Source organism: Chanodichthys erythropterus, chromosome 12 (assembly GCF_024489055.1).
Source record: "Chanodichthys erythropterus isolate Z2021 chromosome 12, ASM2448905v1, whole genome shotgun sequence".
In the NCBI taxonomy this organism is placed as follows: domain Eukaryota; kingdom Metazoa; phylum Chordata; class Actinopteri; order Cypriniformes; family Xenocyprididae; genus Chanodichthys; species Chanodichthys erythropterus.
Window position 1 is genome coordinate 53731430 of NC_090232.1, and position 119674 is coordinate 53851103.

The 119674-nt window shown below is 35.8% G+C and overlaps 2 protein-coding genes across 2 annotated transcripts; both read right to left on the reverse strand.

Moving 5' to 3' along the window:
* Positions 1-33154: 33154 nt before the first annotated feature.
* LOC137032472 (deoxynucleoside triphosphate triphosphohydrolase SAMHD1-like) lies at positions 33155-55484 on the reverse strand. Its single transcript, XM_067404236.1, has 15 exons — positions 55405-55484; positions 52483-52576; positions 51111-51271; positions 47795-47814; positions 47639-47731; positions 46017-46073; positions 45519-45532; positions 44523-44684; positions 44344-44444; positions 42528-42645; positions 40570-40661; positions 40282-40481; positions 40035-40186; positions 34439-34561; positions 33155-33193 (listed from the first exon to the last, which is right to left on the reverse strand). The coding sequence occupies exons 1-15, from the start codon at positions 55482-55484 to the stop codon at positions 33155-33157; spliced, it is 1506 nt and encodes a 501-aa protein (XP_067260337.1).
* A 5856-nt stretch (positions 55485-61340) lies between these two features.
* On the reverse strand, positions 61341-113950 carry LOC137032473 (deoxynucleoside triphosphate triphosphohydrolase SAMHD1-like). The gene is made up of 18 exons (XM_067404237.1): positions 113747-113950; positions 109341-109501; positions 109144-109259; positions 105671-105727; positions 104942-104955; positions 97862-97996; positions 97681-97805; positions 87143-87251; positions 82548-82639; positions 82350-82435; positions 73966-74099; positions 68911-69009; positions 68437-68593; positions 67221-67309; positions 66741-66830; positions 66548-66652; positions 62696-62867; positions 61341-61372 (listed from the first exon to the last, which is right to left on the reverse strand). The coding sequence occupies exons 1-18, from the start codon at positions 113948-113950 to the stop codon at positions 61341-61343; spliced, it is 1977 nt and encodes a 658-aa protein (XP_067260338.1).
* Positions 113951-119674: the final 5724 nt, after the last annotated feature.

Below are 119674 nucleotides of genomic sequence, written 5' to 3' on the forward strand. Positions count from 1 at the left end.
GAGTCTGAATATAGGTTTTTAGTTTAAAAGCATGCACATTTGGAGAAATATTGATGGATTCTCATATGTTTATGTCAATTTTCTATACAGAGGAGTTATATTTATTCTATATTCATTGTCATCACTATGAGCGCTGGATACTGTGTTTTCAATTCATACTTGCAGTCGGAGGGCGCTCTGTACACCTTTAGTCCACAAATTATTCTAAAGAACAAGAGGACATATCAGGAACTAACGGCATGTCTTCCAGAGGTCGTTAACCATGGCTTTTAAATACAGATAAACACTTTTCAAGACAATAAATACATGATTGAGATGATGTATGCCTGTATTGACTCATAATTTGCCTCTGAATAGCGCTGGCTCCATGGGCGTGGCCGCATTAGCAGATAATGAGCTGAATCACGGACTTCTGACATGTGTCTCTTTTCATACAGATTACATAAACACAGAATTTTTGTTTTTGATTTGACTTACATGATTTAAAACCTGACATTTCAACGTGTCTTTAGACATAAGTCTAATTTTTTTGTGATTAGTATTCACTAAGTTATAGTTCATTTTCTGAGAACTATCAGATTAAACTTTGTTCAGAGGGAGAGAACAGATCATGCATCATTTTAGTTTTCTTTATTTTGCAAAAAGCACAACCTTTTGTTTTTACTCTGAGTGTATACAAATAAAAGAAGATATTCTATAGTTTCAATTGATATATTACTTATATCTCTATGGCAAAAAATGACGGAGTATTTTAAGTCTGTTTTGCTGCAATGTGAAAAAAAACCTGCAAAACGCGCCGGCGCGTTTTCAGACCACGAGGCTGAATCCAGCTTCTTATTCGCAGCTTCTTATTGACGCTATCCGGTCCACCTTAAAAGACGCGACGCTTCCGCGTTTGTAGCTTCTTATTCACGCGACAGTGCGTTTTTTCTCTCTTTCGCGCTTTTTAAGGTATTGTGTTGCTTTTTGTATCTATTTTCAGAATTAAAGGAAAATAAACTATTTTGAAAGTCAAATAACTCTGATATATCAACGAAAATAGGCTGAAAAAATATAAAGGCACATAAAATATAATTATAGTAGGCTATTCTTTGTTTATTGAATATGTCTTCAGCTCAACTTGAAGGATTGTGTGGTTTTTCTCTTATTCACGCTTTTTATGCTATTATTGTCTATTTTCCGAAAAAAATAATAAATTATTCTTAAATGTAAATAACACTGAAATATCTGTGAAAAATACTGTAAAATGACAAAGGTATATAAAAAAACAATTACATCATTTTTTTGCACGTCATCATTTGAATGCATTAATGAATCAATTGAATAAAAAAATAATTCAAGCAAATATTACAGATTTCAATATCACAAGGTAACTAGAGACTATACCAGCTCCAGCTCCAGCTTGGATCCAGCCTGTTATGAAGACTTCAGATGAAGGACTCCAGAACATCAAACATGGATGATTTATACAAAAAGATCATGTTATCATTGCTTTGCATGCTCACTACTTTTGCTTAAAAATACTACAATTTTTATATCTTACAATTGTACGTCCTGATATCATCTCATTAAATAAGACTATTGTGTTTTTGACACAGAAACATGAATTTGCTGTAAAGCTTCTTTTGAAATATGTATAGTGAAAAGCGCTATAAAAGTGAATGTGAATTAAATTACCTTTGAGTAAGTTGCACTAGAGGACATTTCCATGGACATTTTCATACATTTTTACTGTAGCATTTGTGGACCCATGAATTTGACAAATGCAATACATTTACAGGAGAAATTGCACTATTGGCCCAATTGGAGGCGCTATATCTCAGCTGCCTTTGAGGGTGCGTTAAAATTTCTATCGAGGCCTTATTCCCAATGTACTTGACTGTCACCATGCACATTTTCAGACATTTTTACTGTAGCATTTTCAAGTTATGGACCCATGAATTTGACAAATGTGACAATACAGTTACAGGAGAAATTGCATTATTGGCCCAGTTGGAGGCGCTATATCTCAGCTGTCTTTGAGGGTGCGTTAAAAGTTGCACTTGAGTATTATTCCCAATGTACTTGACTGTCACCTTGCACATTTTCAGACATTTTTACTGTAGCATTTTAAAGTTATGGACCTATGAATTTGACAAATGCGACAATACAGTTACAGGAGAAATTGCATTACTGGCCCAATTGGAGGCGCTATATCTCAGCTGCCTTTGAGGGTGCGTTAAAAGTTACACTAGAGCCTTATTCCCAATGTACTTGACTTTCACCATGCACATTTTCACACATTTTTACTGTAGCATTTGTGGACCCATGAATTTGACAAATGCAATACATTTACAGGAGAAATTGCACTATTGGCCCAATTGGAGGCGCTATATCTCAGCTGCCTTTGAGGGTGCGTTAAAATTTCTATCGAGGCCTTATTCCCAATGTACTTGACTGTCACCATGCACATTTTCAGACATTTTTACTGTAGCATTTTAAAGTTATGGACCCATGAATTTGACAAATGTGACAATACAGTTACAGGAGAAATTGCATTATTGGCCCAGTTGGAGGCGCTATATCTCAGCTGTCTTTAAGGGTGCGTTAAAAGTTGCACTTGAGCATTATTCCCAATGTACTTGACTGTCACCATGCACATTTTCAGACATTTTTACTGTAGCATTTTAAAGTTATGGACCCATGAATTTGACAAATGTGACAATACAGTTACAGGAGAAATTGCATTATTAGCCCAGTTGGAGGCGCTATATCTCAGCTGTCTTTGAGGGTGCGTTAAAAGTTGCACTTGAGCATTATTCGCAATGTACTTGACTGTCACCTTGCACATTTTCAGACATTTTTACTGTAGCATTTTAAAGTTATGGACCTATGAATTTGACAAATGCGACAATACAGTTACAGGAGAAATTGCATTATTGGCCCAATTGGAGGCAGAGATATAGCGAATAGTGCAATTTTTCATGCAATTTTTCATTTCATGTCACATCTCTCATGGGATCATGGGATCATAACTCAATAATGCTACAGTAAATTGCTCATAATGTTGTATGATGATAGACAAGTTAATTGGGAATAAGGCTCCAGTTAAAATTTGAACATACCCTCAAAGGCAGGGGAGATATAGCGCCTCCATTTGGGCCAATAGTGCAATTTCTCATGTAACTGTTCTCATGTCATTTCATTTCTCATGTCACATCTGTCAAATTTATAGATCCATAACTCAATAATGCTACAGTAAAATTGCTTATAATGTTGCATGGTGACAGTCAAGTGCACTTGGAAAAAGGCCCCAATGCAACTTTTAATGCACCCTCAAAGGCAGCTGAGATATAGCGCCTCCAATTGAGCCAATAATGCAATTTCTCCTGTAACTGAAGTCCACCCCTAGGTGTGACCACGGTCGGTTGGGAACGGGCAAAGGAAGGAGCTTGCCAGATGGTAGATGGCGTGGGCTCTTCGAGATGGCGCATTCCTTGCATTCCTTGCATCCCTGCACATACCTTCTGACATTGGATGCCATGTTGGGCCACCAAAAGTGTTCTTTCTGCAATGAGAGGGTTTCATTGACCCCCATGTGGCCAGTTTCTAGTAAGGTGTGAGCAGAGTGGATGAGTGGAGTGTGCCGTGTCCAGGGAATGTACTGCAAGCCTAGCGGGCAACCCGGCGGAGTGTTGGCAGCAGCATTGGTAGAGGGTATGGTCTCCGCTAGTGATGCGCGGGTCGTCTCATAGCCCGCGGGCCCCGCGGGTAACCCGCGGGTCGGGTTGGGGCGGGCAAAGAAATTGTCACTTTATATGCGGGGCGGGTTGGGGCGGGTCAATAAAAACAATTTTAAAAAATCCATGTATGTTGCGTGCAATTTTCTGTAGCCTATATTAAATATTTGGGAATATCTATTTTCATATTTTATTACGTTCTTTGATAAGGTTACAATATGAAGGCCGTAGCAACGTAACTTTTTGACGTCCCCAAACCTTTGCCGTGACGTGACACGTCACAAAAGCGGCGCGCCAAGCATCTCCCCCCGCCAGCCACAACAACAAAAACGGAAAAAAATAAAAGTGAAGAAGATGGAAGACGAGGTGCGGGAGAAATTGAGGTCGGGAATTTACACAATTAAAAGAAAAACAGGTCAGGCTGCTAAATCTAATGTTTGGGACCGGTTCTCAGAAATAATTGCAGCAGGAGACAACAGCAGTATCGGCTATGTGAAGTGCAACTCGTGTGAAAAAATTTACAAACACGAGAGCCACAAAACGGGCACTTCCAGCATGGCAAGACATATTTGTGGAGGGTCTAAGAAAAAGAACAACAGTGAAACGTCTCAAAATATTACTGCTTTCCTCAAAAGTAAAGTACCAGCACATGTCAAGTCCGAGGTCACAGACGCTTGTGTTGAATTGTGCTGTCGAGATCTGCGGCCCTTCGACATAGTATCTGGAGATGGATTTCAAACCGTAGCCCAGAGTCTAATTAACATTGGTTCACGTTACGGACGTGTGGATGCCAGCAGTGTACTCCCTCACAGGCAAACTGTTTGCGACAGAGCAAAAGCGACCGCGCAAGAAAAAAAAGAAATCCTCTCAAAGAAGATAAATAAAGCTCTGGATTGTGGCATAGCCATTACCACTGACATGTGGACTGATGAGTTCAACAAACGAGCATACACGGCGTTTACTGGTCACTTCATTAATGACGACTGGAAATTGGAGAGCCGTGTCATAAGCACAGCTGAATTTGACTCTACTCTGAAAAAGACAGCGCACAACATCCACGAGCAAATTATTAAGGAGCTGCATGACTTTGGCATTGAACCTGCTCGCATATCAAACGTAATGTTTGTTAGTGACCAGGGCGCAAACATAAAAGCTGCCCTTCGCAGCTACAAGTGGATGCCGTGCACAGCACATGTCATTAACATCGTTCTCAAACACACATTTGATGTAAAAGAGAACACGCCAACATACATGCACGAAGTTAGTGATATCATTGCTAAGTGCAAAAGCCTCGTGACATACCTGAAAAAATCCGGCACTGTAGTACAACTCCCACACACAGTGACACAGGAATGCGAAACCCGATGGAATAGTAAAGTTGCAATGATGCAGTCAGTCAGTAAACAGTACCGTGAAATCCAACTGGCCTTGCAGGAGAAAGATCAGCTCCACAGAATGGATGGCATTCAACTGGATGTGTTAAACACAGTTACTGAGTTTTTGTTGCCTTTTAAAACTGCAAGTGAAGAGATGGAGGGTGACACGTATCCAACTATTCAGCTGGTCGTGCTTTGGTTTTTTAAACTAAAGAAACACTGCGAGCCCCAATACGGTGATCCGGAGTACATGGTTTATATTCGGGCACAGGCAACGCAGCTGCTGAACGAGAAAATGTCCATCAGCGTCACCCACAAGCTTGGAACGTTTCTTTGTCCCCGCTTTAAGTCCCTGAAGATGTTTCAAGCGGAGGAGAGAAACGCTGTGTACGACCAGGCCAGAAGACTTGTCAGGGAATTTGACAGTGCGTCGCTTACACCTCCAGCAAGTGTCAAGGAACCAGAGCCGATGCCCCGACTCCCCCGAGGCGAGTAGCACCAGCAAATAGATAGGCCTATAGGCCGGAGTCTTGCGTTTCAGCTACAGTGGTCTAATGTATGTTTAAAAGGTTAAATATTGTTACATTTTATTTTTAGTTGACGAAGCCGAGCGAGTCAAAAGAAAAAGAGATGAGTTTAGTGAGTGGGAGGATGATAGTGAAGAAGTTGCAGAGAGAGACGAGGTTCAGCGCTACATTGAGGGCCAGTTCTTCTGGGATGGAGAGGACATACTAAGCTTCTGGCAGTCGCAGTCAGTCGCCTTTCCTGTGCTTGCCAAGGTGTCTAAAATGATTCTCTGTATCCCGGCCACAAGCGCATCAAGCGAGCGCACATTCAGCTCTGCTGGCCGGGTGCTGGAGTCAAGGCGCAATAGGTTAAACCCCGGTACAGTGGATGCCATTCTTTTTTTGCACAGCGAACGTAAAAACGCCAAATGAACATTCCTGTGCGTTAAATGTGTGGTAGATGCTGTGGGCTATTGTCTGTCTCTCTCTCTGTCTGTCTCTGTCTGTCTCTCTCTCTCTCTCTCTCTCTTCTTTTTTCCTTTTAAAATTGGACCTTGAGTCTGTTAAGATTGATTGATTAAAAAAAGTTCAGATTAAAAAAGATTGATTAATAAAGTTCAGTGGTTGTAGCTGTAAACTGTCAGCCTCATACAAATCTTAAAAAAAAAAAAAAATGTTTAGCTCATTAGATGAATAGGCTGCTTTCTAAATGTTGAAAATATTTACCATTATCTTGTTTTTAATATGGTTCATATTCAATCGCATGTTGTTGCCAGTTTACAGGGTGATGTTTCAAAGCACTTTCAGGCTGAAATAAAGGCTGTGTTTATTTAACATTACAATGCCTATATGTCTGTTTAATGGTCGCGGGTGCGGGGCGGGGCGGGTTGTAAAAATAGATACAGTGGTGCGGGGCGGGCTGGGGCGGGCCATATAATTTCATAAAAGCGGGACCCGCGGGTTGGAAAAAAAGCCGACCCGCGCATCACTAGTCTCCGCTGACCAGGTGATAGAGCTGACGATGAGTTTCTCTGGGGGAATGGCTTCAGGTTCTTGGTACTTTCATCAGGAATATATAAACATGCCTTAACGTCAGCCTTAACGTTTCTTGATCCAGGTCAATAGGAGTTAGTGAAATTGAAGCGGGTGAAAAATAAAGCCCAACAGGCTTGGCTAGGGTTAAGTCTCTTAGCCACTCGTAGATACTCCAGGTTCTTGTGATCAGTGAGGACCAGAAAGGGATGTTTAGCTCCCTCCAGCCAATGCCTCCACTCTTCAAGGGCCAACTTGATGTTGAGTTGGCGAAGCCTAGGAAGTGTTGGAGTTCCTTTATGGTCGTGGGTGATGACCAGTTCTTGATGGCGGCCACCTTCCCCTCATCCATCCGGATGCCACTGCTGTCGATGTCATAGCCAAGGAACTGCACTGAGGGCTGATAGAATGAGCACTTTTCAGCTTTCAGGAATAGCTGGTCCTCCCTCAGGCATTTCAGGACCTCCGCAATGTGGCGGCGATGTTCGGCCATGCTCCAGGAGTAAATCAGGATGTCATCAATGTAGACCAAGACGAATTTATGTAGAAACTCCCAGAGCACCTCATGTATGAAGTCCTGGAATACGGAGGGGGCGTTGACCAGGCCATATGGCATCACGAGATATTCATAGTGTCCAGTAGGTGTCACGAAGGCGGTCTTCCACTTGTCCCCCTCACGTATCTGGATGAGGTTATACACGTTGCGGAGGTCCAACTTGGTGAAGACAGTGACACCATGGAGATGTTTCAGGGCTGCTAGGACGAGAGGAAGGGGCTATCTGAACTTGACGGTGATGTTGTTAAGTGCCCGGTAGTCAATACAAGGCCGCAGGCCTCCGTCCTTTTTTCACCACGAAGAAGAAGCTGGAAGCAGCAGGGGAAGTGGATGGATGGATATAGCCTTGAGCCAGAGCCTCCTCGATGTATTCCTCCATGGTCTTCTCCTCTGGGATTGAAAGAAGGATAGATCTTGCCCATTGGCACTGACTAACCTGAAAGCAGATCGATGGCACAGTCCCATGGCCGGTGTGGAGGCAACTTGGAAGCTCTTTTTGGGCAGAAACATCACTGAAGGATGCGTAACACAATGGTATATCCACAGAACATTTTTCAATCGGGCTTTCAATGGATGTTGCACAGACAGAGAGATGTTCAGGACGTGGAGATGATGGAACTGGAAACTTGGAGAAACAGTCCATGAAACATGTGTCGCCCCACTTCAGGATTTCACCAGTTTTCCAGCAGATGACAGGGTTGTGCTGCTCCAACCACGGGCGCCCTAGGATCACGTCAGTGGTGGATTCCTTCAGAACCAGCAGATGTATCTTCTCCACATGAAGTATACCAATTTGCAGTTGTAGTGGGCCTACACTTCAACGAACTTGTCTTCTACTGAGAGATTTTCAAGTTATTGAGTGGATCTGGTAGGTAGACGGCATTGTCTTGGTCTTAAGTTTGAGCTGACGGCAGAGGGAGCCAGAGATGAAGTTGCCTGTTGATCCAGAATCGAGGAGTGCATTGACTGGAAATGAAACATCAGCAGCAGTAAGTTTTACAACAGTGGTGAGTGGTTTCATCAAATTTATAGAAGGGAAGATGGCACTCACCATGGGATGAGGAGGACGAATTGGGCATGTGGAGATTACATGCCCAGGGGATCCACAATATAAGCACAGATTCTGGGTCAGCCTTCTCTGCCGTTCAGTTAGTGTCAGTCGAGTAGAATCCAGTTGCATGGGTTCGTAAGCTGGTTCTGGAAGGCTGACGGATTCTGGTCGGCAGAGGGAGGTGTTGAGCTGTGGCTGGCCCTGGTGCTCTTCGAGAATCCCAGGTAGGTTTTCCGAAAACGTCTCTGAAATGGTTGACGAAGCTGTAATATGACTGTGTAACAGGATTATTTTGGGTCCAAATGTAATCGGCCCATTGAAGTGCTTTACTGTGTAATTGTGAGATAATAAAAGCTACCTTGGCGTGTTCAGTGGGGAACAAGTGCGGTTGCATCTCCAGGACCAGCGAACATTGCAGTAGGAATCCTTTGCATTCCTCCGCCGAACCAGAGAAGGGTGCCAGTTTAGCCATGGGACTGGCGTAGACTTGTGGTGAAGAAGCAGTGGTAGTGTTGACGAAGGTGATCGCTGGCAGTGATGGTGGTGGATTGGCAATGCGTCAACGAGCTCCTGGATTGGATTGGGTTGACTCATACTTGTGTCAAACGTCTTCATATCTTCTGTTACAGTACAGACAGGTCGGAGGCAGAAGATCACAGGTAATGGTGTTTATTAAATGTGCATGGTGACAGTCAAGTACATTGGGAATAAGGCCCCAGTGCAACTTTTAACACACCCTCAAAGGCAGCTGAGATATAGCGCCTCCAATTGGGCCAATAGTGCAATTTCTCCTGTAAATGTATTGTCACATTTGTCAAATTCATGGGTCCATAATTTTGAAATGCTACAGTAAAAATGTCTGAAAATGTGCAAGGTGACAGTCAAGTACATTGGGAATAAGGCCTCGATAGAAATTTTAACGCACCCTCAAAGACAGCTGAGATATAGTGCCTCCAATTGGGCCAATAATGCAATTTCTCTTGTAACTGTATTGTCACATTTGTCAAATTCATGGGTCCATAACTTTAAAATGCTACATTAAAATTGTCTGAAAATGTGCATGGTGACAGTCAAGTACATTGGGAATATGACTGTAGTGGAACTTTTAACGCACCCTCAAAGACAGCTGAGATATAGCGCCTCCAATTGGGCCAGTAATGCAATTTCTCCTGTAACTGTATTGTCACATTTGTCAAATTCATGGGTCCATAACTTTAAAATGCTACAGTAAAAATGTCTGAAAATGTGCATGGTGACAGTCAAGTACATTGGGAATAAGGCCTCGGTAGAAATTTTAACACAATAGTCTCTAGTTACCTTGTGATATTGAAATCTGTAATATTTGCTTGAATTATTTTTTTATTCAAATGATTCATTAATGCATTCAAATGATGACGTGCAAAAAGAATGATGTAATTGTTTTTTTATATACCTTTGTCATTTTACAGTATTTTTCACAGATATTTCGGTGTTATTTACATTTCAGAATAGTTTATTATTTGTTTCTGAAAATAGACAATAATAGCATAAAAAGCGTGAATAAGAGAAAAACCACACAATCCAAGTTGAGCTGAAGACACATTCAATAAACAAAGAATAGCCTACTATAATTATATTTTATGTGCCTTTATATTTTTTCAGCCTATTTTCGCTGATATATCAGAGTTATTTGACTTTCAAAATAGTTTATTTTCCTTTAATTCTGAAAATAGATACGAAAAGCAACACAATACCTTAAAAAGCACGAAAGAGAGAAAAAACGCACTGTCGCGTGAATAAGCTACAAACGCGGAAGCGTCGTGTCTTTTAAAGTGGACCGGATAGCGTCAATAAGAAGCTGCGAATAAGAAGCTGGATTCAGCCTCGTTTTCAGACCTCAGGGAGTTAACTAAGAACTTTTAGTGCCTTTCAGGAGAACTTCTCACAAACAATCCTAAAATGGCTGTTGCCGGCAATCCACCTCGGAATGTGAACATTTTAGAAAGATTTAACGATAATGAGCTTTTAAAAAGGTATCGCCTTAATCGCGAAGGTATTATGACTGTTGTCGAGCTGGTCAGGGACGCAGTCACTTCACCAACAGAAATAACCCCATAACACCGGAGATCAAGGTTTTAACAACTCTGCGCTACCTGGCCACTGGGAAAATGCAGCTATGCAGCGCGGACGAACTACACATATCTCAGCCATCCGTCAGTAGAATATTGCATCAGACAATAAATGCCCTCTATAGACCCCACATAATCCGACAGTTCATACGGTTTCCACTTGATGTTCGCCAACTACACAGAAACAAAGCCTAGTTCATGGCCATAGCTGGACTACCCGGTGTAGTTAGTGTTATAGATGGGACACATGTCCGAATAATTGCACCATCAGAAGACGAACATGCATATGTAAATAGGAAAAAAATCCACAGCATTAATACACAGGTAGTTTTTGATGCTAGCTTCAGTATTCTTGACATTGTCGCCAAGTGGCCAGGCACAACACATGACTCGAGAATCCTACAGGAGAGTGGCTTGAGGCTGCTGTTTAAGAGGCATCATGTGCCAGCTGGATGTCACTTGTTGGGGGACAGTGGCTATCCCTGCAGGACGTGGCTTCTCACACCTTATATCCACCCACAACCTGGACCTCAGTTAAATTACAACAGGTAAGCTCACAAAATGCTTGCTTTCTTTTTTAAATTATAGTTATATTGGTCACCGGTGTTGGACACGTTACTTTAAAAAAAGGGAATTAGCTATAGTTACTTCTCACAAATAGTAACTTGAGTTGCATCATTATAAAAGTAATAATTACCAGGGAAAGTAACTATTGCGTTACTTAAAAAAAATCAAATATGTCAATTAACTTGGATGCCCCAATATTAAATGTCTAAAAATAAATTTATAATAATAATTATAATAATTCATTGCTATTTTTTAAATTCATCTCTTTGATTATGAAAAGAAAACAGCATGAGTAAGATAGAATACATCATAAGATGCGCAATATATATTGGGAGACATGGAGTGGGTCAGACATGATTTTGACCAATTCATTAAGTTTTGTTTTGTAGAAAGCCTTTTTTTTAAGTGAATTTCGTTTTGTAAAAAATGTATCTTAATTTTAATAAATGTTTTATCAACCAATTGCCTGGATTTAATAAATAAGAAGCAAATATAGCAGAAAATATTATAATGACATGGAGGCGTGGGCGCGATCACTTGCACATGAACTGGAGCACGTCTTAGGCTAAATGAACTGAAACTCAGCATATAGGCTGCTTGCCTTGCAGACATGAGAAATATATCTATAGAAAGCTTCTTATGTGTACTTTTAAATTAACCCTCTGGAGTCTGAGGCTGATTTGGGGCTTGGAGAAGTTTTGACATGCCCTGACATTTGTGCTTTTTTCAGTTGTTCATAAACATATAAATGACAAAAGTGTCATTACACTGTATTCACCACAAACTAGGCTACCATAATATGTGAGGAACATGTATGTACATGTTTGTGTTTTTGAAGGAATAACGTTTATGCGTGGTTATTGAAAAAACAAAAAACTTAAGTCACTGAAATAAGGCCAAAAAAAGTATATTAAATCTGTGTTCACAAGACTTCTGGGTATTGGAGGTTGTAGACTAGAGTGTTTGCTTTAGAATTATGTAAAAATTATGCTGCCTACTCCTTCATATAAAACAATATATTGATTTAGTTTTTGTAAGACACTTTTTGTCAAGAAACACAGTATGTGTGGAGGCGTGAATCATCATGAATAATGGGTCATTTATATCTGAGAAGACAAAAGAATCACATAATAATGACCTGAAATGACTTGCATATTAATGAGGCCTTTCAGTCAGGTAGGCTGTGAAAAAAAACCCTCTGTAATAATGTCTCAGCTCATCATAAACAGCAATACTGTGAAATATTATTACAATTTAAAATAATGGTATTCTATTATATACTTTAAAATATAATGTATTTCTGTGATGCAAAGTGTCTGAACAATTATGTTACCTCTATGGCATTTCATATAGGCTTTTAGCTTAAAAGCATGCACATTTGGAGAAATATTGATGGATTCTTATATATTTATGTCAATTTTCTATACTGAGGAGTAATATTTATTCAATATTTATTGTCATCACTATGAGTGCTGGATACTGTGTTTTCAATTCATACTTGCAGCCGGAGGGCGCTCTGTACACCTTTAGGCAACAAATTCATATAAAGAAGAAGAGGAACCAGGAACTAACGGCATGTCTTCTAGAGATCACTAACCATGGCTTTAACATACAGATAAACACTTTTCAAGACAATAAATACATGATTGAGACAGTGCATACAAGTATTGCCTCAGAAATTGCCTCTGAATAGCGCTGGCTCCATGGGCGTGGCCGCATTAGTGGATAATGAGCTGAATCACGGACTTCTGACATGGCTCTCTTTTCATACAGATTACATAAACACAGAATGTTTGTTTTCGATTTGACTTGCACGATTTAAAACCTGACATTTCAACGTTTCTTTAGACATAAGTGTCATTTTTTTTGTCATTAGTATTCATAAGTTACAGTTCACTTTCTGAGAACTATCAGATTGGACTTCGTGCAGAGGGAGACGAGAGATCACACATCATGTTAGTTTTCTTTATTTTACAAAAAGCACAACATTGTGTTTTTACTCTGAGTGTACACAAATAAAAGACATTCTATAGTTTCAACTGATATATTACTTATGTCTCTATGACAAGAAATGACGGAGTATTTTAAGTCTGTTTTGCTGCAATGTGAAAAAAAAAAACTTAAGTAAAAAGAATATTGAAAAAAAAATTGCACTTGGAACCTAAAATGTATTGAACTGTATTCACAGTCTCACTCAAGACATTTTATGTTTTAGAGCCCACAAGAAAACTCAGTGTTGTGGAAAGGGGCATTGGGCAGATGAAACGTCGGTTTCATGTCCTACATGGGGAAATCTGTCTAACTCTAGAGAAAGCAAGCAGAATCATCACTGTCTGTGCCATTCTGCACAACCTGTGCAAGCAACAAAATATCCCACAGCCAGAGGAGAATGAAGATGATGATGACGATGACGACGACGATGCTGCTGACGAAGGCAGAGTGGCTGTTCACACACTACAAAGTGGACTGGCATACAGGGACCAGTTTGTCAACATACACTTTGGGTAAACCCATATGCCTAGATACATGGACCTTGTGTTACCAATCTATAAGGAGTACTTAAATTACAATTATATAGCTTTAACTTGTATCTACACAAATGAGTCAAAACATAAGTTAGTGTAATGTTTTTATTCAAGAGATTGTCTGTGTTTAAGCATGTTTAGTTTCTGAGAATAGTACTCCTCTTTTAACAGGAGAAGCCTCTCTTGTGCCTCAAGGAGCCTATGCTGTTTCTTCAATAAACTAATTTCAAGCTCCAATTTCTGTTCCAACAGAGATGCTGATGGAGCAGGACCACCACCAGCGGCTGCAGGACTGGCAGGAGCAGGGCCTGGAGAGAGAGCAGCAGGAGCCAGGAGGGCAGGAAGAAGGGGAGCAGGAGCCAGGGGAATAGGAAGGAGGGGAGCAGGAGCATCATCATGATTGCCAAATGAAGTGATGTCCCTGAGAAAGAGAAAAGGACTAACAAAAACTAATCATTTTGTTAGTCATTGTAATTACATAATTTGTAATTGATTTATTGACATTACTGTCCCAGCTGTGAATTATATGAGGCAAATGTTCCATTAAATAAATAAAATAAACATAGCCTACCCCTCAAGCTCATTCAGCAGCTGCATTACAGGATCAATGCACCCCTCCAGCCCTGTTATGCTTGTGTCCGAGTGCCCAAGTACACTGTACACCATTGAGGCAACAGGTGACAGAGCCTTGGGTGCTGTTCCTCCTCCTCATGAATACAATAAACATTTTGAAGTATAGATTTTAATCTGCAAAGGTTAACATTACGGTCAACTTGAAAAGAATGTCCTACCTGTGGCAGTTGTTTGTCGCTTATATTAGGTGATCTCTCCCCTTGCCTGAGATTGCAGACAGTACCAGCGCTTTTCATAGTCATCCTTGCTTCTCAGCACAAGTGGAAAAGCCGCATTAATTTGCACATATATATTCCCACGCATCTTTTTTAGTTTTGGAAGTTATCCCAACCCCAATTTTCCCTTTAATTATATCCTTCTTCTCGTCCACAAGTTGGGCGAGAAGTAAGAGCTGTTCTTGTGTCCAATTCGGCTTTCTTTTGCGTTTGCATGTCTTATCAGCCATGATTTTTTTTCTAGTCTATTATTTAAAAGGCTGTTTATATGCATATCTACTAATTGGCAATGGTTGAAGTGATAGTAGAATGAATGGATGATAATACTGTCCTTAGTATCTGCAGGAAGATCACTGAAGCTGACTGGAGATGACGCTGGCGGATGACACTCACACACAGACTTGGAACACAGGAGGGAACACAGGAGGGAACACGGAGACACTGGAGACAGGTAGATATCGACTGGAGTCTTTGAGGTAAGCATTGAGGTAAGTTCCTGTATCGCAAACAAGACCGGACAATGTGGCTGTGTGTGTGAGTGTCTCTTGTAGTGCTGGTGATGATCGTGCTGATGAGGTGCAGGTGGCGGTGATTAGTACTCAGGGGAAGGTGTACGCTGTGATTGGTGGGTGCTGGAGCCTGGCGTGTCTGTTACAATGATACTTTGTTCTACAATATTTCTATGATTAAATCACTGACAGAGACCCCCCCCCCCCAACCACACACACACACCACACCCTTTTAACCTGAATTAGCTGACTTTACTAGACAATTACGTGGAAACTAGGGGTGTGATGAGATGTCGTGTCACGAGATCTCGCGAAATTAAAATGTGACGAGATTTCTCGTCGAGGCGAAAAGTAGTCTCGTGATGTTGCCATGACAGTGTTAGGACGATTAGGAAAGAATATGACACCGCTACGTTTACATTATGCCTCCACTGTCTTTTTGCTTTGTATTTAAATAAAAAAAAAAACTAAAAAAAAAAAAAAAAACATTTAATTCAGTTGGATAACAGTAATATAATATGAAAGCTCTTAATATGAAAGCTATTTTAGGCTGGACAGTGTAGCTGTAACCATCTCTTAGCTCTGTATCAAAGAAAAATTGGTCTTATTTGCATTTTGAATATTGAGAGAGTGCGATTATGGCTGCACTTATTGTAAAGTGTTACCATAAAAATGAATAACAGTTTTCTCTTAATCTTATTAAGCACAAACAATAAGATTTCATTTGTTAACATTAGTTAATGCACTGTGAACTATCATTAACTAACAATGAATGTCTATTTTTATTAACTAACATAAACAAAGATTAATAAATATTGTAGCAAATATATTGCTCATTGTTAGTTGATGTTGGTTAATACATTAATGTTAATAAATGAGACCTTATTGTAAAGTGTTACCATTTTTATTCATACTGTTTTTATTATATGATCAGTTTGCAGAAAGGAGTTCAGTTAGGAGGTCAAAAGTTGTAGAAGCTCATAAATCATGTACAGTAAGGACTGAAGTAAGAGACTGAAATCATACAGAAGAGAAGTCTTTTACTGCCTATGATAATTCATACTCAGAAAGTAGAACTGAAATGACATTAATTACAAGATGATTAGCTAAAACATTTCAAATACAGAATATTTTTTCTAGTCATGTATTTCGCCATTGAGGATTTCTTAAAAATAGTGCGTAAAAATCTTGTCTTGTCTCGTTCTCGTGAACTCAATCTCGAGTCTCGTCTCGTGAGATACCTGTCTCGTCACCCCTAGTGGAAACCCATTGAACTAAACCTTTTTTGTTTTTACACAGCATGAACATAAAATCTTATGTGGTGCTGCAGACAAATCAAGTTTACATCTGAGATGTTTTTACGGAAATTCATTAGTTCACATTATTAATGTTTTCTGGCATACGTTTTATGAAATAACTATTAAGTTAAACAAATTATTTTAAGTAGAAATAAATATATTTAAGTAATGTCTTATTTAAAAAATGATACTACTTAGATTTATATTACTTGTATTCATTTGAAGAAATACACAATAACATTTCAATGTTTTTTTTATTGTTTACAAAAACAAAACATAAAAACATAAAAAAAACTTGAATGTGCAAGAAATGATCTATAAGAAAGACTAACCAACAAATAACAATTTTGATTGTATTGGACAACCAATATATTATCACTTATTGTGAGTGTGACATGTTTTGCAAATGTACAATGGATATGAAGCCTGGTTTATTGTGAAAGCATTGTCAACAGCTGTCCAACATTCTCTCTCAGATCAAAAGATCTCAATTAGACGAATACTGTGTCGATCAATGTTTTCATAGAATTCCTGCTTGAGGTTCTCTCCCAAAATTCTGTTGAACTCCATGAACACCTGCAAAATAGAAAAAAATACAGAGCAGTACATTTAACACAACATCAACTGTGACTGTGTGGATTATCATGTTCACTTTATGTGTTTTTTTAAAGTGTCTACTTTGGGGTCCTGCATACTTGCATTATATGGACTCAGAGATTAAATATTTTTAAAAAATACTGGTTTGTGTTCAGCTGAAGAAAGAAAGTAATATACACCATTCTTGAACATACATGATCTTCTGTTAAAAGAGCAGGACAGCATTCCCGCATCTGGCTTATGGACCTTAAGAAGCAGAATTTTGAACTGTTAGTTTTCTTAATACACCAAAGAGACATAAGGTGCGTTTCGTTCCATTCGACCGTAAGTGGACTGCGAAGTGGACTTCACAGGGTATTTCGCCATCTTAAGTGAGATTCCATTCCGAAGGGAGTGAACGTGTTCAGTTCGAAGGGCACTGCGAACGGCATAGGGAATAAGGGAACATCGATACATCACTTCACAGGAAGTAGAGAGGTAAAATCACCATTGCGCACCGAGGCACCAGTCAGAACTACGATGGAGCAGAGCCGTTGAAAGAGTTTTTAAATGGCTCTCTGATGGAGGAATTTACGTTTGTGTCCATTTACGTTGCGAGTATTCATACATTTTGTTATATGAACGAAAGTATGAATGGTTATGGCGATGAATGTTAGATTTGCATATTTTATTGTATGAAGAGGCATGACAAAGTAAAAGTGTTGAAAAGCAGCTGAGGCTCTGTCATTTTTATTTTATTAATTTACCTCAGAAGTGTTTACTATGCAGCTGCGCGTGGAAAAGAAAGCGCACGAGATGAGACCAGACCATGGATTAAGAACACAAATACAGTTAACCAAATGATAATTTATTTTCATATGGCATGACAGTTTCAAATCTGTTAAGAGTCAATTTTAAATTCAAAAGTATATTATAATATCTATTTATTTATGTTATATCATAATCTGCGCAACAACATCGTTGACTTTCTTTGATGACGTTTGCAGGGCGTTCCAAATGAGAGATTATTGTTAGCGAAGTCCACTTCAACGGATATACCATGCTCAGGGAGTAGGGAGCAATGAACACTGCGTAGGGATCCTGTCGAATGGAACGCAGCTATACGCTAACGTTATCCACAAGCATGTGTACATACATTCACACATGCAAACATTATAGCTGTGCACATACAGAAACACACTGGCTAACAAACTGTGACCTGACAGAAACAGCAAATTGAAATGTTAACATTAGCTAATCTGTGAACTGACAGAAAAAAAGAGAAAAAAAAAATAGTAGCTACGTCGACCGATGTTTTAACAAATAATGCTATCTATCAAATTGCGTTACCAACACTGTATTTGTATTGTAGTAAGGTTTAGGGTTGGGGTAGGTGTAGATGTTAATAAAGCCCCCCAGCTAACACGTAACAGTTACATATTTTGATTAGCTGGGCCATACCACATAAATATCATGCTGGAAGCATAATCTGATATGTTGCAATAACATTGGCCCGGTTTTGGGGTAATCACTTTTGTCAGAAAGATAGGATTTATACACTCACCGTTTAAAATTTCTTTCAAAAATCCACGTTTAGTGTGCAGCATCGGGTAGACTCTTCAAACAGTGGCTCTGCACACTGTCACCTGTTTCTAGGCCCCTCCCTCCCTTACAGACATGATTATTGCACTAAATATTTCGTCTGATTAGTGCAAACAACTAATTTTATTTAGTTATGACAACTTAAAATAATAATAATAAAAAAATAAAACAACAAAGAATAAGCGATGACCACTTAAAAAGTTTCATTAACACAAAATCCGGGTTTAGATTGCATCAGCCAATCACTGTGGTCATAGGTAGTAAGCGTGTTGACATCATCCATAGCAACGAGGTCAACCCCGCCCTTACTCTTAGCTTAAGAGTTTTCTCTATTCCTTAGTAAAAGTTGGTCTCAGCAGCTAGTTGTGAAAAGGTTTTAAGAGAAAACTCTAAACTAAGAACTTTTAGTGCCATTTAGGAGAACTCTTAGTGGTAAGATAAAATTTTTTGTGAATACGGCCCCTGATGTTCATGTGTGGAAATACTGCAGAAACATCACAACTATACAAATAACATCACAACTAAATAACATCACAACTAAATAACATCACAACTAAATAACATCACAACTATATACACATAACATCACAAATATACAAATAACATCACAACTATACAAATAACACCACAACTATACAAATAACATCACAACTAAATAACATCACAAATATATAAATAACATCACAACTAAATAACATCACAAATATATAAATAACATCACAACTATACAAATAACATCACAACTATACAAATAACATCACAACTAAATAACATCACAACTATACAAATAACATCACAACTAAATAACATCACAACTATACACATAACATCACAAATATACAAATAACATCACAACTATACAAATAACACAACTATACAAATAACATCACAACTAAATAACATCACAAATATATAAATAACATCACAACTATACAAATAACATCACAACTAAATAACATCACAACTAAATTACATCACAACTATACAAATAACATCACAACTAAATAACATCACAACTAAATAACATCACAACTATACACATAACATCACAACTAAATAACATCACAACTATATACACATAACATCACAAATATACAAATAACACCACAACTATACAAATAACATCACAACTATACAAATAACATCACAACTATACAAATAACACCACAACTATACAAATAACACCACAACTATACAAATAACACCACAACTATACAAATAACATCACAACTAAATAACATCACAAATATATAAATAACATCACAACTATACAAATAACATCACAACTATACAAATAACATCACAACTAAATAACATCACAACTATATAAATAACATCACAACTATACAAATAACATCACAACTAAATAACATCACAACTAAATAACATCACAACTATACACATAACATCACAAATATACAAATAACATCACAAATCTATAAATAACATCACAACTATACAAATAACATCACAACTATACAAATAACATCACAACTAAATAACATCACAACTATATAAATAACATCACAACTAAATAACATCACAACTATACACATAACATCACAAATATACAAATAACATCACAACTATACAAATAACACAACTATACAAATAACATCACAACTAAATAACATCACAACTATACAAATAACATCACAACTAAATAACATCACAAATATATAAATAACATCACAACTATACAAATAACATCACAACTAAATAACATCACAACTATACACATAACATCACAAATATACAAATAACATCACAACTATACAAATAACACAACTATACAAATAACATCAAAACTAAATAACATCACAACTATACAAATAACATCACAACTAAATAACATCACAAATATATAAATAACATCACAACTATACACATAACATCACAAATATACAAATAACATCACAACTATACAAATAACACAACTATACAAATAACATCACAACTAAATAACATCACAACTATACAAATAACATCACAACTAAATAACATCACAAATATATAAATAACATCACAACTATACAAATAACATCACAACTATACAAATAACATCACAACTAAATAACATCACAACTATACACATAACATCACAAATATACAAATAACATCACAACTATACAAATAACACAACTATACAAATAACATCACAACTAAATAACATCACAACTAAATAACATCACAACTATACAAATAACATCACAACTAAATAACATCACAAATATATAAATAACATCACAACTAAATAACATCACAACTATACAAATAACATCACAACTAAATAACATCACAACTATACAAATAACATCAGAACTATATAAATAACATCACAACTATACAAATAACCTCACAACTATATAAATAACATCACAACAATATAAATAACATTACAACTAAATAACATCACAACTATACAAATAACCTCACAACTATATAAATAACATCACAACTATACAAATAACATCACAACTATACATATAACATCACAACTATACAAATAACATCACAACTAAATAACAATACAACTATACACATAACATCACAACTATACAAATATCATCACAACTATACAAATAACATCACAACTATATAAATAACATCACAACTAAATAACAATACAACTATACACATAACATCACAACTATACAAATATCATCACAACTATACAAATAACATCACAACTATATAAATAACATCACAACTAAATAACAATACAACTATACACATAACATCACAACTATACAAATATCATCACAACTATACAAATAACATCACAACTATATAAATAACATCACAACTATATAAATAACATTAGAACTATACAAATAATATCACAACTATACATATAACATCACAGCTATATAAATAACATCACAACTAAATAACAATACAACTATACACATAATATCACAACTATACAAATAACATCACAACTATACAAATAACATTACAACTAAATAACATCACAACTATACAAATAAAATCACAACTATACAAATAACATCACAACTATATAAATAACATTACAACTAAATAACATCACAACTATACAAATAGCATCACAGCTATATAAATAACATCACAACTATACAAATAGCATCACAGCTATATAAATAACATCACAACTATACAAATAACATGACAACTATATAAATAACATCACAACTACACAAATAACATCACAACTATAACATCACAACTACACAAATAACATCACAACTATACAAATAACATAACTAAATAACATCACAACTATACAAATAACATCAACTGTACAAATAACATCACAACTATGCAAATAACATCACAACTGTACAAATAACATCACGACTATACAAATAACATCACAACTATATAAATAACATCGCAACTACCTGCTTTCACTTACCTGCACTCTGCCTCACCTCTCTGGTTGTTCAATAAACATTGTTAACATTACATCCGTGTCTCCGTCCCCTTCTGTACGTAACAGAAGACCGGACCACAACCGTCTGAACAACCACGATGAGCACTCCGGATCTGTTTCAAGACCTTGTGGATGCGCTTCGCCGCACTCTCACCAGCACTTCCACACCAACAACACCAGTGACCACTTCCGCATTCACCGCTGCATCTCCTTCACCACCTGCCATCACCAGTCCCATGGCCAAACCGGCGCCCTTCTCTGGCTCGGTGGAGGACTGCAACGGATTTCTACTGTTTGCTATTCCTGGAGATGCAACCGCACTTATATCCCAATGACTATGCTCTCCAGTTCAGAACCCTAGCTGCAGCAAGCGGTTGGAACGAACAAGCCCTCATTACCACCTATCATCAAGGACTGGATCCCCATGTGTGGTTGCATCTCGCTGCATACGAGGATACCATCGGGCTCGAAAAAATTCATCCAACTATCCATCAGATTCGCCACTCGTATGCAGCTGTGTCTCGAAGAGCACCAGGACCAGTGGTTATTTCCATCTATCCTCCGCCAGCCTGAATCCGTCAGTCATCCAAAACCAGCCAACGAACCCATGCAAATTGAAAAATCACGTCTTTCGTCCGCTGAGCGACAGAGGAGGCTGACCCAGAATCTTTGTTTGTATTGTGGCCGCCCTGGGCATTACATCTCTGAATGCCCCACTCGTCCAGTGTGACCTATGGTGACTGTCATCATGCCTACGTTGAATAAGATGAAACCACTCACTATTGTTGTAAACCTTACTGCTGCTGATTTCTGTCTTGCAGTTAATGCTCTCCTCGTCAGCTGGAAACTTCATCTCCGGAGCTCTCTGTCGCTCAAACTCAAGACAACAGCCACATCTGCTGGTTCTGGAGGACTCAACATCTGACGTGATTCTAGGGCGCCCATGGCTTGAGCAGCATAATCCCATCATCTCTTGGTGGACAGGAGAGATCCTGAGGTGGGGTAACCAATGTTTTAATGACTGTTTTCCCAAGTTTCCTGTTCCTAGTCTTCCAGGTTCTGAAAAAATCCAAGTCTGCATTACGTCAGTGGAATTTCCACTCGAAAACCGTTCTACGGACATCCCTGCATGTTACTCCCAGTTCAGTGATGTCTTCTGTCTGAAGAAGGCCTCCACGCTGCCTCCCCATCGGCCATGGGACTGCACCATCGACCTCATCCCCGGTGAGCCAGTGCCCAGAGGAAAGATCACTTTCCATCCCGGAGGAGAAGGCCATGGATGAATACATCAACGAGGCTCTGTCGCAAGGCTACATACACCCGTCTACTTCCCCTGCTGCTTCCAGATTTTTCTTTGTGGCAAAGAAGGACGGAGGCTTGCGGCCCTGGATAGACTACAGAGCTCTAAAGAAGATCACCATGAAATTCAGGTACCCACTTCCTCTCGTCCCATCTGCGCTGGAACATCTACGCGGCGCCACTGTGTTCACCAAGTTGGACCTCTGCAGCGCATACAACCTCATCAGAATACGTGAGGGGGATGAATGGAAGACAACTTTTGTGACCCCTACCGGCCACTATGAGTATTGCGTCATGCCATGTGGACTTGTCAACGCCCCCTCCATATTCCAAGATTTCAAGCATGAGGTGCTCCGGGAGTTTTTGCATAAGTCAGTATTGGTCTACATCAACAACATCTTGATCTACTCCCGGAGCCTGGCCGAACATCGCCATCACATTGCGGAGGTCCTCCAACACCTGAGGGATTACCATCTGTTTCTGAAAGCCGAGAAGTGTACATTCCATCAGCCCTCAGTGCAGTTCTTGGGATATAACATCGACCGCAGTGGCGTCCGCATGGACGAGAGGAAGGTCACCGCCATCAAGGACTGGCCCATTCCCACCTCAGTTAAAGAATTACAAAGATTCCTGGGTTTCGCAAACTTTTACCGAAGATTCGCATCGTCACCACTCCACTCACGGATCTGCTGTGCAGTAAGCCCAAGTCTCTGTCCTGGACTCCAGCCGCCACACAAGAGGTAGAGGTAGACGCCTCTACCACAGGAGTGGGAGCGGTATTGTCACAGCAGCAGGGGAAACCAAGTAGACTCCATCCATGTGCCTTCTTCTCCCGCAAACTCAACCCGGCGGAGGTCAACTATGACATCGGCAACCGGGAGCTTCTCGCCATCAAGCTTGCCCTGGAGGAGTGGAGGCATTGGCTCGAGGGAGCCAAACATCCTTTTGTGGTTTTAACAGACCATAAAATCCTGGAGTACTTACGAGATGCTAAATGATTGAATCCTCATCAAGCAAGATGGGCTCTTTTCTTCACCAGATTCAACTTTACCATTTCCTACCGTGTTGGATCAAAGAACATAAAAGCTGATGCTCTATATCGTATTCATGGTCCTGAAGACTTCATTACAGATCTTCCAGTCTCCAACGGATGCACCTGTATCATCAGTGGATCGGTTATCTAAGTCCTGTCGAATTAATTCCCCTGCGAGGACTTCCAACGGCAATGGATACAGCTGAAATAATGTTCAACTATGTTTTCAGATACTATGGACTACCCGAAGTATTGTATCTGATTGAGGATCTCAGTTCACCTCACGCGTCTGGAAATCCTTTTTTAAGCTCCTAGATATGACCATAAGTCTCTCCTTTGGCTACCATCCCCAGACGAACGGGCAGATGGAGCGGAAGATACAGGAGATCGGCCATTTCCTGTGTACCTTCTGTCACGGCCACCAGGACTCCTGGTTTCTGGGTTGGGCCGAGTACGCCCAGAACTCCCTCCGTCAGCCCACCCCCTTCCAGTGCTGTAGCGTCTGGATAGATCCGGCGTAGTCAATCAACTTTGGAATTTTCAGAACGCTTTTAACCTGCTGAACTGTGTTTGTAAATCACGGATCGGCACCGGCCAGTCCAGAAAAACAGACACTTTGACACGTTTGTTACTCTGTCAGAAATTAAACAGAGAATCCCACTTCCTAGCTCTGGAGACTTCAAAGGATCACCCCTCCCTTTGTGGGCCCAGAGAGGCCAGCCAAATTCCAACACACACCACAAAGACACATACACGCACACTAAGGACACACACAGACACACAAACATGCATTGAAGACTGTATGTGTAAAATATAATTATGCCTAAATGTAACCGCCGTTGTATGTCAAATTGCATATAGTTATTCCCACTGTATAAGCTTAGCTTGGATTGTAGTTGTGCTAGTGTAATTTCTAATGATACTATTGTCTGTAAACCATAACTTTTTATATGCTTTTCTGATCTGTTGAGTTTGGTTTCGTTTTAAAGCTCTTGCTACCTCTCATTCACTGAGATATGTCACATAGCTGCAGAATGCACTGTTCTATTTTTTAATGGTACTATGAACGAAAATGCACCCTGATCTAACATATCATAAATTATGCAAATCAAGCCACAAGACAAGACAAAGGAAAGTTTGCCCGCCAACTTTGCACCTATGTCATTGGCTATTCCACCTCAAGGAGGTGTGTCGGCTTGTCTGTCATAAAAGAGGAGCACCAGGATTTTCCGGTGTGTTCTCCCAATTGCCCTGAATCATCCCTCGCCCACTCACGCACGTCTCTCCTGGACGTCACGGCGGCGCGCTTCCATCGGGCTCATCTTTGTCACAGACACGCCAGGCTCTACACTCACCCAATCACAGCTCACTCCCTCACCAGAATACTAACAAGCCACACCTGACACTCATCACAGACATCATCAGCAGCACTACAAAAGACACTCCAGAGCACACAGTCACTGTCCGGTCTCATTAACGCATACCTACCTGTTATGCTTACCTCAAGGACTCCTCTAACGACTACTTACCTGTCTCCAGCGTTCTCCAAGATTCCTAGTTTTCTCCTGTGAGTGTCTCTGTGTCTAGTCTGCTCCACGTCTGCCTGCCATCCACGATCCCTGGGAAAAACAAGACAAGTATCAGACTCAAGAATATCATCTGCCACAGACTTTACCTGCTTTCACTTACCTGCACTCTGCCTCACCTCTCTGGTTGTTCAATAAACATTGTTAACATTACATCTGTGTCTCTGTCCCCTCCTGTATGTAACAGTATCTTAATAAACATTAATGTGATGACCAATCAGGTACAGGCAAGGACAATTGCATCGTATTATTGTAATGCATCCTTTGAACCAGAAAAAGACAGTACTCATGCTACAGTAGATCATGATAGTTTAGTACCCACACTCTATGGTATTGTCATGGTAGACTTCACTCTGGTCACATGCTCTAGCCACAGTGTCCATCTAGTATCCACCACCTTTAGCAACAAAAGTACAATTTTGACTTTGTGTCTTATCTGTCTTCTACCTGTCTGCTATATTCATCTCATTACCAGTTTGTCTGACCAAACTCTTGATTCTTTTTTTGTCTCCGCCAATAGAGTCGTGATGAAACCGAGGTGCACACTGAGCTTGGCAGTTGCCCACTGAAAATGTACATGCCATCAGCCCGACACGATTGGGATTATCATAGAAGGACAGCCCGTGGTCAGAGGTGTGCCAAACCTGTCGAAAGCATGCTGCCTCCTGTTTGGACGTACCTATGCCCTTGACCTCATGTTTCCCTCAAAACTGGTGAATACTTTTGAGATACTGTATATCAGAGGCTTTTTGTGGGATTGGACCCCATGCGTCCTAAGCCATCATCCAAGTATGCAAATCTCCTCACCAATTTGTTTTAGATTATTTATCATCATAATTTGAAAAAAATGCAATCACTTTGGTAGGTGAGCTTACCAAATACCAACTTTTACCAGTACTTTTTATTTTTATTTGTTTTTGACCTTTAAGACTCATTTGACAGGTACACTGTTAAAAGTGACACTGGTTGACATTGAATAAATGCTATTGTCTTTAACACTCTGAGGTCTGAGGGTATCGCCGGCGATACCACCGCGTTTTTTTTCTTACCAGTGTGAAAGAGACTCAAAATACTCTGTCAATGTTGCACATACAATTAAGAGTTATACACCATTTTAATCTGTTGAATATCTTCTTTCATTTGTGTACACTCAGAGTAAAAACACAATGTTGTGCTTTTTGTAAAATAAAGAAAACTAACATGATGCGTGATATCTCGTCTCCCTCTGAACAAAGTTCAATCTGATAGTTCTCAGAAAATTAACTGTAACTTAGTGAATACGAATGACAAAAAAATGACACATACGTCTAAAGAAACGTTGAAATGTCAGGTTTTAAATCGTGTAAGTCAAATCAAAAACAAACATTCTGTGTTTATGTAATCTGTATGAAAAGAGAGCCATGTCAGAAGTCCGTGATTCAGCTCATTACCCGCTAATGCGGCCACGCCCACGGAGCCAGCGCTATTCAGAGGCAATTTCAGAGGCAATACATGCATTCATCGTCTCAATCGTGTATTTATTGTCTTGAAAAGTGTTTATTTGGATGGTAAAGCCATGGTTAGCAATCTCTAGAAGACATGCAGTTAGTTCCTGGTTCTTCTTCTTCTTTATATGGATTTGTGGCCTAAAAGTGTACAGAGCGCCCTCCGGCTGCAAGTATGAATTGCATCCAGCACTCATAGTGATGATATATAGAATAAATATAGAATAAATATTACTCCTCTGTATAGAAATTTGACATAAACATATAAGAATCCATCAATATTTCTCCAAATGTGCATGCTTTAAGCTAAAAGCCTATATGAAATGCCACAGAGGTAACATAATTGTTCAGACACTTTGCATCACAGAAATGCATTCTATTTTAAAGAATATAATAGAATACCATTATTTTAAATTCAGCTGAGACATGATTACAGAGGGTTTTTTCACACCCTACCTGACTGAAAGGCCTCATTAATATGCAAGTCATTTCAGGTCATTACTATTTGATTCGTCTTCTCAGGTGTAAATGGTCCATTATTCATGATGATTCACGCCTCCACGCATACTGTGTTTCTTGACAAAAAGTGACTTACAAAAACTAAATCAATATATTGTTTTATATGAGGAGTAGCCAGCATAATTTTTACATAATTCTGAAGCAAAAACTCTAGTCTACAACCTCCAATACCCAAAAGTCTTATGAACACAGATTTAATATACTTTTTTTGGCCTCATTTCAGTGACTTAAGTTTTTTGTTTTTTCAGTAACCACGCATAAATGTTATTCCTTCAAAAACACAAACATGTACATACATGTTCCTTACATATTATTGTAGCCTAGTTTGTGCTGAATACAGTGTAATGACACTTGTGTCATTAATGTGTTTATGAACAAATGAAAAAAGCACAAATGTCAGGGCATGTCAAAACTTCTCCAGGCCCCAAATCAGCCTCAGACTCCAGAGGGTTAATCTATCTTCCCATGTTTTTCTTCTTCAATTGAATTTGTAATTGTTTTTGACACAGTCTGTTTATGTAAATTTAATCACTGTAGTGCTTAGAATATAGACATTTAGATTTATTTTCTGAAGTTATAGCCAGGACTCAAAATGTTTTTTTTTTTTTTTTTTTTTTTTTTTGTTTGTTTTTTCACATATGATTAGGTTAATTTTACTAAGAACATAAAGTTCATAAAACCTAATTAAAATGAGTACAGGTAACTTGTAGCAACCCATAAATAAGTTACATGTACCAATAAAAGTAGGTTTATCTAACTGAGTATTACTAGTACTATTAGTTAACTCAACTTGATTTTGTTGTGTTTGTATTAAGTAATGTTACAGTGTTTATTATACTTAAAAAAGGCTGCAAGTTGACTCAACTTAAAACATCCAATGCAGCCACTTGCCTCACTTTTTATAAGTTAGGTCTAGGTATTACTTTTTTTACAGTCTGGTTAGTAATAAGTGAAGCTGGTAATGCTGTTTGTGGAGTTGTTAATCAGATCTTCAGAGATTTAATGTCTTTTATCTTCAGTTCATCTAAGGCTGTGGCTGAAGTCGTAGATCTTGTGTTTCTCTTTCCTTCATTGATTCTGCTTGTTATCATCAATGTTGGCAATGAAAATGGATGGAAAAAATAGGACGTTTCAACAATGACATCAGTAACTAAAATCCTAGTGGTCAGAAAAACAATAAAAATTAGACACATTTTTAAAAAAATAAAATAAAATAAACAAGAGCACACTTTCACATATGAAAACTGCAATAGATATTTCTAGTATTATTTTTAGTTTACTATTTAGGTTTTTTTATTATTATTTATTTGATTTGCTCAGTGTGTTTTGTACTGCTTAGCATATTGTGCTTCATTTTTACCATGGCTCCTATTTGCTGAATCATATTTTTATGGTGCTCTTTTTTTCTTTTGCAATGTTACTCTCATCAGTGCAGAAATAGGGTGATCACAGGTTAACTGCAGTGATTTGTTCATCACAAGACATGAAGCAGAGGAACTAGTACAGACAAAAAACAATAAAATAAAATAATAATAATAGAAACACCCTCACATTTATTAGAAAAGGGAAAAATAAATCCTTCACCATTGCTGTTTATGCAATACAGTTTTTGAATAGCAAAAATCACTTGTTTTTCCAGAAATGAATAATAAAATGTGTAACTTAACTCCTGAATCCTCAGAAAGTGTAAAAGATTGTACAGACACATTCCAGGTAAAATATAATCCTTAAAATTGCATAACTCCCAAAATTACTAACAAAAACCAAATCTCTACTCTATACACACACAAAGAAATTATATTATTTGAAACAAACCAACAATTATCTATCAATTTATCACAAACTTCTCATAGTATAATTTAACCCTTCACCATTCTCTACGGTTAGTCTCTAACTAGTGGCTATATCCAACAACAGAGTTGGTCATGGTACACATAATATCCATAACGGCAAAATAGCCGACTGTTTGTATGAAGAAAAAGTAAAACATTTTTATCAGAAATCACTTAGGCTGAATTCAACAGTTGCAGAAAAAAGTTTCCATGCACTTTTAGTTTTATGATTATCATTTGATTTTACTTTATCATCACTGATTTTTAATTTCACTGCTTCTCACCATTAACGTCTCTGACATAAGATTTATTCACGCACACACATCTACATATATAAAAATAACGTGAATGAGTGGTTTAGAGATGTCAATTAGTTGTCATCAAATTAATTATATGATATGCTAAATAATCAAATTATTCACATTTCAGTAAATGTATCAATAGTTAATAGTACATTTACATTTAAAATAGACGTTAAACTAGGGCTGTCAATTTAAAACATTAATTTAGAGGTGACCTAGTGCTGAAGATGGGTGGATGAAGTGGTCAGATAGACTCATTTAAGAGAGAGAGCAGGAGCATTGGACCGGGAGCCCCACTCTATAGGCTTGCGATACTCTTTTCCCAACTGCACTGGGTGCTCTGGATGAGTGTAGGAAGGACCATCATAGAGCTTCCAGACGCCTCTGAGCACCTTACAGGAGCGGACCTCATTTATAGCGTGTTGGTCCAAAGAAGGGCAGTCCTCTCTGATCACACATTCGGTACCCTGAAATTCTTCTTGATCATAGAGCCAAATCTCACGCTAGAAGGAGAGAAAAAAAGAGGTAACACTTTACAATAAGGTTTTGTTTCTTAACATTAATGAATGTATTAAAATAGCCCAGCTAACAGAATTTTGTTATAAGAACATTCTCTAAATATTCAGTGTTGGTTCTGGAAACATTAAAAACATCCAGTTTTTTTTTTGACGTTATAGGAACGTTTTTATAAGGTATAATGTTCCTCAAACGTTCTTTCAACTTAATTTTGATCTAAAATTCAACATTGTATTAAACATGATTGAAAGAATGTTTCAGGAACATCATATTAACCTTTAAATAACATTCTACTAACATTAAGGAAACTGAACATCTTCATGTTCTTGGAATGTTACAAATCAACGTTCCTACAATGTTGAATTTTAGATCAAAATTAAGTTGAAAGAACATTTGAGGAACATTATACCTTATAAAAATGTTCCTGTAATGTCAAGAAAACTGGACGTTTTTAATGTTCCCAGAACCAACACTGAATATTTAGAGAACGTTCTTATAGCAAAATTCTGTTAGCTGGGAACTAACCATGAGCAATACATTTGTTACTGTGTTTGTTAATCTTTGTTAATGTTAGTTAGTAAAAATGCAGCAGTTCATAGTTTGTTCATATTGGATCATGTTTTGTTTTTTAGAGTGACTTGTGCTTTTTTTTTTTATGTGACAAACCATACACACCCAGTTAAGGTGCCATTGTTCAAAGCACTTCACAAGGACCTCCATGGCATTTTCTTCTTTTTCTTTTTCTGCAGTTTTGTAGTACACCCTAACAAGAACTTCAACAAACTTCTCTGACAGCAGACTGGATACCTGAAAAAAAAAAAAAAAAATCAAACATAATATGCTGATCAAAATCTAGAAAATGTATTCCTTTGAAACTGCTTTGACTTACCCATATTGAATGGATATTATGATAATGTTTTGTGAGTGAATCAATATATAATATAGAAATAAAGTAGCAATCATTGTTCACAGAATTTGATTTGTAGCTTTATATGTATTTATTATGTATGTATTTATTTATTTATTTATTTATTTTCTAAATCACACGAGTGGTCTAGAAGAAGTTGAAGTTGAATAGTGCTCACATCGTACATTGAGTAAAAATGCTTTCTCCTTTTGGCATGAAATGAATTGTAAAATAAAACTGATATACATACACATCTGACTATGAGCACCTTTAAAGGTCTTTTGAATATTGATCTAAAGGTAACATTTTTTATTGATCTATTTTTATGTCTTTTTTGTGTGTAAAATTGTAGTGACTGTTAGTCTTATGTAAAACTTGATGTGATGTGCGACCAGGACTTTCTGGGAAAATAATCAGAATATCTCATTTATTTTCTCAACTGGGACTTGTATATTGGATCCATCTTCCCACGTTCCCAGCCAGTTTGTCACCATGGTCACTAATTATTTTGAGTTTTATTCAATAAAACATCAACATCTAAACCTCTATTAATTCTCAGTAAGATCTTCTGTAGACGTGTGACAGAAATAAAGTCAGTCTGGTTAGTAATAAGTGAAGCTGGTAATGCTGTTTGTGGAGTTGTTGAATCAGATCTTCAGTGATTTCATGTCTTTTATCTTCAGTTCATCTAAGGCTGTGGCTGAAGAAAGTTGTAGTTTGTGTTCTTATTCCTCTTTCTTTCAGTGTTTGTTCACAGCAGGTGTTTGAATGATTGAAAGAATGTTTCAGGAACATCATACTAACCTTTAAATAACATTCTACTAACATTAAGGAAACTGAACATTTTCATGTTCTTGGAATGTTACAAATCAACATTCCTACAATGTTGAATTTTAGATCAAAATTAAGTTGAAAGAACGTTTGAGGAACATTATACCTTATAAAAACGTTCCTCTAATGTCAAGAAAACTGGACGTTTTTAATGTTCCCAGAACCAACACTGAATATTTAGAGAACGTTCTTATAACACAATTTTGTTAGCTGGGTTGCGAATGTTCGTTTGAACAATGGAATTGTTGAACTAAGTAATGATGGAACTTGCAATGTTAGTTGGCTAACGATGCTTTTGGGAAATACACCCCTGGTTGGGTCCTCAACGTAAACCTCAGGTCATTCATGTGACTGCCTGAAGTAGCCCTTGCCTGGTCTCCACCAGGACGAGAACTAGATTGGCCCTGTCCCAAACAGCGCACTTCATGTGGACTTTCGGTCTCGTGGATTTAAATTGTGCGTGCTCGCCGAGTCTACGAGTCCATAGGCCGTCCCATTCAGCATTTTAACGCTCTGAAGTGTGCTCAGCAGCGCCCCCTTTGTACCCTTGAAGCGGTCTTCCGCGAAGCCCACATAGATGCAGGCTCCGCACACTTTAACTACCCAGGAATCCTTGCGAAATGCCAATCAGACAACGGATGGGAGGAGATTTCGCTCAAGAGCAATTGATGACATGGCTGAGAAGAAAATATTTAAGTGTAGGTATCATTACGGTTTTTATGACCCAGGTGTACATTTTACCAGTTGTTACCTACAGTTTATACAAACGACCAGTGGTTGATATCTCAAACATAATAATAGCGTGTTGAATAATATGATCGCATTATGATTCATTAAATAAATAGAACCGGATGTCAGGGCTTTACAGAGTCATATGTAAACCTAGTATTTATATTTAAAAAACAACCAGACCGTTATTTCCGGTGTGACGATCGAGTCTGTCCCAAAAATACCTCTCAATGCGCCCTCGTGGACTCATGCCAAGGGCCCTATAGGTCTGCACTACGTGACGTCACCAAAGTGTTTACTCTGAGGAAGTCCACAAGTCCGGAATGTGCCATTTGGGACAGGGCCATTGACGCAGAGGCACGGGAACCCCACCTCTCCTGAGGTATTGGAGCCGTGAACTCTGAGATGGCCATGTTTCCGCAGTGTGATCATGACTCATCCTCGAGCTCCAACTCAACTGTGACCATCTGTCAGCACCAGGTAATGACCACATCCCGAAACACATGGGTGGAATGTCATAAAAAGATGCAACATCACACCCGTGTAAAGATCTTTTGGGGAAAAATACTCTCTTTTAGTGCTGAGGCAGACAGGGGAAATGGCCACAGCAATACTGACAGGGATTTAGTGCAGCCTGCAATGTGTTCTCACTTTTAATGAAGACGTAACTTCAGCTAAATGAACAACAACTCATTGAAGGCGCCCTCACTCACTAGCTGTAAAAACAGCTGTTTTTTTAAAAAAAAGGTCTGGAGATTGCAACCACCACTGTAGTGCTGTAACACCAACATGAACAAAGAGGTTTATTCCTGAAGAACTGGTTTGTAAGATACTCTTTAAAGGATTAGTTCACTTTCAAATAAAATTTGAAGGGAGGAATAAGGGTCTTATCTAGTGAAACGATCTGTAATTTTCGAAAAAAGTGTAAATGTATATGCTTTATATAAACAAATGATCACCTTCCAAGTGGTTCCGCCAAAACCGCACTTTCGTATTCTTCAAAAAGCTTACGCTGTATGTCCTACACCTTCCCTATTCTACTTACGGAAAAAATGTAACTGGCACTGCATTCATTCCGTAAGTAGAATAGGGAAGGCGTAGGACATACAGCGTAAGCTTTTTGAAGAATACATAGAAATGCAGTTTTGGCGGAACCACTTGGAAGGTGATCATTTGTTTATATAAAGCATATACATTTACATTTTTTCGAAAATTACAGATGGTTTCACTAGATAAGACCCTTATTCCTTGTCTGATATTGTTTAAAGCCCTTTGAAGCTGCACTGAAACTGTCATTTTGACCTTTTGGACCATGTGATATTTCAGTTTTTCTTTTTTAATAAATCTGCAAAAATGTCAACAATTCTGTTTTTTTCTGTCAATATGGGGTCTGGATGATTTTAGGGGTCTGAATACTTTCCGTACCCACTGTATATTATATATATATATATATATATATATTTTTTTTTTTGTTTGTTTGTTTGTTTGTTTTTTTTTGCAGTTTTTGCAGTTTTTGACTGAAAATTGGAATGTAGTTAGAATTCTAAAGTGCAGTTAGATCATTTTCTACTGTGAAATTACTTTGAAAGTAATGCAATTATTGACCTGGAATATACTGTAATTTCACACTAAAATGTTTTACAGTGTATTTGTAATGTTATGAATTTCTAAAAATTCAGAAATGCTAAATTATTTGAACCAAAATGTGGTACCTCAAACTTATTAATCTTGCGGGCTTTGAAGGGGTTCCTCTTTCTGTAGAAATAGACGTTGTCAATTGGGTTTTCATCCTTGATGTTATAATCCAGTTGAATCACCAGCACTGTTAGACCTTGCTGTAAAAAAAGACCAAATTCTGACAGTAACAAACCATTTTCCATTAAAACAGTAATATACTGTAGAAAACAATACATTCTGGGTGATATTTGTCATTTTCAAGAAAATCGCCTGCAGGAATATACTGAGAGTTAACATCGCTCAAAGTCGACACTCAGAGGGGTAACACTTTATTTTAAGGGTCCAGAATAATGCATTAGTTAAAGGCTCTCTAAGTGATCCTGGGTGGAGTAACTTGTTGACGTTCGAAGTGTTGTCAAACAAAACAGAGGCTAGCTAGACCCTCCCTCCTCCTCCTCCTGCTCCTCCCCTCCGTGCTTCCTGAAACAGTCATGAACGCGCATTTAAAATGTAAGTAGCTTGCATATTGACGCTGCTTGTTGGTTATTGGCTGGAGCATGTTTATTATGTTTTGTGGTCCAGGCTGCACCAGTTTGTTTTTGTGTCCGTTTTTGGAGCTTGTGGCGACTACAGAGACTGCGTTTTTTTACAGTGTGTTCAGGGGACAGGCAGCTAGCGCATAGTGAGGAGATGTTTGCTGTATGTGACAAAAAATGTTTTGGCCTAAAAACGCGTGACATCACTTAGAGCACCTTTAAGCGTTAATTAATGATGAACTTGTTCACAATTAAGCATTAGTTAAGAATGAACACACTAGTAATTAATGATTAACTTAACATATAGTAGGGCATATTAGCCATTATTTACAAATTATTAAACATTTGAAAGATACACATTTATGCTATAAATAAACAAAAGTAACCTAGTAATTAATGATTAACTGAATATACAGTAAATGATTTTTAATAATGATTGTTATTTTTGTGTAGTGATGTAATTATATTTCTGTGCCATTCTATTAAGTTAACCACACCATAAACTAGTAATTATGCTTAATTACTGATGGTTTTCAGTTATAAATTGCTAAAATAGTATAATAAAGACAATTTGACCCCCAAAGTAAAAGGTATATGCACATTAATTATGGAACTTATTGAGTGATATTCAAGTTTATTGACCAGATTATGCCAATAATTATGGCTAAACTGCCACTAATACAGTACTAATAAAGTTCATTTGATCCCTTTATAGGTTCTTATTTACACCATTGGTTTTAGTTATTCTGCAGCGTTCATTTTATATTCTCTTTGTACGTTTGGATAAATGGTGAAAGATACATCAGGGACGTATTGGCAACATTTAAACATAAGCATATTACGCTTTTACAGCAGAAATACTTAAAACATTTACGAATATTTTATATCATAAAGATAACTGTATAATTTCCCTTTTACCATTTTATAGATAAATGTTTTATCCCTAAACCCAAAAATAACCATTTTATAGAGAATATAAAATGATCGTAATGGACATTAATATTTAGGAAAATGACAATTTTAGTAACACTATATTGCATTAAAAGGATATTTTGAGCCACTTAATCCACTTAAACCTCTAAACCTACCTATAACCATTTCTTAAAAATATGTAGTTATAAAGAAAAACATAATAGACAGAAAAGTGTAACTTAATCAAAATAATTTCCGAATGACGATGTGTTGCAGTTGCAGTCCTCTCTGGTGATATATAATAGTTTTATATCAGGTACAGAGCAGAATTTAAGTTATTAATCTTGAAAATGGTATTCCGCTTCACTTCACTTCACTTCACTTCACGGCATGTCACAATCTGTGACGAAGCAGGTGAGAGCCAATGAGCATTGACATCACTTCTGTAAAACGTGTTGTGTAAAGTTTTTTGAGGCGGCAATTTTTTAATTCATAACGATCGCTGAATTTGTTTACGGTCACTGTTGAGGATGGAGATGAAGATCGGCGGATGAAGAATTCAATATGGATCTGTTCCTCGCAGTCGTATGGATTATAAAGATGTGGATTAAAGCAAATTGTCTTTATTATACTATTTTAGCAATTTATAACTGAAAACCATCATTAATTAAGCATCATTACTAGTATATTGTTCGGTTAACTTAATAGAATGCCACAGAAATATAATTACGTCACTACACAAAAATAATATTAAGTTGTAGATAATGACTAAAAAACATTTACTGTACATTCAGTTAATCATTAATTACTAGGTTACTTTTGTTTATTTATAGCATAAATGTGTATCTTTCAAATGTTTAATAATTTGTAAATAATGGCTAATATGCCCTACTATATGTTCAGTTAATCATTAATTACTATTGTGTCCATGCTTAACTAATGCTTAATTGTGAACAAGTTCATCATTAATTAATGCTTAACTAATGCATTATTCTGGACTCTTAAAATAAAGTGTTACCAGACAGAGAAACAAGACCAGAAAAAAGAGACGAGCAGAAACACAAGAACTACAACTGACTTCAGCCACACTGAGTGTCAAACCAGTTCACAAACCAATTTAACATTATTAGTTTCATACATGTAGAGAAGCTCTTGTTGAGAATTAACAGATATGGATGTTGATGTTTTATTGAAAATAAAAATGTATTGAAGTGTGTAGTCACCATGATGGTGACCAGTGTCTGCTTTAGTTGAGCTCTTGACTCTTTTACATTAGCTTTCTCTGGCTGCTGAAACTGAGTGTTTATAAAACAAACATGTTTGATATGACAGGGAAAAGCCAACATAAAGTTGATCCCACAATGTTTCAGTAATCAGGAAAAATATTGAAGCCAAATAAAAAAAATTAAAAAAAATTAAAAAGTCAAAGGTCAAGAGCTCAACTAAAGCAAGCACTGATCTCCTCAATGGTAACATCAAACCAAACATTTTCAATTAAACATCAACATCTAAACTTCTGTTAGTTCTCAGTAAGATCTTCTGTAGAAATAAAGTTAATCTGGTCAGTAATAAGTGTAATAATGTGTAATGGCTGGAAGACAGTTATAGTTCTTGTGTTTCTGCTCATCTCTTTTTTCTGTTCTTGTTCTTTTCAGTGGTTCTGCTTGTTAAAAGCAGGTGTTCATCATTAACGCTCAATCATCACTTAAATATTAACTTAATTATCTCACTGCAACACAGCATCAATGTTACTTTTACTCTGTAGTGTGGACATTAGAGGATGATCCTGTGGGGTTGAAAGGGTTAAAGGTGTAAGATAAAAAGACACCCATAAAATGTATTATAACAGTAACAAACTGTAAGTTAAAAAACAGTGTTGCCAGTATTTTACTGTAAAAAGCCTGGTAAGGTCTAACAGTGTGTGAGAGTTGATTTACAATATTTCAAGAACTTAAATTGTCCAAATAAAAAGATGAGACAGAAGTGAATACAACGTACATTAACTATGGAATTCTCAGGAATGTTAGCTTGTATGGTCCATTCGTCCACTGCTTTAATCCAGTTGTTCTTTAGTGTTTTCTAGAGGATTAAAATCAAACAAATGAGAATAATCTGTTTCAGAATCAGTTGGTAAATTTTAGCCAATATCTGTATAATGTTAAATACATAAAATGACATGCACAACATAAGCATCATGAACATTTTTAAAGAGAGTTTTATATGCTAGAATATCTGTGTAATTGTACAAACTAGCACAAAGTGACTTTGAAAGGGTGAATACATGTGAAGTGGGACACTGTATCTAGACTTTTTTCACATTTGCGCCATCTTTGATTTTTAATGGGAATGAAAGCGAGGCTGTGAGGGATAGACATACATTTCTTCAGTGGTTTGTACTGTTATGTGTTTTTTGATTGTTCTGCTGAGAAATTTAAGTAGACAAAAAAACTCCAGACAACACGAGCTGTGGAAAATTATAAGTGATCTGAGAGCTTTGTGCAGCCTTTTTTTTTTTTTTTACAGCAGATGACATTGAAAACAATCTATCCTTCACAACCTTGACATACCTGTCAAGGTGATGCTCTGTTATTATAAACTCTTGTCTATCACAATGTGATATTATCTTGTCTATACTGGATTACGTATTATGTATTACTAGTAAACTGGAACAGTCATTTTAACGGAGGAGAATACATTTCAAACCCTTAGGTTAGTAGTGTAAGGCAATGTGTTAAATGTCTAAAATTGCCTTTAAAAACCTTGCTCACTAAAATGATAATGGCAAGGAAGAATAACAGTAAAGAAAGAAGCAATAACAGAGCAGGTTGCATTTTATTAATTGAAGTATTAATAAAATGATATGGAGAAATCTTGGAGACTCTTGCTGAGAAAAAAAAAACAAAACAGTAATCCCACATGTGTCTCCTGTGGGGTTTCAGAAGAGTCTCAACAATGTCTCAAACTGTACTCAGATTTGAAAAAACGTCTGCAGTCAAAAGTCAGAGATCTCAATTTAAATGTGATTATTTCTTATTAAATTATCTGAGCTGCTCCACATTAATTTATACTCCTACTGAGATAGCATGGTGAAATTGATACAATGTTGAGTTTTGATCCAAACTACCATTTGGGCTGAGATTGACATTTCAATGTTTAAAGTGTGTTGGATCAGCATTGGCATTTTGATGAAAGCCGACAGCCCTCTTTTCTTGGTTCCAGAGGTGTAAAGTCCAGGGGTCAGAAAGTAAAAGTCCTGCCATATGTTTATTCCACCCACTGAAGCAGTTAAAGTTAATGAGAAGATTAAATAATTAACTGAGTAATGATTGACTATTATTGAAGACACCTGATGATAACAAGCAGAATCACTAAAGGACAAAATCACAATTTTAAGTCACCATCAATAATGTCATAATCAATAATGTAAATCTAACTCAGAGATTGGGCTCTAAATGAGTTCAGTGATTCAGGTCAAATAATGACTATGTGAAAACATAACCAACACCTGATCATCTTTTCTCTTTGCTTGTCTGGCTGTTATAACTCAGTTAAAACAAATCAAACAAAAACGAGTATTAAAAAGTCAAGGGTCACTTCTGAAACTTCTGGTTCAGGACTGAGTTTCCACGTTGCAGCAAGCCCTCTGTCAAGCCCGGGATCTCCTCTTTTGTTTATTTTAGAATTTTGCTTTCCATTTGCTTTCCATGTGCTTGACAGACTGCCTGTGTTTGACTCTGAATTAATAATAAACTGTTTCTGTACCGGCCATTCGCTTCTGGGTCCCCTGCTTTCCATAACAGGGTCAAGAGCTCAACTAAAGCAAACCCTGATCTCCATGATGGTGACTTAAATTGTGATTTTCTCCTTTGGTGATTCTGCTTGTTATCATCAGGTATCTTCAATAATGCTCAATCATCACTCAATTAATCACTTCATTATCTCATTAACTCTGACACTGCTTCAGTGGGTGGAATAAAGATATGGCAGGACTTTTACTTTCTGACCCCTGGACTTTACACATCTGTATAGAAACCCAGTGTAAGCAATGCTCAATTTAAATAACACAAAATGATTTTAGTGAATTGCTTTGGTAAGCAAAGTTTTCAAGCAAATAATTATTGTATTAAATTGATGCCACTGATTTGTTTGTAATCAATTAATTAAACTGCATATCTTCTTATACCTGCAAGGCCTTTATGTCCATGAACTTAGTTCTTGGAATCCTGGCCTCTCCCACACACTTTGGCAAGCATCTCTTGACAACATCCTTAAGTTCCATTTGGGCACCTTCCAGCCTGGGATCAGTGGAATACAAGATCTCCTCAAAGATGTGATCTGATGAAATAAGACAATTTGTTTTCGGTTGAATTTACATCATCTCTTTCTCTGTTTTCTACTACTCCCTAATCCTACTCATGTTTTCAACTGACCTGTGAGTTTGATGAACTCTGCCATCTTTTCATTGATGGATTTTGATTTCTCACGCTTGCCTTGAAGTGGTGGAGACAGGCTTGTGATCCTTGAGATCTTACGCTTGGCATCATCTTGTAAAAGGGATTCTGTCATCTCTGAGATGCTTAGACGCTCAAATCTCAAGGAGAGCTCATGTTCTACAAAAGCATCTTTAACTCTGATGTAAAAAAAAAAAAATGTATGCAGAGGTAAATACCTTAAGCAATTTAAAAAAAAAGGAAAAAAGAGTAAAACACAAAACATACTTCTCTTCAATGATATTAACAATCTTGTGTTGGTAGGCCTGGTGATACAGAGTGTATCGAGTGTGAAACATATCATAAATATTATCTGCCACCTGTGATAGAAACAAAGAGTAAGAAATAATCACTCAATACTAAATGACACAATGACTGACTCTTGACAAAACAAATGGCATTATGTAGAGCATTATTATTGTGTTGTGTCATTAATTGACATAATTATCAGAAAAGCAAGGTAACACTTTATTTTAAGGGTCCAGAATAATGCATTAGTTAACTAATGATTAACTTGTTCACAGTTCATGGAAGGCTGGAGCAGACTCGCTCCAGGTTGCTTAAATTAGGTCAGCCAGAACCGGGAACACTTCCTATAACACCAGATGTTCTCGTTACATCAGAAGAAGAATGGCATCTACGCTAATATTAGTCTTTCTGTTTATCCCGAGGCTTATCGTAGTCAGCTGAATCCGGGCCATATCCAGGTGAGATCGAGGACCGGCACCTTGACACGACCACAACGCAGCCCTGAAGTATCAGCAGAGATCGAGTCAACTAGATCATCCATTGTGAAGACATCATCAACACAACAGCCAGTGCCACAGTTCCTCAACAAACCGTCCATACCGGCGTGATGAATACGATCCTCAACTGGATGGAACTAAAATAAATACTTTGAATGTTGCGATCCTATCAGACTTATGATAGCAACCTGAATCGTAACAAAGCACTGTTCGCCAGAGGAGAACTGGCCCCCCGACTAAGCCTGGTTTCTCCCAAGTTTTTTTTCTCCATTTTAACACCTATTTGCCACCTGATGTCACCTGTTGGAGTTTGGGTTCCTTGCCACTATCGCCTTTGGCTTGCTTAGTTGGGGACTTGACATTTGACTTGACATTTGATATTCAATAGTGCTTCTGATCTGCCTGCATTGACACTATTCTTTAAGAGCTGCTGTGCAGCCAAAATAATGTACCAGTTAATCAATGTAAAGCTGCTTTAACACAATCTGCATTGTAAAAAGAGCTATATAAATAAAGGTGACTTGACTTGACTCATGGAGAACTAGAGTGGGCTCGTGGAGAATTGGAACAGTCTCGTGGAGAACTGAAGCAGGCTTGTGGAGAACTAGAGGCAGGTTCAGTCCAAAAGTCTATGAGCCAGTGGTCCATTTCATTCTGTGGCTCTGGCGCGACAGCGGCCATTGTCCGTGGCTGCTTCAGCTTCGCGGTGGCCATTTTCTTGGGCAGTTTGGGCTTTGCGGTGAGGTAATTTATTAAACAAAGAAACAGAACAGCTAGCACTTAAACTCAGGTACAAAACAACAAGAACGGACAAGGAGTGCAAGGAAGTGAGTCCAATATAAAGGGAGTGCAAACGACAAAGACCAAGTGCAGGGAATCCGGGGAGAGCGGGAGAGATGATGAGGAAGTGAGTTCAGGTATGGAAATGGAGAGGATCATGGGAAATGGAGCCCAGGGGAGACATAAACTGTAAAACACTGCTTCAGTGGATGGAATAAAGATATGGCAGGACTTTTACTTTCTGACCCCTGGACTTTACACATCTGTATCTAAGCATGTGGCTAGTCAGTTGTATGTTTGGAGAACGTTCTTATAACAAAAATCTGTTATCTGGGTGTGCACTCATACTATGAGCTCACCATGTGACACCATTGTGAAAGTGTTGAGAAACAGGAAGTAGAATGTCCCGCTGTTGACCGATATTTGAACTGCCTCCTCTAAACCTGCTCAACATTTTGAATTCACAATGAGCTCAAATATTACTAACACTGAGAGTATCACTGTATGACAATGATGTTATGTCACTGTGATCATCACATAATCTCACTTGTTGACTGGAAAGTCCTCGTTATGTTGGTAAACACTGTAGATGTGATGCTCAGTGTTATTTAAAGTAATCAGTTATCATGACCATTAATAAATAAAATATCTCTCAGGCACCTTGTCTCTGAAGCAGATGTGACTTCTCCCATCCACCCATTTCCCCTCGCACACCTGTGCAGATTTCATCAGACACTGATAGTCAAAGTTGTTTGGGATACCAAGGTAATGACAGTCTCTGTAAGGGGGAATATAAAGATACATTCAGTACTGTATCAGACCTGGCAATCTTGGAAATTTTTGTACCACAGAACGGGACTTTATTTATTTATTTATTTATTTATAACCTACCCATCACAGAAAACTGTGCACACTTTTACTTTCTCACAAAAACTAAATCTGTATGATTTGCCTTTTGAAAAATGGGGATATGGGGTAATGTCCTCATAATCATCCTCTCCTTATAATACCTGTCATACCCATGTCATTATACACATTTGTGTCCTGATATGTCAGAAAAACGCACGTGCACGTGCACGCGCACACACACACACACACACACACACACACACACACACCTATCTTCGTCTAATTTTGACTGCTAAAGTTTTTTCAAAAATTCACACCTACTCAAAAGCATTTTTTAAATTCATGATTAATATTGCATTGCATAATGTGTGCTTATACAAACTGACAACCACAAGTCAATCACATTCAATTATTTAATATGAACTGAAATAATTTTTTGTTTGCACTTTCAAGAAGGCTATATTTACATACTACAACTAACCTGACAGTCGTTTATACGTTTTGTAATGAAAACTAGTATAAAATTAAGAAACCCTTAGAAAACAGTAAAAACACTGAGTTTACATGTGATTCATTTTAAATATTTAATTTATTATTCCATTATCCTAAATCCCACAGAAAAAAGGTTTCTATTTGTAACGTGCTGCCCTTGCATTTGATCACTGCACATTAGAAATATTCGCTGAATAAACATTAGCCAATACAAACATATTGATAGAAAACAGTCGACAATGAATAGACAGGACCCATAAGAACAAAATGTATTGAGTAGTCAAGAATATCAAGTAGAAGTTAGTCCGACATAACGAGGGGGTTACATACACATTTACACAACTTTGTGTTGATTTCAGAGGTGAAGATCAGACCTCCAAAACCAAGACCTTTCAAGACCAGAGGTGTGATCGAGACCAGACCTTCCAAGACCAAAACAAGATCATTCAATCAAGATAATTCATTAATCGTGTGACTATTGAACATTAATGATGAACACCTGCTGTTAACAAGCAGAATCACTAAAAGAGAAAATCAAAAGTCACTATTATAGAGATCAGTATTTGCTTTAGTTGAGCTCTTGACCCTTGACTTTTTAATATTAGATTTTGATTAGGCTGCTGTAATTGTAATTATAACAGCCAGACACAGAAAGAGAAAAGATGATCAGGTGGTGTTGGTTATGTTTTCACATAATCATTATTTGATCTGAATCACTGAACTCATTTGGAGCCCAATATATAATAAAACACTATTATAAAGCAGTGATATTTAAATGTTTATTCATATCTAATATATGTATTTATTTTATTGTCATCTCACACATGTATCTACTTTTTTAATTTTTATAACAGGACCTTTTTTCTTAAATGGTTTTGACTACACCTCTGGATTGAACCCACTGCCAATCACTGCAATGTAGATTATGGTAAAGAACTTTAAAATTAACAGTAAATTATTGCCAACTTTTTTGCCAGTATTTTACTGTAAATCAACAGGACAACTAATAATTCAATTATATGACACAAATTAAAATCAATTTGAGACAATTTAATTGGGTTATTTAAATATGAATTCATTCCATGATGTTGAAACTATGTGAACAAATTATGTTTTACTTAATTGATTCAGTTACCGTGCAAAATAGTCCCATTTGCGTACATCAATGCCATTCCATTTATTTGCCACAATCTCATACAGGGAAGCTTTGTCCTCAGTCCTGCCCTTTGCTGGCCACTGAAAGGATAAAAAGTACTTTCAATACTAAACTTAAACACTATAATTTGTTGGAAATTGGCTGAAATGGCAGCATACAGGATTTTGTACCTCTGGAGCTGCAGTATCAACCCCCTTAATTAACTCCTGAATAAAGATGAAATCTTCCTGATTAAGCTTGTGATCTTTAATCAGCTCCTTTTTCAGTTCTTCATTCTTCTCTACTATGTCCAGAAACAGCCAAACCGAAGCTACCTCATGCTATGAAATTAAAACATACACAAACAAAATATTGTGTAAAACTAGCGTCACATATTATAACTGTATACAGTCATAAAACATAATAATATAGAATATAATCTTGAAATATAATCTGGAAGTAGCATCTGGACCAATCAATTGTGTGACTATTGAACATTAATAATGAGCATCTGATGTTAATAAGCAGAATAACCAAAAGAGAAAATCACAATTTAAGTCACCATCATGGAGATCGGTGTTTGCTTTAGTTGAGCTCTTGACTCTTGACTTTTTAATATTAGATTTTGTTTGGCTGCTGTAACTGAGTTTAACAGCCAGACAATAAATAGAAAAGATGATCAGGTGGTGTTGCTTATGTTTTTTACATAATCATTATTCACATAATCATTAACCAACACCACCTGTCCATCTTTTAACTTTGTGTGTCTGGATGTTATAACTCAGTTACAGCAGCCAAACAAAATCTAAATATTAAAAATTCAAGGGTCAAGAGCTCAACTAAAACAAAAACTCATCTCTAGTATGGTGACTTTTATATTTTCTTTGGTGATCCTGCTTGTTAATATCAGATCACCTTCCTGACACATTCACTGTGTTCACATGTATTGCCTTGATGAACACCTCATGTCATGTTTGGCTTTGGATCACGATTCAAAGAAAGGCTAGTGTATTGTTAATATATAGTTATGTATTGTAACATTTTGTTAATGGTCAGGTACCTTACAAAAGTGAAATAAAAAAGAGCCCATTCTTTTAAGAGCTATGCTATACTATGCATGCATGCTAAAAAAAAAAAAAAAAAAAAAAAAAAAAAGTACAGGAGAGTGTGCTTACCGTCCATGTTTGACCTGACAAAACAACAAACAAGAGTTATGACGTTAAATCAGTTATCCAGAACTGATTCATTCATGAATTAAAACTGAGGTCACAATCATACACTTCTAAAAAAAATTACAAACACACACACACACACGCACGCACGCACGCACGCACACACACACACACACACGCACACGCACACGCACACGCACACGCACGCACACACACACACACACACACACACAGTTTCTGCATGTTTAGAATTTCAAAAATGATCATTCTGTCTTTTATAAGCTTGTTTTCTGCACTATTATGGTACTGCATAATTAATTTTCAGAAGGGAAACCTACCTGATACATTTTTCCTGCTTTACAGGATATTTAGTAATTTAGCAACAGAAGACACTTATGTAAAATTAGTTTGAGAATAAAATATTAAATAGTTTATGCTTGATTGAACTCCTGAATGACCACAGACACTGGCATCAGTAAAGTGAGATTCTCATGCACTTACCAGACTGGACTTCAGGGATGAACCTGTCCTTAAACAGATAAGAGAATGGGCCATGACCTTAAAGAAAAACATAATAAAACATAATGCATGCTTTACATTTTACCTGAGAACAATTTTATACTTTCTTCATTTTACATTCCTCATATCTTATGTCTTGAGAAAACTATTATTCAGTACATATTTAGCATATATGACACAAGTTTTACTTTTAATGCCAAACAAACCTTTGATATTTCAAATACAACAATCTTTTTACAGGCACATATACTCCTAGTGTGAAGATAAAACTATACATGTGAATAATTTATTTTAGTGTATTTATATTTTTTTGACCTTTTTCAAAAAATTTTCAATAATGATTGTGATTAAAGGGGTGGTTCAATGCAGTTTAACTTTTTTAACTTTAGTTAGTGTGTAATGTTGCTGCTTGAGCATAAACAGTATCTGCAAAGTTACAGCGCTGAAAGTTTAATGTAACTTTTAAAGTTATGGCAGTTTACTGCCTACAAAAACAACTGGTTTGGACTACAACAAGCTTATTCCTGGGTTGGTGACATCATAAACCCTGTAAAACACGCCCCCGGGAACACGCAACAAAGTGGGCGAGGCCATGTGGTGCAGAATAATGAAAGAGGAAGAGTTGTTTACACCGGAAGCAAGCGATGCGACGCGTCAAAAGATAATGAACCCATTATAATCAGTGATATTTTCTACACTGAATGCGGCGCTGAAGAAGCTTCCAGAATCTACACGAGTTCAATGCTGGATTTACACAAAGACTTTTACTGAAAGATGGAACAGTTCCCACTTCAAAAGCAGAAGCTGCTGTTTATTGGCTTCAAACTGTAAGTACGTTTTATTGTTTATACATGTCTTTTAAACCTATATTTTTGTTGCTATTTTTGGTTGCATCAAGGACATATACAAAGAGCAACTCATTTTTGCTTTGCTAGCTAGTTAGCTAAATTCTACAAACACCAACAAACTTCTCTGTTCATAGACAAACAGTTGTTCATGCTATAAATTAAACGATACCTTTACAAAAATGCTACTACTCAGTCATGTATTCGGCTACAGTAAAGCTTTAATCAGGATAAAACTGTATATTGAAAGCTAACAAACAGCAGTGACAGCATCTAAACACTTTGACACAAATACTAAATGCAATACCATTCATAAACATCCTTTAAAAGCCGCGATTACAGAGGTTCTGCTTGACTCTCTTCATCTGGGTGTGATTCAGGCTCAATTTGATACAGCAATATAGACGCTATTATTTACATTTGCACTGAAGTGACGAATGGTAAGGGACGTGGCGTTTCCGGACGCTTCAGTGAATCACAATACACTGGGCCAGCTACTAACCTGCTAACCAATCTGAGCACATTGCGTATTTTGGAGGGAGTGGCTTCTTAGAAGCAGGAAGTTCATATGACATTGGTAACAGAGGTGTAGCATAAAGGTAAAATATATAAAACGAAGCATTAAGACATGCTAAACTGTGCCCCAAGAACACAATTAAGCCTAGGAAAAAAAAAAAAAAAAAAAACACACACCCCACCCCTTTAAATATTGACTTTTTATATATTTTCTTCTCAAATGTGAACTTTTGTGGTTCTCACCTAAATTGTAGCACAGAGCAGCAATTTGGACACACAGGATATCTTTATCAGTAATGAGCTCCTTCTGTTTCTTTTCAAGATCCTGTTGTTTCTCTTTGAGAGCCTTCATTTCTTCAAGATCCTTCTCTTGTTTCTCTTGAAGAACTTTAGCCAGACCTTTTGCTAGATATGCCACACTTGTATACACAGACAAGATATCATTTTATACAAAAGACTGAAATTGTTCAGAATGACAATTAATTATAAATTATTATAAAAAAATATTTCACAAAATGAAGAAAAAAACGCAACACAGATGTACACTGTTAAAAATTGATGTAAAAAACTGCCATTTTGTGACAGTAACATACTGTTTTCCATTAAACCATAATATACCAAAACAATGCATTCTGGGTTGTCTCACTTTTGAGAAAGAAGCATTCTGCGATATACTGTGAATTACAGTTTTTCTGAATTTCACAAATTTGTTGAATAAATAACACATTTTGAGTCAGTTTTAACTGGAAAAAGCTAAACACAGGCAGGCAAAAGTTAAACACAACTACAACACAGTTGTCATCATTTACACACAACAACTCAAAATTGTTCACACTTATTTCTATGATGTGATTAAACCAACTGTACATAATAAGCCAGTTCATGTGTAGAGCTGGGTAGATTTATGGAATGAAATCAGTTACTGATTACAAATTACATGACAAAATTTCCAGAGGTGTAAAGTCCAGGAGTCAGAAAGTAAAAGTCCTGCCATATGTTTATTCCACCCACTGAAGCAGTTAAAGTTAATGAGATAATTAAATGATTAATTGGGTAATGACTGACCATTATTGAAGACACTGATGATAACAAGCATAATCACCAAAGGAGAAAATCACAGTTTTGAAGTGCTTTAGTTGGGCTCTTGACCCTTGACTATTTATAATGTTAGATTTTGTTTGGGCTGCTGTAACTGAGTTATAACAGCCAGACAAGCAAAGAGAAAAGATGATCAGGTGGTGTTGGTTATGTTTTCACATAATCATTATTTGACCTGAATCACTGAACTCATTTAGAGCCCAATCTCTGAGTTAGATTTACATTATTGATTACAGCAGCACTGTGATTCTACAGCACAAGATCAGCTTTATCAATATAATCTGAAGGATTTCTCTAAAGTAAATGATCATCTTGAACTAGCTCTCTTCTTCTTCTTCTCTATTTGAATTCCAGCAGTGTAGACACTGCTAAGTGTATTACTGCCCTCCTCAGGTCATTAAGTCAAACTAAATTGTCATATTCAATATGCTAGTGCAAGTATATAACAATTAGTTCAAACTTTGACCTGAGGAGGGCAGTAACACACTTAGCAGTGTCTACACTGCTGGAATTCAAATAGAGAAGAAGAAGAAGAAGAAGAAGAAGAAGAAGAAGAAGAAGAAGCGAGCTAGTTCAAGATGAGCATTTATGGTTAAAACGTATATAATGTTTAATTTTTTTGTTTTTTTACAAAATGAGTGATGGGGTCCCACTTTATATTAAGTGGCCTTAACTACTATGTACTTACATTTAAATTAATCATTTGATACAATGCACTTATTGTGTACTTACATGTTTTTACATTGTACTTATATTTTAAAAACACCTGCATGTAATTACATCTGTAATTAATTTCTGTAATTACATTTATAATTACACTGTTGACCCATCCCTTACACCTTACTCCTACCCTTAAACCTACCCATACCACCAAAGCTTTCTCTAACCTTACCCGTATCCACCTCAATAGCTGCAAAAGTGTTTTTCAATACAATATGAACCCAGTAAGTACATTGTACTTATTTTTTGATGCAAGTACATAGTAGTTAAGGCCACTTAATATAAAGTGGAACCAGTGATGGTTTCTTCAACCGTTTGGAGGCCGTTGAAGTCCACTATAAGGAGAATAATCCTGGAATGTTTTTATCAAAAACCTTAATTTCTTTTCGACTGAAGAGAGAAGGACATGAACATCTTGGATGGGATGGGGGTGAGTAAATTATCAGGAAATTTTAATTTGAAAGTGATCTAATCCTCTAACATTACTTAACTACATTAACACAAACTAGTAATTAACTGCATTTCAACAGCATTTATTAATCTTTGTTAATGATAATTTACTAATACATTACTAAAATCAAGTGTTGCATTTGTTAAGCTTAGTTAAATGAACTGCTATAGAATGAACTGCTATAATTTTATTAAAGGTGCTCTAAGCGATCCTGGGTGGAGTAACTTTCTGTTGACGTTCGAAGTGTTGTCAAACAAAACAGAGGCTAGCTAGACCCTCCCTCCTCCTCCTCCTGCTCCTCCCCTCCGTGCTTCCTGAAACAGTCATGAACGCGCATTTAAAATGTAAGTAGCTTGCGTATTGACGCTGCTTGTTGGTTATTGGCTGGAGCATGTTTATTATGTTTTGTGGTCCAGGCTGCACCAGTTTGTTTTTGTGTCCGTTTTTGGAGCTTGTGGCGACTACAAAGACTGCGTTTTTTTACAGTGTGTTCAGGGGACAGGCAGCTAGCGCATAGTGAGGAGATGTTTGCTGTATGTGACAAAAAATGTTTTGGCCTAAAAATGCGTGACATCACTTAGAGCACCTTTAACTAACATTAACAAAGATTAACAAATACAGTAACAAATGTATTGCTCATGGTTAGCTTGCTAGTTAGTTAGCTGTTTTTTTTTTTTTTTTTGTCTTTCTTTTTTTTGTGCATGATGTGTTTTAAAAAAAAAAAAAATCCATCAATCACAGCGGTCATAATATAAAATTTAAGTCTGTTAATAACACTGGATGAAATCAGTGAATCAAGAGACTACAGGATGTGTCTTGCAAAAACACAGTTAAAGCAACCAGAAAAGGGGAGAAAAAAAAAAACAATGTGAAAAGGTGAGGAATCAAGAGCTCAACTAAAGCAAACACTAATCTCCATCAATGGTGACATCAAACCAAACATTTTCAATTAAACATCAACATCTAAACGTCTGTTAATTCTCAATAAGATCTTCTGTAGAAATAATGTCAGTGTGGTTCATTTAATAATGCTGGAAATCATTTGTAGTTTCCGCATGTCTCATCTCTCTTTTTTTTCTGTTTTTGCTTCACTTTTCTTCAGTGATTCTGCTTGTTAACAGCAGGTGTTCATCATTAATTCCCAAATTTAAGCTGGCAAATTTAAGTCTGTGGGTTTCTGCAACTAAAATGAGTTAACTCAATTTTTAATTTAGTGCATGGTATTTTTACAGTAACCTGCTGTGGATTACAGTTAAGAACTGTACAATTAACAGTAAATTACTGGCAACAGTGTTAATTTACAGGTCAATATTTTACAATGTGTGTTTCATTTGAAATCCAGACAAAAAGACCAATTTAAAGGGGTATAAATCATTTTGCAAAGCACTGAGTATATTAAATATGAATAATATATAAAAATAAAGCTACAGTAAAATCAAGGCTTACCCGATTGAGTGTTCGAAACGAGTGTGAGTGGCGCCCGGATACACCAGATATGTTCCTCCGAGCTGTTTGATGTATCGGAGTCTCTGAAACTGAGGAGTGTCAATGATCTTCACCAGCAGGAGGTGCAGCTCAATCTGACCATGAATGGGGTCATTGAAGATCTACAGGACAGAAATAGGGCATGTACTATATACTGTCCTCCAAAAGTTTGGAAATGAACAAGGAAAAGTTTTGGACAAAATCATCATTTTGTAATGACTCTGCACTGATAAGGGACAACAATAGAAATAAATTAATTTAGAATGTGGAAAAACAGCTATTTATGAAGCATCTCTAAACTGTTTTCATTGATCTGTGTAATAACCTTAACGAACAGGCAATCAGTAAAACTATAAAGGTGTGTTTCATGCAATAATTTTCAGCAATAAAAAAATGAGACTGGTGAATTAAACTGGTCCAAGTTTAATTCAGTAATCAGGCATTACAGCTGCTAAAGCAGCACAACTGGCTCTGTAAAAACTGCCATCATACTAACGCAGATCCTAGTGTCTTGGGTCAAAGGCAGGGAAACTCTCTGGACAAATGGCCAGTCCATCACAGCAGTGATTAAACATTGTTTTAACAACTTTTGCAAAATGAATTTAAAACACGTTAAAACACCTTCATTAAGTGTTTTATGTGCACTTTAAAAGTTGTTTCAATCACACTAGAGCAATGTTTTTGTTGTGTTGTTTTTATAAATGTTATGTAAAATAATTACTTTGAAATCATGCCAGATTGGAATTTGCAGAGTCAGACTGCAAGAAGAAATGTGTAGAAAAATGACACATATTATGTGTAACACTGTAGTTTACACATTTTGTGTCAATATTTCATAAAAATGTGTTGGAATAATTCAGTTGTTTTACACATATTATGTGTAGTTTTAAAATGAACACAACCTGTGTATTTGTTCACAGCATCAACATTTTTTTTTTTTTTTTGCATTATGTGTTTAAAAAAAATCCATCAATCACAGCGGTCATAATATAAAATTTAAGTCTGTTAATAACACTGGAGGAGATCAGTGAATCAAGAGACTACAGGATGGTTATATCTTTATTAATACATAACTATCAGCAGTTGATGATCATCATCTTTTTTGTGAGAACAAACATGTCTTCCAAAAACACAGTTAAAGAGACTGCAGAATGGTTATATCTTTATATATGTATTTATACAAAGATTTTATATATATATATAGCTGATTTTTTTTTTTTTTTTGTGCAAAATTTCATCTTCAAACAAATTTAAATATGAGTCAAAGTTAACACAACATGCAGTTTTTAAATGAAGGTTTTTATTATGAAGGGAAAACAAAATCCAAACCCACATGGCCCTGTATGAAAATGTGCTTGCCCCCTGCTGTTAAAACATAACCTGAGTTCAGTTTCTCTAGCCACACCCAGGCCTGATTACTGCCACACCTGTTCGTAATCAAGAAATCACTTAAATAGGACCTGCCTGACAAAGTGAAGTAGACCAAAAGATCCTCAAAAGCTACACATCATGTTGAGATCTAAAGAAATTAACGAACAAATGAGAAAGGATGTAATTGAGATCTATCAGTCTGGAAAAGGTTATAAAGCCATTTCTAAAGCTTTGGGACTCCAGCGAACTACAGTGAGAGCCATTATTCACAAATGGTGAAAATGTGGAACAGTGGTGAACCTTCCCAGGAGTGGCCGGCCGACCAAAATTACCCCAAGAGCGCAGTGACGACTTATCCAAGAGGTCACAAAAGACCCCACAACAACATCCAAAGAACTGCAGGCCTCACTTGCCTCAGTTAAGGTCAGTGTTCATGACTCCACCATAAGAAAGAGACTGGGCAAAAATGGCCTGCATGGCAGAATTTCAAGACGAAAACCGCTGCTGAGCAAAAAGAACATAAAGGCTCGTCTCAGTTTTGCCAGAAAACATCTTGATGATCCCCAAGACTTTTGGGAAAATACTCTGTGGACTGACGAGACAAAAGTTGAACTTTTTGGAAGGTGTGTGTCCCATTACGTCTGGTGTAAAAGTAACACAGCATTTCAGAAAGAGAACAGCATTTCAGAAAGAGAACATCATATCAACAGTAAAATATGGTGGTGTTAGTGTGATGGTCTGGGGCTGTTTTGCTGCTTCAGGACCTGGAAGACTTGCTGTGATAAATGGAACCATGAATTCTGCTGTCTACCAAAAAATCCTGAAGGACAATATCCCAGCCATCTGTTCGTGACCTCAAGCTGAAGTGAACTTGGGTTCTGCAGCAGGACAATGATCAAAAACACACCAGCAAGTCCACCTCTGAATGGCTGAAGAAAAACTAAATGAAGACTTTGGAGTGGCCTAGTCAAAGTCCTGACCTCAATCCTATTGAAATGCTGTGACATGACCTTAAAAAGGCGGTTCTTGCTTGAAAACTCTCCAAAGTGGCTGAATTACAACAATTCTGCAAAGATGAGTGGCCAAAATTCCTCCACAGCACTGTAACAGACTCATTGCAAGTTATTGCGAAGTAACAATTGCAGTTGTTGCTGCTAAGGGTGACCCAACCAGTTATTAGGTTTAGGGGACAAGCACTTTTTCACACAGAGCCATGTGTGTTTGGATTTTGTTTTCCCTTCATAATAAAAACCTTCATTAATGTTGTGTTTACTTCTGTTGTGTTATCTTTGATTAATATTTAAATTTGTTTGATGATCTGAAACATTAAAGTGTGACACACATGCAAAAAAATAAAAAATCACAGTAAAATCCCCAGTGTTAAATTAACACCCGAAGTGTACATATGAGTCCATCTTGCCGGGTGTTAAAAAGTAACACTGAAGCAGTGTTAAAGTTAATGAGATAATTGATTGATGATTGAGTGATGATTGACAATTAGTGGAGACACCTGATGTTAATAAGCAGAATCACTGAAGAAACAACAAGAGAAAAAGAGAGAGACACAACAACTACAACTGACTTCCAGCCATTAAACCAGTGGTCTAAAACTCAATTCCTGGAGGGCCACAGCTCTGCACAGTTTTGCTCCAACCCTAATCAAACACACCTGATCCAGTTAATCAAGGTCTTCAGGATTACTAGAAATGTCCAAACAGTTGTGAGTTAGAGCTGGTTGGAGCTAAACTGTGCAGGAATTGAGTTTGAGACCACTGCATTAAACATTATTACACTTATTATTAACCAGTTTGATTTTATTTCTGTCACACATCAACAAAAGTTCTTATTGAGAATCTCTTTCTGCTCCAACTTTGTGTTTGTAGAGCACATTTGTTATGTTCAGAGAAACTCTGATCTGAGCTGTGTTTCCCAAAAGTGCAGTGAGCCAAAGTTGATCAATTTATAGTGACACACACAGACATCAAGAATCAGCATATGACCCTCAACAATGGTGACAATCAAACAAAGTGCTTCATGTTGCAGTGCATGATGGGAGCCACCAATCAAAACTCATCCATGACTCCCATCATGCATTGCTGCATGAATAAAGGAGCTGAATTGTCCTGTAATTTTCATTGATTGTTCATGTTTACTTTTATTTTTCATGATGTTCAGAGTTGATCTGTTTGTCAGTATTTTGTATTTATTTATCTTAAGAAGACCTCAGATGACCAACACCTATGAAGAGACGGCACCAACTTGTGCAAGGACTTCAGAAGATGTAATCATCTGGATCAACATGCCCATTCCCAAATTTCTATATATCCTAATTATTGTTAATATGTAATTCATTTTTCCAGGAGCTCATTGCTTCTACCTTCAGCTTCTACCTTCCAGTTGCATTCTTTAAATTGTAATGTTGACATGCATTCTCTATAAAGCTGCTTTGAAATGATATGTATCGTGAAAAGCGCTATACAAAAAAAAAGTGAATTGAATTGAATTATCATCACCGTTCTTGAGAATCATATGCTGACTTTTGATGTCTGTGTGTGTCTAAACACTAAAGCTTCTGTGCATAATGTATTTTTATTAAAAAATGTTTATACTGCTGTTGGATCTCAAGCTGTAAAATCACATACACATCATGTTTTTCATCTTCAAACCACTTCCCATAATGTTTACGCATTAGGTCTTTTGTGGCTGTTCAAATGCATTCAACTAGTTTTCAACTACATCTGGACGTGGTCAAAAGTGGACAAGCTCAAAACATTTTAGACTCTGTTTACGTCTGTATTCAGCATTGTCCACTTGTGATCCAATCAACCAAAACACATCTTAATACCATGTATAAACAGGGCCTTATTGTCATTTTAAGTTTTACCTTGCCTGTGGAAGTTTTATGCTCTTGTGGCAAATGGACATCACCAGCCTCCTTATGTGTGCCAGTAGCAGTTGCAACATATGTCGCTGAACTTGGTCCCTCACCTGCACTTGCACCTGCAAGCAAAGCAGAAGTCTTTTTTTTTTTTTTTTTATGAAAACAAATAGGTCTGTGTTATGTTTAAAAATATTTTTGATTGAACACAAGCATAAACACAATAATCCATTTTAGAGTAAATTCAAATGTTATATTTTTTTTTAGGGTTTTGCCTAGTTCACTAGCTTCACCTTTCCAGCTAACAGAATTTTGTTATAAGAACATTCTTTAAATGTTCAGTGTTGGTTCTGGGAATGTAAAAAATATCCAGTTTTCTTGATGTTAGAGTAACATGTTTTAAACATGTTTGGTATGATGTTCCTTGAAGGAATGTTTATTTAACATTCTATAAAGTCAGTCTGGTTAGTAATAAGTGAATCTGGTAATGCTGTTTGTGGAGTTGTTTAATCAGATCTTCAGAGATTTCATGTCTTTTATCTTCAGTTCATCTAAGGCTGTGGCTGAAGAAAGTTGTAGTTTGTGTTCTTATTTCTCTTTCTTTCAGTGTTTGTTCACAGCTGGTGTTTGAATGATTGAAAGAATGTTTCAGGAACATCACACTAACCTTTAAATAACATTCTACTAACATTAAGGAAACTGAACATTTTCGTGTTCTTGGAATGTTACAAATCAACACTGTGAAAAAAATATTGTGCACAGAAACACAATACTGGATGTGACCAGTGAATCAGGCCATTACACAATGATAATGGTCATCATCAAAACACAACCATCATGTTCTGTGCTGCATTTACTACAAGCATTGTAAGCTGAAGTTGATCGTACAACCCCAAATCAGAAAAATTTGGGACAGTATGGAAAACACAAATAAAAAAAGAAAGTAGTGATTTCTAAATTTACTTTGACTTGAATTTCATTGCAGACAATGTGAACACAAAATATTTCATGTTTTGTCTGACCAGATTTTTTTCTATCATAATTTTTCTCTTTTTTTTTTTCTAAATAAAAATCAGAAAATGCATTATTATTTTTGTATTATTATTAATGTATTATTATTTTCGTCTATTTAAATTCTATTTACAAACTCACCATATACATTAATGGACAATAACTGTCATTTTTTGAAAGCCACTTGTTTTCTGAAAAAAATGACACCTTGCAGATAGCACATTGTTAGAGAATTTTATAATAAAAAAAAATCATAATATGTGAAAACGGGCTATTTTAAAGGGTTAAACTTAAATGGCTCCAATATTTTATCAAAAATGAGCATTCGTTTTGGTTTGCAATTCCATCCAGTCTCTTTAAAAAAATATGGAGCTATATATATATATATATATATATATATATATATATATATATATATATACATATATATTTACAGTGCGACTTTGAGCTTTCTAAAGTCCCACTGAAACTATCCGTTTTTCATAAACAAGTCCTCTTCAGTGTACACTGTTAGACCTTGCCAGGCTTTTTTACAGTAAAATACTGGCAACGCTGTTGCCAGTGACTTACTGTTGATTGTACAGTTATTTACTGTAATCTACAGTATATTACTGTAAAGATACCATGAACTAAATTAAAACTCATTTTACCTCATTTCATTTGCAGAAACCAACTGCCTAAGACTGCCATTTAAATTTACTAACTAATATTTATTATATGCTAATAATATGAGCATATTATTACTATGAACTTATTTCTTTACAGTTCACTAAAAACATTTTAAATAAAAAATGTTTCACTGCATCAGCAACTACACAGTCTCCATCTGTTAAATAAAACAACATGCAGCATATCATCAATGTCTCTTGATCGTCTCCTGAACTGAAGCACATATACATACATACACACACACACATATATATAGGAGGTGAAAGAAAAAGAAGAGGAGAGGGTAGATATAAATTGCCCTTTAAATAGCTGAGGGATCAATTACAAACGCAACGGTGTTTACAATCGATCATCTATTACTCTCGCCTCTTCCTCCTCCTGTCTGTCTGGCTCAGATCCAAATCTGAACAGCTAGGGGGTTTTCCATGCCCTCCCGATCTCAAACACGGAGATCAGGAGAGAATGGAAAGTCTATGGGAGCTGCAACATTCATGGACAGAAAGGAACTGTTCATTGAGGCGTCTACGCGCGGCCCCTTTCTTAACGCGCCCTCACGGCAGCTGTCTATGCGCACTCCACTCCAGACAGAAAAAAATGCCAGAAACGTGTATATCAAGTGTCAAAAACCGGGGACAAACACACAGATAAACACACTCTCCTGGACGCTTGTAAGGCATATAGAGTAATTCCTTACCGGTGTTGAAAACAATGGCATTGACAGAACAGTCCCAAAAGACGAGTAGGTACTGACCGTCTCTCTACACTCTTAAAACAGATGTGTTAAAAACAACACAACCTGTGTTATATTTTAACACACCCGTGTGTCTAGTTAAGGACAACACATTTTGTGTTCATTTTAACTCAACCAGTGTGTTATTTTTTCTTAATACAGGCATAAAATATTTAACACACTAATGTGTGTGAGAGAGAGAGAGAAACGACACTGTGTCCAACACAACATGTGTTAAACTATCATCCAATCACATTGCTGCTACGTCACTCCACAAGCCGTTAAGCAAGTTTGTGCCTCTTTCTTCATTGGCGGATGACTTAACACACGGGTGTGTTAAGATATAACACAGGTTGTGTTAAAAACAACACAACCTGTGTTATATCTTAACACATCCGTGTGTCTAGTTAAGGACAACACATGTTTTTTTAACTCAACCAGTGTGTTATTCTTCTTAACACAGGCAATGTGTTAAAATATTTAACACACTAATGTGTCATAAATCACACAATTTGTGTCATAGATGTGCTATTTTTGACCAGTTAAAATGAATGCAATACACACTCTTAGAAAGGATGTGTTAAAACTGACTCAAAATGTGTTAAATTCTTACACATCAGTGTGTGAGTTTAGGGACAACACTTGTGTTAATTCTGACACATTCACTGAGTCAATGATTTTAACACAGTAAATGTGTCAGGAAGGTGATCTGCTGTTAACAAGCAGAATCAAAGGAGAAATTCACAATTTTTAAGCCACCATCATGGAGATGAGTGTTTGCTTTAGTTGGGGTCTTGAACCTTGACTTTTTAAATATTAGATTTTGTAACAGCTAGTCAAGCAAACAGAAAAGATGATCAGGTGGTGTTGGTTATGATTTCACATAATCATTATTTGACCTGAATCACTGAACTCATTTAGAGCCCAATCTCTGAGTTAGATTTACATTATTGATTACAGCAGCACTGTGATTCGACAGCAGAAGATCAGCTTTATCAATATAATCTGAAGGATTTCACAAAAGTTGTTCTGATTTAAAAAAAAAAAAAAGTTCTTTCATTTAGAGACACAGACATCAAGAATCAGCCTGTGAATCTCAACAGTGGTGAGAATAATAAAGCATGTTGCAGTGCATTCTGGGAGCCAACAATTAAAATTCATCTATGGCTCCCATCATGTATTGCTGCATGAATAAATTATGAGCTTAACTGTTTTAGTAATTTCCTTTATTCTCACTATTTTTTTTCTTTCTCTGTTTTATGTGACTTTTTAGTAGCTTCTTTTCTAATGTTTCTAAAATCAGAATATGTTGCCTGTCACCACTGTTGAGATTCACAGGCTGATTCTTGATGTCTGTGTGCGCCTAAAAGCAAGTTTTTTTTTTTTTTTGATCAGAACAACTTTTTAAGAAATACCTTTGAATTATGTAGAAAAAGCTGATCTTCTGCTATAATCAATAATGTAAATCTAGCTCAGAGATTGGGCTCTAAATGAGTTCAAGACAAATAATGATTATGTGAAAACATAACAAACACCACCTGATCATCTTTTCTCTTTGCTTGTCTGGCTGTTATAACTCAGTTACAGCAGCCCAAACAAAATCTAATATTATAAAGTCAAGGGTCAAGAGCCCAACTAAAGCAAACACTCATCTCCATGATGGTGGCTTAAATTGTGAATTTCTCCTTTGATTCTGCTTGTTAACAGCAGATCACCTTCCTGACACATTTAATGTGTTAAAATCATAACACAATGAATGTGTCAAAATGAACACAAGTCCACCGACAAACTTGCTTAACGGCTTGTGGAGTGACGCAGCAGCAATGTGATTGGATGATAGTTTAACACATGTTGTGTTGGACACAACGTTGTTTCTCTCTTTCTCTCTCTGCACATGATCAACTTAAATTGACACAAAAATGTGTTAAAATAGCCATAACACAAAAAATGTGTTATTAATTAACACATCCTTTTTGAGAGTGTAGGTGCTCTTTTATACTTCCGGTTTGCACTATGATGACATCATAGGCTGTTGCCAGCCAATATGATTGGAGTGGTGTGATTCTATGGCATTCGGACATATGTCACGAGTGACGGTTCCCCAAAGCGGTAAACGCAGAGTTGAGTTCCCTTTTGAAAGGGAACTGTCTTTTGCAGAAAAACTATTCTCGTCTTAAGAAGAGATTACATTTTTCAACATTTTCAAAATTGGTAAAGGAATACAGAAGTAAATATCTTGCTTTTCCCCTTCTACCCAAATGTAGAAAATACATTTTAAAATGATGTATGATATTTATCCAGCCAAAGAATTTCTAAGATTAAGGTTTAATGTGGAATCAAATACTTGTCAAATTTAATTTTTTCAATGTAATTTGGTTAACCCATTCTGGAATGAGGTCCTTAATTGGATAAAGCATATATATATCTTCCATTTCATCTATTAATTGGGACATGATCAAATTTGGTAAAGTGTTTGCTTTAGTTGGGCTCTTGACTCTTTAACATTAGTTTTCTCTGGCTGCTGTAACTGAGTGTTTATAAAACATGTTTGATATGGCAGGAAAAAGCCAACAGGAAGTTGATCGGGTGTTCTTGGCTGTTGTAATGATCCTGTAATCATCTTGTTTAATTCACTGATCTCTTTCTGTGTTTAGTCTTTGATTTAATGGGTATTTTATCTTTATTGATTGTACTATATCTGTGATTCAACCACGTAAGAACAAGCAACGTTTCAGTAATCAGTTATTTAGGAGAATATATAAGTCTTATAATGCATAAAATATTTTGATCTCCTGCATAACTTAGACACTCACAGACATCAACAATCAGAATATGAATCTCAACAATGGTGACATCCAAAAGTTTAATGTTGCAATGCATGCTGGATGCCAGCATAGTACAAAACTCCCAGCATGCACTGCAGCATGAATAAATTATGCAGCTTTATTGCCACCATTGTTGAGATTGATGTGCTGATTTTTGATATCTGTGTGTGTCTAAATAATGCTACAGCTATTTTTTGTTCATAGAGTTTAAAAATAAACTAATTTTAGCTGATTGTTGTTGGAACTCATGCTGTAGTTTCACAGTGGAAATAATGTAACGATGGATAAAACACGGTATGAATTCAGTGAATCAAAACACTTTGTGATGGTTAGGTCTTCATCAACACATAATTATCAGCACTCAACGATTTTTTTTCCACATTTGTTTCTGCTATAACTCAAGGGTCAAGAGCTCAACTAAAGCAAACACTGATCTCCTCAATGGTGACATCAAACCAAACATTTTCACCAAAACATCAACATCTAAACTTCTGTTAATTCTCAATAAAATATTCTGTAGAAAGAAAGGTAATCTGGTCAGTAATAAGTGTAATAATGTGTAATGACTGGAAGACAGTTGTAGTTCTGCTCATGTTTATTCTGTTCTTGTTCCTCTTTTCAGTGGTTCTGGTGTTCATCATTAATGCTCAATCATCACTTAAATATTAACTTAATTATCTCATTGCAAAACAACATAAATGTTACTTTTACTCTGTAGTGTGAACACTAGAGGATGATCCTGTGGGGTTGAAAGGGTTAAAGGTGTAAGATAAAAAGACACACCCACAAAATGTATTTTAACAGTTACAAACTGTAAGTTAAAAACAGTTATATACTGGCAACACTGTTGCCAGTAGTTTACTGTAAAATTGAGTTTTGTGGGTCACCATTGTGCTGAAGAGTAGAGCCTGTGCTTCAGTCCAGGAGAAGATCTACAAACATTGATGATATGCTGCATGTTGCTTTATTTAACAGATGGTGACTGTGTAGTTGCTGGTGCAGTGAAAATATCTTTATTTAATGTTTTTTATTTAACTCTAAAGAAATAATTTCATAGTAATAATATGCTCATATTATTAGCATATACAGTTTGTTTGTAAATTTAAATGACAGTCTGACAATTTGAGGCAGTTGGTTTCTGCAAATTAAATGAGGTAACACGAGTGTTATTTAGTAAATGGTATCTTTACAGTAACATACTGTAGATTACAGTAAATAACTGTACAATCAACAGTAAATTACTGGCAACAGTGTTGCCAGTATTTTACTGTAAAAAAAAAGAAAGAAAAAAAGGGTCTAACAGTGTATGTAACGCTGTGCTCAGATCACAATATTGTACAGATTATTATGTATCAGGCAATGACAAAGCTAATATTGGTATTGATTACAAATAACAGAAACTAATAAGCTTTGATCAGGCATAGCCAATGTCACACTCCTTAATGTGATGTGTGAGACTGTATGCATTTGTGTACATACTTTGTATTCATTAGTGTTGAAATTTATTCACTTAAAAACAGTGAAGGAGCATCGTGTGTGTGTTTATTCATTCAATATCATCATTTACAGTAGTATTACAATGTCGCAGAGATGATAATCCTCTGCTCTATAATAAAGGCGTTTATCGAAGCAGATGCAGTAAAGTCCCTTCTCTTCACCTGCACAAAACAAACCCAGGCAGGGAAGATGGCACCATCCTTTTTCTTGTTAGTAAACCTCTGGAATCAATGTCCTGACAGGCTGGAGTTTGTGCAGCCTCCACAAACACAATAATTTACCATGACAATGATAAATTAAAATACAATAACTACCGAAAACACACTGATTCACGACTGCTGTTACTGAATACCAACATACTCTGCACTGAGTCAACACAGAGCTCTGCGAACGACTCCCTCTCATGATGTAAAATGACACAACATTGGTTTTTTTTACAGAGATGGTCAATTTATCTACTAAATTCATAAAGACAGAGCTGGGTCCAGCATTTTAAATTACAAAGTGCTCAAGACAAGACAGATGGTGCACATAAATTCAGACAAAACAGCACAACTGGAGTTACCTGAATCATCACTGGAATCAACAAAGTCGGAATCCTTGCACCAGTTCTGAAAGCCCTCCTCAGCTATCTGCTGGATCTGATGCTGCTCAGTCCTCTCATCATTCTGATAAGTTTTGTTGTAGTACACCCTAATGAGCCATTCATGAAACTTCTTTGGTTTAAGACTGGACACCTGCAGAGACAAGAGAGAACACACAACCAACATTTGTGCTCTCCTTTGGGTCTATTTGTATGCTTTAACAAAAATTAAGTCTTCCATAAGATATCATGAAGTGGTTATAAGACATTTGCTTTGGGCATGTTTATTGCAATACTTAGAACGACATAAAATGTGTTCCATATCCATGTCTGTCTATATATATACAGGGGTTAAATTGGGCCAGGGCTGAGCACATAGGCTTACAAGGGCTCGACATACACGTGTCCGGGACTGTGGGACAAGTGCATTTTTTTTTTTTTTTTTAAGTGAAAGTGAATTTTATGGGTCCCACTTTATATTAAGTGGCCTTAACTACTATGTACTTACATTTTAATTAATCATTTGATACAATGCACTTATTGTGTACATACATGTTTTTACATTGTACTTATATTTTAAAAACACCTGCATGTAATTACATTTGTAATTAATTTCTGTAATTACATTTATAATTACACTGTTGACCCATCCCTTAACCCTTACTCCTACCCTTAAACCTACCCATACCACCAAAGCTTTCTCTAACCTTACCCGTATTCACCTCAATAGCAGCAAAAGTGTTCTGCAATTCAATATGAACCCAATAAGTACATTGTACTTATTTTTTGATGTAAGTACATAGTAGTTAAGGCCACTTAATATAAAGTGGAACCATTTTATGTTTTGAGACATAAATGTTGTTTTGAGAATGTTCTGGGAACGTAACATTTCTAGCGGGGTAAACTGTCACCTAGTAACATTCCCAGAACGTTCAGAGATGGTCACAATGTGGCTTCATGTTCTCTTCAGTTCTATTTAAAAATTTAAAAAAAAAATGTTAGACGAACTTCCAACTAACATTTCAAAACATTTAGCAAACATTAATAACACTATAAAGACGCTACGGCAATGTTGTTCTAAGAACGTTTTCTCTCAATGTTATGAGAATGATCTTTAACCTCTTAACTGTCACAGTCCAGCTGGCCGGACGCCTCCCAGCCAGCACACCCATGTTTAGAACATGGTTTAGCCCAGATGAAATGAACACTACTCAGTGTGAACACTACAGGCTGTTAAATGTAACACTGAATCGGTGTTGGAGTTAATGAGGTAATTAGATGATAACGAGCAGAATCACTGAAGGACAGAGGAACTACAAGAACTTCGACTTCAGCCACAGTCTTAGATGAACTGAAGATAAAAGACATTAAATCTCTGAAGATCTGATTAAACAACTCCACAAACAGCATTACCAGCTTCACTTATTACTAACCAGACTGACTTTATTTCTGTCACTTGTCTACAGAAGCTCTTATTGAGAATTAACCCTCTGGAGTCTGAGGCTGATTTGGGGCCTGGAAAAGTTTTGACATGCCTTGACATTTTGTGCTTTTTCAGTTGTTCATAAACATATTAATGACACAAGTGTCATTACACTGTATTCAGCACAAACTAGGCTGACATAATATGTGAGGAACATGTATGTACATGTTTGTGTTTTTGAAGGAATAATGTTTATGCGTGGTTATTGAAAAAACAAAAAACTTAAGTCACTGAAATAAGGCCAAAAAAAGTAGATTAAATCTGTGATTAAAATACTTTAGGGTATTGTATCTTGTAGACTAGAGTTTTTGCTTCAGAATTATGTAAAAATTATCCTTCCTACTTGTTTATATATAACAATATATTGATTTAGTTTTTGTAAGACACTTTTTGTCAAGAAACACAGTATGCGTGGAGGCATGAATCATCATGAATAATGGGCCATTCTCACCTGAGAAGACAAAAGAATTGAATACTAATGAGCTGAATTGACTTGCATATTAATGAGGCCTTTCAGTCAGGTAGGCTGTGAAAAAAACCTTCTGTGATGTCTCAAGCTCATCATGATATATGAAAAATACAGGAAAATATTATTACAATATAAAATAATGGTTTTATATTATATACTTTAAAATATAATGTATTTCTGTGATGCAAAGAGTCTGAATATAGGCTTTTAGTTTAAAAGCATGCACATTTGGATAAATATTGGATTCTCATATGCTTATGTCAATTTTCTATACAGAGGAGTTATATTTATTTAATATTCATTGTCATCACTATGAGCGCTGGTGTTTTCAATTCATACTTGCAGTCGGAGGGCGCTCTGAACACCTTTAGTCCACTAATACATCTAAAGAAGAAGAGGCTATTCCATGAATGGAGTTTCCAATACATACTGCAGCCGGGGAGCGCTAAAGAAACAAAAACTCATCTAAAATACATCTTTAGAAGAAAATACACCAGGAAATAACTGCATGTCTTCCAGAGTTCACTAACCATGGCTTTTATATCCAGATAAACACTTTTCAAGACAATAAATACATGATTGTGACGATGTATGCCTGTATTGACTTAAGAATTTGCGTCTGAATAGCGCTGGCTCCATGGGCGTGGCCGCATTAGCGGATAATGAGCTGAATCACAGACTTCTGACATGGCTCTCTTTTCATACAGATTACATAAACATAGAATGTTTGTTTTTGATTTGACTTACATGATTTAAAACCTGACATTTCAACGTTTCTTTAGACATAAGTATGATTTTTTTGTGATTAGTATTCACTAAGTTACAGTTCATTTTCTGAGAACTATCAGATTGGACTTCGTTCAGAGGGAGAGGAGAAATCATGCATCATGTTTGTTTTCTTTATTTTACAAAAAGCACAACATTTTGTTTTTACTCTGAGTGTACACAAATAAAAGAAGACATTCTATAGTTTCACTTGATATATTACTTATGTCAAAAGACATAAAAATGACGGAGTATTTTAAGTCTGTTTTGCTGCAATGTGAAAAAAATCCTGCATAACGCGCCGCTGCGGGATTAGACTCCAGAGGGTTAACAGAGGTTTAGATGTTGATGTCTTATTGAAAATGTTTTGTTTGGGGTCACCATCATGGAGATCAGTGTTTGATTTAGTTGAGCTCTTCACCCTTGACTTTTGTTGAGTTGTTTTTTTCTATTGCAAGTGTTTATAGAAAACATTTATGCATTGATAAAGCAGATCAATATGTATGTTTTAATAACAGATAAATAACAACTGATTTTTCTGTAGGTTTATTTACTTTTGGAATTGAAATGTTATGTGAGAAACAAATAATAAACAATGTGATTAAAAAAAAAAAAAAAAACCATTTGCAACACTGAAGTGATTTGGGTAAGAATGATCAAAACTTCTTAAAAGTTAAAAACGACCCATTTAGACATCAGCACTCATCATACAAACCTCAACAATGGTGACAAAAAAAAAAAAAAAAATAGCTATAAAATATCAAATAAACGTGTCAAAATTAACACAAGTGTTGTCTCAAAACACAAGCACTCATGTGTAAGTGATGTTTTTTGACTGGACTTGACAAAGAGACCATTGATCATTTGATCTTCATGTTCAGAAGTAACACAGGTGTTTTATTTTGTTGTTGTTTTCCTCTTTCCTTCAATGATTCATATTATAAGACAATGAAAGCGGTATCTTTACAGTAACATACTTTAAATTACAGTAAATAACTGACAACAGTGTTGCCAGTATTATACTGTAAAAAAGCCCGGCAAAGTCTAACAGTGTAGCATAATTATGACAATTATGAATAATTTTGTATGATTAAAGTTTGGATGTGAATTTTTGTACCTTGCACTTCTCGATCTTGAAGGCTGTGTCTGGGTTGTCCTTGCTGTAGAAATGAACATTATCAATGGGTTCTTTTCCAACTTCACCAAAACCCATGTCAAGAACCTGAATCAAAAGAGATTTAATATAGAATAAAAACTTAAAGAGGCAAAAAAAATAAGCTTATTTGCTTATTTTTACTGTTTAAACATACATAAGTATCAAAGTCCTTTTCATTCAGTTTTGCGCTGCCAGGCTTCTTCCTCCGGTTGCACTCGTTGAGTATTTTTTTCTTCAGTTCATCCTATAGGTTTAGAAAAGTAAATTAGTCAAAATATTATATAAAATGAAAAATAATATAGATAAAAGATATTTAAGGATTTTTAAAATAATCAGTCATATGCTTTTTAATATAATCAATAACATGCAGTGTTACATAATCTGATATGGCACAAAAAGGTACATGCTGATATAAAACACAATAATCACACACACACACACACACACACACACACAAATAAACTAATACATTTTATATACATTTTAAACATTTATTTAGATATGTCAAATAGGCTCTTTCTTAAACAAACATCTCTGCCAAGAAAATAAATGTAAAGGCAAAATTTAAATTTCACATTCATACAAGAGAATATTCACACAAATTATATCTGCTATATTTTGGACAGTTTAGTACCTTTAACTTATTTTCCTTCATTCGGGCCTCTCCAACAAACATTAGCAGACGTCTGTCTGATGGGTTCAGAATTTGACCAAAGATGTGATCTGTGGAGTGAAAAGAGGTCAAATAATATAGCATAAAAAGAGCATAAGATTTACATATATGGACCTAGATCTTGATATTATGTATAAAATAAACTTATTACAAACACAAATATGTTGCTTAAGTCTAGTCATGTGATCCAAGATGTAAAACAATTCAGACTCTTCTCTGAGTGCTGTTATTTAAATTATAGAGTGCTTACTGTATCAACTGTGTAAGGAAAATGATAGAGAAGAGAAAGTTGAAAAAAGTAGTTGGTTTTGTTTTTATTGTCTTTACAACATTAAGGTTGAACCACTGCAGTCATATCAACTTTTAACAATGTCTTTAGTATCTTTATGGGCTATAATTGCGGTAATTATATTGCTGTCTTTTGAAAAGTCAGAAAGCTCTCAGATTTTATCAAAAAATATTAATTTGCATTCTGAAGTTGAACGACATGAGGGTGAGTAATCAATGACATAAATGTTCATTTTTGGGTAAACTAACCCTTTAAAATATTAAGAGTCAAACTGACCAACTAAAGAAAATACTGACCACCATAATGGTGAGATCAAACCAAGCAATCATTTTCAATAAATCATCATCTAAATCTCTGTCATTCTCAATAATAACTTTTGTACACCTATGACAGAAATAAAGTCAATCTGGTTAGTAATATGTAAAAATGGTAATGCGGATTTGGAGTTGTTTAATGATGTTTGAGCCTGATGTCAAACAAATGTTTAAACGTCAATCCAATTTTCATTTTCAAACAAAATTTAACATATGAGTTGAGCTGAGGTGACCTCACATTGTGACCACATGGTGAAATCAATGTGAGACAAATTGTTGACTGGCCAGTACATTATTTGAGATACAGTTTGAATCTTCTGAAGTCATGATATCTTTGTCCCCTCCAGAATGGCTTCTTTGAGTTACTTAGATGATCTCTGATTTGTGAATGAATTGTTCAGTCTAATTTTAGCTGCTTCAAAGAATGATTCAGTTCTTTAGTTCAATGATTGCATTTTAGTACCATGAGAATATTCATAATGTTTAGATAATTGTATATAGGCCTTTTGCAAGAATAAAGCCAAACCAGCAGACATAGACATAATAGCACAACTGAAGCTATATGGATAATTACTGGAATTAGTTTCAGTTCCAGAATCATTGAAGTTGACTTCCTGGCACCACTCAAGAAAGCACCCCTTAGCTATGTTCTGGACCTCCTTCTGGACAGTGTTTTTGAGATACACTCTAACAAGCCATTCATGAAACATCCCTGGCTTGTGTATGGTCACCTGCAGAGACCAGAAAACCAAACAAAACTGAACAAGCCTTTCTCAGGGAAACATGTTTTGATGGATTAATTATGGTAAGTTGCACAAAATAAATAGAGTGATCTGAAAAGCCTGAGCACAAATCCCTTAATTTCATCAAAGGTATTATGAATTAACTTAATCTGAGTGTGTTAGTAATTTGAGTAACTCGATTAAACAAATGTTCTAAAAAATCATAATCATGACAATTAAGAGATTAGATTTATCACATTATCATCATTTAAATCATCATAGTTCTGTATGATAAATGACAGATTTGTAAAAATATTTTTACATACATAAATCTCAAAGTCCTCATCATTCAGTTTTGGGGTGACAGACTTCTTCTTCTGGTTGTATTTGTTGACAACTTCGACCCATTTTTTCTTCAGTGCATCCTAAAGGTTTCGAAGAGTAAATTAGTTAAAACATTATATAAAGTAAAAATAAAATAATAATATAGACAAAAGATATTTGAGGATTTATAATAATAATAATAATAATAATAATAAAATGTCATACTGTGTGTATCCCAAATAAATCTGATATGACACAAAAAGGTACATATTATACTTATAGCTTAGCTCAGACATTTTTGGTGCAGAATTATATTATGAGTATGTATTTTTCAAGAAACGGGTTTATAAACCACTAAAAACACCCTTGTTCACACAAAATGGAATTATGTACATATGTGTCCACCAGAGGTGTAAAGTCCAGGGGTCAGAAGGTAAAAGTCCTGCCATATTTTTATTCCACCCACTGAAGCAGTGTTATAGGAACACTACACCTTTTTTTGAAAATAGGCAAACTAATTTCTGTTTAACTCTCCTAGAGTTAAACAGTTGAGTTTTACCGTTTTCAAATCCATTCAGCCGATCTCCGGGTCTGGCGGCACCACTTTTAGCATAGCTTAGCATCAAAAATGAGCAAAGAGTTTTGATATTTTTCCTATTTAAAACTTGACTCTTTCTGTAGTTACATCATGTAGTAAGACCGACGGAAAATGAAAAGTTGCGTATTTCTAGGCCGATATGGCTAGGAACTATACTCTCATTCCGGAGTAATAATCAAGGAACTTTGCTGCCGTACCATGAGTGCAGCAGGAGCAATGATATTACGCAGCGCCTCTCACAAACATCTCCATGGTTGCAAGACACACTCCCTGTGCAAACAGGGGGTCACAGCCGCTGCATAATATCATTGTGTTGGCTGAATGGATTTGAAAACTGTTTAACTCTAGGGGAGTTGGAAAATGAGCCTATTTTCAAAAAAAGTGGAGTGTTCCTTTAAAGTTAATGAGATAATTAAGTGATTAATTGAGTGTTGATTGAACATCATTGAACATTATTGAAGACATCTGATGTTAACAAGCAGAATCACTAAAGGAGAAATTCATAATTGTTACAGAGTTTAACAGAGTTTACTTTTTTAGTTTTTTAATATTAGTTTTTGTTTGGTTTGTTGTAACTGAGTTATAACAGCCAGGCAAGCAAAGAAAAAAGATGATCAGGTGGTGTTGGTTATGTTTTCACATAATCATTATTTGATCTGAATCACTGAACTCATTTAGAGCCCAATCTCTGAGTTAGATTTACATTATTGATTACAGCAGCACTGTGATTCTACAGCACAAGATCAGCTTTATCGATATAATTCAAAGAATTGATTTGGTTATTCTGATCAAAGAAAAGCAATTTTTTTTCATTTAGGCATACACAGACATCAAGAATCAGCCTGAGATGATTACAGCATCATCACAACAGCCAAAACACCTGATCAACTTCCTGTTGGCTTTTTCCTGCCATAACAAATGTGTTTTATAAACACTCAGTTACAGCAGCCAGAGAAAACTAATGTAAAATAGTCAAGAGCCCAACTCCACGATGGTGACTGCAAACTTCAATATTTTAGAAAACATCAACATCCATATCTGTTAATTCTCAACAAGAACTTCTGTACATGTATGAAAGAAATAATGTCAAACTGGTTTGTGAACTGGTTTCACACTCAGTGTGGCTGAAGTCAGTTGTAGTTCTTGTGTTTCTGCTCGTCTCTTCTCTTTTTTCTGGTCTTGTTTCTCTGTCCTTCAGTGATTCTGTTATCAGGTGTTCATCAGTGTCTCAATTCACTCTCTTCTTTTCATTCACTCTGTCCAGTGGACTATATTAGTGAACTAATGTAGGGAATAGTGAATGAGGGTATAGGGTGTGATTTAGGACACAGAGTGTCGACTTTGAGCGATGTTAACTCACAGTATATTCCTGTAGGCTATTTTCTTGAAAATGACAATATTACCCAGAATGCATTGTTTTCTACAGAATATTACTGTTTTAATGGAAAATTGTTTGTTATTGTCAGAATTTGGTCGTATTTTTACAGCAACGTTTAACAGTGTTTGCAGATGATCTTGTGGTGTTTAGTCCTAACAGTGCTGGTCTTCTTTACAGAAGCTGTGAGTAGCTTATAATGATGCAATGCAAATTTTACTAAAGAAACCTAGATGGCATAGTGCAAGTGAAATGTTTGTGAGTTCAAGAGTAATTATTTTTTTTCTAGGCTTGATTATATTTATGGGGTGAAATTTAACATGTCTCAATGCTTCGTTTAAAAAAAAAAAAAAAACTGTATTTTTCATATATTTTACCTTTATTCTACACTGCTGTTTCCCTTCTCCTAAAAACACTCTGTTGAGTTCCTGGTTCTATGAAGTCCCTCCCTCAGAAATACGCAATGGACTGAGATTGATTAGCTGGCCCAGTGTATTGTGATTCGCTGTCCGGAATATGTTGTCACGATTCACGTTTTCTGGAAACGCCACGCCCCTTACCATTACAGGCAAACGTTGCATGTGCTTTGGTCAAAGTCCAGTCTTTGCTTCGGTGAAAATGTAAATAATGACGTCAATATTGCCTTATCAATTTGAGCCCGAATCAGACCCAAATAGCAGTAATGATGAAGAGGGTCAAGCAGAACCTCTGCAAGCATGGCTGTTTATGAATGTTAAGTATTTTTGTTTGCATTTGTGTCAACATGTTTAGATATGCTGTCACTTGTAAATGTTACTGCTGTTTGTTAGCTTTCAATATACGGTTTTATCCTGAATAAAGCTTTACTGTAGCCGAATACATGGCTGAGTAGTAGCATTTTTGTAAAGGTATTGTTTAATTTATAGCATGAAAGAGCATGTGGGTAAAAACAACATAAAAGCCATAATGAAACAATGCTGTACACTGACAACAGAAATGCCAACAAACACCAACAGAAGTTCACTGGTGTGATTACATAGACATCTGTTGGTGTTTGTTGGCATTTGTTGAAGAAGTATGAAATAGAATTTAACTAACTGGCTAGCGAAGCTGAACAGCGTTGGTCTTTGTTTATGTACCAAAAACTATATAACTTTATAAAAAAAAAAAAAAAAAAGGAAATTGTCTTACAGGTTGTGGCTCATAAACAGCAGCTTCTGCTTTTAACGTGGGAACTGCTCCCACACAGCAAAAGGATTCCGTGGCGGATCAGCCGCGGAGGTATCGTGCAGAGGTGGAAAGTCCAGGTTGGTTATGTTTTCACATAATCATTATTTGATCTGAATCACTGAACTCATTTAGAGCCCAATCTCTGAGTTAGATTTACATTATTGATTACAGCAGAACTGTGATTCTACAGCAGAAGATCAGCTTTATCAATATAATCTGAAGGATTTATCTAAAGTTGTTCTGATCCAAAAAAAAAAAAAAAAAAAAAAAAAGGCTCTCGTTTAGACACACAGAGATCAAGAATCAGTCTGTGAATCTCAACAGTGGTGAGAATAATAAAGCATGTTGCAGTGCATTCTGGGAGCCACCAATCAAAACTCATCCTCGGCTCCCATCATGCATTGCTGCATGAATAAATTATGAGCTTAATTGTTTTAGTATTTTTTTTTAGTCTCACTATTTTATTTTTTGCTGTTGTTATGTGACTTTTTAGTAGCTTGTTTTCTAATGTTCAGAGTTGATCTGTTGATCAGAATATGTTGCTTGTCACCGTTGTTGAGATTCACAGGCTGATTCTTGATGTCTGTGTGTGCCTAATTATTATTATTATTATTGTTATTGTTATTGTTATTGTTATTATTATTATTATTTTTAAATCAGAACAACTTTTGTTAAATCCTTCAGATTATATTGATAAAGCAGATCTTGTGCTGTAGAATCACAGTGCTGATGACAAGTCGTTGAATTATTAGAAAAATAATGCATAGGCCTATCAGAGATAGTAATGCAGCCATGATTCGAAGCAGCCCATCGTCAGTTATTCCTCCTTGGTCACCACACCTCAAGATATTTTTCAAGTCAATGAAACCAGAAATAGCGATGATCAAATTATATAATTTTCATCATAATAAAGCAAAATCATTTACTAATTGTACTCCCAATCTGTACTCCTGAAGTGCGTATTTGTTTTTAATAGGTTATATTCACCAACAATACTTTCTTACTACAGATCAGACATTCTGAACTGTTACATTTAAAGAGATTTTTACATTTAAAAATCTTTAAACACACGGACATCAAGAATCAGCATATGAATCTCAACAATGGTGACATGTTTCTGTGTCTGTGAGCCATGAGTTGCATACTATGGTGGCTCCCAGCATGCATTGCGGCATGAAGGATGCAACCATTGTTGAGATTCATATGCTGATTCTTGATGTCTGTGTGTGACAAAAAAAAAAAAAAAAAAAAAAAAATAAAAAAAAAATTCAGAACATGAAAATATTTTTGGTGAATATAATATTTTAATAACAAATAACCTGTTTTGGTCAGGAACAAGATTTGTAAACTACTCTGCTTTATTTCTCTTTTCTTTGCAACAAATAATGTGTTTTGGTAAACATTGTTACAAAGACCACAAACTAAACTAAGGAAACTAAATGAAACACTGACCACCAAAATGGTGACCAAACATTTTCAATAAAACATCAACATCTAAACCTCTGTTAAATCTCAAAAAGAACTTCTGCTGAGATTTATTGATTTATTGTCTTCTTTTATCTTCAGTTGATTTCAGGTTATGTGGCTTTAAGTCAGTTGTAGTTGTTTCATTTTCTGAGAGTGCAAGCATGATGAACCAACATCAATGCCATTTCCATTGATTTTTTTTTGTTGACATTTCAACATTTTTTTCAACATTAATTGCGGGTACAAAAGTGATATTGATTCAATGCGGTTAACATTGACAAATTAACACTGATGTAACATTATTTCAATCATTGTTTGCTATCTGGGTTTTTTGGGATTTACTGTAGAAGTATGGTAATATGGGTTAAAATTCACAAAAAAATAAATTTATATTGGACAGCTTGGTACCTTTAATATGTCTTCATTCAGTCTGGCCTCTCCAACAAACTTTGGCAGACGTCTGTGGATAATGTTATCTAAAATGTTTCGGGCAGTCTTCAGGTCAGGGTCTGACTGGTTCAGGATCTGATCAAAGATGTGATCTGTTGGAAAAGAGATGTCATTTAAAACAAACATAAATCAAGCTTCATATTAGTTTAGGCAGGTCAAGTTAGTCAAGCTTAATTAGCTGACAGCTCAAATGTTCCATGATGTCAGTCGATATAATTCCAACTGTTATCAGAGCAATCTTAAGCCGTGTTTCCAGCCAGAACAATTTGTCCCTGGAAAAATTAATGATGACAACACACACATTGCAAACTGCATGCTTTCACAATTCACAATTCGTTATAGATTAGTGAAGGCGGGATAGGCAGGATAAGCGGAATTGCGCTGAATGACACAGACCAGAAGTGCTCTCTCTCTTTGTTGTGCGCGATCCCACTTCTCTCAGACAGCGCGTGATCGGTTCTCCTTGCGTCGGAATGGTCAAATGCACACATAGTTGTCTAAATGTCCATTGTGTGGATTATCTCACGTAAATACAGTCAGTTATGGCTTATGTGGACATAAACATGTGGGTGAAAACAGGATATGTGTCAGTATCCATGGATTCGGTCTTAACACTCTGAGGTCTGACGGTATCGCCGGCGATACCACCGTGGTTTTTTTCTTATCAGTGTGAAAGAGACTCAAAATACTCCGTCAATGTTGCACATACAATTAAGAGTTATACACCATTTTAATCTGTGGAATATCTTCTTTTATTTGTGTACACTCAGAGTAAAAACAGAATGTTGTGCTTTTTGTAAAATAAAGAAAACTAACATGATGCGTGATTTCTCCTCTCCCTCTGAACGAAGTCCAATCTGATAGTTCTTAGAAAATGAACTGTAACTTAGTGAATACTAATGACAAAAAAATTACACTTATGTCTAAAAAAACGTTAAGATGTCAGGTTTTAAACAAACCTTCTGTGTTTATGTAATCTGTATGAAAAGAGAGCCATGTCAGAAGTCTGTGATTCAGCTCATTATCCGCTAATGCGGCCACACCCACGGAGCGAGCGCTATTCAGACGCAAATTCAGAGTCAATACATGCATTCATTATCTCAATCGTGTATTTATTGTCTTGAAAAGTGTTTATCTGGATGTAAAAGTCATGGTTAGCGAGCTCTAGAAGACATGCAGTTAGTTCCTGTTTTCTTTTCTTCTATAGATGAATTTTAGATGAGTTTTTGTTTCTTTAGCGCCCTCCGGCTGCAGTATGAATTGGAAAATCCATTCATGGAATAGCCTCTTCTTCTTTTAGATGAATTTGTGGACTAAAAATGCACAGGGAGTGCCCACCGACTTCAAGGATGAATTGAAAACACCAGCGCTCATAGTAATGACAATGAATATTAAATAAATATAACTCCTCTGTATAGAAATTTGACATAAGCATATGAGAATCCAATATTTCTCCAAATGTGCATGCTTTTAAACTAAAAGCCTATATTCAGACTCTTTGCATCACAGAAATACACTACATTTTAAAGTATAATATAAAACCATTACTTTATATTGTAATAATATTTTTCTGTATGTTTAATATAGCATGATGAGCTTGAGACATCACAGAAGGTTTTTTTCACAGCCTACCTGACTGAAATGCCTCATTAATATGCAAGTCATTTCAGCTCATTACTATCCAATTCTTTTGTCTTCTTAGGTGAGAATGGCCCATTATTCAGTGGTGATTCACGCCTCCACGCATACTGTGTTTCTTGGCAAAAAGTGTCTTACAAAAACTAAATCAATATATTGTTTTATATGAAGGAGTAAGCAGCATAATTTTTACATAATTTTGAAGCAAAAACTCTAGTTTACAACCTCCAATACCCTAAAGTCTTGTGAACACAGATTTACTATACTTTTTTTGGCCTTATTTCAGTGACTTAAGTTTTTTGTTTTTTCAATAACCACGCATAAATGTTATTCCTTCAAAAACACAAACATGTATATACATGTTCCTCACATATTATTGTAGCCTAGTTTGTGTTGAATACAGTGTAATGACACTTTTTCCATTAATATGTTTATGAACAACTGAAAAAAGCACAAATGTCAGGGCATGCCAAAACTTCTCCAGGCCCCAAATCAGCCTCAGACTCCAGAGGGTTAAAGGGACCGTAGCCTATATTTGTCATTAATGTTAAAAAAACAACAAAAGATGTTAAATAAATGTATACATGGTAAATAAACCTACTGTATCTGAAAAAACAAGTTTATTTAATTTTTATCTCTTAGTATTTTTGTATTGTTTGTAAATTGTTTGTAAATTTCTTTTTATATAACAATTATATATATATATATATATATATATATATATATATATATATATATATATATATATATATATATATATATACTGTGTTGTGCATGGAAAACTGCAGCATCACCAAAAAAAAAGAGAGAGAGAGAAATTAATAAATGTATAGACATCGGTATTGGCGTGTACTGGAAAAACAGCATCGGTACTCATACTCGGTCCTTAAAAAAATGGTATCGGTGCATCCCTACTTATTTTTAAAGTTTAAATTATTACTATAATAGTAGTACAAAGACTATAAAGACCTGTTTATAATACAAAAATCTGTTACAAAGACCACAAACTCACACAAACAGCTGAGAGTCAAACTACCCAACAAAACGAAACACTGACCACACTAATGGTGACCAAACATTTTCAATACAACATCAGCATATAAACCTGTTAATTCTCGAAAGAACTTCTGCTGAGATCTTGAGAGATTTATTGTCTTTTTTTTATCTTCAGTTGATTTCTGTGTGGCTTTAAGTCAGTTGTAGGTGTTTCATTTTCTGAGAGTGCAAGAATGATGAACCAACATCAATGTAATTTCCATTGATTTTTTTGTTGAAATTTCAACATTTTTTCGACATTAATTGCGGATGCAAAAGTGATATTTATTCAATGAGATTAACGTTGACACATTAACATTAATTTAACATTATTTCGACCATTGCTTGCTATCTGGGCATACAGTGATACTCTCAGTGTTAGTAATATTTGAGCTCATTGTGAATTCAAAATGTTGAGCAGGTTTAGAGGAGGCAGTTCAAATATCGGTCAACAGGGGGACATTCTACTTCCTGTTTCTCAACACTTTCACAGTGATATCACAGTGGTGTCACATGGTGAGCTCATAGTATGAGTGCACACCCAGATAACAGATTTTTGTTATAAGAACGTTCTCCAAACATACAACTGACTTCTAATCACATGCTTAAATGAAATCAGATGAAATAAAAGACATTAAGGCCCAATCCCAATTCTACCCTTTCCCCTTTCCCCTTCCCCTTTGTTTCGCGCGTTCACGTGAAGGGGTAGGGGTGTCCCAATTCTCATTTGGTTGGAGGGGAAGGGGTAGGGGGAAGGGCCAGGTAGCCCTTCAAACGAAGATTTTTCGGGACCACACTTCAGACGAAGGGGTATGATAAATTTCCAACATGGCCGACCGAGCGAGCAGAGAGACCCATAAATGTAAGTATTTTTTTACGGTAAACAGTATTTTAGTAATAAATAATCACTTGTTTTATGTTGCCTTTAATCTTGTTCATGTATACGGTTATGTTCTCCGAAAAAAGATTTGTTAAAATCGCTATGAAAAAAGTTTGCTAATGTTTTTTACTTTATGATAGTTCCACAACATATTTTTTTATATTTTATTGAAACCCGCGTTGATTTGACAACATAAATTCAAATCCGGTGGCAGCTAACTTGTCTTTTTGCCGCATGCCTGATTAATGTATTGTTTTGTTGTGGTTACGTCCATAAATACATGTACGTTACATGATATAAACAAAAAGTGCATTCAGTTTGCGTGCTTATTCATCAGTATTGTATGTTCTGCATCAACCAGGGACTCCTGAGGAAACACGCAGGCTCGTCTCCTTTGTCTTATGCGAAGAACTGGAGACAAATGCAAAAAAATAGCTGTCGCCCAAGCAGCAGAGATAACTACAGCTATCGATGGCATCTTAAGGCCAATTCACACCGCACCAACAAACAATTTTTTTAGCGCGACCCTTTTTATTAACGAGACCCATAAGCATATACAACCATAGCTAAACAAGCCAAAACGAATTATTAAAAACGAAACTGAAGGTAAACCTGCGTTGCTCTCATAGTGGTTAACGTTACCTCTCTCTTTTGGTGAAGTGGAGCAGCTGCTCTTGCTGAATGGCACGGATTGCACTATGGACTATTGTACCTTTTGTATATTTTATTTTTTTTAACAGTATTTTATTTTTTATAATGAACAAGCTGCGATGTCAGAGGATTAAACAACTCCATATACAGAAGCTCTTATTGAGAATGAAGAGATAGTTTTTTGTTGTTGATGTTTTATTGAAATTTGTTTGAGGGTTTTTTATGTTACCATCATAGTGATCAGTGTTTTCTTTAGTTGTGTAGTTTGACTTGTCTTTGTAATGTTAGAGTTTCTCTGGCTGCTGTAACTGAGATTGTTATAGCAAGAGAAAACACAATCAGATGCTGTGGCTGCTTCGTGATAAGAATATAATCATTGTGTATTGGCTTAATTCACTGATCTTATGACTGAATTCAATATGAGCAATATCTTTTGAACTTTGTTTTATTGTTATTTGTGTAAAGATGCTGCAGAGTTTCAATTAGAAAAGCTGAATGAGTTTTAAAACACATTGTACACTAAACACTTTAAAACTCCAGCAGAACTTCCTCACAGACAGACATCAAGAATCAGAGTATGAATCTCAACAACGGTGACATGCTTCATGCCACAATGCTGCTGCTTTTTTTCCCTTTTTTTTTTGCAGGATGCACCCAGAATGCATTGCGGCATGAAGCATGTCACCGTTGTTGAGATTCATACGCTGATTCTTGATGTCTGTCTGTGAGGAAGTTCTGCTGGAGTTTTAAAGTGTTTAGTGTTCAATGTGTTTTAAAACTCATTCAGCTTTTTCTGATTAAAACCATTTTATCATTGTATTTCTAGAAGAGATCTAATACAAACTTAACATTTTATTCATATAAAGCTCAATTATTAGATACATGAATTAAGTCACTACATGACAATTGTATTCTTATCATAAAGCAGCTGATCACATTTTCTCTCGTCATTATTGCCATAACAAACAACTACAACAGCCACAGAAAAACTAACACTAAAAAAGTCAGGAGTAAAACTGACTAACTAAAGCAAACACTGACCTTGATCATGGTGACATCAAACAAAACTATTATTTTCAACAAATCATCAACATCTAAACCTCTGGTAATTCTCAATAACAACTTTTGTAGATGTGTGACAGAAATCAATCTGGTTAGTAATAAGTGAAGCTGGTAATGCTGTTTGTGGAGTTGTTTGATCAGATCTTGAGATATTTAATGTCTTTTATCTTCAGTTGATTTCATCGAAGGCTGTGGCTGAAGTCGTAGTTCTTGTTGTTTCTCTGTCCTTCAGTGATTCTGCTCATTATCACCTAATTATCTCATTAACTCCATCCCTGATTCAGTGTTTCATTTAACAGCCTGTAGTGTGCATACTGAGTAGTGATCATTTCATCTGGGCTAAACCATGTGCTAAACATGGGTGTGCTGGCTGGGAGGCATCCAGCCAGCGGGACCGTGACAGTTAAGGGGTTAAACATGTTCAGTCGGGTGAAAACCGACTCCGACCAACGCCAACAGGGGTATCACACAGATCCAACAAACTCCAACAGACGAGTTTGTTGGCATTTGTCGGTGCGGTGTGAATTGGCCTTTAGAAGTGTGTGATAAACACCGGCGCATCTATGACGTAGGAGCTAGCGACGACCAGAGGTGGAAAGTCCACGGGTCAGAAAGTAAAAGTCCTGCCATATTTTTTATTCCACCCACTGAAGCAGTGTTAAAGTTAATGAGATAAATAAGTGATTAATTGAGTGATGATTGACCATTATTGAAGACAACTGATGATAACAAGCAGAATCACCAAAGGAGAAAAATCACAATTTTAAGACACCATCACAGAGGTCAAGGTTTGCTTTAGTTGGGCTCTTGACCCTTCACTCTTTAATATTAGAACTTGTTTGGGCTGCTGTAACTGAGTTATAACATCCAGACAAGCAAAGAGTAAAGATGGTCAGGTAACATTAGTTATGTTTTCACATAATCATTATTTGATCTGAATCACTGAAGTCATTTAGAGCCCAATCTCTGAGTTAGATTTACATTATTGATTACAGCAGAACTGTGATTCTACAGCACAAGATCCAGTTTTCTTCAAAATAATTCAAAGGTTTCATCAAAAGTTGTTCTTAGAAAAAAAAAAGCTCTTATTTAGACACACAGATATCAAGAATCAGCCTGTGAATCTCAACAATGGTGAGAATAATAAAGCATGTTGCAGTGCATTCTGGGTGCCACCAATCAAAACTCATCCACGGCTCCCATCATGCATTGCTGCATGAATAAATTATGAGATGAATTGTCTTAGTAATTTTCTTTATTCTCACTATTTAAATTTTGCTGTTTTTCTGTGACTTTTTAGTAGCTTGTTTTTTAATGTTCAGAGTTGATCTGTTGAGCAGAATATGTTGCTTGTCACCGTTGTTGAGATTCACAGGCTGATTCTTGATGTCTGTATGTGCCTAGAAGGCAGACTTTTCTTTTTTTGATCAGAACAACTTTTAAAAAAATTCTTATTTTATTGATAAAACTGGATCTTGTGCTGTAGAATCTCAGTGATGCTGTAATCAATAATGTAAATCTAACTCAGAGATTGGGCTCTAAATGAGTTCAGTGATTCAGATCAAATAATGATTATGTGAAAACATAACCAACACCACCTGATCATCTTTTCTCTTTGCTTGTCTGGCTGTTATAACTCAGTTACAGCAGCCCAAACAAGTTCTAATATTAAAAAGGCAAGGGTCAAGAGCCCAACTAAAGCAAACCTTGACCTCTGTGATGGTGTCTTAAAATTGTGATTGTCTCCTTTGGTGATTCTGCTTGTTATCATCAGTGTCTTCAATAATGCTCAATCATCACTCAATTAATCACTTATTTATCTCATTAACTTTAACACTGCTTCAGTGGGTGGAAAAAAAATATGGCAGGACTTTTACTTTCTGACCCGTGGACTTTCCACCTCTGGTGACGACTTATGATGACGTGTAACGGTCTAGTAGTGGTGTCCCATTTCTTAGGGGAATATTTTCAGCCCTACCCCTTGACACTCTGTTTCAAGGGGCAAGGGGAAGGGGTAGGCGTAGGGGTAAGGGGAAGGGGAAGGGGTATAAAATAGAATTGGGATTGGGCCTAAATCTCTGAAGATCTGATTCAACAACTCCACAAACAGCATTACCAGCTTCACTTATTAATAACCAGACTGACTTTATTTCTGTCACACATCTACAGAAGCTCTTATTGAGAATTAACAGAGGTTTAGATGTTGATGATTTATTGTTGCATCTGAAGTTAACGTCATTGTGATCAGTGTTTGCTTTAGTTGGGCTCTTGATTTTTTAATATTATGTTTTCTCTTGCTGCTGTAACTGTGTCTGTTAGACCCATTTGTTATGGCAAGGAAAGTCAATTGAGAATACATCCAGGAGATGCTACTTGTTATTGATAACTGTGTAATCATTACTTAGATTCAGTATGCAGTCTTTGTGAGGCGTTATTCTTTTTATATTTTTAATTGTAATGGCTCTGTGATAATGCGGTATGATATCAAGTGTCAATCATTTATGAAGAAATGTAAGTGCATAAGACACAAACATTTTAAACTATTATGTCATTCAGACACAAAAATACAATAAGAATCAGTTTATGAATCTCAACTATGGTGACAAACAAAAGCTTCATGCTGCAATGCATGCTGGGTACCCAGTCTTTGTGCAGTGAGTGCACTTTGACCTCACATTGTGACCACATCATGAGTATCCTGGGAGCTCATGGTGAGATCACTGTGATATCAAATTGTTGACTGGGAATGGAATGCACCTCTGTTTATAAAGTAATTTTATCCTGTATAATGTAGATAAACCTATTCATGAGTATAAACCTGTTTCTATGACAGCAACTCTGAGACGGGCTTCAAAGAACAGAACAACACAGAAACTATTCAAATTGTCAACTATTAAATCCAGATAACTCAGTTTTCCACATGAAAAACAGGGCCTAGATTATCATTTTAACTAGCAGTCCTGGTGACTGATGTGTATTACTGAGGTTTGTGTGTCTTCTTTTATCTTCATGTCTTTCCTTGCCATTATTTTTTTTCTCTCCATTTCTCTCCAGTTTTACTTGTGCTTTCCCTTACCTGTGAGATTGGTGTACTTTTCCATGTCGAATATAGCATCTGAGATCATCAGCTTGTCATCAGCTTTTTTAAGGGCTTCTTTTATCCTAATGTACAAAGAGAAACATGCATGCTAATAACAAGAAATCTAGGGAAATATCAGGAGTATGCATTAGGAAAAATTAACTACATTAATCTGCTCTGACACACAAAACGTACTTGACATCAATGATGTAGCCGATCTTGTGCTGAAGGGCCTGACGATGAAGAGTGTATCGTGTATGAAACATGCCATAAACTTTATCTGCCACCTGTTAGAGAAAAATAAATAATAAAAATAACAACTTGTTTGCAACATAAATGCATTACTTTTATTCAAGACAGTACTTTTTGTGATGGTAAAGCCAATATGCGTGAAACCAGGCTCCAGGAATGTGGTTGGGATTGGATTGGACACCTGCACTATATCATATTGTGCAAAAACATAAATTATCACTTCATTTTAGCATTTAATATATTTAAAAAAAAAAAAAAAAAGTTTCTACTTTTTTTCTACTAAGTACAAGGATATATAATGCGTGGAATTAATGTGTCATTTTGTACAATTGACTCTTTGTTTTTTTCCAGTACATTGCAGTACATTTTTTTCTTCTTGTTTTTATGGTAAACTACTGACTACACTGCTTACTGTATTTCTACAGTTTGTTACTGTTAAAATACATTTTGTGGGTGTGTGTCTTTTTATCTTAGACCTTTAACCCTACAGGAACATCCTCTACACACTGTTAGACCTTGTCAGCACTGTTGCCTGTAATTTGCTGTTGATTATACAGTTATTTACTGTATTCTACAGTATGTTACTGTAAAGATACCATGCACTAAATTAAAACTCGTGTTATCTCATTTCATTTGCAGAAACTGACTGCCTTAACCTCTTAACTGTCACGATCCCACTGGTGGGACGCCTCTCAGCCAGCACACCCATGTAGGCCCCACATGGTTTAGCCCAGATGAAATGAACATTGTTCAGAGTGAACACTACAGGCTGTTAAATGTAACACTGAATCAGTGTTGGATTTAATGAGATAATTAATTAAGTAAATAATTGAGTGATGATTGAGAATTAATGAAGATAGGTGCTGTTAACAAGAAGAATGAACGAAAGAAAGAGAAACAACAAGAACAGAAAAAATCAAAACACTAGAACTAGAACTGACTTCAGCCGCAGCCTTAGATGAAATCAACTGAAGATAAAAGAAGACATTAAATCTCTCCAGATCTCAGCAGAGGATTAAACAACTCCATATACAGAAGCTCTTATTGAGAATTAAGAGAGAGTTTTTTTGTTGATGATGTTTTATTGATTTTTTTTTATCTTACCATCATGGTGATCAGAGTTTACTTTAGTTGAGTAGTTTGACTTGTTTTTATAATGTCAGGGTTTCTCTGGCTGCTGTAACTGAATTAGAGCAAACACAATCAGATGCTGTGTCATGCATGTGCTTCATGATAAGAATATAATCACTGCGCAGTGGCTTGATTCACTGATCTTATAACTGAGTTTAATATGAGCAATATCTTACTGTGTTTTATTGTGATTCATGTAAAGATCCAGCACAGATTTAATCAGAAAATCTGAATGAGTTTTAAAACAGATTGTACACTAAGCACTTTGAACTACGGCGAGATTTACTCACAAACATACATCAAGAATCAGCGCATGAATCTCAACAATGGTGACATGCTTAATGCTGCAATGCATTCTGGGGTCCATGGATGAGTTTTGCATGATGCACCCAGAATGCATTGTGGTATGAAGCATGTCACCACTGTTGAGATTCATACGCTAATTGTAGATGTCTGTGTGTGAGGAAGTTTTGCTGGAGTTTGAAAGTGTTTAGTGTACAATGTGTTTTAAAATTCATTCAGCTTTTCTGACTAAAACCGTTTTATCATTGTATTTCTAGAAGAGCGTCAAACAAACTTAACTGTCATGTAGCGGCTTATTTCACTCATCTAATGGCTGAGCTTTATATGAATAAAATGGTATGTTCTTATCATAAAGCAGCTGATCATATTTTCTCTTGTCATTGTTGCCATAACAAATAGCTATAACAGACACAGTAAAACTAACATTAAAAAAGTCAAGAGTCAAACTGCCTAACTAAAGCAACGACTGACCTCGATCACGGTGACATCAAACCAAACTATTTTTTTCAACAAATCATCAACATCTAAACCTCTGGTAATTCTCAATAACAACTTTTGTAGATGTTTGTCAGAAATAAAGTCAGTCTGGTTAGTAATAAGTGAAGCTGGTAATGCTGTTTGTGGAGTTGTTTGATCAGATCTTCAGAGATTTAATGTCTTTTATCTTCAGTTGATTTCATCGAAGGCTGTGGCTGAAGTCGTAGTTCTTGTTGTTTCTCTGTCCTTCAGTGATTCTGCTCATTATCACCTAATTACCTCATTAACTCCAACACCAATTCAGTGTTACATTTAATAGCCTGTAGTGTGCACACTGAGCAGTGTTCATTTCATCTGGGCTAAACCATGTGCTAAACAAGGGTGTGCTGGTTGGGAGGCGCCCGACCAGTGGGACTGTGACAGTTAAGGGGTTAAATTGTCCCACTGCCATTTAAATTTACAAACTAATATTTATTAAATGCTAATAATGTAAGCATATTATTATAAACTTATTTCATTAGAGTTCATTAAAAACATTTTAAATAAAGATCCTTTCACTGCATCAGCAACTACACAGTCACCATTTGTTAAATAAATCAACATGCAGCACATCACCAACGTCTCTTGATCTTCTCCTGAACTTAAGCACAGGCTCTACTCTTCAGCACAATGGTGACCCACAAAACTCAATTTTACAGTAAACTACTGGCAACAGTGTTTACTGTAAAAGAAAGTTGTCCAGTTGTCTTTCCACACATCATTACACTTATTACTGACCAGTTTAACTTTATTTCTACAGAAGATCTTATTTAGTTTAGTTTAGATGTTGATGTTTTTATCGAAAATGGTTGGTTTGATTACCATCATGGAGATCAGTGTTTGCTTTAGTAGAGCTCTTGACCCTTGACTTTTTATAAATCAGTTTTTGTTTTTTTGTCTCTGACTGCTTAAACTATTTTTGTAAATCACATTTGTTATGGCAGAAACAAATGTGGACAAAAAAAAATATTGAGTGCTGATGGTTATGTGTTGATGAAGATATAACCATCTCTTGATTCATTTAACTCATACTGTGTTTATCATATTCATACTCCCATTCTGGGAGTTTTGTACTATGCTGGCATCCAGCATGCATTGCTACATTAAACTTTTGGATGTCACCATTGTTGAGATTCATATTCTGATTGATGATGTCTGTGTGTGTCTAAGTTATGCAGGAGATCAAAATATTTTATGCATTATAAGACTTATATATTCTCCTAAATAACTGAAGCATTGTTGGCTCTTACGCTGTTGAATCACAAACCTAGTACAATCAATAAACATAAAATACCCATTAAATCAAAGACTACACAGATAGAGATCAGTGAATTAAACAAGTCCAAGATGATTACAGCATCAGTTTTTCCAACCATAACAAATGTGTTTTATAAACACTCAGTTACAGCAGCCAGAGAAAACTAATGTAAAAGAGTCAAGAGCTCAACTAAAGCAGACACTGGTCACCACGATGGTGACTGCAAACTTCAATAATTTTTTATTTTCAATAAAACATCAACATCCATATCTGTTAATTCTCAACAAGAACTTCTGTACATGTATGAAAGAAATAATGTCAAACTGGTTTGTGAACTGGTTTGACACTCAGTGTGGCTGAAGTCAGTTGTAGTTCTTGTGTTTCTGCTCGTCTCTTCTCTTTTTTCTGGTCTTGTTTCTCTGTCCTTCAGTGATTCTGCTTATCAGGTGTTCATCAGTGTCTCAATTCACTCTCTTCTTTTCATTCACTCTGTCAAGTGGACTATATTAGTGAACTAATGTAGGGAATAGTGAATGAGGGTATAGGGTGTGATTGGGAAAACAGCCTCTGAGTGTCGACTTTGAGCGATGTTAACTCACAGTATATTCCTGTAGGCTACTTTCTTGAAAATGACAAATATTACCCAGAATGCATTGTTTTCTACAGAATATTTCTGTTTTAATGGAAAATGGTTTGTTACTGTCAGAATTTTGTCATGTTTTAACAGCAAGTCTAACAGTGTAGTGTAAAAGTAACATTGATGCTGTGTTGCAAGTTCAAGTTGAATAGTGATTATGTGAAAACATAACCAACACCACCTGATCATCTTTTCTCTTTGTTTGTCTGGATGTTATAACTCAGTTACAGCAGCCAAACAAAATCTAACATTAAAAAGTCAAGGGACAAGAGCTCAACTAAAGCAAACACTGATCTCAATGATGGTGACTAAATTTGTAATTTTCTCCTTTGGTGATTCTGTTTGTTATCATCAGGTGTCTTCAATAATGCTCAATCATCACTCAATTAATCACTTAATTATCTCATTAACTCTAACACTGATTCAGTGTTCATTTAACACTCTTATTTTAACACTTTAACTGTCTTGAGTGTGGTCTCATATATGCTCCCATGTGAGTTAATTTAACACTGGAGTTTTTGCTGTGTGGGTGGAATAAACATATGGCAGGACTTTTACTTTCTGACACTTGAACTTTACACCTCTGCCTATTTCAGTGTGTTTCAGTGAATGTGTGTACATTCTGTAATAGTTGTATATGAGTCCCTCAGCTGTCCTCAGTGTAAAAGATGAATAAATGAGAAAGTAATTTACCTTGTCTCTGAAGCAGATCTGTTTTTCCCCGTTCACTTTACACACTCTTGCAGATTTCAGCAGACGCTCACGGTCAAAGCCATTAGGAATGCCCAGATAATGACAGTCTCTGTGAGAGAAGAGAGGAATTAAATTAATGCAATATGTGATAGAGCAATACGTGCACAACTGGCCACATTTATATAGTTCATCTTTAACTGCTCAATTTAGCCTGTTCTTATGATGCTAATCGCCTACAACAACAACAGGAACAACAATATGCCACAGAGCAATTAGGCCAAGCAGCCCAATGACTCTTAATTTTATAAAATCCAAAATGCACACAGAATTCAAAGTGAATTTCACACTGAATTCAATTAAAAATGAAAGCAAAGCAAAATTGGTTATGCTTCTGTTGTGATTTTAGGAGCAGATCCATAAAGTGTGCACGGGACTTTTTCAATTCTATATACAAACTCTGTGCAAAAAAAAGTTTTACCATATGGACAGTCAAAGAGATTACCAATGTATAATAATAATAATAATAATAACTACGATTAAAGCTTGTAAACAATCTTTGAAGTTGGCTTGAGAAAGAAAGAAAGAAAGAAAGAAAGAAAGAAAGAAAGAAAGAAAGAAAGAAAGAAAGAAAGAAAGAAAGAAAGAAAGAAATGGATGGATGGATGGATTATTATGAGTTTGAATGAGTCTGAAAAATAAAAATAAAAATAAAAATAAATAAAATGGACTGAAAATTGCTAGTCGAATTTTATAGGTTGTATTTTTAAACAGAATCAATATTTTGGAAGTGAAATCTGAAAGGTGAATATAAATTATTGAATTTTAAATAATGAAAATGTGTGTGAAATATTTTAATTCAAATATTCACAGCTTAAATATACGACCATGTTGAATTTCAGCCCATAAAAATGCAAGCCTTAAAAATACAGTGCATCAAAATGCAAGCACAGTTAATGTAATGCATATTTTTTTCAATTAGTGCAATTCAAGCTTTTTATTTCAAAAACATTTGGCATTAATTTACTTCCATACATACCAAAATCCCAGATGGCCAGACAGTGATTCATCTTTTATAAATCGTTAATATATTCATGTCTGTGACACTGTGAGCACGAAGACTGTTGTGCAGACTGTAAGTATTTTAAATGTTTAACTTTAAAATGTTAAATGTTTAATATGAATAAATAGCACTCATAAACGGCCTTTGGAATGCCATTCTCAAGTAAAACAAGTTGAGGCTTGGACCAAGAAACGACGTTCCTTACATCACGACTTAACAAGCAGATAGTATTTCAACATCACAGGTTGCCAGTTGGCGGAAAACGCAGCGTATTGCAACCATGGAAACCAGCAAACAAACTGGGTCAGAGAATCTCAGATTCTACCTGACCTAAAAAGCCTCTGCATCCATCTAAAAATATCTATGAACAACAGCATATTAAAACAGATAAATCAACACATCAGCTTACAGTGTGTAAGTCTCCTCAGCTTTTTTTTATTGTCAATTGCACTCCCTTTTGTTGCATGTCCTCAAACTGGCCACCTGCATCTTTGAACGAGGGGGCAGGGCAAACAATATTTAGAATTTGGACTGCAGTACATATTTTGACCACTGGGTGTCATCCCTACATATAGCCCCTTTAAAAGACAATGGCTCTTTTGCATTGATGTTTATTAACTATTTTTTTAGTTTATTGTTTTTATTTTTTTTTTTTTTATTTGTTATTTTTCCAGGTATATTTTAGACAAAGTTAATAAACACAAGTAAATGCACAGTGTATCATCGTCCCAGCATTCTTTTGTAAGTCTTTGTATTAGCAAATTGCAGCTTTGTGTAAAACATAAAATTTAAGGCAATCAGTTTCTTCATGTTTTTTAAGTGCACTCAACTAATTACGTTTCAATATATGAAAAGCAGCAATTTCTTGCATATTATTCAATATATTGTAATATATTAACACAATACATTATTTCATATATTTTTTCAAGATATTTACACCATTTAATATATTGATCATAAATATATGGAAATATGTTTTTTGTTCTGTAAGGGATCACTGGGTTTAAATAATGTGACATTATTGCTTATTACTTTTGACCAATAGGTGGTGCTGACACCAAATTGATCTGGTGTGGTCAGTGTTTGGAGAAAATTACACACATAAAGTTTGTTCTCAATATGTCAAATATTTCTAGAGATACAGCCTTTCGTGAAAATTTGAGCAACAGTCTATGATGAGTTAGAAAAAGTAGTTTTTTTTTTTTTTTTTTTTTTTTTTGAAAATTCAATGTTCATGGCCGATTTTGTTTCTAGCACTTATGGTTCAAAAGTTATTAGCATAAATGTAAGAAGAGGTGGGTAGTAATGAAGTACATTTACTTTGTTACCTTTACTTGAGTAGTTTTTTGGAAAATTTGTCCTTTTTAGAGTAAATTTAACTGTGGGTACTTTTACTTTAACTTGAGTACATTTCTAATGAAAAATCTGTACTTTTACTTCGCTACGTTGGGTGACGTTCCCTGTAATGGATTTCTGTAATTTGAACAGTATTTTACTGTAATATGTACAGTAAGATACTGTAAAATGTGTATACAGTATATTACTGTAATTGGCAAAGGATTATGGGAAAATATATGGTCACTACTGTACCATAGTGCAGTAATTTTTATGTACTGTAAATCAATTTACAGTAGTGAACTTGCCCGCGAAAAACTGACCAATATCAGGAGACTTCGTTTTCGTTTTTTTTTTTTTTTTTTACTCTGTGGTGGAAGTGGCTGTTAACGGACATAAAAAGAATGTACCAGTACCTCACTAAAAAGGTTAGTTGGCTATATTATTTTTATTTGATCTAAAACAAACATATTTTCAAATGTTTTCATTTATTTTGTTTCATAGCAAAATAGATGTGTTGTTTTTCATGTCGGAAGGGTTTGGTGCCTTTTTTCTGACTGTCAGCCAGATCGCTGTTACAACGGTAATAACATAAACTGGTGAGTAAGTTAAGTTCACCTATATTAGCCGAAATAAACTTTATTTAAACTGAAAAACATAACTTTTGCATGTGTTTCACGGTCTCTTTAATGCAAGTTAGCTCATCAGGAGGAGCCACGGAACTTAACGTTAACAGCAGCAAATTAATGTGAAATACTGAGGGGTACGTTAAATGAGTTAGACAACAACATTGTTTAAGTGGGGTTTTAAATGGTATTTTCAAGTAAGTTAAATGTTTTGATTTATTTTCAAGTTTGTGGTTTGGATCATGTCCCAGCTAACAAAAAGAAGTTGTCTGAACGTTTTGTTAACATTCTCTTTAAGTTATGAAAACATTATTTCTGAATGTTTTTTAAACATTGAAAATGTATTTTAACTATGAAAACATTATAATAATGTTCCTGAAACATTATTTTAGGAATGGTTTTTTTTCTAATATTTACATAACTTTTACATAACCTTACTGAAAGTTATGGAAACATTCCCTGTTAGCTGGGGTCATGCCGTCTGCTACGTCGGAGGTGTTGGAGCCTTTTCATTGCCGTCATAACGGTAACATCTGGTAAGTTAATGTCGCCAAAATTAGCTGAAGTAAAGTTAAACTTAATTAATTGTTCTGCTGCCTCTTTATCACAGGTTAGCTATTTACAATTTTTTTCAATTGCTAAGAAGCGTTAAGCAATATTTAAAGTACTTTTTCTAAACTCTTAACACAGCAACACACATACATAACAAAATTAGCCAAATAGTTAATTTTCTGCCCAAAACCATATTTTGTTAAATAAACACAAACTTTACATTTCAAAATGCTAAAAACCTTTTTCAACACATACTAAAACACAGCAAACCTGATTCAAAATCGTGTCGTTCTGTCAAAACATAGCACTAGTTTCTATCCAACATGAACATATAGTCAATCAAAGCGCAATGACTGTCAAAATACTAACAGATGATGACATTGTGAAAACTGCATTACTTGTCATGTTTCAGTTCTACCTGCAGAAAATATGAAATCCATAGTTTTTAAAATTCAGTTTATTTTTACTGCAGTAAAAGTATAATGCATGTAAGCCATTCTATATTTTTGGTTTGATTTTGAGTGTTGAATGTGTGCATTCTTGGCAACAGAAGTGAGTCATTATTTTATAGAATGTACAGTAGAAAAAGAGAAGAAGAAGAAATTAACAGAATTGCTCAGGGCAGCTACTGGTCAAACGAGCCCCCTATGCAGAACTACAGTGTCCCTCTTGGTTGAAATCTCTTTCTGGGGGTGTGTGGTGTTGATGGTGCACTCATGAGGGTGGGATGGTGTCCCCTTGGTAGCTAGTGCCCTACACAGACCACATATTCTGCATATATGGAACAGTGGTAGTGGAATCGTTGTAGTAAAAACATTTTAGTATGAAGCTTTTACTGAAATGATAACATGAAATTGCTGCAGTTTATCAACAACAAATCCAACATACATGGCTTTTGGTTACTGTTGAAGCTTTTTTTTCCACCACAGAATAAAAAACATAAAAGGTAATTGTGACTTTTTATTAAAAATATTTTTTTATTATGCAATTGTGTGAGTTTACATTGGTACATTTGGTATTTATTTGTTTTATATTTGTTTAATATATTTTGTTTTATATTACTTTTTTAGTACTGCTGTTGTTGCAAAAGTATAGGTTTTATCCTATATTTAAAGATTGGAACATTGGGTCTTCATTTCTGACTTGCTGTGTTTAAGCATTTGCAAATAAGATGAGAAAGATCCATGATTTTGGTATGAGGCAAGCTTATATGAAAAGAAAATTTAAGCATTTAAGAAATGTGTTAATTGACTGAATTTTGTGTGAAAATGACATAAATTGTGTTAATGGTATGATCACAACAGACGGATATTCTGCTAAATGTGTTTAGAGTTTTGAAAATGTGACTACAGATTGGACAAAATTATGTTAGCAATTAAAAAAAAACTGTAAGCAGGTGTAACACAATGTAAATAGCAACCTAACTGAAATACTGATGTAAACTGAGTTAAGCATTGCTAAGTACCTATTTTGTTTTTTGATTTCAAGTTTTTGCTGGATCATGTCATCTGTATTGTCGGAGGATCATTTTGGAGTCTTTACTTGTGATTGCCGTCGTAACGGTGGTTACATCAACAGGTGAGCAAGATAATATAAAGTAAATTAGCCGAAGTAAGCGCTATTTAAGCAGGCAAACATAATATAATGTAACTGGTGATTAAACCAACGGAAGGAGAGAGAACAGAGGTTTATCCAGCAGCAGAGTTAAAAGTGCTTTTAAACAATCATCCCTCAGTGTCTTTTATTTATTTTGAATTTGCAGCTGCCTTTTCCTCTGGACTGTACCACTGCTGCTGCTCTCACTAACACAGAAAGAGTGATGCTTTGAGGAGGAGGAAAAAGGTTAGCAATATGCCATTGTCATTATTAATATAGCAAAGTTATGAAATATTATAAGGTATTATAAAATACCATAGCCATTAAATATTATAAAATGTTTATAAATGTTGGTTAATTTATTAAAAACTATAGGCACCATAGCCAGTTACAACATAATTTCTCACCTGGTTGTTAGTCATATGTTCTATTTTCTATGGTAGTTCCTATAAACTAACACTAAAGGGCTGCTGTGACTTTGTCTCTTACAGGAGAGTCTGTTCTTTAAGCAAAAAATATGGATGCTGACTAGGAAGGGCAGAATAATCATCTAGCCAACAGACTCTTTTTCAGCATTTGCTGTCCACTTTGTTGGAATGCAGAATTTGGGTAAGCCAAAACATTTTTTACATTACATTTATGTTCATGCTTTTGGCAGATACTTTTATCATACATACATTATCTTACATTGTATTTAGGTTTTAAGTTATTTTATTAATTTAATTCACTGAGAATCAAGTCCATTTTTACAGCTGAATGTATCCAAAACTAAGGACATGATCATTGACTTTCGCAGGTCACCTCCTTCCCCTACAGTTACGGTCATTAAAGGCACGGACATTGAGCTCGTGGAGACATACAAATATCTTGGAGTCATTTTAGACAACAAACTGTGTTTTGAACCCTTGGTTGATGCTGTCTCAAAGAAAATCCAACAAAGACTGTACTTCCTTAGGAAAATGAACTCTTTTAATGTCTCTTCAGAATTGATGACTCTGTTTTATCGTGCTTTTATTGAATCGGTTTTATCTTTCTGTTTTGCTGCTTGGTTTGGAAGCCTCTCCCTGACAAATAAAAATAGACTTGGTAGTCTGGTTAAAGTGGCGAGCAAGATTTCCAGGAGAGGTCAGGCTCAACTTGGGGAGTTATACATAAAACAGGTCCAGAGGAAAGCTAGAGTTATAGCTCAATCACAGGATCATCACCTTAGAACAGAGTTTGAGCTTTTGCCCTCTGAGCGGCGCTATCGAGTTCCTAGTTGCAGAACAAAGAGGTTGCAAATATCTTTTATTCCATCAGCTGTGAGGCTCCTTAATGGCACTTAGCACTTTGTAATAACTTGCACAAGTTGCATTTTTGCACTTGATCGTGTTTTGTATTCTATTTGTTATTTGCACATTATGTAATTTGGGGCGTTAATGTGAATTCCATCTCTGCTGGTTTGTCTCTGTTGGTGAGTGTTGTTTGTATGTTTATGTATTTTATGTGGAGCATTGCTGCAAATCCAATTTACTTTGACTTTGACTTTGACTTGATTATTTCAGCATTCAAACATCTTGCTCTTCTGTTTGAGTTACTGGAATGCATTGTAAAGAATGGAGCTTTAATTATTTGAATACAATGGATTTTCAGGTAATTATTAGGGGTGTAATGGTTCTCTGTAAAAAATCAAACCGCACCGTTCTCCACCCATGGTTCAGCACATACTTTCACCACGGTTCATATCAAGTCTGATAATGCATCCGTAATGGTTATATTTTAATGGTTTGTTGAAATGAACACGAAAAACAGACAGACAGAGGTCAATACATTACAACAATAATGATCAAAAAAAAAAAAAAAAAAAACATGGACTAAATAGTCATTTTTTGTTCAATTTGAGTGCCATCATTTACGCCGTCGTCGCCCAGGTGTTGATAGAGTGCGACTTCAGGTGAAACCTGAACAGCACACATTGCCATCTGTGTTTAAACTAAACTCATTTAAGCCTTGACAGTCTAAACATTCGAGCACAAGATTTGAAAGAGACCTTGCGCATGGAAAGCTGCATCTCAGACAGCGCTCAAATACTGAGTTCGCTTTCAAGTTTTGCACTTGAACAGACGAACTCACACAAAAATTATTATCTCGGCGAGTATCCTATCAAACATAGTAGGTTATGTCTTAAGCAGTGGTGTAGTCGGGGCGATACGCACGCATACGCCGTATGCTTACTTTTTGCTCAGAGCTGTTTGCGTATTACGACTTCTAAGGATCAGTATTTGTGTATACCCACTTGTTTTTTGCTTCGAAAATCCATAAAATAATGTCCTGTTAGCTTCTCCTTTAACTGTGTGTCCAATGCTGTTGTGTAAACTCGCGATTCTTTGTTGTAATTGGTGCATGAGCACTTCTGCCATTCTACCTTTTCCCGCTCATCATGTGTTTTGAGCGATGCATTGAGAGCATTTCTCTCACTGCAGCGGTCACGGCGTGAGAAATATGGTGGTGAGGAAATAAGACAATTAATTATATAGCCTACATCATGCGTTTTCCAAGTTCCCGTACGAACTGAAAAACCATCAGCGCAACTGAAGCTTGTTTATTTAATGCATTAGTGCGCGAATCAAAAGCGAAACATACTAGGCTGCTACTCTGAATCTTATTAAGCTCCAAAAGTGTGATAAGAATTACTAGATTACTAGAATTTATATAGTTTTATTGTAGTAATTATGGTAAATTTGGCTAACTAGAATTTATAACCTATTAAGATTCAGACTAGATTTATATTACACCTGTGACATGTTCTATTGTTTCTATAGGCTATGTGTAGGTTGCCATTTTTCATAACAAATGCTTTGATAATGGAAAATGATATAGTTTGACTTCTTATAACACAATGAAGTAGAAAATTCTGTCAAACTGATAAGCTTACATGTGCATAAATAAAATAAAACTGAGTTTACAGAGGTTACCGGGGAAACAGCTCTATTTCTGCTGCTCCATAAGCGCCACCTACTGACAGAGAGTGGTTTAAAGGTGCCCTAGAACTTTAAAAAAAAAGATGTAATATAAGTCTAAGGTGTCCCCTGAATGTGTCTGTGAAGTTTCAGCTCAAAATACCCCATAGATTTTTTTTTAATTCATTTTTTTAACTGCCTATTTTGGGGCATCATTAGAAATGAGCCGATTCAGGGCTACTGGCCCTTTAAATCTGGTGCTCCACACCCCAAGAGCTCGCGATTGCCTTTAACAACATAAAAAAAGTTCAAACAGCTAATATAACCCTCAAAATGTATCTTTACAAAGTGTTCGTCATGCAGCATGTCTAATCACGTAAGTACAGTGTTTATTTTGATGTTTACACTGATTCTGAATGAGTTTGATAGTGCTCCGTGGCTAACGGCTAATGCTACACTGTTGGAGAGATTTATAAAGAATGAAGTTGTGTTTATGAATTATACAGACTGCAAGTGTTTAAAAATGAAAATAGCAACGGCTCTTGTCTCTGTGAATACAGTAAGAAACGATGGTAACTTTAACCACATTTAACAGTACATTAGCAACATGCTAAAGAAACATTTAGAAAGACAATTTACAAATATCACTAAAAATATCATGTTATCATGGATCATGTCAGTTATTATTGCTCCATCTGCCATTTTTCGCTGTTGTTCTTGCTTGCTTACCTAGTCTGATGATTCAGCTGTGCACAGATCCAGACGTTAATACTGGCTGCCCTTGTCTAATGCCTTGAACATGGGCTGGCATATGCAAATATTGGGGGCGTACATATTAATGATCCCGACTGTTACGTAACAGTCGGTGTTATATTGAGGTTCACCTGTTCTTCTGAGGTCTTTTAAACAAATGAGATTTATATAAGAAGGAGGAAACAATGGAGTTTGAGACTCACTGTATGTCATTTCCATGTATTGAACTCTTGTTATTTGACTATGCCAAGATAAATTCAGTTTTTCATTCGAGGGCACCTTTAATTAAACAACAAATGATAAAGAAATCACTCACTGGTCTTGACTGAATAGCTTTTGTAACTTTAATAATGATTAATCTTTGTTTATTTTATACAGTGAAGATTATTTGTATCTTTGCTCAGGTGTATATATTTGTTTATTTGTTCTTATTTTCATTTTTATTTCACAGTTGTCCTATTTTCCCTGAGCATAGCACATACCAAACCATACCAAAACCGTGACCCTAAAACCGAGATAAGTTGAGCCATATTTGAACCGTTACACCCCTACTAATTATGCACCATCCCTGTAGGTTCATTCAGAATCAGATGTAGTGTGTAGTGTTTTTATTAACATCAAAATACATACGGAACCAAGTTTGAGAGTTGGGGCAAATTCAGCAAACACTGGTCTGAAAAGTAATGTTTCTTTGTTTTGTTTTTTTAGTGCTTGCAGGTTCATTCCAAGAATCAGCGCTGATGGCACCAAATACAAAAGTCAAAGATCAGATGGAAATCTCAAAGGTGTTTCTCATCAGAAAGCTTGTCAACTTTGACTGCCGTAATTATTGAAATGTAACACAACGCAAACTGACTTACTGCATTTTTAAGGCCTGTTTTGCTTTTCAGTATATGTACTTTTTTGCCATGCTTCAGAAGAAAGAAAATGTTTAAAATGATTAATAAGAATATTATAAGGAGAAATGTTCAGCTATTGTGATTTCTTTTTTTATTTTTTATTTTTATTTTTATGGTTTACAGTGCTGTACCACCACAATTGGATCATTTTTATACAGGTTAAAATTATTTTGTTTAAACTAAATGAAAATAAACTTGACAGTATTAATACTGTAAATGACAACACAATAGTAAATACTGTAAATTAAAAACAGTACTGTACTGCACAAAATACTGTTAATTAAATTACAGTACTATACTGTATTACAGTACTATACTGTAAGTGGAAGTACTGTACTGTACAAATTACTGTAATTGAAAATACACTAACAATACTGTAAAACATTTTACAGTAAATTACTGGCATTCAGCTGCCAGTAAGTTACTGTAAAATTTACAGCAATCACTTTACAACTAGTAACAAGCTACTTGAGTAGTTTTTTCATTTGATATTTGTTTACTCTTACTCAAGTAACTATTAAGATTATTACTTTCACTTTTACTTTGAGTAAATATTTCTATAAGTACTTTTACTTGAGAACAGTTTTTGGATACTTTAACCACCTCTGAATGTAAGTGAAACTTTGGACACTTGTTGTCAATATTGAGATTGAATAAGAGACTCCAAAATTTCTGTTAAATATTCAGACTGTCCTCTGTGTGCCAAATTACTATTGATCACGTGTTTCTATGGACTGCAATAGACTCAAGAGCAGATAACTATTAGAATACTACTTACCGAGCCAAATAGTCCCATTTGTCCACATCAATGCCGTTTACTTTATTTGCCACAATCTCGTACAGGAAAGCCTTCTCTGCTGACCGCTGGAAGATGGAAAACACTTTAAACTTTAACATTGTTTCCTGATAAACACAGGCTGTAACAGAAGCTTAAAATAACAATGTTTTACCTGACTAACTCTTGGCTCTTTCCTAATTAATTGCCCAATGAAGATGATGTCTTCATCTGGATTTAATCCGGACTCTTCCATGGCCTTTTTCAGATTATTTTTCTCTATCATGTGCTTAAACATCTGAACAGATGCATCCTCATGCTTGAGAACAACATAAAGAACAACATAAAGAAGTACAATGATAGTGCTGTACACATGATCAGACTACTACATTTGTACTTCTGGGATAGTAATATAAACAATCTTGCCTAGAGAATTTGGAAAAACAATTATTTCAATCCAAACAATACACATTTCAATCAAAACAAAGGCAAGATCACTTTACTTTGAACTTTAAACTCAAACTTTCTCTGGCTTGCACATAGATCCATGACAACTGAATGGAATACTGCAGATAACTCGCTTAACTTAACATGTTTAATCTCTGAACATAACTGACTTAACATGTTGAACCTCTTTTTTGAGCATGTTCTATGTGTTTATTTGTACAAGTTGTCACATGTGACTACCTGCCCAAAATTCATTGAGACAACTTGCCCAACTGACATGTGTGCTGATGTTGGCTAAATCTCAAGGTGAGCTCAACATAGCATGTCAGCTAAAGTATCAAAAGACATGTTATTGTCTCCTCTATGTCGTGCAAAATAATAATTTTTAACATTCATACCTAACAAAGGTGTATTGCATAAAATTTAAAGTGCAATTTTTTTTTACTTTTTAAGACAAAAAAATAAGAAAATTGTGCTAACCTCGGATTAGAGTGATCTTGACCACAAGTGAACAGGAAGTTCAGTATAGAAGAAGTCACACAAATTGGCTATTTGATTTTTGAAATAGAGCCTCTAGTTTTGGAGTTATGAAGAGTGTGACATCTTACCCCACTCTCCCCTACTTTACTGGAGTAATTATTTTTCAGCCGACGCAATTATCTGTATTTTCTACTCCTTACATTTTAAAAATAGTCTCGTTACTCCTATTTCATTTCAGCTTGTTTTCATTCCGGCTTGTCATCATTAAAAAAAAAAAAAAGAAATTCAGATAAATCGCGCCATCCGGATAGAGTGAATTTGATGACACAAATCACCTCACACTCCAGCAAGGAGGACATAGCCAGTGTTGGGGTAATTACTCAAAAAAGATTATTTCTTAAAAGTTATTATTTCTCCACTACTGGCTCATTTATCAAACGGGTGCTTTCTCTTCGTCCTCCGCAAATTAAGCTACAGTAGGTAGTTCGGTAGAGAGACGTTTGAATAATTAGCGTTTTCGATTGACAATGTTGTGATAAGCAGGCTATACTAACTTTGTAACTCGTTACCTCTAACACTGGACATAGATATATGTAGCCAAGTACGAAGATGTCTGTGGCAGAGACTCAAGAAGAGAACTTGAATGAAATGTCCCAACCAAGCACCAGCGTCAGCGAGGAGGTTGGTAGAAACAGGTAGCCTAGTGCATCCCAAATTTTTCATCATTAACATTTTAATATAACATTATAGTCATTATGGCCTTTAGAAAAATGTTTTTTTTTTTTTTTTTGAGAAGGTGGGGTAGTGCACAATAGGCCTAATGTGGCCTAAGCTTTTGTCCTTAATGGCATTTTTTTCCTTGCATTACTTTTACTTTTATACTTTAAGTAGTTTTGAAACCAGTACTTTTACACTTTTACTTGAGTAAAAAGCTTGACTTGATACTTCAACTTTTACAGAAGTCTCTTTAAACCCTAGTATCTGTACTTCTACCTGAGTAACGAATGTGAATACTTTTGACACCAGTGGTAATTACACACACTGAGCCTCATTCATGAAATGCAAGCAGAACATTTTTTGTATAAATCATTCCCAAAGGTGTTCTGACATAAATTTTTGTATTCTTAAAAGTTCAGTATTTTTGAAATGTTAATGGGTACAATACTTACACTTGTTGTCTGCATGGTACATAACACTTTTAAACACTTTGTGTTTAGGGGTGTCCAGACTTGGTTACCAGGCTACTACACGTCATCAATCAATAGCCAATATCGCGATATGCCAACCACAATTAAAAATAAATTATAGCTTTACAATTTATTTTTGTTTTTAAATTTAAATTAAAGTGAATTAAACAAATATAAATGAGCTATAATGCTTTATTTGTCATATACAATTATTTTGGTGAGCATTTATTATTTTCAGACATCAGGGTCCGTATTCACAAAACATTTTATCTTACCACTAAGAGTTCTCCTAAATAGCAGTAAAAGTTCTTAGCTAAGAGTTTTCTCTTAAAACCTATTCACAAAGCTGCTGAGACAAACTTTTACTAAGGAATAGACTGAAGTCTTAAGCTAAGAGTAAGGGCGGGGTTGACCTCGTTGCTATGGAGTAAACACACAGTGATTGGCTGATGGGGAGGAGTCAGCGATTTAATCATAGAAATATTGTAGAATGAGGTGTCATGTTTCCATATTAAAATAGAGGTTTTAAAATACAAATGTTGCCCTATTCAAAATAAAATGTTGCCATATTGTTGCCATAAAGGTTTTAAAAAGTAGGCTAAGTGTCACTAATTAAACTATACAGTTAATTGTCCACCTCTTGGATGTCTTCATCTCAAGAGAATGCAGAATTCAAGCGACAAATTATGTTTTATAAACAAAGTTTGGGAGAAACACATTCAAACGGTCTTTCTAATCAGCACGAGAGGAGGAATATATACACAGATGAGAGCCAACTCACCTATAGTTACTTCGTTTCTGCATCCCTCCGCCACACCATCCCTCACTCTTGGTGATATATATATATATATATATATATATATATATATATATATATATATATATATATATATATATATATATATATATATATATATATTTTTTTTTTTTACTCTATTCAATCATTTGTAAGTGTGAACTCATGAAAACCACTGCCACAGGTAATCAGACAATATTTATTTATTTGTTAAAGATTAATTTTTGGCGTCTCATCATAGATTCAAATCTATAAATCATTTTTTTTTTTATTGCATTGCATTTTATTGCATTTATGAAGAAAAGGTTCAGCATCTAAGGCTCTATCGCTATTGCCTCAGTGGTGTACAGTGTCTTTGGGTGGATTAGGACCGTTTGTGATTTGCTCTTAGTGATTTAGGAGTCCTCTTGACTACTCCTAATGTTTCACAGATTTAGGAGCTAGTTTTAGTGCTAAAATGCTTTGTGAAATACTCTTAGAGCAAAAATTTAGGAGTCCTAAAATTAGGACTGACACGCCCATTATTTTTAAGAGTTTCTCCTAAATCGGCAAGTTAGGAGCTACTTTTAGCCTTAAGATGTTTTGTGAATATGGCCCCAGACCTATAGGCATGTAAGTGACGCAATCACTCAGTTAATGAACATGCGGGCGTTTTGGCAGAATTCAAACAGCTGCCATTATTTTTGAAAATTTAGGGATCAAAATGGTCAAATTTGTTATTAGAGGAGAAAAATGAAATGAGGAACATACAATGAAGGAATACATGTAAACAAGAAGAGTCATAGCATCACTAACAAAAGTAAGAAGAATAGAGGAATTATTTTGCTGTTGGAGCGAGATGAGCAGCCTTCCTGTTTGCTCTGTAGTAAAGTACTAACTTGACATATGCAAAACCTACCATTTATAAAGACTGAACTGTGAATTTGATGTGTTTATTTGATGTACTTGTATTTTAAATCAATAAAAATAACCGCATTAGTGCACCCGCAGCTGGAATGAGCCCAACTCTGCGCGCACTCACGGATCCGATGCTGCGTGAGGGATTGGGACGTGACAGAATGCTTGATTTCGTCAGAGATTGTAATTACAATGTGCTCAGTGTTGTTTGTAAAAAGAGCTTAGTAACATTTGCTTATTAAGGCATTTGTGGGATTTTTGGTGACTATTGTGATGCTGTTGAAGAGAGTCATACATTCAAAAATAAATGTGTAAAAACATGACATATTTATGTGTAACACTCTAATTTAATATTACATATGAACACAACCTGTGTATTTGTTCATAGCATCAACACAATCTTTGCAGCCAAGAACACCTGTAATGTGTTAATATTACACATTTACACAACTTTGTGTTCATTTCAGAGGTGAAGACCAGACCTCCAAAACCAAGACCTTTCAAGACCTGAGGTGTGGACGAGACCAGACCTTCCAAGACCAAAACAAGACCATTCAATCAAGATAATTCATTAATCATGTGACTATTGAACATTAATGATGAACACCTGCTGTTAACAAGCAGAATCACCAAAGAAGAAAATCACAATTTTTAAGCCACCATCATACAGATCAGGGTCTGCTTTAGTTGAGATCTTGACCCTTGACTTTTTAATATTAGATTGAATTTTGTTTGGTGGCTCCCAGAATGGAAGAATGCACTGCAACAGGCTTTATTATTCTCACCACTGCTGAGATTCACAGGCTGATTCTTGATGTCTGTGTGTGCCTAAAAGAAAGATTTATATATATATATATATATATATGTATGTATATATATATGTATATATATATATATATATATATATATGTTTGTATATATATATGTATATATATATATATATATATATATATATATATATATATATGTATGTATATATATTTGTATATATATGTATGTATATATATATGTATATATATATATATATATATATATATATGTATGTATATATATATGTATATATATATATATATATATATGTATTTATATATATATGTATATATATATATATATATATTTATGTATATATATATGTATATATATATGTATGTATTTATATATAAATCAGAACAATTTTTGAGAAATCCTTTGGATTATATTGGAAAAGATGATCTTCTGTTGTAGAATCGCAGTGCTGCTGTAATCAATAATGTATTGGTGTGTCGTTCTTGAACGATTCCTTCATTTTGAACGAATCTTTGATGTGACTCCGGAAGAACGAGTTGTCTCTGGGGGTGATTCATTCAGTCGCGCAATATTCTATAGGTTCTGTACTGCTAGTAGTAGTTCACCTGTTTCAGTCAATGCAGTCTGAGCTGGAAAGAGAATTGATTAGTTCACTTCATGAGTCTTTCGGGTTTTTAAATCGTTGTTCCTGACAGACCCATACGTTAAACCAATGCAGTCTGAGCCGGAAAGAGAATTGATTAGTTCATCATAACCTTGATGTTTTAAACTAACATTAATAATTCAAATTCAAAATGTTATTTGCTTTTAATTTATGTCATAAAGCCCTTTTTTAGCAATCTTCTTATACATATATTAGACCAATATGTCAAGTCTGCCTAGGAAAAGCAATTATTATACCAGCAAACTCAAAACCGGCTCAGACTGCATTGGTTTAGTGTTTGGGGGTGCCTGTCACGTCATTAAGGAATGACTTAAACCCAAAGACTTGTCTGACAAGAGGTGAAGTGAGCTTAAATCTTAATGAAGACCCAGGTAAAGAATGAATTAATCTTTTCTGTATCTTATAGCATTGTAGTTTTGTATTGTTTGTAGTGTGATCAACGTTTGTGTAAGTAACAAGTGTGTTGGAGAAGTAACATGTAACATTTTAATTACATTTTGCTAAAATGAACGAAATGACTCGAAAAAAGATTTTGCTGAACGAGACTCAAAAGTCTGACTTGGTAAAATGATCCAAACTTTCCATCACTACAATAATGTCAATCTAGCTGAGAGATTGGGCTCTAAATGAGTTTAGTGATTCAAGTCAAATAATGATTATGTGAAAACATAACTAACACCACCTGATCATTTTTTTTCTCTTTGTTTATTTGGATGTTAACTACTAAACAGCCAGATAAACTGTTAACTAATTAAAACAGCCCAAACAAAATCTAATATTAAAAATTCAAGGGTCAAGAGCTCAACTAAAGCAAACACTGATCTCCATGATGGTGGCTTAAAATTGTGATTTTCTCCTTTGATTCTGCTTGTTAACATCAGATCATCTTCCTGACACAATTACTGTGTTAAAATCATCACACAATGAATGTGTCAAAATTAAAACAACGAGTGTTGTCCCTAAACTCACACACTGATGTGTAAGAATTTAACCAATTTGAGTCGTTTTTTAATAAATACTTTTTGACTCATTCTTAATGTCTGTGTTTGACACAGTGAATGTGTAAAAATTAACACAAGTGTTGTCCCAAAACACAAGCACTGATGTGTAAGACCTTTTTTTCTTTCTTTTTTTTGACTGGACTTGACAAAGAGATCATTGATCATTTGATCTTCATGTTCAGAAGTAGCACAGATGTTTTATTTTGTTGTTGTTTTCCTCTTTCCTTCAATCATTCTGCTTGTTAACAGCAGGTGTTTATCACTACTGCTTGATTAATGACTTAATTATCTCATTAACTTCCCTCTTGAATGATCTTGGTCTCGGTCTTGGAGGGTCTGGTCTTGACTACACCTCTGGTTAATCTTCCTGACACATTCACTGTGTTAAAATCATTGACTCAATGAATGTGTCAGAATTAACACAACAAGCGTCTTCCCTAAACTCACCCATTGATGTGTAAGAATTTAACACAGTTTGAGTCAGTTTTAACACATCCTCTCTAAGAGTGTACAGTCATACAGAATTAAATAGCAACTTAAAGTGACTGAGTTTGTATGTTCCTTGAGCTTTACTATCTGATTATTATTGTAAAGATAATGTCAGTAAATTAGTTTTTATTTATTATTTATTGTTTGCAACATCTAGGTATAATAATACTATTATCTGCTAATACCATAACATTAAATCTGATTTGTTTTGCATTGGTGACATCATATGTGAATTATATGCGGCCCGTGCTTGCGGCCGACTTGCACTTGGACCATTGTACGGCCCACTGGGAAAAAAGGTTGAGGACCACAGTTCTAGCGTGTGACGCAGAACCAACTTCTGTTTTTACCATATGTGATGAGCTCTAAGTATGTGTGTTTATATGTGACTAAAAGCCTAAATAAATAATTAAATACATAAAAAAACTTTAAGCATTATCATTTACATGCTATGAAGTATGTAGATGCTCATGATCAAAACATATTTATATATGTATGGGAAAGTTATGATGCTTACCTTCCAGTTTACATCTGAGAAATGGAAAGAGATTTTAGGCATTATGTAAGGCATGTAAAATACATCCACTGATTCACTGATGCAAGTCTCTCTCTCTCTCTCTCTCTCTCTCTCTCTCTCTCTCTCTCTCTCTCTCTCACACACACACACACACACAAAAACACACACACACTCACACACAAACCATTACACTGATTTACTATTTACTAAGGATCACAACCTTTACAGAAAATCTATAATATATTGTTTGTAGGCATATTTTACTTCAATAAAGTGATGTTAACAAATAAACTTAATTAACCTAATTTGTAAATGTTAATATCTAAAATGTTATTTCTTGACTCAAGAATTGTAAATTGTAAATTATTAACATAGATGTTTCACTGGCATTCATGTAATGAAAGATGTGTGATGATATGAATTAGAATCTCTAAAGATATTGCATTATGTTTTATAGTTATTCAAAACAACAATAAAAAAGTAATTTGAAGCTTCATCTTTCTGTCAGTTTGTTTAAATGAAGGTGTAATGTCACATTACTCTTCATTTTTGTCTTGACTGTAAGGATGTTGTGGTTTAGCAATTAAGGCATATACAGCTTATGGTGTACACAGTATATGCATTCATATACAGTTAACATTAAACGGCTTCAACTATGAAAATAATATAATTATTTATTGCTTTCACACTGAACTGAAATCACTGAAGTTAGAAAACCTAGATACTTACCAGGCAGGACTTCAGGAATGAACATTCCATCAAACAAATGAGAAAACGGACCATGACCTGAAAGGACAAATAAAGTAACAGTTGATCAGTGACTTTTTCATTTAGGCTCTGATGTGTTTATCTACAATAAAGCCCATTCTTCAAAATTCTGCTGTACAAACATAAAGTGTATTGTTCAGACTCTTCTAGATGCATCTGTCTTTTTGAATGGTAAGACTGACATGCTGAATCTACACAATGCAAACAAATGTTTATGAACAGACATTAAATCTCTCTTATTACAAACCAGACTTATTTTATTTCTGTCGTTCATCTACAGTTTTTTTTTTTTTTTTTTTTTTTGAGAATTAACAGGTTTAGATGTTGATATTTTATTGAAAAAGTTTGGTCACCTTTATGGTGTTTCATTTAGTTGCACAGTTTGACTCTTGCCTGTTTATGAGAGTTTGTGGTTTATGTTTATAAAAACACATAATTTGTAAGCAGACTGGAAACAAAAGTAGTCAGATGATATGGTGTACACCATCACAAAGACAACTGATTATCTTGTTCCTTCACTGACTAAAAGCTTTTGTTCATTGTTATTTTTACCAACAAAACCTTCATGCCACAGATCAGACATTTTGAATGTTTAAACACTGCAGAGGAGAACAGATTAGACACACTCACAGACATCAAGAATCAGCATATGTTTCTCATCAATGGTGAAATGTTTAATGTCGCAATGCATTCTGGGAGTCATGAGTTTTATACTATGGCGGCTCCCAGCATGCATTGCAGCATGAAACATGCCACCATTATTGAGATTCATATGATGATTCATGATGTCTCATGAATCAGCCATTTTCATTTGGCCATTTTCTAAAAAAAAAAAATACAACAATGGAGAAAATGGACCTGGCGCTGTGTTCATCCCATAAGTGGAATAGGGAAGGTGTAGGACATACAGTGTAAGCTTTTTGAAGAATACAGAAGACGAAATGGTGGAACCACTTTCAAGGTGATAATTTGTGTTTATAAAGCAAGTACAGTTGTTGTTTTTTTTTTTTAGAAAACAACAGATGGTTTCTCTAGATAAGACCCTTATTCCTCGTCTGGTATGATTTAAAGCTCTTTGAAACTGCACTGAAACTGTCATTTTGACCTTCAACCATTTGGAGGCCATTAAAGTCTACTATAAGGAGAATAATCCTAGAATGTTTTCCTCAAAAACCTTCATTTCTTTTTGACTGAAGCAAAAATTGCATCAGTGGTGCTCTTTCTGGGCATGAAGCCATACTGCTGCTCACAGATTTCTACTACCTTCTTTAAAGGGTTAGTTCACCCAAAAATGAAAATTCTGTCATTCATTACTCTCCCTCATGCCGTTCCACACCCGTAAGACCTTCGTTAATCTTCGGAACACAAATTAAGATATTTTTGATGAAATCCGATGGCTCAGTGAGGCCTGCATAGCCAGCAATGACATTTCCTCTCTCAAGATCCATTAATGTACTAAAAACATATTTAAATCAGTTCATGTGAGTACAGTGGTTCAATATTAATATTATAAAGCCACGAGAATATTTTTGGTATGCCAAAAAAAAAAATATATATATATAGACTTATATAGTGATGGCCGATTTCAAAATGTCATTGTTCAGGCCTTACTGAGCCATCAGATTTAAACTAAAATATCTTAATTTGTGTTCAGGGTGAGTAATAAATGACAGAATTTTCATTTTTGGGAGAACTAACCCATTAACCTAGCTGCACTACTCTTTCCCATAGCTTCATTGTATGGCTCATCAACTTTATCCCCCTATAGTTGCTGCATCTCTGCACGTCACCCTTATTCTTAAAGATCGGCACTAACACACTTTTTCTCCATTCCTCAGGCATCTTCTCACTCTCTAACACCCTATTAAACAAATTAGTTAAAAATTCCCTCTCCTAGACACTTCCAGACCTCCACCCGGATGTCGTCAGGACCCACTACCTTTCCACTTTTCATCCTCTTCATAGCATTCCTGACTTCCTCCTTTCTAATCATCTAGAATCTTTCTAATCTTTCTGTTCCACATTCACCCCTTCTACTCTTTTTTCCCTCTCATTTTCCTCATTAATCAGCTCTTCAAAGTACTCCTTCCATCTTCTCTGTACACTCTCCTCACTTGTGAGCATCTTTCCATCTCTATTCTTAGTAACTCTAACTTGCTGCACATCCTTCCCATCTCGATCTCTCTGCCTAGCTAACCTGTACGAGTCATTCTCTCCTTCTCTAGTGTCTAACCTAGTGTACAACTCGTCATATGCCTTCTGCTTGGCCTTAGACAACCTCCCTCTTTACTCTGCGCTGTTGTATTCCTGTCTATTCTCTTCAGTCCTGTCCATGTCCCACTTCTTGGCTAACCTCTTCCTCTAAATACTATCGTGAACTTCCTCATTCCACCACCAAGTCTCCTTATCTTCTTTCTTCCTTCCAGATGACACACGCAGCATCATTCTTCCTGTCTCCCTGATCACTTCTTCTGTAGTTTCCCAGTCATCTGGCAGCACTACCTGACCACCCAGAGCCTGCCTCAACTTCTGTCTAAATTCCTCACAACATTCCTCCTTTTTCAGCTTCCACCACTTGGTTTTCTTCTCTATCTTTGACCTCTTCTTCTTGCAGACCATCAAAGTCATCCTACACACCACCATCCTATGCTGTCTCGCTACACTCTCTCCGTCTACCACTTTACAGTCACTAATCTCTTTCAGATTGCCTCTTCTACATAGGATGTCCACCTGACATCAGATCTGTACCCTCAGTTGATGTTTTTTATTCATGTGTGAAAACACACCTGTTTTCTATGGCTTTTAACTGTTGACTTTTGGATTATGTATATTTTAAATGATTTTCTGTTATTGTAATTTTTTGTGTGTGTGTGTGTGTGTGTGTGTGTGTGTGTGTGTGTGTGTGTGTGTGTGTGTGTGTGTGTGTGTGTTGCTGTACAGTCCTTTGGTCTACTTTGTAGTGGAAAGGTCTCTATAAATGAAGTAGACTTCAGTGTCTGAATTCACTCTCTTCTTTTCATTCACTCTGTCAAGTGGACTATATTAGTGAACTAATGTAGGGAATAGTGAATGAGGGTATAGGGTGTGATTTAGTACACAGCCTCTGAGTGTCGACTTTGAGCGATGTTAACTCACAGTATATTCCTGTAGGCTATTTTCTCAAAAATGACAAATATTACCCAGAATGCATTGTTTTCTACAGTATATTACTGTTTTAATGGAAAATGGTTTGTTACTGTCAGAATTTGGCCGTATTTTTACAGCAACGTTTACAATGTATATATATATATATATATATATATATATATATATATATATATATATATATATATATATATATATATATATATATTGTTTTTAAAAAATAAATAAAAACAAGCTTTGAAAGATTTTTTAATGCTCAGTGTAAATATATATGTTTTTGTGCTACTCACCCATGTCATGGCACAGAGCAGCGATCTGAACACACAAGGAATCTTCATCTGTAATGTTTAGCTCTGGCTGATTCTTTTGTAGACTCTCAAGCAGACCTCTTGCTAAATGTGCCACTCTAATACACATGAAAACCAGGCATATCAGCTAGTTTCATTAAGAATAATAAAGGTCCAGCATCAAAAAGGAGGAAAATTACCCAATGGAGTGTTCGAAGCGAGTGTGAGTGGCTCCAGGAAACACCAGATATTTAGTTCCCAGTTGTTTGATGTATCGGAGTCTCTGAAACTCCGGAGTGTCAATCATCTTCACCAGCAGGGGGTGCAGCTCAATCTGACCATGAATGGGGTCGTTGAAGATCTACAGGACAGAAAATTGTGGATATCAATATCAAAATCATAAATCTAAATTTACTTTGCTTGGTCTGCATTTAAGAATAGAGAGGATTGTGTTTTTGATTTTCAGTTTTTCACCAATAGAAAGCCACAAATTACTTATTCTACATATGAGCTTTCTGATAACACTTCAATCCTGGTTACTTCTTTTTGCTGAGGAGTTTGGACAGTGCTGTCAGGTTTAGATTTCTGATGCCCTAAAAAATGTCATAGTGATATATAACCCTACACCTTTTCCCCAGCTAAATCAGTACACCTACACCAATAATAGGGTTTGTTAAAGTCAGCTTTCTCTTACTTAAACACAATGATCCATCCTAGATAATGCACTCCCGACAAAAAAAAAAAAAAAAAAACACCATTCAGCCTCAGGGTGTGCATTATTTTTCCTTATCCACCTTTTTCCTAAACTGTTAAACTGTAAACAGTCAATGAAAGATTTGCTCTCTGGATGCAATAATAAGCTTAAAAAACAACTGGTTACAATGAAGTGATATTATTCCACTTTCCCTTCAACCATCAAACATTAAAAGGAAATTTAAGTGTAAAAGCATTAACAAATTACTTTCAACCAACCATGGATAACCCCAAAAGCTAAATTCTTCTTGCAAAAATATAACAGACGTGTTAAATATCACTGTATAATATGTCTGTATTATGTAACACACTGTAATGTACTGCACTGCACTCTAAGAAGAAATCCTTCAGATTATATTGATAAAGCTGATCTTCTGCTGTAGAATCACAGTGCTGCTGTAATCAATAATGTAAATCTAACTCAGAGATTGGGCTCTAAATGAGTTCAGTGATTCAGATCAAATAATGATTATGTGAAAACATATGATGTTGACTACAAACATTTTTTATTTTCAATAAAACATCAACATCCAAATCTTTTAATTCTCAACAAGAACTTCTGTACATGTATGAAATAAATACTGTCAAACTCCACTCTAAGAAAAAATGTGTAGAAAAATGACACATTTATGTGTAGCACTATTCAATATTTCACAAAAATGTGTTGGAAGAATTCAATTGTTTTACACATATTATGTGTAGTTTTAAAATGAACACAACCTGTGTATTTGTTCACAGCATCAACAAAATCTGTGCAGCCAAGAACACCTGTAATGTGTTAATATTACACATTTACACAACTTTGTGTTCATTTCAGAGGTGAAGACCAGACCTCCAAAACCAAAACCAGACCATTCAATCAAGATAATTCATTAATCGTGTAGTGTTGGTTATGTTTTCATAATAATCATAATCATTATTTGATCTGAATCACTGAACTCATTTAGAGCCCAATCTCTGAGTTAGATTTACATTATTGATTACAGCAGCACTGTGATTCTACAGCAGATGATCAGCTTTATCAATATAATCTGAAGGATTTCACAAAAGCTGTTCTGATAAAAAAAAAAAAATACAATAAATAAACAATAAATAAAAATCTTTCTTTTAGGCACACACAGACATCAAGAATCAGCCTGTGAATCTCAATGACGGTGACAAGCAACATATTCTGATCAACAGATCAACTCTGAACATTAGAAAACAAGCTACTAAAAAGTCACAGAAAAACAGAAAAAAAATAAAATGGTGAGAATAAAGGAAATTAGTAAGACAATTCATCTCATAATTTATTCATGCAGCAATGCATGATGGGAGCCATTGATGAATTTTGATTGGTGGCTCCCAGAATGCACTGCAACATGGTTTATTATTCTCACCACTGTTGAGATTCACAGGCTGATTCTTGATGTCTCCAAATGAAATATATGTGTATATATTATTTTATATTTATTTTGATTTAGATTTATTTATTTATTTATTAAATTAGAACAACTTTTGAGAAATCCTTCAGATTACAGAGATTGGGCTCTAAATGAGTTCAGTGATTCAGATCAAACAATGATTATGTGAAAACATCATTGATCATTGAAAGCATCATTGATGAGTCCAGGCAATGGATTATGGGGAATGTAGTTTGAGTGAGTGACAAAAGTCTGGGTTTGAGTGCCCCCCAAAGGCTGTCATGGGCACTCCTGCTGATGAATGTGACAATAAGTGAAAAAATTTCAAAGTGCTTTCTGTCGTTTTGACAGACAACAAATATTGTATTTACCTGCTTTAGAAACATCCAGTAAACACTGCTAGAAGTAAAATGGGGAGATAATTACATTTATGTCATGACAACTCTCTGAGTGCTTGGCATGGTATTGGTATGACAATGTTCATTTGTTTGGTCTTGGCAGAATAGATACACAACACACTGCTTTAAGCAAAACCTGCTGCTGTACAATATAGCGTACATGAATAACCTGTAGCAGATCTATACAGGTGGAGCTGGGGAAGGTTGAGGGTTTCTGACAGCACATGTAATAGAGGCCAGCTAGTAGTCGCTGTGCGAGTAAACCTCACTCCTCTGATCTCAAGAAACGCTCTAGCGACTGACACTAGAGATTGCAGCCATTAGCCTCCTCGTTAGAGCATCCGACTTCCACGCCGGCAGAGGTGGAAAGTCCAGGGGTCAGAAAGTAAAAGTCCTGCCATATTTTTTATTCCACCCACTGAAGCAGTGTTAAAGTTAATGAGATAAATAAGTGATTAATTGAGTGATGATTGACCATTATTGAAGACACTGATGATAACAAGCAGAATCACCAAAGGAGAAAATCACAATTTTAAGACACCATCACAGAGGTCAAGGTTTGCTTTAGTTGGGCTCTTGACCCTTGACTCTTTAATATTAGAACTTGTTTGGGCTGCTGTAACTGAGTTATAACATCCAGACAAGCAAAGAGAAAAGATGGTCAGGTAACGTTAGTTATGTTTTCACATAATCATTATTTGATCTGAATCACTGAACTCATTTAGAGCCCAATCTCTGAGTTAGATTTACATTATTGATTACAGCAGAACTGTGATTCTACAGCACAAGATCCAGTTTTCTTCAAAATAATTCAAAGGTTTCATCAAAAGTTGTTCTTAGAAAAAAAAAAAAGCTCTTATTTAGACACACAGATATCAAGAATCAGCCTGTGAATCTCAACAATGGTGAGAATAATAAAGCATGTTGCAGTGCATTCTGGGTGCCACCAATCAAAACTCATCCACGGCTCCCATCATGCATTGCTGCATGAATAAATTATGAGATGAATTGTCTTAGTAATTTTCTTTATTCTCACTATTTAAATTTTGCTGTTTTTCTGTGACTTTTTAGTAGCTTGTTTTTTAATGTTCAGAGTTGATCTGTTGATCAGAATATGTTGCTTGACACCGTTGTTGAGATTCACAGGCTGATTCTTGATGACTGTGTGTGCCTAGAAGGTAGACTTTTCTTTTTTTGATCAGAACAACTTTTAAAAAAATTATTATTTTATTGATAAAGCTGATCTTCTGCTGTAGAATCACAGTTCTGCTGTAATCAATAATGTAAATCTAACTCAGAGATTGGGCTCTAAATGAGTTCAGTGATTCAGATCAAATAATGATTATGTGAAAACATAACCAACACCACCTGATCATCTTTTCTCTTTGCTTGTCTGGATGTTATAACTCAGTTACAGCAGCCCAAACAAGTTCTAATATTAAAAAGTCAAGGGTCAAGAGCCCAACTAAAGCAAACCTTGACCTCTGTGATGGTGTCTTAAAATTGTGATTTTTCTCCTTTGGTGATTCTGCTTGTTATCATCAGGTGTCTTCAATAATGGTCAATCATCACTCAATTAATCACTTATTTATCTCATTAACTTTAACACTGCTTCAGTGGGTGGAATAAAAAATATGGCAGGACTTTTACTTTCTGACCCCTGGACTTTCCACCTCTGGATTTTTAACAAAAATAAATAAATAAATTTTCTATTTTTGGCAAATGTAAAGGCCCTTTCTCACCAAAAGTGGAATGATTAAACCTCAGGCTGAAGGAAGTGCAACCTTACTACTGATTTCTCTCAACATGGGGACAAGAGAGGTCTGTAAATGGGAAAACAAAGTAACTTGCGTTACTTTTTTGAAAAAGTCACTAAGATATTTTGTTGTAAATCTAAAAGTAATGCGTTACTTTACTAGTTACTTTTTTTTTAAAAAGTAATCTGATTACGTAACTCACATCACTTGTAATGCATTACCCCTAACACTGGTCATCGCTACCTCCCATCAGTCCCTCAGCTACACTTTAGCCTCCTCTCTGTGGTGCAGCTACCCCTTGGACCCGCTGAGAGCCATCTCCTCCTGGATGTGAGAAGCAAGAGGCTCCGCCTCCAGCTTCTGAGTGCTCCGCTCCACCTGGACCCATTGCCCCTGGATCCTGCACATACACCATTCCTCCCTTTACTCCAAAGTGGACCATTGGCCATTCAGCCTTGCTGGGCTCCCTTGGTATGTCGGCTCCTCCTGGGTCATACATTGCAATCCCCCCGCTGCGGACTTATGGGCCATTCGCTGCTGTCCGGCCCTCCACGCCTTCAGCTCCGGAAAGCCCATCCTCCCTCAGGCTCCGCCTCCAGTCACTCCCGCTCCTCTTCTGCCATTGGGATCTTAGCTTCCACCTCTGGGGGTTGTTGCTGCGGCTTCGTCACGGATGCCTAGGTCTTCGTTGACTCTCCACCTCATCGGTTCTCCAACTGCATGGTGGGCTCATCCTCCGTCGCCTCCAGTCGTCCCCAAGGTGACAATGTACATCTTCACACCATGGCTCCTCCCTCCAAAGACGCCGCCATGGTGCGCATTCCTGGCAGTGGCCTGGGTCTCCATCCGCATGCCCCTGTTCAAGGCCATCCCCTGGATTCATCCACCATCCTCATCTCCCTGGTCTGTCCTGTTATCCATCACCCTACCGGATCATTGCCTCCTCCAGTCTGCCTGTTCTCACTATCCCTTCACCTTCTCCTCATCCTCCCCCAGAGCCACTAGTCTCCTTCCTTCATCCTTTCTGTTACAACACAAGGCCATGCCTTCCAGGAGGGGGTGTACTGTCACATTTTAACATTTAAAAAAAAAAAAAGTTTTATAAATAAAATGTTCCCAAATTAACCAAAAAATAAAATGAGGGTTAAAATGAGGGTAAGCCAACATTTTACATTTCCAGTGTTTTTATATGGGACAATATATATAACGAAATACAAAGTTTTATCATTTTTACTGTACAAATGTTTTTTCATGAACCATTAAACGTGACATTATGACAATGCACACTGAGCCCATTTCCCAGCGCGATTCTTGGATGCCACAGAGTTAAATACATTAAAACGGACATAAGTCCTTGAAATATGACGCACTGCCCTAACGAAAGCCACATTTTGAGCACTTTTTACTGTATCAGCCTTTTTTTCTAACTTGGCAAAAAGAACAATATACACAGCTATTCATATCGCGGTTTCTCGACCGACACAGAGAATGCTTTAAAGCGGACATAAGGCCGTGATATAAACTGCCCTACGAAAGCCACATTTCAGCAAAAAGATCGTTAATTCATACATATCCATACTCACATTTTCTGCATAATTTTGAGCAAATAGATCTTTAATAATTCATGTGCGTCCATACTATCTTCTTCTTTAAAATTTCCAGCAAATATATCTTTATTTAACCTATTCATGCACATACTTGCATTTTCTGATTCATTGGTGACATTCAGTATTGTTAACCAGTCATATATATTTTATATATATATATATATATATATACCTTCAGATTATAAAAACTTTGCTGGATCTCAAGCAGTAACAGAGGTTTACTTTAAATAAATAATATATATTATTATAATTAATCTATATTATTTTTTTATAGTACTCTGTTACCACTTGAGATCCAGCAAAGCTTTTATAATCTGAAGGGTTTATTTGAAACACACACAGACATCAAGAATCAGCATATGACCCTCAACAATGGTGACAATCAAACAAAGTGCTTCATGCAGCAATGCATGATGGGAGCCACCAATCAAAACTCATCCATGGCTCCCATCATGCATTGCTGCATGAATAAATTATGCAGCTGAATTGTCCTGTAATTTTTGTAGATTGTTCATGTTTGCTTTTATTTTTCTGTTGTTTTGTTGTGACAGTAGCTTGTTTTGTGATGTTCAGAGTTGATCTGTTTGTCAGTATTTTGTATTTATTTATCGTCACCGTTCTTGAGAATCAGATGCTGACTCTTGATGTCTGTGTGTGTTTAAACACTGAAGGTTCAGTGCATAATCTATTATTCTTAAAAAAGAAAAAAAAGTCATACTGCTGTTGGATCTCAAGCTGTAAAATCACAGGACTACAATCATTAATACTAAAGCTACACATCAAACACACAGTCAGAGATTTAGACTCTAAACGACATCAGGCCATCACATGATGATTATATCAACATCAAATTATATTGTGACCAGATCATAATTTCTCTGGCCATAACAAATGTGCTCTACAAACACAAAGTTGGAGCAGCCAGATATAAATTAATGTTAATAAATAGAGTCAAGAGCCCAACTAAAGGAAATGCTTTTCACCATCATGGTGACTTCAAACTAAACTTTCATTCAAACATTAACATCTAAACATCTGTTAATTCTCAATAAGAACTTTTGTTGATGTATGACAGAAATCAAATCAAACTGGTTAATAATAAGTGTAATAATGTTTAATGGCTGGAAGTCAGTTGTAGTTGTTGTGTCTCTCTCTTTTTCTCTTGTTGTTTCTTCAGTGATTCTGCTTATTATCATCAGGTGTCTCCACTAATTGTCAATCATCACTCAATCATCAATCAATTATCTCATTAACTTTAACACTGCTTCAGTGTTACTTTTTAACACCCGGCAAGATGGACTCATATGTTCACTTTGGGTGTTAATTTAACACAGGGGATTTTGCTGTGTGGGGAGGAAGGAGATTTTATAGACTAAACTGTGGTGTATTGACCTGTAGGGGGCAATCTAATGCCGTTTGACTTGGCTTAAATGCAGCAAAAAAAGATGTTAGTTGTAGACAAAATCCACCTGTGATCCTGTGATATTCACGTGTATTGTTTGCTGTTGGTTCCTCCTGAGTAAATTTCCTCATCTTGACCAGATCTGTCTCTCTCAAGTTATTACAGGATTAAATACGATTTAAGGGAATAAGTAGGCTAAATAAGAATGGCAAAATAAGTTCTAACTGTAGTTATGAAGTAATCAATTTAAACTATTAGAAAAAAAAAATATTTTCAAATGTGCACACTTTCACTCTTATTTGAAAACGCAAACGTTTATTGTCTCTTCACATTCATTTATTAATTAGGATAGGCCTTACATGAATCATGATATCATATTTTCGATTCAAAACAGTGAAATATTATAAAAAGTTGAGTAGTTTTCATCACTAGTCTACTTACTCTCGGCCGCTAAATATTTCTATAATACAATGATCTTCTTCTGCGTTAAAGTACGAAAACACCGCGCGAGCGCCACTACAGGAAGCAGAAAGTAGGCTCGTTTGAGATGTGTCATGCTTGAAATTAGGCGAGAAAAGCCGGCTGCAGTCAGACAATAAAATAAGAAATAAGCGCAGTCAAGATAGACAGTATTCTCTTCTTGCAGTGGATCAGAAGCGGATAGGCTGTTGCGTGATTCATGCTCATGCGCAATTTAACTTTTTTTATTTTTATTTTTTATTTTTTTTTTTGCCAACTAATTTGTCAGATACATGACTTAACCATGTTTAGTGCTTAGTTCTTCTCTCAAAAATATAATAATAATAAAAAAAATGAAATATTTCCCTCATATGTCGATAGTTTGAATTCAAATTCATAGGAAATATGCTTACCTTTCCAATTCCCAAGGGTCTCTCGGCCTCTGTGTTTGAAGGATGGGGAAATACATTTTCGTTAACTGGAGTTAGATGATAAATTTCCACAAGAATTGCAATGCAAACATAAACAAAAAATATGTACAATTTTGCAATAAAATTGTTAATGTGGCATGTAGGCTACTGAACACTTTTGAAACATACAGAAAAGCAAGATGGGGGGCTATTTCTTGTTTGAACACCTGTCTTGTATTTGAACACCTTTTTGTATATGCTCCTGACAGAAATTAACAATTTTAAATCCTCTGCAGCAACTGGATACTAGTATGCCTAATTCATGAATGAAATTAATCAATCTTTTATATTTTCAAGGAATTATTGAGAGTAAATTTTACCAAAACCAAACATAGAATGACACTTTTTATATTAGACTTTGGCTTAGACAAATCTGAAATTAATTAAATAATTTTGAGGTGAAAAATAAATAATCAACAGGTATTTGAGTGAAAGTGAATTTTAGCAAATCCAGTAACCTACAAATTTTCACAAGTGTGAGAAACTTTGGTTTGGATTCTATAGAACAGATTTTAAAAATATGAATCAATGCTGTATATGAATACTCAGTTCATACAAACATAACCAGCTGTTCTATGTTGTTATTTTTGCGTCTCAATAAGTTTTGATTTTGTCAATGCTTATTTACAAGCTCCATAATAATAATAATAATAATTAAAATTACCTTTAATTTTTTTGGCGTCGGGCTCAGTGTATAATTCTTCAGTTTTTCTTTTACTTTTGATTTCCATTTTTTGAAAACTTGGATGACAATCAAGATTATTTCAACGTATCTTCTTTCTCTCTAGTTTAAGCTTTACCTTATGTCCTTCCTACTTTTATAGTTCCAGCGACTCAACCCACTGCATTACTTTAGCCTAGTAATCCCTCCCTGTTTAACTAATAACAGAAGCCTTTTAAGGTGTGTCACTCACAGGCTTGTGACAACAATAACCTTTTTCTTTTTTTTTTTCTTTCTTTTTTTTTTTTTTTTAATTTGTAGCATATACAGTGGTGGTCAGAATTATTGGCACCCTTGATAAATATGATCAAAGATGACTGTAAAAATAAATCTGCCTTGTTTATCCGTTTGATCTTTAATTAAAAAATCTAACATTTCAATGAAGAAAAATAATTGAAAGTGGGGGGAAAATCACATTATGAAATAAATGTTTTCCTCCAAAACACGTTGGCCACAGTTATTGGCACCCTTTTATTCAATACTTTTTGCAACCTCCTTTTGCCAAGATAACAGCTCTGAGTCTTCTCCTATAATGCCTGATGAGTTTGGAGAACACCTGACAAGAGATCATAGACCATTCCTTCATGCAGAATCTCTCCAGATCCTTCAGATTCCAGCTCAAGAATACAACAAAAATAATAATAAAACAAAATAATCGTCAATGATCGTTAAAAAAGAAATGGTCAGTGGATTGGCAGAAACTGTACAAACAAAAACTGTAAAATTAAGGTACAATGTCTTAAATCCTATCCACATTTCCCTTACAAGCTTTACACACACACACACACAAGTTACTTTACAGGCATTTCCAGAATTGTTATAAATATTCTATGTAAAGGTAAATCTCTTGCAGTTAACAACTTGCTCATAACTGCACACACATGAGCTGATATAACTATCACTCCATCAGCAGTTACACAGTTACTGTCTTTAAATAAAGCAACATGCAGCAGAACATCAGTGTTTCTGGATCATCACTGACTTCAGCACAGGCTCTACTCTTCAGCACAATCATGACCCACAAAACTCAGACAACAGAAACAGAGCATTAAACACTAACAGATCTCTAGATCTCTGCATCTTCACTTATTACAAACCAGTATGACTTTATTTCTTTCATACAAAACTTTTTCATGAGAATTAACAGAGGTTTAGGTGTTGATGTTTTATTGAACGTAATAAAGATTGAAGTCACCATTATGGATTTGCTTTAGTTGAGCTCTTGACCCTTGACTTCTAAACTGAGATTGTGGTGTGTTTTTGGGTTTCTTGGAAAGAGCACATATATCAATACTCGAAACCACAATCAATAATTCAGTGATATCATACAATTTAAAAAAAAAAAAGAAAAGCCTGACAAAAAAAACTTTGTTGTTCCAAAACAAATGTTGTTGGACCTTTTTACAAATGTCATCAAAATTAGCATCAAAGTTTAATTTATTGTCAATCACAGTACCCAGATATCTATACTCAAGCTCAAGATCACTACCCTGAATTACAGTAGGAAAAACAAAAATGGCAGACTTTCCAAAGTCTATAATCATGTCTTTGGTCTTAGCTATAT

What these genes read in the sequence shown, in the direction of transcription:
- LOC137032472 (XM_067404236.1), bottom strand. Translation starts at nt 55,484, where the DNA reads ATGTTGCAACTGCTACTGGCACACATAAGGAGGCTGGTGATGTCCATT. An exon ending in GTTAATATCATTGAAGAGAA is followed by an intron (nt 40,482 to 40,569) that starts GTATGTTTTGTG and finishes TTTTTACATCAG; the next exon opens with AGTTAAAGATGCTTTTGTAG. An exon ending in AGAGTTCATCAAACTCACAG is followed by an intron (nt 40,187 to 40,281) that starts GTCAGTTGAAAA and finishes TTATTTCATCAG; the next exon opens with ATCACATCTTTGAGGAGATC.
- LOC137032473 (XM_067404237.1), bottom strand. Translation starts at nt 113,950, where the DNA reads ATGTATGACCCAGGAGGAGCCGACATACCAAGGGAGCCCAGCAAGGCT. An exon ending in TGGAACTGAAACTAATTCCA is followed by an intron (nt 67,310 to 68,436) that starts GTAATTATCCAT and finishes TTCACTCCACAG; the next exon opens with ATCACATCTTTGGTCAAATT. An exon ending in TGAAGGAAAATAAGTTAAAG is followed by an intron (nt 66,831 to 67,220) that starts GTACTAAACTGT and finishes CTAAACCTATAG; the next exon opens with GATGAACTGAAGAAAAAAAT.